Here is a 144,179-nt window from a genome sequence, read left to right on the forward strand (position 1 = left end):
ATCGACGCCTAACCTGGAAGAAGCACATACTCTCTAAACGGAAACAAATTGAAATTAAATTGTATCAAATGTATTGGCTCATAGGGCGCAAATCCAAGTTATCATTGGACAACAACGTATTGCTATATGAGTCTATACTCAAGCCCATTTGGTCATATGGAATCCAACTATGGGGTACTGCTAGCAAATCTAATATATCCATCATTCAACGGTTCCAAAATAAGGTGTTGCGTGCCATTGCTGATGCTCCGTACTATATTTCAAATAAACTGATACAACGCGGTATTCCTCTAGAACCTATAACGAGTGTAATCCAACGTGTTTGTGTGAAGTACTTCGAAAGAGTGTCAGTGCATCCCAATGTACTCGCTAATCAGCTAAATATGCGACGTCATAGTGAAGTGCGTAGACTAAAACGTTTAACACCACCTGATCTGATTACCGGACATATAGACTTTAGAATAAGCTTTAGAATAAGACTAATTATTTAAGATAATATTTTATACAGAAGATTGCTTAATGAAGTGATTTTCTACATGCCATGTATGTATAATATAGACATAAGAAATTGCCAATAGGGCAGATTGTGGAATCTCGAAGAGTAATAAATAAAAAAAATCTTCTTTCAAAGTTAATAAATTTTGCTGATCCATTTTGGTTCTGTCTGTGTATATGTAAATGAACTCCTCCTAAACGGTCGGATCGATTCTGATGATTTTTTTTGTATGTATTTATATCGATTCGAAAATGGTTTAGATTCGTAACTGGATCCAGTAGGTGGCACTGCGATATAATCTTAAGCATAAGCTCCTTGAAATCCGTTAAACATTTTATTCTAGTTGAAAAGAGACACAATGATATCCGATTAGTTCGAACGCGTAAACGAATGAGCATGTCAAAGTCGTCCGGTTGTCAGACTTATGCAAAATTCTTGAAAGCAATTGATAAGAGGTTATAACTCTAACCCGTAAACTATTGTGGTATAATTAACTGTAGTTTTTAGATATAGTATAATGTTACAATAAATTATGTTTGATAACATTTTTGTTCAATTATTTTATTTAAATTAGAATTTGGTTTTATGTCAAAGCTAAACTGAACTAAAACTCAGAGCTGATGCGGCAACATTGCGACGTTTTGACGTCACAAATTTAGATGACGTATGTACAAAATGACCTTGAATAGACTATATATAATTATTGTGTAAAGTACTTGTTTATTAGTATGATTTTTCTCTTCCATAACGTATCCGTTCTTCGAATAATGTTTAGTGCTGTAGGAATGTACTGTGAAATGTCAGGCCTATATATTAATTTTAAAGGTTTTACAGAGATGGTATTACTGTGCACCGGTTTCATCAAGGAAGTGAACAAAAAACATTTTCAGTACTTTGAAACTGTCTGAATTTGTAGCAACTGTATTGCATTTACGAAAATTTGTACTTTTTTCTTCAATCTAAATATAAATGCGTCTAGAGATCACATTGAACATTCAAGAAAAACCTTTAAAACTAATTTTAAAGCATAAGAATGTTGAAAAATCTACCACAGTTTAAGCAGCACTATAGTTGTGAGAAATTCTTATCACTTTATACTTTTATATTTCTCATGTTTCAACATATCTCCAATTCGGGTATTGCTATGCTAGTACTGCTAACTGCTCTAAAAATGATAACCGAAAATTCATTCTTTGATATCTCAACAGTTCTCGGATCAACTTGGTACTGATTACGCGTTTGTTATATTCTAAATAATGAATGGCTCATTGCAAAAAGATTGCTAGAAGTTCAGATTGCATTTCATAAAATACGTTTCTGCCACTTGTTTTAGAGTTTAGATTGGATCTTCATCCACTAACTCTTGCAGTTTTGCATCTTCGAACTTCCTCGCTCTACCAGAAAGTTCTTTGTCTAACACATTGAAATCAATTTTCATTTTCGATATTTTTTGTGGTTTTTAGTGTTTTTTTTTCCTGTGAATTAAATAATAACAATAACGAATGCCTTAAATGCACGTTTTCAGGGACGAGACTTGACGTTTTCAAAGAGTTATAAATCTATGACGTTGTCACATTCTCAAAATATAACACTTATAGTTGTGAAGCTTGATGTCACTAAAATAAAATGATATATGCGTCAAATCTCAACCCAATGCAGTTGGTAAGATGTAATAAAAAAATGTTGAAGAAAAGAAATTTCTTTTAACTTAACACTTTGTTAATATATTTACGTAATAAATTAAATAAACATTGATTATAAAAACGACCACTAAAGAAACGTTTACGTGATTTGTTGAGTAACAAACGAAACACCGACGTATCAGAGAAATTTACAATTGGTCGGTGATTAGTGGCATGTGAAGTGCGTTTTTTTTCTCCTTCGTAGCGTTTCGAGATACAAACAATTCCATGGCGGGGAAATAGTGGCGTTAACGCCCGGACCATTTACGAGCCCGATACATTAATTTACCGAGAACGGCTCTCTCCCCCCCTCCCGCAGGCCCCTACGCCCCCGCAAATCCCCGTCGACGATAAAGAAGTCCCACCACCACGGTAAAAACCCATAAAGCGAAATAATTTACATTAAACACATGCTAAACAACAACGTCCAAAAACAAAATCTCATTTATCGCCCGCTCCGAACAAATTACGTCGACGCCAGAACGCAAATTGGACAGATGATTGGTGGGCCGTGCTCCCGGACGCAATGGCCCCGGACCACGCCCCCCGACCAATCCGGATGGGCGGCGGCGTCCGTTCAAAGCGGCCAATAGGCCGCGCGGCGGGCGGGGCCTCGCTCTCCGTCGGCATATTGGCCGGCGCTGCACCTTCGTCACTCGTTAGCGAGATCCGTGTAGATAGTGGCGACGCTGCGCGAGTGAGCGACCCGATCAACAGGCCCGATCTAGTGTTATGTGATTGCGACCGGACCCTGGACTGTTCTGTGCGTTTCGTTTGTTTTTTTCCTGCTTCGCTCACACCGTTCTCCTGCTCGGGGATGCGCGAGTGTGGGAACGCTCACTGAATCGGAAAATGCAAGACGTAGCCGCCGCGTCGTCTCCCGGTTCCAGCGACGACATGTCACCGCATCTCGGTTCGAAATATCCCAGTCCTGCGACGTCCCGATCGCCCAGTCCCTGCAGGGTGGCGTCGGACGACGAGATCAGCGTCGGTTGTCCCAGTCCCGCGCTGCGAGGCTCTGACGGACTGGCCTACGAGCCCGACGACTACTTCAAGCCTCTGAAACGGCTCAAGATGGACCCCGCGCGGCGTATATCGCCCACGGTGGACGAGCGAGCGGATGGTGTTAAAGGTTTCTCGATAACGGACATTCTCAACCACAAACCGTCCAGGTCCACGACCAATTCCCGGATAGTGAGGCCGTGGGACCTGGATCCGGCCGTCGCGGAGGCCCACCAAAGACGTTTGGAGACGCTGCACCGACAGCTGAAGGTGCAACAGCAATTGGCCTTGCTCAGACCGGACCTGGTGGCGTTCGGTGCCAGCTACACGTCGGAAACGGGAAGTGACCGGTCGTCGAGCGTGGCCAGCGACTGTTGTTCGCCCGACGTGGTCAGTTCGACGCCGAAACGTCAGAAACAACAACAGCAAGGCGGGGAACCCGGAGCGACGCCTCTAGACGCCCTGTTTCAGATGACGTCCAAAACCTTCGACTCTTCAGCGGGTGAATCCAGTACAGGTGAGTGAACAATATCTATATAAATAAAAAGTAAAAAAAAATTGACATAGACTAGAAGACACTTCACATACAATCCTTTTTTAATTGCTTTAAATCATGTGTAGTAAAATTAATACATTAAATCAAAACCAAAAAAAAAAGAAGGAATAGATTAATAAGTTGCCGTTAAGAATAATCCATTAAAACAATCTAATTCAAAATATTATCAGAGTTAATGCTAGAGGATATATACCCTATAGAATCATCATGAAATACATATAGAAGTTCTTAGAATTTATGGTCAAAATCACCCTGAACTATATAGAAAAGTTATTAACCATTGAAATGATTAGTCAACAATAATTCGAATTGTTCTGTACATAATGAATTTATGTACGGAAAATCATACATACATCTATTTACATATATTAAATATAATGGAATATACGTAATTAGTGATCTTTCATTGTAACCAATATTTATTCTGTACAGAAAAGAGTCAACCAAAACAAAAACAAAACTAAAGCTGCTAAAAATGGTGTAAAAAATATTGAAATACTCGAATTTTAATAAGCTTCACTAGAATATAAAAAACATTATTCTAATTTACAAGTATCGAGTAATCCTAAAAATGTATTGTATGTAAAAAAATAAATGTATACAAAGTATTATTGAAACGCCTGAAAAAAAAAAATAAATATATATATATATATATATATATATATATATATATATATATATATATATATATATATATATATATATATATATATATATATATATATATATATATATATATATATATATATATATATATATATATATTACCAATGAAAAAATATATCTTGTTACTTCTTTCAGCTGAATCTGTTAAAATTCTCGTACTGTCCTAAAGTAGTTTATGAAACAGATCTAAATTCTCCTAGATATCTACTACCAATCATCCACATTCAACCAATTCAAAAACTGGAAGGTTCTAGGCAGATTATATCTGTTTGGTTATTATAAGAGTTAATGCAATTTGAGTAATGTTAACAAGTCCACATCCAAATACTGTAACTAAATGATAAATATAAACCTGAATAGCGAGATATCCTCTTAAATAAGATTACGGCTTTTAATAATACTTAATATTTTAAAGTGTGTTTGATGAATAATTGTTGGAGTTTAAAAATGTCATCGTTAAAATAATAAACAAGGAGTATAGAGTTTTGATATTTGATTTTTACAATATTCTAGCCCAAACCAGGATATCTGGAAATTGCCTAAATAAAAAGAATAGGTATGGTTCATATAACTTCTTGTTTTTTGGAACTTATAAGAAAAAATATATGATTATACATATATGATTAAGAAGTAGAATATTCAACACCAGCTTAGTGTGGATTTAAGCTCTTAAAACAAGAGGAAGCATTGGAATTTGGAAAAGAATCAACCAGTATAATCATAAAATTGAATCATTGTCTTTCTTGGCTCCAGAAGTACACATTGTTCTCTTTTCAAATGTTTAGCTATAGTGTATCAGTCGGCATGGTGGCGCAGTGATAAAGTCGACAGGACGGTTCTCCTACCGTTACGATAGCCACGGGCTGGAATCCTGCGGGGGCATGGTTGTAAATTTATGTTTGTGATTGTTCAATATTTGTGATTGTCCTAGGCAAGAGCGTAAAATCCGACAAGGAAAATGATCCCAGTCACGCCAGTCACCAGGCTGGGTAAGACCGGATCCTCTGGAATGATTTCTAAAGTTGGTTACTCGCCAGTCGGTAGGCTTAATGCCGAGGACCGTGGTTCGTAGCCCACGTTAAACTGTAGGTCCAGTCCAGATAATCCCCTAGTTGGTAAAAGGAGACTGAAAATATTATATATAGTGTGTCATTCAACATAAATGTCACCTCTGAACACTGAGATTATCTTATTCAAAAAGTTCAAAGATAATGAATTTCGATAATTATCGGAAGAAAACCCAGCTCAAACTGAAAGAAAGCTGAGCACTTGATATATTAACAATTTCAAGATGTTTAAATCATTTCAGTATGGCGGTTTTATTCTTTACCAGACAAAAAAAGGTTTTTTGTGGTGTATTGTGAATTGTAATGAAAAGCGTATCTACAACCATCTCAAACACAAAGAGTCCTGGGTTAGTCTAGTGAAATATTGATAACCAGAAATCATTGTGCATGTTGAATCAGTAACTTGTAGGGCATTAAGAGCTGCTAAAAGCAAATGAAAATGTTGCTACAGATGTCTACCGACTTAATTGAACGAGTTATTGTTACAAAAAAAAAACAAGCAAGAACTAGTATCAGACACAAAGTCATCTTCTTCTTGATTTTGCATGACAACGCTCGGCACCATGTTGTCAAAGTTGTAAAAGTCATTCTCTCGATCGTTCAACGATGAGACGAATCTATGAAAAGAAACACAACCGTTTAAAGTGAATTCATGATCACAATACAAGTAAATATGTAATATTTCTAACTGATCCACTATATTCCCTAAACATAAATCTTCATATCTTAGATCAGTTCGAAAATTAATGAAAATTCGTCGCTTTTTTGATAAAATCATAACAAGGTCACTATAGAATATCTGAGATTGTTCCGAGTGATTTCCACAAGCCTCTTCTGAAGCTATAAGTGTAGGTGTTTAGTGAATGTATCAAAACTTCTGATAAAAACTCTCTCAATTTTTTACAAGCGCCTATATTTGTGTATATAGGAGGAAATTAATTTCTTTTTGAACAATTCTGCCAGTTTTTTAAAACAACCTGAGTTAATTGCACCATAATGTTGATAATAGAGTGTCCAATTAGTTATATTTTAAGCAGATACTGAAGCACAACTGGTTTCCAATCCCACCAAATAACTAGCGTCACTTTCCTTGCTTTCCAAGCTTCTCCAGTCTTCAGCTACAATCGGACTCTAAACTAGTCCCTACGTAATCCAATTATCGTCGCCTGAAATCACTTGTTTCAAATATAATTCGATTTTGTTTCCTTTCAGCAAATATTCACTCAGCAAATGGAAAATCGATCCCTTAAAGATTCCCCTATTAATTACTTCTGAGCTCTTGATTAAGAGCTTCCTCTGGTATGCCACCTAATTTTAATGGTACAAAATCTATGGTATATCTGGTGGTATATTTTAAGCAGATACTGAAGCAAAACTGGTTTCCAATCCCACCAAATAACTAGCGTTACTTTCCTTGCTTTCCAAGCTTCTCCAGTCTTCAGCTACACTCAGACTCTAAATTAGCCCCTACGTAATCCAGTTATCATCGCCTGAAATCAATTGGTTCAAATATAATTCGATTTTGTTTCCTTTCAGCAAATATTCACTCAGTAAATGGAAAATCGATCCCTTAAAGATTCCCCTATTAATTACTTCTGAGCTCTTGATTAAGAGCTTCCTCTGGTATGCCACCTAATTTTAATGGTTCAAAATCGTTTTGTGTTCAATGTAGATCAATATGTTCACCTTTTTCATAGATTTCTTGAGAAATATTGGGATCGACCTAACACTTTAACATGACCTTGTCTATTGTTGTGATCCCACGTTATCTGAATTGACGTCGCAATGTTGGCGCATAAACTCTGAGTTTTAGTACATTTTGACTTTAACATATAACAAAATTCTAAACCAAATAGAATAATGAAACAAGAATGTTATCTAATATAATTTGTTTTAACATTATAGTACATCTAATGCATATATTATTGAAGAACATAAAACTACAATTAATTATAGACCCTCAATAATTTATAGGTTAGAGTTGTTGTATCTGAGATTGTTCCGAGTGATTTCCACATGCCTCTTCTGAAGCTATAAGTGTAGGTGTTTAGTGAATCTATCAAAACTTCTGATAAAAACTCTAAATTTTTTACAAGCGCCTATAGTTCTGTATATAGGAGGAAATTAATTTCTTTTTGAACAATTCTGCCAGTTTTTTAAAACAACCTGAGTTAATTGCACCATAATGTTGAGAATAGAGTGTCGAATTATTTATATTTTAATCAGATACTGAAGCACAACTGGTTTCCAATCCCACCAAATAACTAGCGTCACTTTCCTTGCCTTCCAAGCTTCTCCAGTCTTCAGCTACAATCGGACTCTAAATTAGTCCCTACGTAATCCAATTATCATCGAATGCATATATTATTGAAGAACATAAAACTACAATTAATTATAGAGCCTCAATAATTTATAGGTTAGAGTTGTTGTATCTGAGATTGTTCCGAGTGATTTCCACAAGCCTCTTCTGAAGCTATAAGTGTAGATGTTTAGTGGATGTATCAAAACTTCTGATAAAAACTCTCTCAATTTTTTACAAGCGCCTATATTTGTGTATATAGGAGGAAATGAATTTCATTTGAACAATTCTGTCAGTTTTTTAAAACAACCTGAGCAAATTGCACCATAATGTTGAGAGTATAGTGTCGAATTAGTTATATTTTCAGCAGATACTGAAGCACACTGATAGCTACGAAAAAAGATACTGAAATAACTAGCGTCACTTTCCTTGCTTTCCAAGCTTCTCCAATCTTCAGATACAATCAGACTCTAAATTAGTCCCTACGTAATCCTATTATCATCGCCTGAAATCACTTGTTTCAAATATAATTCGATTTTTTTTCCTTTCAGCAAATATTCACTCAGTAAGTGGAAACTCGATCCCTTAAAGATTCCCTATTAATTATTATATTGAGCTTCCTCTGGTATGCCGCCTAATTTTAATGGTTCAAAATCGTTTTGTGTTCAATCTAGATCAATATGTTCACTTTTTTATAAATTTCTTGAGAAATATTGGGATCGACCTAACACTTTAACATGACCTTGTCTATTGTTGTGATCCCACGTTATCTGAATTGACGTCGCAATGTTGGCGTATAAACTCTGAGTTCTAGTACATTTTGACTTTAACATATAACAAAATTCTAAACCAAATAGAATAATGAAACAAGAATGTTATCTAATATAATTTGTTTTAACATTATAGTAATCTAATGCATATATTATCGAAGAACTTAAAAGTACAATTAATTATACAGCCTTAATAATTTATAGGTTAGAGTTGTTGTATTATATTTACATTAGTTATACAAGTTTTTTCCACACTAGTATAGGTAGAGTTCCAGGTGCGCTTTTTTATGAAGTGGTATCTTCCGTAGGCCTAATCCACCTAATTTACAGTTATATATCTGTAATGTATTTTCTTTCATTAGAGAGCATATTTACCTTTTACGCTTAGTTATTGTTTCCTTCGATGCAATGTTTCCTTGTAAAGTCATTTTTCCTCCTCAGTTGGTTCTGTTACTACCTGTATATATATTTCTTGGTAAAAATAGATCTAATCAGTGCATTCCTCTTAATGAATTTGCCATATCTGTCAAACAATTAGTGTGATGTTCCTCCACATACATTTTAAACAAACGTTCATGTATTTTCTGAATAATAACACACATGCATATAAAGCTTTCACATTCTATAATACAATTGCCTTCAGCTAAAGTTCCTCTTTCATCACTGTCACTTTCAGAATCAGTGTTCAAGTGAATAATTAAGCTATTTATTTCCTATATATCAAAAACTTGCCCACGATTCCACCATTTGTCAACTGTCTTCTTCAAGGTGATTTCATAAATCCAAACCACCAGATCCACCAGTATCTCCTTCACCAGTATGCTATGATGTGGTGCATTGTCCATAACAATCAATTTTCAGACTACTGCAGAAACAAACTATGGTTCATATCCCCATGGTAGTCACTCTTGGACTTAGAGAAAAACACTAATTCTGCACCAGGAATAAAACCATTCCTGTTTTCAGTATGCAGAACTATATGTCTGCAATTAATTATTAATAAATGATATAACTAACAAAACCTAATCCATAGTTATTCTAACGTTTACTCTTTTCCGTGAACTTTTGTTGTATTTACACTATATTTATTATCATCTTAAAATGAGTGACCTAATGTACCACACTGAAATGTCTATGTCTTATCTAAATATACAAATTGATATAATAATATTTGCTGGATATTGCTATATGTTCTTTAAAATTGTATTCTTTTAAAAACAATGTCTCAAATTTCCATTAAACCCCTTCGTGCGTTATCTTTACACCACTTAAATCCTATATTACCCAACAGTGTATGAATGGATGTTCTACATCCCTCAAACAGCTGCATATCTTTCAGCTTTCTATGGATACTTTCCAGACTAACACATTTCTCTGAAATAATTGTATTAAATTATGTTTCGATGGAAAAACTACTTACTATTTTTATACATGTCGTATATTTGCTCTCTAATACAGATATCAAGCTGATCTTATTTCGTCACCCGTTTTGCATCAACACTGTTTCTTTTTGAATTGTTTATTTTAGTGAAGTTAGTAATTGCTAAATATTTGCAAAAATCACGGATGATTTGATTTAAATAATTTAAATAACTGTAATTCGTAAACAAGCACAAATAATATGTCTAAACCCTGTAATCCCAGTTATGTTACCCGCTTGTCACTGACTTGATAATAAATACGTTGCCGTTAATTATTGATTGTGATTTATTAACACCGTTTAATATACGGAAAAAGTGCCACAATAGTTCCAACGAGAACGTGATTGAAACGTAACATTATGATCTATATAACAATTTCCGCGGCGTTAAAAACACCCAGTATGCCCACTATTAACCATGTAATAATATAAGACAGAGCGAGCGAAAAAAACCGAAACGACTCGGGCTCTCGTACGGAAACCAATAAATTGTAAAATTTCTCGGTCATACGTCCACTTCAACTTCGCGAGGCTCGCCTTCAAGAGATTTATACACTCCGTGGATGTCGCAAGTCAATTAATCAAAGCCACAATTACCCACAATTACACGGTACCAGCGTTGCCGCTTCTCTCCTGTCGTTCCTGAGTTATTCGACGACATATCGGGTGAGATTTTAGCTCCTTTCGATGCGCTCACGCGAGATTAAACACCCAGTGTTTCGATGGTGATTTCGCCGGTTCGCGCCGTATGATGATCATGGTAATTTGTTGGTTTTTTTTTGATCGATCACCAAGGGATAAATCCGATGGGTATGGCGTAGGGTAAAAGTGGGATAGATGCTTTTTGAAATTAGTGATTAACATACAGAAGACAAACATTTAATAATACTACACTTTAGAATTGCTTTGTATACTTTTTTTTATTAATCTTCAACTAGAACTTCAACAACCTGCCCGTGGGCAATAAGTATTATTATATTATATCTGTTATACAATATAACTCTACTGACACCTAGAAGATCGCTTCAGTAAGTGATCTGCTGTACAAACTTATAATCTAAATCTCATTCTAGACACTATTCTAACTTATTCTAAATTCTAACCTAACTTATGCTAAAGACTATTCTAACTTATTCTAGATATTATTATATCTCACTGTATGAGTCAGTTCATATGGTAGTTTACGTTGGAGCTACTGTAAATATTTGTACCATAATGTTAAAATAAATTAGATTTGATAACATTTTTGTTCGATGATGATCACAACACCTTATTCTAGAACCTCTGAAAGATATATATATATATATATATATATATATATATATATATATATATATATATATTAGATTTACTAATAGTACCCCACGGTTCAATAGAATTGGTCCAAACGGGCCTAAGTATTCCACTTTCAGCCAATACATTTGGTTTAGTTTAAGCCCAATCTGTTTGTGTTTTGTCACTATATGATTTTTTCCATAACGTCGATCAAAATGCATTCCCAGATATTTAACATAACTTTCTGCTTCCGGGAATTTATAAGTATTTGTTTTTACTGAAGGACAAGTTCTTCTACAAAGAGTGAATGTCACATGGGTAGATTTTGTCTCATTTGCTCTAATACGCCATGTTCTCAACCACAATTCGACTTGTTGAAGGTTTCTTGTGGCTGATATTGGTGGAGCATTATGTGATGACAAAGCCGATAATGGTTAGCTGTATATGACAGATATAACAGTGGACTAAGAACACTGCCCTGTAAACTTATTAAGAAAGAAAATAATCAGGATAATTTAATATTATTTGTTTTATATATTTTTATAAGCAAAATAAAAGTCCTATCTACGGATTTGCTCTGAGGAAAAAATTACGAATCGGAATTTTAAATACCGTAATTGTTTCTTATTGGTAGGATATGTCTCAGCGCCAATTAACGTCAGCTAAATGAATAATAAATAATAGTCTTTGGTCCTAATCTCAAATACTTATTATCTTAATAACAATCACAATCCCCTTCCAGCTTCTTTCGTTTTCTTTTTCGTTTTTTTTTGGCTATATTAATATTTTTATTACTATATTTTACCATAAAGAATAGTCTAATAAACATACGAACCTACAGTTTTGTAAAAAGCCTATAGTATGGATGGAAATTTAATATTATCCTGAAATTATATTAAACTACCACTTGTGAGACTTCCAATACCATTTACTTCGTTTCTAATGGAGCGAACTGAGAGACCTCTGAGACCCAAATATGAAGATCTAATGCCAATCTCCCATATTTTACCAAAATGCTGAAACCTATTAACTATTAGAAGTCATATCTAGACTGATTCATTGACGTATATTTTCTTTCACTAAATACTATTAAAGAAAACGCTATGATGTACGATTCTACTATTGAAACAACGAATTAAACGAAACGAAAGCCGTAAGCGTGCGAACGAATTTATCCAAGTTGGAATCGGCGACCAAAGGGCGTGAAAAAGTCCACTAACTCAATGGACCTCTATTATATTAAGAAATCACGCATCAATAATGCATTGGGCGGCCTCCAGAAGATCCGAAATTAAAATCGGCCTCCGTGTGAGGTCCCTTGAGTCCGGTTTCAGAGGTGCGGGATATTGGGGCTGGTCCCCACGTGATTTATAGCGCCTGCAGGGTACACGGCGAGAGTTTAGCGACGATCCAACGCGAGGATTACGGTATATATCGTCGAAGAAACGTTCCTGCGATAGGACCGTGTTAAAAACAATGAATGATCAAGTACTGAATGTACCCTGGCTAGCTAAAAAGGAATTCTTGGTTTTTAAATCGTGTTTTGTTGAAGTAACAAATGCAGCCGCATAAAAAATAGTTTTTTATATTAGGTTAGTTCCAAAAAACAATTTTTTTATTAATCTCCTAGAACGTCAACAATCTGCCCGTGGGCAATAAGTATTATTATATGAATTCCGTTATATAATATGTATCCTGACATGTAGAAGATCACTTCAGTAAATGATCTGCTGTACAACTTATAATCTAATTCTAGATACTATTCTAACTTCTTTTAAAGTATATCCTAACGTATTCTAGAGATTATTAAATTTTACTCTATGTGTCTTTTAATCAGTTCATATGGTAGTTTTGCGTTTGAGCCTATGCGCTACACTGTCATCGCGTACATTTAACTGTTTGGTGAGGGCATTGGGATGCACTAATAATCTTTCTGAGTACTTCTCAATAACACTCCGAATCACACTCGTTATGGTTTCTAAAGGGATATCGCGTTGAATCAGTTTGTTGGACACGTAATATGAAGCATCGACGATAACTCGCAACACTTTATTCTGGAACCTCTGGAGGATATCTAGGTTAGATTTACTAGTAGCACCCTACAGTTCAATACCATAGGTCCAAATGGGCCTAAGTATTGATTTATATAGTAAAACCTTGTTATATGATGATAATTTAGATTTACTATATGTTTTTCCATGTTAAACCTCAATCAAAATGCATTCTCAGATATTTAACGTTGTCTGCTTGCGGAAGTTCGTGATTATTCAGTTTTACTGAGGGACATGTTCTTCTACAAACGATGAATGTGTCTCATTTGCTTTGATATGCCACGTTTTCAACCACAATTCGACTTTGTTGAGATGAAGTTGAAGGTTTTTTGTGGCTGATATTGGATCCTCGTGTTATGATAAAACCGCTGTATCGTCAGCATATGTTGCAACAGTAGTGTTTCTTGTGATCATTAGGTCATCTGTATACAAATCCAAAAAACAATGACCTTTTAAAATTAAAATTCACTATATATACTCTATATATTGGATGAATTTTCGTCATAGGTCTCTTCATATTAGAACTGTCTAAAAAGATTTTTGACAATTTTTACAAATTATTCATCCATTACTATCTACTAATTATAAGCAAAATATGAATAGTACAAGAGTAAATAAAATATAAACCACACAATTCCTAAGAAGTATACATCTTCTATTATTTTTCCAACATTGATCATTTTCTATATCATTTGTTCTTTAATTTACGGTTCTTAAGATTATTCAATGTTCACCAAGCCAATAGGTCCTTGCTTATCAACTACAAGTTCCTTCATATTTAAAATAGTTTTTAAAAATAGAAATAAAATTAACCATAGTAAGCCCAAATCTGGAAAAGGAAATACGAATTTTGATAATATTTGAATGTTATGTTATTGACAGATGTCCAAGCTTGCGATATGATTTTTTATGTTAGATTTTGAACAAACCTGTTTAAACCATTGCTTAGAACCCCATAATCTCCAAAAAACCCCACTCCAAAATAAATCAAACCGATTTAATATATATTTACACATTCTTTTAAGCACGATTATTTCTAATTATCATACCGAATTTTTTTTACTAATTAATATATTTAGTTACGCAGCCTTATTAGCGTTTGTTTCGTAAGACTAGCCATTAAAGTACCTCTTGTGCATTCGCTAATTACTTATAAATTAATTATACGATTTATCGTGCTTGAAGCCCATTCAATATCACTATGAAGAAAGGAGAAAATTCTTTGTTGTATCGTAAATTAGAAACAGGTAATAATTTAAATGCGATGATAGTTATATTATATTTATAACAATAAAACAGGAGTAGGTGAATGAATATAAAAACGTAATTAGGGACATTGCAGTCCTAAATATCTAGTTATTTTCCTAATAACGTTTCTGATTTACTCATCTTTATATTAATAGTGATGACGATTGGTTTGACAGTTGAAGTAAATTACCAACAAACGATATGAAAATGCGTTTAAATTATAAATTATTGATAAAATATAAAAAATTAACATTCTCGCCAACAACAATACTTCTCACTACAATGACAGCTAGTATTTAAAAGTAAGTAGCCGTTGTGTCTAGAACAGTTTCATGATAGCTCACACGTTAATTGAAAAATCCCCGGCCTCCTATATTAAAACATATTTTTTTGGCAAAATTAGTTTTTTTATTCAATATAATTCCCTTCAAGGGTGATACACTGATTATAGCGACCCTTCAACTTTTCGATACCACTTTTGTAGTACGATTTGTCCTTTGCTTCAAAATAGGCATCAGTTTCTGCCATCACATCTTCATGCGACGAAAATTTCTTCCCAGAGAGCATTCTTTTGAGATCTGAGAACATGAAATGGTCGCTGGAGGCCAGATCTGGAGAATACTGTAAATGGGGAGGCAATTCATGGATTATGCAATCGTTTTCACTGAGTTGTGATACGGTGAATTGTCTTGGTGAAGCAGCACTTCCTTTTTCTTCAAATGCGGAAGATTTTCGGCGATTTCGTCCTTCAAACGGTACAATAACGCTATGTAATAGTTACTGTTGATGGTCCTTCCTTTTTCAAGGTAACCAATAAAAATTATTCCATGTGCATTCCAAAATACAGACGCTATGACCTTATCAGCCGACTATTGCGTTTTCCCACGCATTGGAGCGGGTTCATCATATGCAGTCCACTCGGATGACTGTCGATAGGACTTCGGGGTGAAATGATGGAGTCATGTTTCATCCATTGTCACATATCGACGTCAAAACTCGAGTTTATTACGCTTGATCATCTTCAAACACTGCTCTGAATCATCAAATCGTCGTTGTTTTTGGTCAAAAATGAGCTCGCTCGACACCCACTTTGCACAGATCTTTCTCTTAACCAAATATTCGTGAATAATATGATGTACACGTTCAGTTGATATCTTTAGAGTATCTGCTATTTCATTCAATCTACGTTCATTCAAAATCATTTTGTGGATTTTTTAAAAGTTTTCTTCGGTAACAAACTCTTTTGGGCATCCACTGTTCACTGTTATTTCACTACGTCTAAACTTAGCATACCAATCCTTGATGGTTGATTTTTCTGGGGCAACTGTATTGTTTCCCTTCAAAAAACAATATTTTATCAATATTTGCGAAATTCCTTTTTATCCATTTTTTTCACAATAACAAAAGTTGCTTCACTCAAAATGTTATAATTCACAATCTAGCGATCCGACAGCTGTCGAATTTATACACGCATCTTTTCAGGGCTAGGACTAACTAAAATAACATATGAATTTAATTCCAGTAGCTCCATCTATATGTCAGGCCGAGAACTTTTCAATTGACCTGTTACTAAACCGTTCCCTTTCTCCCTCCCTACCCCTCATAACATATCCCAGGGTCTGGTCCCGATGGTGATTAGCAAACCACCGTAACCAGAAATAGATCATAATGGACTCGTTATTTTAGGATGGGGTCCGCATAACTTTCCGCGATTCCCGATATCGGGTAACCAATTTAAGAGGGCAGCGCCGCAGCTAGCGTTTTACCTTTCCCCGTAAGCGGTAAGGTAAACCGCATCCGCCAAACTTAAGATGGGACGCCGGCTCGTAGCAATTAGTAAAGCGATACGCTAACCAGAAGCTCGGTTAAAGGGTAATTGAAAGGGATACAGTTACATTATTAAAATTCATAAACAGGTATTTTACGGTCATCCGAAAAGTTGTTTTTCGTGTTCCGGTATGTTCGGCGTTAGATCTGACCGCCAGCAACGTTCCTCTTCTATTTCTGTGAGCCTAGTTTCGTTACTTTCATTGTTTTATTCAGGATGCATTACTCCACAAATATCTCCATTTTTTTGGAAACCATAGGAAAGAAAATAGCTTTTCTAATGGCGGTACATTCTGTTCGAGACGATCGGTACAGTCGATCAAGTCAAAACAACAAAAAAATCTAGAATTATTAGGCTTTGTGTTACATGAATAACTCTGTGGTAATAAAAATTAAATTGTTGTGTTATTTTTGGTGGAAAAATATGGAAGAACAGGGTTAAGTGCAGAATGTTAGGTTAAATTTTAAAAATTATAAAAATCCTAAACAGCATCAGGCAGCAGGCTTGTCCATCAAGAATAGTAGCAAAAATTGTAGTGACTGATAATAATTAGATATTTATTTTGAACTTATTATATTTTAGTAATGATTTAAATTTTATTATAGAGGTAAGATGTAGCTAGAATTTGTTGAAAGTCAAAGTCGAAGAATGTGAAATTCAGAGAGTTAAAGAAGAAGAAATTAGATCGAAGTTTGCTAAGATCTAAGCACAGTGTACAGTGATACTATGAAATAATTAAATTTGCTAATAAAAGTAGACCTGGTTCAAATAAACAAAATATAAAATTATCAACGACACCCTAATGATATAATGACAGGAAGGAAACTACAATGCATTATTATATAAGAGTATAGGTAAATAATCTATTTTTTTGTAAAAATAATGATGTATTGATTGAGATTTCTGTCAGTTTAAAAGTACGATGAAATGATTCATTTTGGGCTAGTAAAATTACAATATGTTATATATTTTCGTAAAGTAAATAAAGCTGTACGTACGCACGCGTCAAAGCCGGAGATACTTGTGGAGCAATGTATCCTAATTTATTCGCATTACATTGAATATGTTCTGAAAACAATACTAGCCTATCTTTATTTTTCAATTTTCCTGTCGAATAATTTTAGAAACTTATGGTGATGCTTTGCCGTCATATATCAATTGATTGATTGATTGATTGGTGATTTTGACGTCAATGAGTAATAACGACCAAGAGCACCAAGAAAGACTGAAGATTTCGATGGTCCATATTCGATACCAACTATCATCATGTTTTCAAACGGTCAAACCAACATCATGTTTTCGACAAGCTTATTAGAGAGATAAAAAGAAGTTGTAGAAAGTGATGAAACATATTTTGATTAATATATATATATATATATATATATATATATATATATATATATTGGTGATTTTGACGTCAATGAGTAATAACGACCAAGAGCACCAAGAAAGACTGAAGATTTCGATGGTTGATTGGTGATTTTGACGTCAATGAGTAATAACGACCAAGAGCACCAAGAAAGACTGAAGATTTCGATGGTTGATATATCAACCATCGTCATGTTTTCAAACAGTCAAACCAACATCATGTTTTCGACATGCTTACTAGAGAGATCAACCATCGTCATGTTTTCAAACAGTCAAACCAACATCATGTTTTCGACATGCTTACTAGAGAGATATATATATATATATATATATACAGACCAAGAATCCAATTTTATTTTACTTAAGCAGCTTGAAACAACACTCTGAATCATCAATACGTTGTTATTTATTTTATAAGTGTGTCTTTAGTTCCACAATGTTATTTTACAGCTTCCCAAAATTATTTTGTACACCTTTTTATATCTACTTGAACAACAGTTGATATGGTACTGGCAGAACGCCCAACATCATCGTTTTCGTAGAACTATATGTACACAGTATATTTTTTTAATAATATTTTCACCTTTAGCCGATCTCTAGGTTCACTAGGCCTTTCGAAAGTAAATTTCTTTCTAATTTTTATGGAAAAATGTCTGATTAATACGTCAGTTCGCGTTAAAGTTGACATGTTTGGAGCACGCATTCGCGAAATAGAAAGGAGCAGACCGTGCGACGTTATCGACCGAATTTTGAAGTCACAAATTCCACTAACAACATGATTAGTGCCCGGTGAACTTCGGCGTCGGTTTGCGTGACCGTCTCCGACTCTGCCGTGTTCCAAAATTGATTTTACCGTCTCCTAAACGTCGAGACCTACGGCCAAATTACTCCGAAAAGAGAACCGACAGTTTTCTGTTCAACAAATTCCAATATTACGGTTTCGATTTACAACTTCTTCAGATTGCTTTCGACAGTTTTTGATATAGCCAGCGAAGAGCATGAAAATCTATCAAATAATATTAATGAATGTCATTGAAATATTTTAGCAGTGCTTTTTACAGTTTTATTAAAATTTTAACAAACCAATAAAATTACAACAGTTAGTTACTAGTCATTGCTGAGTAACTTACTAACAAAAATATTATCAAATACATTTTATTTTAACATTATAGTACATATAAAAACTACAGTTAATTATACAGCTACAATAGTTTATAAGTTAGAGTTATAACCTCTTATCACTATTGATTTTAAGAATCTTGCATAGGTCTGACAACCAGATGATTTTGATAGGCTCGTTCATTTACGTGTTCGAACTAATCAGACAGCATTGTGTCTCTTTTTAACTAGAATAAAATGAAATGGAAAATATTGTCTGATTCTAAAACGAATTTACAAATTGGTATATATTTAGGAGGACCCATCTTTTTTTCTAGTTGTTTTAATAGTGTTTATGTATTAACATTGCTGTTTTATGTTACATTCACCTCATTAAACAACACGAGATGATATAATTTGATGCTTTTGTGTATCTGTACTGTTCTAGTGTTATCCAAGAGTTATGTCTTCGAAATTGACATAAATAATATCAACAAATATAACTATCGTGTCACATTAACTTTGTAGTATCTCGCATCGTTAGAATAGGTAAAGAATTGGCCCAATACACTTCCTTGTGTTACACGTGCTTTAGCATTATCTTTTATTGTACAACTAAAGAATTATTGTTTATTTTAAAATCTATGTAACAATGCTTATGGTTGCAAGGCATTCAGGTACGGCTTCGACAAGGAATTAAAGATATAACATAAATCCCAAAGCTGAATTGCCACATTGCACAAGTAATTCATAAACCTGGCTTGACTAGAAGTGCCTCAGTTAAGGGAAGTTCTTATTTAGCCACAATAGAATGTTGCTATTAATTTCAAGATTCAAAACACGTGGTGGAATGCAAGAAGTGATGCCGTGAAATTGCCATTGCGTCATTTCAAGGATATTCTCGTCACTTTGGAAGGACTATAGCAACAGGTAAAAGCTTAAAGACAAGGTCAGATTCATTTCATCATCCACAGATCAGATTTGCTTGATACTTTGTTTCCAACCAGTTTTTCATGCACAAACCTATCTACAAACGAAGCGACTTGATATAAGATTACGCGCTCAGCAAGTAAATGCTTTACAGATGGTACTAATAGAGAAGCAACTAGAATAGGTAGATGGCGCTGTAAGTTATGCAAGAAATATGTTGGAAGAAGTTGACATCTCCATGAAACCCTCTGTTTATAGGTCAAGTTTAACCTTCCGACTTGGCAGTGTAGCTGTTGTATTTTGGGTCTGATCTGTTCAGCTTTTTGTCTAATATGATGTACTGGTCTATTAAGCGGATGGTGCGAGATGCTATAGACATTGATAGTGCAATAAAATGCCTTACTCTTTTTAAAAAATTAAAGACAGAAGTGGTGCTTTTAATAAAATATAAGTATTAACGGTATTGTTCTAGTTCTATATTCTAGTCTTATACTAAATTCGCTAATTACATAACATTGTTAATCGTCAAGTTGTAATTTTAAGTGTTCAATACAAATTCTATAGCCTATAAATTAGTCTTAAAAGATTGTTTTTAATTTGAAACTTTATTGCGATAAATCGGCACAATAATTTTTATTCAAAGTATTGTTCATCGATAGTCTCTACCTTCTCCGATCTTTCACGTAATTTCGTCTCGAAAGAACCATGTATCGTTTGAGGCTAGAGATAAATAACGCTTTTTCGCATTCTTCATAGGAAATAAAGTGTTGCTTAGATAGGTCCCGACTCCTATATCGGTACAAGTAGCAATCAAAAGGGGCAAGGTATGGAGAATACGACCGGTGGGGTAGTACATCTTAATTTAATGTTTCCAAATTGTCATGTTAAAGAATAACATTGTTGTGTCTTTGCTTGTGTTTCGGCTGTTCTTCGCACGGTGGTAGGTTCAAACGCACTCACTATAGTCGGTAGAGTTTCCGTTGATGGTTTTTCGACAAATCTTGGTCTTCGTCAATTTTTTGCCCGTTCAGAATGTTCTTTGTCTTCGGTGTCAAAATTACCACTTTTAAAACGTCTAAAAGTGTATTCACGCATTGAAGTCGGTGGAGGAATGTTCGTCTGGTCGGTCGGAATATGTGGCTGTCGATGCGATTTTTTGTCCGAACATTCACTACTATTTTTGTGGAAGGAATTCGCACGGGAACTGAAAACACTGGTTGAACAAAAACTTCTTCATTTCGATATTGATTTACACATGTGGGCGACGGGAGAATGGACAGGATATTAGGTTAGTTAAAGGAAGTACAGTAGCGCTGTGGAAGTGGTACTATTACGCATGATATACGTTTTAGTAATGAATGTGAAGAGTTTAATAAACTTCATACATGCAAGAAAAAAAATCCTTCAGCTATATTAAAAATATCCAGAGAGGTAGAGTTATTTTACAGACTTGATATATACTCAGGTTTTTTTTTGATAAATGTGATTATTTTCGAGCATATAGGAAAAAGAAAGAGTAAGAGAGAAACATCAACTTTATTGCGATAAATCGGCACAATAATTTTTGTTCAAAGTATTGTCCATCGATAGCCTCTACCTTCTCCGATCTTTCATGTAATTTCGTTTCGAAAGAACCATGTATCGTTTGAGGCTAGAGATAAATCGACCCTTTTTCGCATTCTTCATAGAAAATGAAGTATTGCTTAGATAGATCCCTCCTATATCGGAACAAATAGCAATCAAAAGGGGCAAGGTCTGGAGAATACGACCGGTGGGGTAGTACGTCTTAATTTAATGTTTCCTAATTGTCATGTTAAAGAATAATATTGTTGTGTCTTTGCTTGTGTTTCGGCCGTTCTTCGCACGGTGGTAGGTTCAAACGCACTCACTGTAGTCGGTAAAGTTTCCGTTGATGGTTTTTCAACAAATCTTGGTCTTCGTCAATTTTTTGCCTGTTCAGAATGCTCTTTGTGTTCTGTGTCAAAATTACCACTTTTAATACGTCCAAAAGGGTATTCACGTATTGAAGTCGGGGCAGGAATGTTCGTCTGGTCAGTCGGAATGTGAGGCTGTCGATGCGATTATTTGTCTGAACACTCACTACTATTTTTGTGGAAGGAATTCGCACGGGAACTGAAAACACTGGTTGAACAAAAACTTCTTCACTTCGAGAATGGACAGGATATTAGGTTAGTTAAAGGAAGTACAGTAGCGCTGTGGAAGTGGTACTATTACGCATGATATATGTTTTAGTAATGAATGTGAAAAGTTTAATAAACTTCATACATGCAAGAAAAAAAATCCTTCAGCGATATCAAAAATATCCAGAGAGGTAGAGTTATTTTACAGACTTGATATATACGCAGGTTTTTTTTTGATAAATGTGATTATTTTCGAGCATATAGGAAACAGAAAGAGAGTAAGAGAGAAACAGAAAAAGAGACAACCAAGAAAACCCGACCGCACAAAACAATGTCCCGCAATTAAATACCCATAGATCAAAGTTATTTTGGGGTGTTTCGAAATTACCGAACAAATTAAGAAACGCCGAAAAAGGAAGAAGAAAAAGGAGATATACGAGTTTCGTCGGTGGGACTGGGGCGACACGCGAAGCCAGATCGTAAAAATTATCGTTTCGAAAGCGGTGCCGCCGTATATTACTCGCTCCCGTACCGGGAATTTATCGACTCCCTAAACAGCCCCGGTGTACTTTAATAACTCGGAGATGTTAACGCGGTTTAATAAAGGTCGGGAAAATGCCCGACGACGGTTTTGCCGTCGACCGGTGACGAGTGAAATGTCCTCCTTCGGACGCTCGTTTCTGCGTCTAGTAGGCGATGAAATTCATTCTGCTTGTTTTTCAGGTAGCGCGTTTACAAATAGTTGAAATAAATTTCGTAGACGACTTGATTTTCACTTTCTGTTTGATTAAACGTCTCGTAGAATTCACGGAAATGGTACTGCAACAAAAAAAAATAGTAAGAATTTCGAAAGGGTTATTTATTTTTCAAAATTCATCTTGTTTGTCAAAAATTTTTTTAGGCTACAAAAATGTTTCCTTGGTTTATTATACAAGTTCATGTGGTTTTGTCGACTCACTAATAAAAGTAACGACGTAAATCTAATTAGGCGCTTCAGAAACACAGAGAGCGCCACAAGCGGTAATATTATGAGAGAGAAACTAAAAAAGTTGTAGTTTTTTTGAAATTTATTTATTATTTCATCATTCTTTGTCGACTAACTTACAATTTGTCTTTATCATAACTTAAATAATAGTATATATCTAGGAGGATCCATAGGACCTATAGTCAATTTAAAATAGCAGTGACACGGGAGGCCTGTCAAAACGTCGCAATGTTGCCGCAGCTACTCTGAGTTTTAGCACATTTCGGCTCTGACATATAACAAAATCTTAATATAAATAAAATAATTGAACAAATATTTTATTAAATATAATTTATTTTAACGTTATAATACATCTAATACATATATTATAGAAGAACTTAAAAATACAATGAATTATATAGCCACAATAATTTATAGGTTAGAGTTGTTTTATTATATATACATAAAACTTTTCTCCACACTAGTATAGGTAGGGTTCTTTTTTATGTAGTGGTATCCCCCGAAGGCCTAATCCACATAATTAACAATTGTATATCTGAGTAACGTATTTTACTTTCATTAGAGAGCATATTTATGTTTTCCGCTTAGTTCTTGTTTCTTTCGAAACGTGTATCCTTGTAAAATCATTATGATATTACTATATTTCTCTTTAGTTTGTCCTATTACTATCTGTATACATCTTTATCTAACAGCATTCATCTCTATTTAAATAGAATAAAATGACAACTATAATATTGTCTAACTGTAAAACGAATTTACAACTTTAGACAGACACATATTGACACTCGTGTCACTGATATTTTGAATTGACTTTACCTTAGCCTCCAGTAATGTATTAACACTGCTATATTTCTACCAAATGCTCCTCACTTTTATAGTGTACTTTTCCTCTTCTGAACAGTAGAATCTTCTTTTATTATGAACCAGCAGTAATCTTTGATAACGTTCTTCTGTCTGTTTTATATCCTAGATAAAGCATTTACATTGTTCTTCACTCACCATTCCAAGACTAAATCGAAATGTCTGTTTAAAAACTGTCTGCATCCTATCGAATTAAAATTTTTGTAGCAAGTCATTCACAGAAAACTCGGCATTTTCAGCTCTAAAACTGCCTAAAAATCCATGAATTACTTTCTTTAGAGATAACCAAGCCGTTTTAACTCTTTCGCGGCAATATTTTCGCCGAATTCATTGTTTTTTTACAAGTTTTTTTATTTGTGAGCCAACAAAACTGCCTTCTATTAATTCAGCATCACTTTAAACCAAGTTTTATATGTAAGGGTGGAAGAATCCCATTTTGATTGAATTTGAATAAGAACTTTATATTTAAAGTTTGATTTTCGACAAAATAGTCAGTTATTTATGGCCAATCTTTAACCTCATAGTGATTTTTGGTATCTCTACTGAGCCACAAATAGAGAAAACAACAATATTTCGTGAAACTGGGAGACCGTTGGACTACAGGGAGTCCAACAACTTTTAAATTAACACAAACTTTTCAGTTATATTCTTTGTATTTGATTAAGTCTCAAAAGAGTTTCATAATTCTTTTAAAATCGCTAAACATGTAATAGGTATAGAAGGATATCGGCTGTCATTATGGAGTAATATAGCTTTTAAGCGTAAATAGTATCCACACTATTACTGAAGAACGTCACGTATTACACGACCGTATCAATAGACAATTATTATAACACGTAATCTTATATATGTTAGAAAAATTGTGTCAAACAGTGCAATTCAACATCAATTCTGCTCTAAGTTTTGAAAAACGCTTTATGTAACTAAAAAATTATAGTCAGAATATAAAAAAATAGTCAAAATAATAATTGGCCATGTTGTGAACTATCCTACTCTATCATGAGCATGAAAAACAGATCCGAAGCCGTAAAATTATTAATAATTTTATGTGGTTTATGTATGGGACCACTTTCGAGACACCAAGCAGTTAATTGACATTATGGAAACACTTTAAAGCCCTTTGTCGGGCATCCTCTGGCGGCTACAACTAATTTTATTGGCAATTAATATGCCGGCACATATTTTTTCCTCCTCTAGAAATGCTCATGGTTTATTAGACGAATACTAACAGGACGTCTGAAGATTTCACGCTTCGGCCGCATAGTGGGGCATTATATGTGGGATTAAATAGTAATATATTTCTTTTTTAGTATATATATATATACGAGGGTCATTATTCATATTTTGGGAATAGGAAAAAAAACAAATATTTAAGCTGCGAATATATTTTTATTGTTTTTCAAAGTTCCTTATTCCATTCCGAATGAGGTATCTTCAAAACATGAATTTTGAACCCTTCAATAGTTTCTTCGGGCGATGAATATCGTTGACCACGCATTTTATTCTTCAAGGATGAAGCAAAAAGAAGTCATTGGGTGCTAAATCAGGGCTGTACGGCGGATGACCCATCAATTCGATATTTTGAGTACTCAAATAGTCTCTTGTTTGAGCCGATGTGTGAGAACTCGCATTGTCATGATGAAGAACAATCTGGCGTCCCTTGTTGGTTTTCCTTATTTCACCGAAGACTCTCTGGCAAACAAATGGTTGTGTACCAATCAGAATTTACTCTTCTACGATCTACTAGAGGAACTATTGCAATATATCCAGTTTTCCCGAAGAAACAGGCCACCATTCTCTTTGAAGTGCTTTGTGTGCGAACAACTTTTCTTGGATTTGGTTCATCTTGGAACACCCATACAATTGACTGCTGCTCATACGAATATATCCACGATTCGTCACCATTCACGATTCTACAACCGTGTTTCGAAGCACCGCGATTGAATTTCTAAAGCATTTCTTTGCACCAATCGACACGAGCCTTTTTTGGGCGATTGTCAAATTGTGTGGGATCCAACGCGAACATAACTTTCGCACAGCTAAGTGTTCATGTAAAATCGCATATATGCTGGTGGCACTAATGCTTAGGGATGCAACAATCTCATAATAGGTGACATAACGATCTTGCTTAATCATTTCGCACACAGGATCGATATTTTCTGACACAACAGCCGATTTTGGACGACCTTCGCGAAACTCGTCAGACAGCGATTGACCACGATTGAATTCACTAAACCAGCGATACACGCGGGTTTTTGATGGAGCTTCATCGCTAAAAGTCAAATTAAGTTGATTGATGCACTCTTGTTGTGATAATCCACGGCGAAAATATTAAAAAACATCGCATGAAAATGTTCACAACTCAGTTCCATTTTTTACCGAGACGAAACTTTCAACTAAATATAAAATAAACAAATAACGCCCATAGGACAAAATATTCTGTGTACGTATATCGTCAAAAATGTCAAACTTTACGATAGAACTGTGAGATGGACTCACATGACAACAGTGTTACCAATTTCCGAAATATAAATAGTGACCCTATGTATATGCTTTTTCCTTAATTTTATTGTTTGGCCACTTATGATAACTTATTAATATTTCAACATTGTCAGACATAAGTCCTTTATCTAAATAGCTTCCAATGAGCTTGGTTAGTTGGAGGATACTACCAGCTCGGCCTAAAAAGGTTATTTTAACAGTCAATTATAAATAAAATTCGGACTTATTGGTACAAATATGGGGTTGCACTAAGATATAGAGCAAACCGCTAATCCAACGTTGTCGAAAACAAAGTTCTTCGACTAATTACCAATTCTTATCGTTCTTATCATTGAAGAATTGCATGATGACCTCCAGATCAAATGCATTTACGATGTTATACAATATTTCTTCCTAAAACATGAAATAAGACTATTAAGTCACAGACATGAAGCAACATAGTTACCGTACAACACAAGAACTCAGTGGATTGAAGCGTACCAAACCACATAAAATTCTATAGGGTGTAAATGTCACTTCTAACTTTATCTTAAGTATCATAATTTAATTCTAATTTGGGAAATAGATATTGATGTACAGCGGACAGCAGTATAATAGTAACAAATCCACTAAATTTTTACAATAAAAATAAATTTTTTAACAAAGCAAATAAGAACTCTTTACCACTAAGGCTGGTAAAATAATCTACCGGTAACAAGTTAGGATAAAGCGCCATCTGTTGTCGGTAACGACGAATGTGAGGATGCCCGAAGCGTATTGGTTAAGGTGGCAATTTAAATTTTTATAAAGCGCTAAAGGATACGACCAACAGTTGATTATCATGTATTTTTGCTACTGTGAAACAACTTATTACCTTAAAGAAATATGAAAAATCGTGTATCGCTATAATACGCAATTCGTTATATGATACGAAGCAGTTTTTTGTAGAAGCAATTATTAAGGAGAATTATGACCATATATAGAAACTCACTCACAACTTCTTTTTGTAAATTAACATTACAAAACATGAGAGTTTACACAGTTTTTTTCTTGTTATCATCGTTCATATCTCTATGGATTTTTATGTAAAAATACTGTATTGGCTTTGGTTAACTCTGGTTAATATTAAGATTGGTTAACTTTTTACTTGGTCAGAAAATTACATATGTAAAATAACCATTCATTATTTGCTTATAGTACAATATAGTAAAACAAATTTAACTAGCAAACAGACTAAGAGTGTCTGACTCTAATAGTCTTAAATCAAATCTAAATAATGAGTTATAATCGTGTAGAATGAAGTTTTTTTAAACTTGTACCACTGTGTATCAATTTAATTATACATATCGAGTTTGACAAAGTGTTGGACAAGAAAAAAGAATACTTGGAATGTTAGTAAGCCTCGCAACTTTAGGATGAAATACGAATATAAAGTTAATGTCTAACTTTCAGTCTCGTTCAGCTCGAGGAATATTCTAACAATATAGGAAATTATAATGAAAAACAGAAGGAGCATGATTGTTCTGAAAGTTCTTAAAAACTACAGGAAGTTTATCTCTGAAGTATAGCATAAGTTGTACAAATTTCCTTTCCTCCAAAAAGCAGTTATATTGAATAAACTCTAAAAATAAAATGATTGATAATAATTGCTTTTTTAAAATACTTAGATAGGACATATTAGTTTATCTTTATAATCAATGACCCAAAAATTATTAAAATAACAAAATTTGTCGAGAGTCAAATCGATTTTCTATTGTGTAGTACGTCGGTGGCCGCCTCCTACTTTGAAACCATTTTCAACGTCCCAATTAAGCTTGTCAAAGACGGAATCAGTCAAGAGCGGAACCTCCGGATAGCTGTTGTCTTTCGATGGCAATTTGGGACAAGTGGTTCGGCCCCATGACATCTTAAAATGTCAAAATATCGACCGACAACGCATAAATTATCGTGATATAGGTCTATGTGTTTTTAAAACTATGCTATAATTACGGTTTATTACCACAGGCCCTCTTGACTATGGGTGAAAGTAGTGCGGCGGCTAGGAAGAGGTCGATAAAGAAATGGTTTGCTCAATGATACATTTCCGTGTAAAGGTTTCTGGAGATAGTAGAAAAAATATATTCTGTTTTACCAATAAAAGTTAATTCAAAGTTATTTTTCATTCATAAATAACTACATATCACTATATAACACTATATCTGGGAAAACATTAGTCAATCAAAGTTAATTTAACGGTGGTTCGTAATATTTTATTTTTGCAGACATATTTTATACTTATTGCTTGATTTTTCTTCTGCAGTCACTCTATCCACGGTTTATTATTTGAATTATCAATTTAAATGCAGATAATAAAATACTGCTAACATATATGGATCGTGTTTTTTATTTTTCCAATGTCGATTCAGAATATACATACATATTTTGTACATATTAAAATTTGTGACATCAAAACGTCGCGATGTTGCCCCTCTGAGTATAGTTCACTTTGGCTTTGACACGTCAAATACTATTTATTTTAACATTATTGTACATTATTGCCTTCAAGAACTTTGCATACGCCTCACAACCTCACAACATTTGTCTCATTTTAACTAAAATAAAATGGGAAGGAAAATATTGTCTGATTCTAAAGCGAATTTAAAAATTGCGGAAGGCAATACATTGAACATATTGATGACTTATGTAAAAAAACCTTGAATATACTGTATATGACTAGGAGTATCTATAGGCTTCATATAACTGTTGAAAGGAAACAAATCACTCTATTAACCATTTTCTAACAATATTTAAAGATTGTTTGACCTCTCATTATTGTTCAAACTCGACCAAGGACACTTTCTTGTCGAATATTCCAACAAAACCGACGATTTTTTCACGTCACGATCGCGACGACTTAGACGAAACGTTTCTTGGTGAAATTGGCCACGAAAATACCGTCTTATTAGAGCGGGCTTGTGTTAAAGGATATATTCTTTGTTACACTCGAATAATGCACGCCAGGGGTGGTCCTTCACAGGTTGTCGGTAATCAGTTTTGATACGGCAGATTCTTGATTCAACGGGTGACAGTCACATATTTAGGAACTGTCAGTAGCGTAACCGCCGCACCTAATTCGTAAAAGAAAGAATACCGGCACGAAAACGATATAAAACTATAAATAGTTGACCGAAATATTCTCTAATTACAACTAGTAACAAATATTTGTGATCGAATGTTAATTCCAGGCTAACTTTTATATATTATCAACACTCTAATCGTATTCCAGTAGTATATTAAAATTAGAATATGCAAAAAACAAGGCAAATAAAAAGAAATCACTAGAAAGACGACAAAATTCCCTGTTAATCTAATTTTGAGTGAAGTATGATATAACTGGTACTGTCAACATTCATTATGAATATATATCATTGGCAGCATAGATATTAGGCGAGAGTTGTTTTTTATATTTCGAGATTAACATGTAACATCCTTTTCTTTCATAATAATTAACATTTTTAGAAGTATATTTACACAAATCACTTTGATTCATTTTGAAAACCCTTTCTACAGTATCCTAATGTATGTTATATTTCTTTACTAGCAACCCGCCCCGGCTTCGCACGGGTGCAATGCTGATACTAAATTAAATACACTACAGAAAAAATCCGACTTTGCACGGGCATAAAATATATATGCCTATGTCACTCAATGAAAACATGATTAAAATCGATCCAGTATTTTTGGTTCATTCATTACTGCCCTTGGCCTGCACGCATTAAATTTGGAGTAAAACAGTTCCTCTGCCCCTATACTTACTATGAAGATTTCCTGCTATCTTTGGAATATCTAAATTCATACAATTTTTATTACATTACACATTTTTAAACGCAAATTTTAAATTTGTAATATCTCCGAAAATATTTGTTTAATTTACATGCTTTAAGGAACCATATTGATCTATATTAATTGCACACTGTATTTAAGGTACTTAATTCGATAAGGATTAATGCCGTATTGCTTAAAATAGCTTCGTAAATAAGCCATTTTGTCACGTAAAAAGTAAACAATAAAAATGGTTAATGTGGGTTATCCCTAAAAGATAAACATATACCATCGCGGACTTTTTTGTAGACCTTTTTATGGTGTACAATACTGTAGTACATTAATTTGATCTAACTTGTAGGGTTAGGCAGCGTTTTTGCTAATTGCTAAATATGCCTAAAAAAATAGGTTAATTTACGACATCATGTTAGAAACCTCTAAAATTAGCAATGTTGCCTTAGTATATTATGCATGTATTATACATAAAAACCTTCCTCTTGAATCACTCTATCTATTGAAAAAAACCGCATCAAAATCCGTTGCGTAGTTTTAAAGATTTAAGCGCACATAGGGATATAGGGACAGAAAAGGCGACTTTGTTTTATACTATGTAGTGATGTTATAATTGGTCACCATATTATAAGATATCAGTGTAGAGTAATCAACCAATGAAGTATTAAATTTACTTATTAATTATGTATTATATCTGATGTGTTCTCTTGTATAAACGCAAATAAAACATAACAAACAAATATTTGCAGCCTAGACTTGATTTTCCAAAGTGCAAGAGTGCAAAATCCGATAAGAAAAGTGATCCCTGTCACGCTAGCTCAGTAACCAGGCTGGGTAAGACCGGATGTATTCTGGATCGTGGGTTGGAGCCTATGTTGAGCAGTAAGTCTCGTTCAGAAAGACATAAACATAAATATATGTATATTATTTAGGATATAGAAACTTTTACTCAAAAAATTGCGTTTGCCTCCAAAACAGGCAACAGTTTCGACGATCTATTAAAAATACAAAATTATTTGAGACAACAGAGTTGAACATTCTTTTGAGGTATACAACAATCGCTAGTCACTGGATGCCAGATCTGGACTATGCAGTGGATGAGAAAGCAACTCGAAGTGCATTGTGTCGGATCTAAAAATGTGTTTTATTTAAGTCACTGTAACTCTTAAACCAAACGTCACGTTGTTATGAAATTTTTAGTTTTAAATAAATTGTGTTTGAAGATCAAGTACAGGAAACTAAACACAATTATAAGATACGGTCTAAAATTAATATTCTACAAGTGATTAAGCACACTAAAAGGAAGCATCTACAAAAAATATTGTCTTTAATGGATAGGATAAGAAATAACGAATTCTGAATCATCAGTGAACATTTATACGACGACACAGTGGACACATACATAGATAATGTTGATGTTACAGCCCAATAAACAAGACCAAACGAATTAGGCCCGATTCTAAATCGAAATCCGGCCACCAATGACCGAACGTCAGTGAAAAATACGGTCTAATCTTTGCGAAAACATCGCTTCTTTGTCGGGTGATTATGCACGGCTGCCTCGGCCAAGACGGTAGCCGAATCGGTCGACAATCACGTCAAGATAATGCCTGGACTGGCGATTGATCGAAGCCGAGACCCGGCGATTTACCGACTACAAATCTACGAAATCAAAGCGTTATTATAAAACCCGAACGAGAAGGTTTCAATCAGTGTTTGGATGTCGTTTTTTTCCACCGGTTCTTGTTTATTTTTTCATTCTTTTTCAGCTTTGTTGTTGGATGGACGCTAATAGATTTACATTTGAAGATTTCAACAGATTGCTCTATTTAACAACAATATTATTTCATTCTATATTAAGAGGTCAATTGAAAAGTCTCCGGCCTACCATAGTAAAACAATTTTTTTTTGCAAAATTAGTTTTTTATTCAACATAATTCCCTTCAAGGGTGATACACTGATTTTAGCGACCCACCAACTTTTCGATACCTCTTCATTCGACGAACATCTCTTTCCAGCGAGCATTCTTTTCTGATCTGAGACCAGGAAATAATCGCTGGTGGCCCGATCTGGAGAATACGGTGGATGAGGAAGCAATTCGAAGCCCAATTCATGGATATTTGCCATCGTTTTCACTGACTTGTGACACGGTGCATTCTCGGTGCACGGTCTTGGTGAAGCGGCACTTTCTTTTTCTTCAAATGCGGCCGTTTATCGGCCATTAATAGTCACTGTTGATGGTCCTTCCTTTTTCAAGGCAGTCAATGAAAATTATTCCATGGACATCCCAAAATACAGACGCCATAACCTAGCCAGCCGACTGTTACATTTTCCCACGCTTTGGAGCGGGTTCATCGTGTGCAGTCCACTCAGATAACTGTCGATTGGACTTCGGAGTGAAATAGTGGAGCGATGTTTCATCCATTGTCACCTATCGATGCAAAAACTCGGGTTTATTATGCTTGATCATCTTCAAACACTGCTCCGAATCATCAACTCGTCGTTGTTTTTGGTCAAAAGTGAGTTCGCGCGGCACTCACTTTGCACAGGGCTTTCTCATACCCAAATATTCGTGAACAATATGATGTACACGTTCAGTTGATAGCTTTAGAGTGTCTGTCATTTCATTCAGTTTCAATTTATGGTTATTCTAAATCATTTTGTCGATTTTTTAAATGTTTTCATCGGTAACAACCTCTTTTGGGCGTCTACTGCGTTCACCATCTTCGGTGCTCATGTCACCACGTCTAAACCTAACATACTAAACCTTGATGGTCAATTTTGCTGGGGCAATGTCCATAAACTCGGCATCAAGCCAAGTTTTTACTTCAACTATATTTTTTCTCTTCAAAAAAGCAATATTTTGTCAACACGCGAAATTCCTTTCTATCCATTTTTTTCACAATAGCAGAAGTTACTTCACTCAAAATGCTATAATTCACAAACTAATAATCCGACAGATATCAAATTTATACACGCATCTTTTGAAGGTTAGGGCTAACTAAAAAACATATCGATTTATTTCTAGTAGCGCCATCTATGTGCCAGGCCGGGGACTTTTCAATTGTCCTGTTATTTAAATTAAAATGGATATAAAAATATTAATAATAATTATCTACAATAAGAAGGACTTGAAAAACCTGTTTTAGCTTTTCCTTTAGTTTTAGCATTTTTTGAGTGCGATATGACACGAAAATTACAAGCATTCCAACAATTATATTCATATATCTGATACTTAAACTTATTTCGGCTGCAATTCCCCAAGATGGTGCCTTGGAACTACTCCTGTATCTGCTCTATAATGCTGATATCTGGACAAAAAAAACAAACATTGCTTTGTCGACGTTACAATCATCATTACTGTACTGGTTAGTTGGAAGATACTCTCAAGTTAACCTAAAATCAAAAAGAGTGGTTTGTCAATCAATCATAAAGCCAATTTGGACCTATGTTGTAAAATTAAGGGGTTGCATTAAAAGATCAAACCAACTAGTAATCCAACGCACCTAAAACAAAGTTCTACGATTAATTACTAATGCTTACCGCTACATAACAAATACGCAATTAATTACGATTAATTACGAATGCTTAACCAACGAAGAGATGCACGATAACCTCGAAATCAAACGAAGAGTATCCCAAAATTGTATGGTGTATATGTGTGAAAGAGCATAGTGCGTAGTAGTTTAAGTAGTTTAATTTTATTTGTTTGATGATATTCTGATGCTTCTGGAACCAAGACGGAACCTTTCCGGTTGTGTGTATGGGTGCATTATGATCTTAAAATAGGGTAATATAAAGGATAATTGTCGAAAAGCAATAGTAGACGAAACGCCCAAAGTTAACTGACAGTGACCGAAGAAGATTAAAAGTGATTGTGGCCAGATAACATAAAACTACAGCACTAAGAGTGACAACAGACCTGTACACCCATAAGAGTAATACTGTTTCGATAAAAACAGTACAGCTGCAGCTCCACAGTTAATAAAGATTGAACTTTAATTCCAGTATTAATACCAATGTTAAATAAAATCAATTTTTTCTAGGAAACCAAATTAAATAAGATAAACGAAATATTATTTAAAGAACAACAAGTTTTTATCGTCCATGAATCATGTAACGTTACTCAAAAGCGACTTAAGAAAGATCCCAAATGAAATTAGTAACTGTTCGGTTTTTGTTTGATCAGTTAAATACAGAATTTTTGAACGAAAAAAATTGATAGGAACGTAATTATTGGTCATCGAAGCATTTTGTCAATCGGTTAATTACAAACGATTTAGGAAGTTTGTTAGTTTATTATTAAGTACGGTTGTTGTTTTTTTTGTACCTAAAGATTGTTCGATTCATTCAGCTGTAATAGTTAATTAAGACTGATTTACATGAAAAATTACACAGTATCTTGCGTGATTTCACGAAATATTTGGACTTGGTCGTTTTTCATTCTCGGGCAGGGTTTTTTTATTACATGATAATCAATCAAAATGATTTTACTGAGCTGTATTAAATGTTTTTTTGTATTATTTTCTTGATAAGGTCGTGTTACTTATCATTATCAAGGTTGCCAATGTCAATTTATCAAATTCTCCAATAATTTGAATCAAATTCCCTCAAATTAATTTTAAAGCGCAATAGTTTTACCAAAATATCATTAATCATCACTGTTGTGGAGTTAAAGCCCATGTTGATCAAAACTATGGGGCTAGCATGAACTTATCATCCAATTTTTATGCTACTGTAGATTTATGATGCACTCAAAATCACTTCATCTCTGGCACCAATGATTTAATATGAAAGATCGCTGAAATCAAGTACCTTGAAAAGTTTCATCTCAATGGAATATAAAAAACTTGTTTACAATACTTTTAAAAAAAGTTATTGAAAATTTGGCAGTAAAGTACATAAGACGTGACGGGCTCTTTTATTTCTTCATCTTCAGTATTTTGCAGACGTATATAGTTAATTATTCAAAAAGAAAGTATAGAGCAGATACAGGAGTAGTTGCAAGGCACCATCTTGGGGAATTGCAGCCGAAATAGGTTTAAGTATCAGATATATGAATATAATTTATGGAATGCTTGTAATTTTCGTGTCATATTGCACTCTAAAAATAGAGGAAAAGCTAAAACAGGTCCTTCTTATTGTAGATAAAAGTTAGTGCCTCTACACGTTATGTTTTTGTAACAGATTTTTAAATATTTTTATGTCCATTTTAATTTAAATAACAGGTCAATTGAAAAGTCCCCGACCTGACACATAGATGGCGCTACTAGAATTAAATCCGTATGTTTTTTAGTTATCCCTAACCCTCAAAAGATGAGTGTATAAATTTGACAGCTGTCGGATCATTAGTTTGTGAATTATAGCATTTTGAGCGAAGCAACTTTTGTTATTGTGAAAAAAATGGGTAAAAAATAATTTCGCGTGTTGATAAAATATTGCTTTTTGAAGGGAAAAAATACAGTTGAAGCAAAAACTTGGCTTGATGCCGAGTTTCCGGACACTGCCCTAGGAAAATCAACCATCAAGGATTGGTATGAAGTTTAGACGTGATGAAATGAGCAGAGAGTGAAGACGGTGAACGCAGTGGACGCCCAAAATGGTTGTTGAAAAATTTAAATTGGATGAAATAGCAGACACTCTAAAGATATCAACTGAATGTGTACATCATATCACGAATATTTGGGTATGAGAAAGCTCTGTGCAAAGTGGGTGCCTCGCGAGCTCACTTTTGAACAAAAATAACGACGAGATGATGATTCGGAGCAGTGTTTGAAGATGATCAAGCGTAATTAATCGGAGTTTTTGCAACGATATGTGACAATGGATGAAACATAGCTCCATCATTTCACTCCGAAGTCCAATCGACAGTCCTCCGAGTGGACTGCACATGATGAACCCGCTCCAAAGCGTGGGAAAACGCAATAGTCGGCTGGCAAGATTATGGCGTCTGTATTTTGGGATGCGCATGGAATAATTTTCATTGATTACCTTGAAAAATGAAAGACCATCAACAGCGACTATTACATAGCGATATTGGACCGTTCGCCATTGAACTACTGGACCATACAGGACGAAACAGCCGCTTTTGAAGAAAAAGGAAGTTCTGTTCACCAAGACAATGCACCGTGTCACAAGTCAGTGAAAACTATGGCAAAAATCCATAAATTGGGCTTCGAGTTGCTTCCTCATCCGCTGAGAATCCGAAAAGGATGCTCGCTGGGAAAAAAATTTCGTCGAATGAAGAGGTGATTGAGGCCTATTTTGAAACAAAGGACAAATCGTACTATAAAAATGGTATCGAAAAGTTGGAGGGTCGCCATAATCAGTAAATCACCCTTGAAGGGAATTATTTTGAATAAAAAAAAAACTAATTTTGCCAATAAAATGTGTTTTACTATGTTAAGCCGGGGACTTTTCAATTGACCTGTTATATCTAAAAATGTATTGTATTCTCTGTATATAATTAATAGCAATACTATATCAATTATTAATAGCAAATCTATATCACATTTTAAATAGTAAACTAGGTCAAGAGTAATATTGATTGCAATGTTATCGATTTTTGTTAAAAATGTTTTCCTTTAACTGGCCATATCAAAATAGTTTAGAAATAGAATGATATTGAAATTTTATGCAATATAAAGACTATTTCAAACCTATAACGTTACCAAAATCTTCTGTTATAAATCCTTATAAGTTATTAGTAGTCAAAAACCAGGATAGTATCATAATAACGAAATAAAGATGGTTGTTGTTAAAAGGTTTATTCAGAACCAATATTATTAGCTCCCCGTGTCTGCATCTAATAAAGATCTATCTTGAGAACTAGAGAAATTGTTTGATTTTCTAATAGCTGTTGAGAATGTTTTAGTATTAAACAATATGTTATTAAATAATATGTTATAAGATACTTGATAGAGAGGTAACCTGATATTACAATTCAATATTTAATTAAGACAATTCTTAATATAGTATAATCTAAAATAATTTACAACTACTATTCTACTGTACTTCCATCAATACACAGTATAAGATAAATTACATCAGTACGTACTTTTCAAACATTGAAATTAAATTAGCACCATCTGACTTCGTGTGGCTTCAATCTTCTGATTTCCTGCGTGTTGTCCAGTAGCTATATTGCTTCCACGTTGGTATGGTTCAATAACCTTATTTCATATTTTAAGGTAAAATCCAGGACAACTTGGTAGATCCCTTTAGTTTTGAGGTTATCGTGCAGTTGTTCGTTAATTATGTAGGGATAAGCATTGGCAATTAATCTTGAAACATTATTTTGGCAGCGTTGGACTGTTAACCAGTACATTTCAGTACAGAGTGCGATCTATTTTACTTCTTCCTAACAAGATGCTGAGAAAAATTCTACAATAGTGTTTCTGAAACGCTTAATTAAAAAATTCAAAATTCCTCAACATCTTGAGTTATCTTTTGGATTGGAGTTTGTGAGGGGATAATTGTACAGTTTGTACAGGTGTTTTGTCCTACCAAGTGTTTCTGAAAATACTTTACGATAAGTTCACGGAATAGAAATGGAAAAATTGATTTTTTAACTTCAATCTTCCTCATTTAACAAAAAATTCAAAGAGAACTAGATCTGGGAAGGGAAGCAGGAATTTTTTGATCAAATTGCTCCAAAAGTTTGAAACAATGATCTCAGGTTATTGTTTCATTAATTGTCACTCGTAGAATGACGATTTTTATAATCTAGCTGATAATTTCGATGTTTATCGAACTTTCGATGCCAGAAAACACCACTCTACGCTTCAGATTGTTCGTATCCATTCGGCATATAACAAAACCAATCAAATATTGTTTTTCAGATTTCGATTTCGTTGCGTTGGTACTGATTAGAAACCGTTTTGCCCAACGCCCGACACGATTCTATTATTTCCGATTCGAATCCATTCGCTTCGGATATTTGATCCGAAATCCTTGCGTCGCGGACTCGGATGGTACTTTTTTGCGTCCGCCCCGCAATTGACCAATTAACCTGGCAATTAAGTAATTGGCTTAATTGAATCTCGGTTAATTCACCTCGGCCGACCGAGCAATAAGACAAAAGGTTTCGTGCTTTCACTTTAAAGACATTGTATTGGAGTGTACGAATCGAAGCATAAACCGAGATCACCATACGAACGTTGTTCCTTTTTTTCCCCTCCTGTTTTGGTTTACGCAAGTGGCAAGTTATTTAGACACGTTCAGATGTTTATATAATTCAGTTCGGATATTGCTAAATGGTTTTTATCTAGAAAAAAAACAGTCGAAAACTCGGTGAGCATCGGTTAGATGTTTGGGTGTTCAGTCTTGTGTGAAATAAATTTAACAAAGATATCTTAATAGACCTAAAAATGTTATAAAACAATGGCCAAGCCGTAGTTCGTGTCAAAAGTTTTTTTAGCTGTTTCAAAATCGATATAATTATGACTTTCAATGAGTAGTACTTGGTTGGTCAAGGCGACAACACGTTTATACTGTGGAGGTAGTCGCGGGTTCGAATCCTGCTGAGGATGGTTGAACATTTATGGACAAGGAACATCATTCGAGCCATCAATGCTGGATCTTTCCAACATTTTAATATTTTCTGGGATGATTTCTAATCATCAATAAAATATATACGGAGATAATAACCAAAATTGAGAAATATTAATAATACTACTAATACTGTTTAATTATATAAGATAGAGTATAAAATATTGTCTGAAAGTAGTTATTAGTAGTTTCTATCAAAGATTTTCAAACTCATTAATCAAGATATAACAGTGTATTTAGAGTGTATTACAAACACTTTTTTATAAATCAATTTGTGTTTCTGTGATGAGGCATGAAAACTGATAGATTTTGATATCATTAAAATCAAAACTACCCTTGTAGAGTTCTTGAAATTTTATGTGCTTCTCTATAAACCATGTTACAATGGATTTTCACCTATGTTATATGTTAAGGCAGAAGCAAACATTTAGATTCAATGAAGATTCACAATTTCTGAGAACACAGCAGATGTGTGAATCCTAGAATTTCAGCTATAAATTGTTGCATTGCATCATTTAATTTTCATATTATCATGTCAGTTGTGTTCTCCTATTAATACTGCATTAGAATTGCTGGACTTTGTTATCTGTCTCAGATCTAAAAAACTATAAACTCTAAGGCAATTTAACATGGATTTTCGTTTCCTTCACCCCAAAATACATATATTTTGAGAGTTTTACCTTAATCCAAGAGGTGAAAAATATCGGCACTTTTTCCATGTATATAGTCATAAAAATTTGCGATTTTGGGTCATTTTCAATATTTTTGCTGCCATTTCTGTTCAAATAATGGCAGGATAATGAAAACTACAGGAAATATAAAGAAATTGATTCTGATTCGAACGGTGGTAAATTGATTTTTCTATAGCCTTTAGTTTCTAGGTTATACAATTGAAAATATATTTTCAAAAATTGATTGACTTTTTGTTTATGTCCCATATCTTAAAACCTATACATATTAAAGCAATTTAACATGGATTTTCGTTTCCTTCACACCAAAATACATATATTTTGAGAGTTTCACCTTAATCCAAGAGGTGAAAAATATCGGCACTTTTTCCATGTATATAGTCGTGAAAATTTGCGATTTTGGGTCATTTTCAATATTTTTGGTGCCATTTCTGTTCAAATAATGGCAGGATAATGAAAACTACAGGAAATATAAAGAAATTGATTCTGATTCGAACGGTGGTAAATTGATTTTTCTATAGCCTTTAGTTTCTAGGTTATACAATTGAAAATATATTTTCAAAAATTGATTGACTTTGTGTTTATGTCCCATATCTTAAAACCTATACATATTAAAGCAATTTAACATGGATTTTCGTTTCCTTCACCCCAAAGTACATATATTTTGAGAGTTTTACCTTAATCCAAGAGGTGCAAAATATCGGCACTTTTCCCATGTATATAGTCATAAAAATTTGCGATTTTGGGTCATTTTCAATATTTTTGCTGCCATTTATGTTCAAACAATGGCAGGATAATGAAAACTACAGGAAATATAAAGAAATTGATTCTGATTCGAGCGGTGGTAAAATGATTTTTCTATAGCCTATAGTTTCTAGGTTATACAATTGAAAACATATTTTCAAAAATTAATTGACTTTTTGTTTATGTCCCATATCTTAAAACCTATACATATTAAAGCAATTTAACATGGATTTTCGTTTCCTTCACACTAAAATACATATATTTTGAGAGTTTTACCTTAATCCAAGAGGTGAAAAATATCGGCACTTTTTCCATGTATATAGTCGTGAAAATTTGCGATTTTGGGTCATTTTCAATATTTTTGCTGCCATTTCTGTTCAAATAATGGCAGGATAATGAAAACTACAGGAAATATAAAGAAATTGATTTTGATTCGAGCGGTGTTAAAATGATTTTTCCATAGCCTTTAGTTTCTAGGTTATACAATTGAAAACATATTTTCAAAAATTGAATGACTTTTTGTTTATGTCGCATATCTTAAAACCTATACATTTTAAAGCAATATAACATGGATTTTCCTTTCCTTCACCCCAAAATACATATATTTTGAGTATTTCATGTTGATCCAAGAGGTAAAAAATATCAACATTTTATCCATGTATATAGTCGTGAAAATTTGCGATTTTGGGTCATTTTCAATTTTTTTGCTGCCATTTCTGTTCAAATAATGGCAGGATAATGAAAACTACAGGAAATATAAAGAAATTGATTCTGATTCGAACGGTGTTAAAATGATTTTTCTATAGCCTTTAGTTTCTAGATTATACAATTGAAAACATATTTTCAAAAATTGAATGACTTTTTGTTTATGTCGCATATCTTAAAACCTATACATTTTAAAGCAATTTAACATGGATTTTCGTTTCCTTCACCCCAAAATACATATATTTTGAGAGTTTTACCTTAATCCAAGAGGTGCAAAATATCGGCACTTTTTCCATGTATATAGTCATAAAAATTTGCGATTTTGGGTCATTTTCAATATTTTTGCTGCCATTTCTGTTCAAACAATGGCAGGATAATGAAAACTACAGAAAATATAAAGAAATTGATTCTGATTCGAGCGGTGTTAAAATGATTTTTCCATAGCCTTTAGTTTCTAGGTTATACAATTGAAAACATATTTTCAAAAATTGAATGACTTTTTGTTTATGTCGCATATCTTAAAACCTATATATTTTAAAGCAATATAACATGGATTTTCCTTTCCTTCACCCCAAAATACATATATTTTGAGTGTTTCACGTTGATCCAAGAGGTAAAAAATATCGGCAATTTTTCCATGTATATAGTCGTGAAAATTTGCGATTTTGGGTCATTTTCAATTTTTTTGCTTCCATTTCTGTTCAAATAATGGCAGGATAATGAAAACTACAGGAAATATAAAGAAATTGATTCTGATTCGAACGGTGTTAAAATGATTTTTCTATAGCCTTTAGTTTCTAGGTTATACAATTGAAAACATATTTTCAAAAATTGAATGACTTTTTGTTTATGTCGCATATATTAAAACCTATACATTTTAAAGCAATTTAACATGGATTTTCGTTTCCTTCACCCCAAAATACATATATTTTGAGAGTTTTACCTTAATCCAAGAGGTGCAAAATATCGGCACTTTTCCCATGTATATGGTCATAAAAATTTGCGATTTTGGGTCATTTTCAATATTTTTGCTGCCATTTCTGTTCAAATAATGGCAGGATAATGAAAACTACAGGAAATATAAAGAAATTGATTCTGATTCGAACGGTGGTAAATTGATTTTTCTATAGCCTTTAGTTTCTAGGTTATACAATTGAAAATATATTTTCAAAAATTGAATGACTTTTTGTTTATGTCCCATATCTTAAAACCTATATATTTTAAAGCAATTTAACATGGATTTTCGTTTCGTTCACCCCAAAATACATATATTTTGATTGTTTCACGTTGATCCAAGAGGTAAAAAATATCGGCACATTTTCCATGTATATAGTCGTGAAAATTTGCGATTTTGGGTCATTTTCAATATTTTTGCTGCCATTTCTGTTCAAATAATGGCAGGATAATGAAAACTACAGGAAATATAAAGAAATTGATTCTGATTCGAACGGTGGTAAATTGATTTTTCTATAGCCTTTAGTTTCTAGGTTATACAATTGAAAACATATTTTCAAAAATTGAATGACTTTTTGTTTATGTCGCATATCTTAAAACCTATACATTTTAGAGCAATTTAACATGGATTTTCCTTTCCTTCACCCTAAAATACATATATTTTGAGAGTTTTACCTTAATCCAAGAGGTGAAAAATATCGGCACATTTTCCATATATATAGTCGTGAAAATTTGCGATTTTGGGTCATTTTCAATATTTTTGCTGCCATTTCTGTTCATATAATGGCAGGTTAATGAAAACTACAGGAAATATAAAGAAATTGATTCTGATTCGAGCGGTGGTAAATTGATTTTTCTATAGCCTTTAGTTTCTAGGTTATACAATTGAAAATATATTTTCAAAAATTGAATGACTTTTTCTTTATGTCCCATAACTTAAAACCTATAAATTTTAAAGCAATTTAACTTGGATTTTCGTTTCCTTCACCCCAAAATACATATCTTTTAATACTACTATCCTTATCTGGCTGATATAAAATTTTGGCCCTTTTTCCATGTATAGAGTCGTGAAAATTTGCGACTTGTTGCTATTTTCAATTTTCTTGCTATAATTTCTGATTAAATATTGGCAGGCTAATAAAAATTACAGAGCTAATATACAATTTTACGCTTAATCGAACGATAGTATAATAATTTTTGTGAACCCAGTTCAAATAATCAGTTGATTTCAATTTATATGGCATAAAAGAAAAACTATTCTTTCTAAAGCAATTTAACATGGATTTTATATAATTTCACTCCAAAATATATACATTTTGATATTTAATACTGATTCAAAAGTAAAATAGATTTTCCGCAAATTTTAACAGTGAAAATTTAGAATTTTTTGTCAATTTCAATTTTTTTAAGATTAATGGTTAAATTGTTGAGGTTATTGAAGCATTTTGCGTTGAATTGATATGGCTTTATAACAATTTGTATACAACTTTTAGTTCTTCATGAAAATCTGTATCTAAAAATGAAAAAAATACAAATAGCGAAATGTTCTTTTATGACCTTCATTTGTTTTTATCGCCACTTGAACTCACTTAATGCTCATAAGAACATCCCAGCCCCCAAAACGGACGTCCTTTTAAACCCAAACGAGAATCGACAAAAGATCGTCAACGACGACGACGAAAAACAATCGCTTTGCATGGCTTGCCACGACGACCCGGCGTTTTTTTTTTCTCCTCGGGCGATTTTCGAAAATGAAACGTCACTCAATAGTCAATAGAGCGCCGCTGAAATCTTCGTCGACGCTGCCGCGAAGTCCGGGATTCGTGTAAGACGGAAGAAATCAATCCCGATATCCCACAAAAACGTCAAGTTTGTTTTCGTCCCGGGGTGTAATGGAACGACCCGTTGTCATCCCCTCGATGGTACGAGGGAGTAATTTGTCTTTCGACGGTGGCGTTACCATCGTTCGTCGATGGGGTGGCCCATGTGGTCATCGGGCAGTTCCTCGAGGAAGGAAATATGATACCCGTGTCGAATTTACGATGTTAAACAATGGAGGTACTTAGCCATAACTGGTGAGGTCCGTCTGGTGTGGCCTGGACCATTTCTTTTTAAATTAATAGCCTTACTACTGTCACAATATTATTGTAATTAATTTCTGGAAGAAATATTTTTGAAAATATATATAGTACAATTTACCAGACGTTCTTGGGACGTCTTGTTATATATCTGTAAGGCTTCTATTAAAATAAAATTCAAAATATATTAAAAAGATAATTTGGTACAGTACCGGGTACTTATATGCATTCCACAGAGCTGCTAAAAGTTTAAGGAAATCAAATATCCACCATCAAATTTATATAATTTAGATCTTTTTGTGTTGTAGTAACCAATAACTATGTATAATTAATGTTTTGGAAACTTTGTCAAAAACATTTGCACTTGTATCTGCACTTGTTGATATATCATTTTGATATATCTTATATGGGATCCTTGATTTCCGTAATACTATTTTCACAGTTCCCAACTGGTGTTTATGCTATCATTGGATACTCTTTAGCCTTCATTTTCTTCAATATTCTACCACATTTCGTGGCCGTTTTCTCTCTCACTTAATTCTATAAAAGTTCCAGTATTCTGTTTAAAATTAATATTTCTTTCACAGTAACCATCGACTAATCGAATCTGAGCATATGTGGTTGTTTGTCAGTTTTTTCGTTTATATTTTCTTCCTCTTAGTACAAAACCGACTTTTTAACTGCAAATGTAAGATAAATAATCGAAAGAAAATCAAAGTGTGTCGAAAAGTTCAGACGTTGGAATATTTTTGTTTGTTTTAGGTATATTTTCAAGCAAAATAAAGAAAAATACAGCAATATTCTTTCCATACATTTTTTGCTAGATATTTGCTGATGTATAAAGTGTATATAAAAGAAAAACATTACAAATTTCCAAATTTATCAAAGATATCCATGGAATGAGGAAATGATGATTACAATATGTTAAGTGACGTCAGCGTTTTGTAGAATTTATTTATTTTCTTCTTTTATTTCTACTAAAATCTTTTTATTATTTTTTTAGGAACTGAAAGGACATTTTGTGATTCTTTGTTACAGTAATCGTGCCTATTAAAAGGAATGCAATGATATTTAGACGATTTTAATTCCAGACTATCATACGATGATTCTAACAATGTGTTAAAAGGTACTAAGTAGGTGTACATGAATTTTAGAGACATGGATTTCAGATATATATTCAAGCGAAATAAAATAAAAACATACAATTCTCTTACTGTCCTTTTTTTTAAACGCTAGGTATAAAAATCCACAAAATTACATGATGATAAATTATTTAGTGCCGCTATAGTACAAAGTAAGAAGGTCAAACAACATTCTTTTTGGCAAATTACGTTTGTTTGAAAAACAAGACTTTCTTACAGTTTCTTTGATATTTCCGATATCTTTGAATAGAAAAAATCCAAATTCTGTTATTTATTTCCTTTGATGTTATAGAAGAATATATAGGGAAGGCTCACACCAAATTTCAAATAAATCAGTTCAGTAGAACTTGATATATTATATCAATCGTCTCAAAGAAGTAGTTTCGGTGGAAAACGCGTTAAACGTTTCGTTTTTAGATGAAAAGAACTCTATCTTCCAAAATAATTTAAATTTTAAAAAAATTCTCTTAAGAATATAGTCTTGAGGGGTTTAGCTTTCAAAATCTGAAGAAAAAGTCGACTTTTTTCTAATTCTGTAGCCAAGAATAGATCTAAAGTCTCAGGTTAGTTATGAAACGGTTTTGAGTACTCGTCACTAAAACAGTTATATCTTCGAAAATAATTTATGTTTTCAGAAATAGTCTTAAGGGTATATTTTTGAAGAATGTAGCTTTGACAATCTGCAGAAAAAAAATCGAGTTTGTCACATTTCTAGTCCGTAATGCCCTCTAATATTTGGGGTTAGTTAACGACACTGTCTAGATGATAGTTTACATTTTGAAAATTCCTCTAAAGGACATGTTCTGGAAATATGAGGAAAACAAAAAATATATATTTCCAAACTTCCAGACCAGAGTACCACCTTAAATATTCGAATTCAGAGCGTGTCGTGTGCCACCGCCCGCACGAAGAATTCCCCCGAAATCCCATTCGGAAACAAAAACCTCTCGAGGTCTCGAACGCCGTACGTCTCACACCTACCACGACACTCCGGGTTACAAAATAAGTTGTCGGTCACTCAATTAGCCGCGAAACACTCAATATCTCCTTCCATCGGCTCCTTTGACCGGCTCGCTCTCCAATTAGTACCCACCGTCGCTCGGGGCACCGGCGGCACCTTTGAAGTCTTGGAATTACCTGGCCGACGACGAGACTGTGACCGACCGCACCAGCGAGGGTCGCGACTCGCTCGCATTCACGTCGACGGTCGGCAATGAGAAGGAAACCTTCTTATTAATTTCTTTCGCGCGTCGGTCACAGTCTGGCGGCGGTTTAGAATGGACCAGAGACACGGTCGAGATAGTTGCTGGGCACGCTAAGAAGTTGGTAAAACAATGTTTCGGATCGGGACGGTATCGGATTTTTTGTCGTTTTTTAATCTCGTCGTAATTGGTGTTGAAAGGATTCCGGTAGTCGTACCCAGATTCTTCCGAAAATATCCAATATATTTAATATTACCATCACCGTGGACTTGGGCTAGTCGGAGACCACGAAAAAAACTCCGACAAAAACGACTCGAATCGTCCGATTTTTTACACTAAATTTACTTAACAGACGTGACTTCATCTCATAACGAAGGCATTCTTCTGCCGAGATGGATTGATGAAGATTTACCGCACAGAGTTTATCACAATAAGCTCGCTAATTCGTTCGTATTTTTAAAATTGAATTCCTCGAGAACATACGGCTCTTTATTGTTGCAAAATACGTTCTGTTAAAATGCTAGAGATAATTATAATATATAAATAAAATAATGTCCAGATAAAATACTTATTACTTATACTAATTAATTAAAAATCTTGGTGGAATATGACACTATGGTGATGAGAAGCAGGAAATAATATACACCAGAATGTATAGTTCGCTATAAATATCATTAACCAAATTAAATTTTAATCAAAATTAACATTAAAGTGTACCAAGCAATTTACAGACTAAACCTAACAAGAAGAGTGAAAAATCAGATACACGCTGCAGAAAATTGGCAGGAAGGAGGTAGGTGTAATATTAATAATATTGGCTACATTTTTTCAATACAGCGCTAAATATTTTGGAATGAATTTTGATGCAAAACCTAGCTGGAAGGAATATGTAAAAGAGAAAAGGAAAAAAGTAAAATTAAAATTGAGAAATATGTGTTGGTTAACTAGAGGAAAATCACAATTATCAATACATAATAAATTGCTATTATACAAGCACGTATTGAAACCTATATGGACAAACGGAATTCAATTATGGGGATGTTCCGCGAAAAATAATATAGGTACACTACAAGTTTTCGAGAACAACGACCTGAGAAAAATTGTAGATGCACCGAGGTACCACCGGACTGATTACTTACACAGAGACCTTCATATACCGATTGCCACTTAGGAAATCAAGAGATTTGCAAGAAGAAACGAGCGTAGACTCTCTTCTCATGTCAATATCGAAGTAATACAACCCTTGGATAACACCAGAACAGGACACAGACTCAAAAGTATCAAAGAATTCGATCTTGGGTCGTGTAGTGTAGTGAGGTGCATGTAATAGAAAAACAGCAGTGGGTTTCGACTTTCGATGGGTCCTAGATATATACCAAGATTTAAGACATTGCAAAAACAATTGTAGGTTAGTCGGCAACGACTAGTAAAAACACTTTCAAATTTTTCAACACATGTGACAACTTAAACAATAAATCACCAACTGGTCGCTAAATAATCAAAAAATATATAGTTGTAAGACATATATTATTTCGTTTTTATACCACTAGTTGATGTAATATTTCTTCACTCAATTGTTTAACAAAGCTCAAGACCTTGAACATCCTCTTATAGTTCTAGAATAAGATTTCACTGGAATGTCTAGGACTACCTCATGAACCAATTCTAAATCAATCAATAACAAAAACCACCAAAGAGAAGGATGGTATATATGTAAAAATGATTCTACATATTTATTTATTGATCATTTACTAAAAAATTATATTGATGATTGAAATTTATTATTACAAAAAAACATTTTAATGAATGTGACTTTTTCCCACGTTCATTTAACCATTTAGAGCACTGTCCACTATAAACTGAATGAATGCATAACAGAATTACCAACAAGCATATTTGCTCGATAGGTAATGCTGATATCTCATCAAGCCGTCAGTATGAATGACAAAAACATTTTAAACTGATGGCAATCATCGGACGCTTTTAAGATATCAAATATGATTGATATTGAGAGGCTATTGTTGTGGAAGTCTTCGTCTGCTCTTGTGTATCAATGATATGGTTAGGAAACTGACTAATTGATTTATTAAGATGCGCCATATAACAAAATGTTCGTGACATATATTTGTTAATAATTTATTATTTTGTCCTTTCATGCATGTATTAACCAAGAAGTAGTTAGAATCGTTTTCCATTCCATACACTAATGAGCGTAATGTTTAGTGATGTGACCAGTTGTGTCAATGTATCTTTTCCGGCGGCATAAAATAACCCAGTAGATTCACCACTGTATCTTAATATCTTACAATATAGATAAACGATTGTCATTTCCTCAATTGCAACTGATTTGTTGGCAGTATAACCTATAATTCTAGGGGATACTGGAATGCTGCTTGTTTCTGGATCGCTGGATCGCAGACGCAGTTCTCGTGTAGCACTGCGTCTGCGAATAGCTCAATTTCAATGTGTCGTGTTGGCTGATGTTGTGTTTGATATGCACGAACTTGTCTGAACTTATCCACTTCATTTCTAGTCACTCTCGAATATAATTGTAGTATATCAAGACGAGTATAATCATTCTCTGTCTCTCTTTAGTCATCAGTGAGGTTAGCACTTGAGGTAGCTCGGCCAGATCGTTTTGAGAGCACTGGAGCATAAAATTATGTGACTAAAAGACAACAAATGTGAAATACATTTACACATTTTGCTTCACCATAAAGAGTAACTACATATTTCAATTTTATTCTTGGTAGGTGTTAGACCGCAGTTAGATTACGATATTGACATATATGTGATTATTTTTCACGTTATGGAACCGATATATCTATCGTACAAGATCTACATTTGCATGAAATATAAATCTTGTTAAAATTTTAAATTGTCAGTATCAATACATTATCTTCAATGTTTAATACATTATGTATAGTCTATTCAAAGTTTTGTTGTACATACGTCATCAAGATGTTTCATGTATTGCTTGCTGAAATTTACAAATTCGTTTTAGAATCACACAATATTTTCCTTCTCATTTTATTCTATTTAAAAAGAGCCTGTCAAAGTCGTCCGGTTGTCAGATGTTTGCAAAATTCTTGAAAGCAATAGTAATATGAGTCTATAACTCTAACCTATAAACTACTGTGGCTGCATAATTAACTGTAGCTTTTAGATGTACTGTAATGTTAAAATAAATTATATTCGGTAACATTTTTGTTAAATTATTTTATTTAGATTAGAATTTTATTGTATATCAAAGCCAGACTGAACTAAAACTCACAGTTGATGCGGTAACATTGAGACGTTTTGACGTCACAAATTTAGATGACGTATGTATAAAATAACTTTGAATAGACTATATATTCAGTATTTAACATTTTTAGTCACACAACCGCATATATTTGACCAGCAACAAAAATGTCGATACTTTGTCACAGTCACACTTTGCAAGGGTTATGATTGGTTTTAGCATTTTACTCGAAATTATTTTATACTTTCTCATCATATAAACCTTCCCTAAACTTTCACAAATATTTCTGAACTAAAATTATCCAAATCTGCCTAGCCGGTCTCGACTCATTTTCATAGATAGATTAACCCAATATGTTCGCGAATGTTGATCACCGTCGTCGTCTCACCCTGTATTTTCATTTTTGGAGAGTTTTTATAGTTTTACAACGAAGACCATCGAAAACCAAACAAAAATGGAAAGGTCCGTACCACAAAAGCGTTTTTTTTTCTCGCTGAGCGTCGCTCGATCGAGTAGGCCATGCCTAATAAACGTTCTCTATTTACGACGATGGGGATTTCTTAATCGATGGCGCGCGGGAACGACGAAACGAAAACTGTTCGGCGGCGGCAGCGACGTCTTTTACCAAATCGTCCACTCATCTCCGCTCGTCCGAGATCAAAGGGACCGCCGTGGAAGGACCTCGGGTTTTTTTCCTGCGTCCGTTGCGTCGAACACTCGCGAACCCGGCAAAAACTCAACCGTAATTAAACAGATTTCATTAGACGAACGGCAAAAACTTAACCGTGTTTGCTTTAAATTAATATCGGAATGACTCTCTCTCTCTTTCTCTCTCTCTGCCTCTCTCTCTGTCTCTCTTCGCTGCCCCGATTGCTGTCGAGATTAATTAGTAGTGCAGTTTTAATCATAACGATGATAATAGTAAAATGGTAGTAACGGATTTCGATGTACTGTTAACGGAAAAACTTAACGGAAGATAAACAAGAAGAGTTCACTAGGACCTGTTGCTTCAGAATTAGATTTTGATAGATCGCGAAAATAATTTCGACGATTTATCTCTGGACACTAATCAAGATTCTCTGTATCAGCTAAGGCCCGTTCTATAAAACAGTGAACTCGCGTCATCTGACCTAATGGCGTCAGAACGTCGCAAGGTTGCCGCATCAACTCTGAGTTTTAGTTCATTTTGTGAAATAGTCGCTGGGGGGCCAGATCTGGAGAATACGGTGGATTAGGAAGCAATTCGAAGCCCAATTCATGGATTTTTGCCATTGTTTTCACTGACTTGTGACACGGTGCATTGTCTTGGTGAAGCAGCACTTTCTTTTTCGTCCTTCAAACGGCCCAATAACGCTATGTAATACTCGCTGTTAATGGCCCTTCCTTTTTCAAGGTAGTCAATGAAAATATATCTTTAGAGTGTCTGCTATGTCATTCAGTTTCAATGTACGGTCATTCAAAATCATTTAGTGTATTTTTTAAATATTTTCGTCGGTAACAACCCCGTTTTTTGCGTCCACTGCGATCACCGTCTTCGGTGCTCATTTCGCCACGTCTAAACTTAGTATACCAATCCTAGATGGTTGATTTTCCTGCGGCAGTGTCCGGAAACTCGGCATCAAGCCAAGTTTATTGCTTCTACTGTATTTTTTCCCTTCAAAAAATAATATTTTATCAACACGCGAAATTCCTTTTTATCCATTTTCTTCACAAAAACAAAAGTTGGTTCACTCAAAATGCCATAATTCACAAACTAATGATCTGACAGTTGTCAACTTTATATACGCATCTTTTGAGGGTTAGGGTTAACTGTTCCAGGACGGGGACTTTTCAATTGACAATTTCAATTTCAAGCTGACCTTATTTGGTCAATTGTTATGTACATTTCTAATTTTCTCGATTTAAAGGGTATCCTGATCACGTGACTCCTGCTCTAGGCTCTGACATTCCTGTGTTTGTTTCGTATAGATCATAGATAAAATTCCCCAAACTCCCTTACCTGTTCTAATTAATTAGTGAAATTAATCGATTAAAACAACCCCCTTTCGTTCTAAATATGCGCTAGTACCCAACAACCCTTTCCACCACCTCCTCTTCCATCCACCCGACCCCGGGTCGCGATCATTAACTAAGAGCAAAGTAAGTAAACGACCCGTCTGCCCTGACAAGGCAGTTTTTTCTCGTAATTACGTTCCGTTAATTAAATATCAGCCGGCAAAACAGGACCCGTTGATTAATAAAACAAAGCCAGCCCCCAAAACCATCGATCCATATTTTTTATAATTATTTTTAATTATTATTTCAGGCTCAGACGTGAGTAATATGATAATGGGCTCGGATGAAGAAGTTTTCGATATTTTCTAATTATGATTTCGTAATTTTGCCTCTCGTTACGAAGTTTAGCGAGGTTAGGAAGACTTTATGCCTATTATCCTTCATAGTGATTATCATGAACTATTTCCTTTTAAATTAACCAGAGATCTAGCGTTAATGTTATACCAGGAATGTGGTTTACATGTTGCTTGTGAGTTTTTGTGTGTTTCTTGATCCAAAGATGAAGAAGAATCGATAAGACCAAAGATCACTGTATATACTAAACTTAGTGTCTTAAAATTTTGACCATACTGCCACACTTCGTCATTATTTGATTCCTATAATGATATTGATAAACTCGCAGCTTTATGGATTGATGAAACTGTTATTTTGGATGTTTTCTTCATTTCGAACGGTAGTTGGAGAGAGCTGAGTGGTTCTTCTTTTTTGGAATAACACTATATCCAATTTAGGCAACATTTTTGCAATCTAAAGATAGAACTGGTATTTGTGAGGACGATCTTGTTAGGAAGTTATTAAAGATGTATGCTTTAAGCTCTTATTGCTCAATATATACCCTATTATCCGTAAGAAGTTGCTCCAAATCGAGAGATGTCTTTTCAACGACTTCTGGATCCTTTTTGAATACTTCGCGCAGTGATTTGTTCAATGATTTTCATTCTCTATAAATATAATATATTACAGAGGAGAGATGGTTCCACATCCATGTTGTTTATTGTTTTTGAAAATATTGATGGCTTTCAATGAAACTGTGCGGATAATAAAAAGAAAACAGACAATATTATTAAAAGAAAGTGACTTTTTCTCGAATATAATGGATGTTTATGATGATTTTTGAGTATCTTTTAAACACCTTGCCCTTCTGTAACTAAACTGAAGATGGTAAGTGAGATATGGTCGTTATAACAATACATATAGTCCATCCAAATGCTGTGAACATACGGCATCAAAATGCTTAATGTATTGCCTGCGGCAATTTGTAAATTCGTTTTAGAATCGTACAATATTTCCTTCCCATATTGTTCTAGTTAAAAACAGACATAATGCTGTCTGATCAGTTCGAACGCGTAAACGAATGGGCATCTCAAAGTTGTCCAAAGTCAAACAATAGTGATCAGAGGTTATAAGTCTAACCTGTAAACTATTGTGGCTGTATAATTAACTGTGTTTTGCACTATAATGTTAAAATAAATTAGATTTGATAACATTTTTGTTTCATTATTATATTTAGATTAGAATTTTCTTACAGGTCAAACACAAAATTAACTAAAACTCAGGATTAATTTAGCAACATAGCACACATAGCACCTTTTTAACATCATAAATTGAGATGACGTATGTTCACAGCAACTTTGGATAGAATATAGTGATATAATTATCCCTATTGGTCGTGCTTGTGTATTAATACAAGTAGTCTAATAAGATGGCAAGGGTACAATAACTAAAAAAACGACAGGAAAGACTGGATGAAAATATGGCAAAAATAAAATAGGAAGTAGACAGGGAATGTGTAGGGTCAAAAAGCTTCATTAGAAGCGGCAATATGCCTTCGAGATATGTTAAATCTATCGTTCAATTATTGCAGTCGGCTCTTTATCGAAATAATATGGACAAATAAATCAATATTTTGGCGAAAATTTTATAAATTAGTGAAGGGGCCAACGGAGCACTGTAATACCAACAATAGTATTTGTGTAAACCCTATATATTTATTCCAAAATTATATAATTGTCGTTAAAACACTTACTCATCATTTATGACCGCTTGTACGTGTTTTAAAGGTAGTACTCAAAACAATTGACAATCGGGAGTGTCAATGTCAGGGGAAAATGAAAATTAGGCTAGTAATTCCTCTTTAAGCACTTCTGTGACCTTCCAAAGCGGAATTTCATCACAAATTTCAAACTTCACGATCACACGTGGATGAAAACTCGTATAAACGCAAAAAAGACCACAGTTGATCGTCCGTCGTGTCGGAACCAGCAAACCCGAGCGAGATCTAGCGGTACAATTAATAAAACGGCGAAATTTGGCAAGGCCGACAAGGCCTTGAACCGATACCCGACATAAATTTCTATAACGAGTCGTTTTTTTCAAGTCGGGCGGCGTCATCCGGCTCGCGCTATCATCTCGTTATATTAAAACTTATTCCCGCCGCTACACGTCCGAAAACTAATAATTATAAACCACTTAGAAACGCGCCCTGACAGGTATCTCGTGTGTGAGCGTGTGTATGTGTGTGTAGTCGGCGATAAAAGGCCTTAATGAACGATATTTACGCCGTTCTCGGGGAAATATGACGGTGAAAATACAGTACTGACGTGTAACAATAACCGGAGACGTTGAATTTATTATTTCTACCTGATTTCAGGTAAATACTATGCTAGTGGTGATATTAAAACCGAAACTTTTTGATATAAAATTCATATTTTCTTCTCTATATGCATAAAAATGAATTTTTGTCCGTTAGTCTAGCTAAAAATCTAGAATGGTCGAACCGATTGGGTTAATTTTCATTTTGTAATATTTGAGGAAGCTTAGGAAAGGTTTATATGACAAGAAAATTTGAAATAATTGCAAGAGAAACAATAAAAACAATAATTTTGTTATCCTATGCGAAACGTCACTGTCACAAAGGATCTTAATTGTTGTTGGCTGTCAAATACTTATGCATACATTCAGAATTTTATTTTATGTCTAAAAAAATGCTGAAAACTGATTAAAACTACCGGCCACTATTATCAAGCTGCGGCTAAAATATATAAAGCGTTAAATACTGAAGATAACCTCTCGTCACTGACCGTTTAATACCTTAGCACGACTTATATTTCATACGATTATAACAGGTTAATCGAAAAGTCTCCGGTCTGACATATAGATGGGGCTACGAGAATTAAATCCGTATGTTGTTTAGTTAGCCTTAACCCTCAAAAGACACGTGTATAAATTTGACAGCAGTGGAATCATTAGTTTGAGAATTATAGCATTTTGAGTGAAGCAACTTCTGTTATTGTGAAAAAATGGATGAAAAGGAATTTCGCGTGTTGATAAAATATTGATTTTTGAAGGGAAAAAATACAGTTGAGTTTCCGGACACTTCCCCAGGAAAATCAACCATCAAGGATTGGTATGTTAAGTTTAGACATGGTCAAACGAGCACCGAAGACGGTGAACGCAGTGGATGCCAAAAAGAGGTTACTACCGACGAAAACATTTAAAAAATCCACAAATTGATTTTGAATGGCCGTAAATTGAAAGTGAATGAAATAGCAGACACTTCTAAAGATGCCAACTGGATGTGTATATCATATCATTTAGCAATATTTGGGTATGAGAAAGCTCTGTGCAAAGTGGGTGCCGCTCGAGCTCACTTTTGACCAAAAACAACGACGAGTTGATGATTCAGAGCAGTGTTTGAAGATGATCAAGCGTAATAAACCCGATTTTTTGCGTCGATATGTGACTCCATCGTTTCATTTCGAAGTCCAATCGACAGTCATCCGAGTGGACTGCACACGATGATCCCGCTCCAAAGCGTGGAAAAACGCAACAGTCGACTGGCAAGGTTATGGCGTCTGTATTTTGAGATGCGTATGGAATAATTCTCACTGACTACCTTGAAAAAGGAGGGACCATCATCAACGACTATTACATAGAGTTATTGGGCCATTTGAAGGACGAAATTGCCGAAAAACGGCTGCATTTGAAGAAAATGAAGGTGCTGGGACTTGATGGAGAAAAATAAACTACGGGGGATGACGAGAAAGTTTTATAAAGGATTTAACTCTGTCAATATTAACAGATGCAAACTATATACTAAGAAATTCAAATGTTCATCTCTGGACTGAACTTGGACTGAACCCACTAAAGGTAGACCCATCAATTTCTCCTAAAGATGGAGCCTCTACCACGGGAGTGAGTGTAAATCGACACTGACAATTAGCGATGTATTGTTATTATATATAATTACATTTATAGTTCATATTTAAATTTCAATAGACTTGCTCATTTATACCTCATTTGAATGTTATTTTATTCGGTAGATAAACATTATATATCCCGAGAGTTTTATGGGTTTTTAATGAATAAACAATAACAATAAAAATAAATCTTATTCCAATGTATAAATTGTTTCCATTATTATCTGTCTCTACTCACTCTCTCTTGGTCTTTCCCCAGCCTGTTTTGCGTCCTTATCAACAGAATTTTTTGCTTCCTATGTTACTGTCATTTTTGTTAAAAGTTTCTAAGATTCTGCTCATCATTTCTGTTGCTTTTATTATAGTTTTATGCCACTGAATGTTAGAAGTGGTCTGCAAAATTGTTTTGTACACTTGCATTTTAGTTTTACTTCATATTTACTGAGTACAAAATAAACAGTGCTTGGAACAGTTGCTGACGATACCGTTATCATGGCCAAAGATCAAGTAGCGGTCAATAAAGTCAACATACAGCTTAATAGCTCCAAATCAGCACTGGACGGGTGCCCAATTCCTCAAGCAGAACGAGCTAAATACCTCGGAATACTTCTCTATCGTAGGTTAAATTGGAAACAACATGTTAGGCAAAGAGCAGAGCTGATGAGACTCAAAGTCAAGCAACTGTACTGAATAGGCGGAAGATACTCTCAACTTGACCAATAGTTAAAGAGATTGGTTTTACAGTCAATTACAAAGTGAATTTGGACCTATGGGATGCAAATATGGGGTTGCTACGTGATCAACATAAAGTAATAATAAACTAATTTGTAAATTAAGATTGTACTAAACATATCTAACGTAAGATATAATTAATTAAAAAAAATTGGTACTGATTGGTTCTGGTTTTCTTGGATATGGCTTTTCTATTTCGGGTATTTACGTCGTTTATTTTCGAGTGATTACGTCTTGTAATTGAAAGAAATCCATATAAGTATTTTCACACGAAAAGAAAAACGCTAGAAACGCTTGTTCCCGAGCTCAACAGTATTCAACTCTATATTTATAAATAGGAACAGCAGGAAAATTTGTACGGCTCTTTTCTCACAACGTCCAATAAAAAACCGGGCGCTCAGCGCTAGCGGAATTTATCTCTATCGCCAACAAACTAAATGTTTCGGAAAATTATGTCCGTATTTCTTTCGGCAGCACCGAAACAGAAGTGAAAACACATTGTCCTGCATCAGATTACGTTTAGCGCCGTAATAGTCTGTCGACAGTCCGCTGAACATTAATCGCCTGTTCCCGGCGACCGCCAGGGGGCGGTGCTGGCTGTTTCCGCGCCAGAGGGATGTCTCCGGAGACACGAGGGGTTCGACATTGACGATATGTGTGACATCTTGAAGGTTTCCGTACGTTCACCAGTCATCTCGATCATTTATAATCGGAAACGTTCCGAGGAAACCGATAACCAATCAATATATATTGATTAAATATCAACTCATATTTATTTATAAGCCTATCAGTATATTTTAGAGCATTTACAAGAGATGCTGTTACCGTGTATTAAGTCGTGTCGGGTATATTTGTAATCAACTTGTTAAACTATATAATTTTTGGAATACTTTGGAGAGTATTGAGGTAAATGTTCTGAGGAAAAACAAGCTTCCGTATGTTCCTTTTATCCCACAAAACTACATAAAGAACGATTACTATTAGAACTGACAGTTATGTATTCAAGAAACTATTGCAGAACATTAAATGTTACACTAGTTTTTCTAAACGTTTTATTAACAAACAATCTAGGAGATACGTTGAAGGAGACTAGACAGTTATCGTGGTAACAACTGCCTCGACAACGTCAGAGGCTCAAATGGTGCTTTTCAACACTAAAGCGCCTCAAAATGTTCCTCAAATGTGTCGAAGATCGTTTAACAGTTCCTTCCATGCTGTCTTTTGAAAAACAGTTTATATGTCAATGTCATTAAACAGTCCGAAATAGACAATTTTAATGACAAAGTGATGACCAGAACGTAGGAAGGATTTAATTTATAAAAAATAAACTTTAAATTGTTTATCACAAGTCTCCACTAGTTTATTTAATAACATTTTACTGTGAGGTAATAATTCGGATCGTCGTCTAAGCAACCATCATATTTTTCCAGCTTGTGCAAACTTCAGAGCATTTCATTTTACTCATAATTTCTTACCCCACTCACTAATGTTTTACCGACAGCTGTTTGTAACCTGAAAACATCAATGTTGACAACAAAATAAACAATACTGTAATCATTATCTAACTGTACTAATTCACATGTTCTCCAAGAACTCGTAAGGCCTGATGATCCTCCTCGATTGTTAACCAACGCCAAAGCAACTCCGGATAATTATCAGGGGATAAAACAAAACCGGGAAAGTTTACTGCAACATAGTCTCTCCCTTCGTCTTCGCGTACATTTCCCGGCTCCCAGTGGCAGTCCCTGAGAATATTTCCGGATACAATAAATATTTTTGAGTTTAATATATGTCGTCGTTCATATATGTTAATAATTTTGTTCTTAACCCGAATGTTAATCAGTATGTCACACGTATTTTGCAGGATAATATACATTTTTGTATTAAGTAATGATGTAAGAGGCTTCAAATTTAATATATGTGAACAGACAGATATCAGAGGCAGATAAATCGGGTGAATCTTTTAATTCGAGATAGTTTCTTGTGATTTATTACTGAGAAAACAGATACTATAACTTTCTTGTCGTTTTGCTTCAATTATAAGCTAACAGCTTTGATTCAGAATTTTGAAGGAAATCTTGTCCATGGGCAATAAGTATTATCATATGATTTCAGTTATATAATATAACTATCCTGACATGTAGAAGATCACTTCAGTAAGCGATCTGCTGTATAAATTATAATCTAAATCTTATTCCAGATAATATTCTAACTTATTTTAAAGTATATCCTAACTTATTCTAAAAACTGTTCTAGCTTATTCTAGACATTGTTAAATCTCACTCTATATGTCTATTAATCAGTTCGTTTGGTAGTTTGCGTTTGAGTCTACGCACGTCACTGTCATCGCGCCCATTCGACTGTTTTTCCAGTGCATTGAGATGCACTAATTGTCTTCCAGAATATACGCACTAACACTCCGAATCACACTGGTTATGGGTTCTATGGGGATATCGCGCTGAATCAGTTTGTTGGGCACGTAATAAGGGGCATCGACGATGACTCGCAACACTTTATTCTGGAACCTCTGGAGGATATAAAATAGCAATATATTGATGGATTTTGATTATTTCTACAATAACATTTAATACTACGTGAAAGTAAATGTAATTTAATTGTAAGAACAGAATCCACTTCATATATGTTATAGATTTAGTGATGCAATTTTATTTATTTTCGCTCTTTGATATACTTTTCGTTGTTTTTTATATTTTGTGGAGCTTGCAGAAAGATCGCTTGGCCTCTGGAGAGTTTACTACTAAAGAATAGGTAAGATAATCCGGACGAGCGCATGCGCAGAACTGAAAAGCTTCGTTCTGCCTAATATATGCCCAAACAGCAACCGTTATTTATAAGAACCGCGTGTTTCGAAATGGAATTCTTTCGACGTATACCTCTTTTTATTACTTAATCGCTCGAATAACGAGTAATAGATGTTCTAGTTAATTTCAGCAACATTTTAACCGACTAATAGAAGTGGATACGGTTCCGGGCGGATAATGTGGCGACAAATTTAAACAGACGCCGTCCATGGCGACGGAATGCGCGGCGTCACGAGAGTTTTCTCGCGCCCATACCCCCGAGGAATGCTCATTTTCTCATCAGAACTAAATCGGGTGGAAAATAGCGGACGGGTGGGCCCGTATTTATTGCGCCACATTCAGCCCCCGCAGAGTTATTGTTAACGGCCCCCGCACTCTTTGTCCTTTCGTTTCAGGGGGGAGACGGAGCGCCGCCCCCTTTTTTCCACCGACCGCCCTCTTCGACGACGACACGGTCAACTTTTTCCGGCGACAGATTGATGGGTAAAGGATGATGTTCCGACGAAATTAATTACCGAAATTTTATAGACAAGGCTGCTTATCTCTAGGAAGCTTATTTATTGGAGACAATTGAAAGGGAGATCGGTTCAGAATTTAGAGGAAGCTAAATCTGGCGAATTAGGTGGATCTTCATACGTGAATTCATTGGTGTATAGTTCGTGATCTTAAAGAAAATTAATTTTGACATAAAATTTTTACATTCTCTTATCAAAAAGTTGAAATAATACTTTGAGTATTGTTTTTTGTACTTTTGAAGACAATTGACTCATGGACAAAGCTGTTAATCCTAAGGAGTTTATTTATTGGAAACAATTGAAAGGAAGATTGTAATTTGGTGATTTTATCTTTCCAGAATTTAGAGGAAACTAAATCTGGTGAATTAGACGTATCTTCATACGTTAATTCATTGGTATATTGTTCTTTATCTTAAAAAGATGAATTTTAACACAATATTTATACATTGACTAATCAAAATAGTCGAAATTATACTCTGAGTATTGTTTTTTATACTTTTGAAAATAATATACTTATAGACAAGGCCGCTTATCATTAGGGCGTTTATTTACTGGTGAAAATTGAAAGGGAATTTGTTATTTGATTGTTTCTTCGTCCAGAATTTAGAGGAAGTCGAACTAGGTGAATGTTCACCTTAATCCATTGGTTAAATGTTCGAATTTTTTTAAAGTTATTACTATGTTATCATTCCACATCCTGCCCAATGGGCAATAATTATTTGATGGGATTTGTGTTATAAAATGGCATGTGGAACATCGCTTCAAGTGATATCCTGCACAAATGTATAAACTTGTATTATACTTAGTTTAATTACTATTCTATATGTCATGGTCATTTACTTATTTGGCGAGTGTATTCGGGTTCACTGATCCTCTTTCTGAATACTTCACGCTGATACTTTGGGTCACACCCATTATGGGTTCCAGGAGAATGTCTGAATTTGATGGTTGCTGGAACAATATCGGACGTCAATGATGATACGTAGAACTTTAATTTGGAATATCTGAAGGATGGCTATATTTGATTTGCTTGTAGTATCCCACAGTTTGATACCATACATCCATATGGACTAATACAACAATACATTATTATCCAAAGATTATTTATGCCATTGCCATTAGCAGAACATCTATTTTTAGCCACTACATCTGGTTCAGTTTAAGCTTAAGTTATTTACGCTTTATTAGTAAATATTTCTTCTAAATTAATCATGATTGTTAATATTGACCAGCAGATAACTCCTTCTACGCAGAGTGAACGTCACGTAAGTAAGTAGTGATCTCAAAAACCAAGCATCAACTCAGCAATGCATCTTCTACATTCACAGATTGGGTATAAATTGATTAACTATTATTCTTATAATTTATTTGTTTGAAGAAGGAATTTATATTATTTTTAAAGCTTTATATGGGATGAATAATTGCTGGTTTACACCATTCTTGAAGCTTTTTCAAATTTATTAACTGAATCGCTACTTAGTGTCAAAGAAGTAGCATGGATAGGTTATAACTTAATATTAACCATATATAGAAACAAAATTCACAAAACCATAATTCCTTTCCTGTTAGATCTAATTTCTACACATTCTACTGAGTTGAAATAACACATACGATCCAAGAATGAAACAGATTTACTATATATAATTACTCGACATCCTCCATTGAAAACGACGTACTTACTCTGATGGAATAAATGAGATACTACATGTAACTATCTGAGCGAACAGTAGTTCTTTAGTTATGGTACGGTACGCCAAACAATGGGTAACCGTTGTTCTTGGATTGAATTGCGATAATTTGTGTCAACGAATCGCCAGTCGAACATAACCGATAATAGGTTCCATTTAGAAATACATGAATGAAAATGGTTTGTGTCGTTACGCTAGCAAGAGATGGGCTCATTATGGCTACTGTTTTACTATTGAGGTAAATTACTTATACTCAGTCATTCATCACGCATCATACATATTGCATACATATTGCAAATATATAGTCTATTCAGAGTTATTTTGTACATACGTCATCTAAATTTGTTACCTTAAAACGTCGCAATGTTGCCTCATCAAATCTGAGTTTTAGTTCAGTTTGGCTTTGACATACAACAAAATTCTAATCTAAATAAATTAATTGAACAAAAATGTTATCAAATATTATTTAATTAACATTATAGTATATCTAAAAACTAGAGTTAATTATACACCAACAGTAGTTTATAGGTTGGAGTTAGAACCTTTTATTACTATTGCTTTCAAGAATTTCGCATACGTCTGATAACAGGATGACTTTGACAGGCTCATTCGTTTACGCGTTCAAACTAATCAGACAGCGTCTCTTTTTAACTAGAATAAAATGAGAAAGAAAATATTGTCCGATTCTAAGACGAATTCTCAAATTGCGACAGGCAATACATTAAACATCTTGATGACGTATACTGAAAAGAACATCTTTCTGTTCTTTTTCAGAATTGAGTGATATTTGTTAGGTGCTAGTATGTATTCTGATAGTTTCCTTACTCTAACTATATGTCCATCATTTTCTATATCTCTAACCACTCATTTTGGCGGCCTGGCGATACCGTATCTATGTCTGTTTGAGAGCTATTAAATCATCGATCAATTTTCACACTTCTTCAGCATTTCAAACTGAACAAGTGATACTCAGAAGGTGCATATCTGGTGAGTATGTTGGGTGCGCCAAAAGTTCGCTTTCGAGCTGTAATAGTGCATCATTCACAATTGATGCAAGTTTGGCGAAGCATTGTCTTGCAAGAGAATTCGTTCACATATATTACTCGTAAATTATTGCTATTACTGAACTTTTTGTGATAATACAGCGTTAATTTTATTCCGTTGACGTCGGTGTACATATGCAGTAGCATTTTCATTCGATTTTAGCATCTACACATGGCTGATCCTACCGTCTGCGAAGTTGTTTCTGCTTCAGATCGTTATGAGTGTCTCTTCTGGACCAACCCATGACTTCTTATACTTGGGATCATCGTAGTCGTTCCACTTTTCATCGCCTTCCACAATATGTTACAGAAAACAGTCCCTTTCTGCTTAACGAGCAATGAAACCGAAATACCTGGTAGCCATTTATGCTCCTTCTGAACCTTTTACGTAATATATAATCGTCTGATAATAGTTGCTTTATCAACTGCTAAGTTTGCTAAAGTTCTTTGAAAATTTACGTAGGTTTCTCGTCTGAACTCAATTTTTTCACACTTTTTTAGCACTCCAGGTCGATCTTTGCAATTTTCATCTAAATCGCCACGTTTAAATCATTGAATCTAAGACCATCAATATGGAAAATATGGACTGGCATCATCAGAGGTTTCTAATAGCGTTTAATAGGCTTCGGTAGCAGATTTTTATATATACACTACATAACTCAATAATACTAGTTATTTTATGCAAATGAATATCAAAATCATGGAATTTAACAGTTAAAATCAAACGATTTCACATAAACTAAACTGGTAGCATCTTGTTTTGTTGAACGTAAAGAAGCCTGAAGAGAAAGTGTGTGAATACTCGTTAAATATTTTAAAAGTTTCATAAAAACTTCAATAAAACTCCAACAAACAACTGTCGCAAAGTGAAAGTGTGAATATTTCAGTCGTTATGATCGAAAAATTAACTTTTATTAAACAAATTTAAAAAACTCCATTACACAACAGATAAATTTAAATGAGACTAACACCAATTAAATACAATTACGTCTTCATGGTGTCGACAAGACAACAGTGGTGAACTCCAAATCACCCGAACTGTCATAAACAGATACAGGCGCCCATATTCCCAAAATAAACAACCACAAAAACAACAAGGGAAAAAGATGTTCGAGCTTTCGAAACAGTTAATGATGCCGACTATTAAAAAGTGACGAAAATCAAGGGGTCCCCGTCAAATTCAAGCGGCACCATCCACTGTTCCCGAGCTACTAATAGTATTGGGAAAGATGTTATGTATTAACACTGTTGAAAAATATATCGTATCGCGTCTTGGTGACATTATTTAAGATATAGTGATGCGTTTTTTCTTCGATGTTTTATTTTGGTGGTATATCAACTGTAAATTTCTCAAGTAGACGATATATTATCCAAATTAATGATGTTTTATATTATTAACTAGCGACCCGGTCCGGCTTCGCACGGGTGCAATGCTGATATTAAATTAAATACACTACAGAAAAAATATGAACGTTGTATATAAAAACATAGCGGCCCGCTCCGACTTTGCACGGGCATAAAATATATATGCCTATGTCACTCAATGAAAACATGATTAAAATCGATCCAGTATTTTTGGTTCATTCATTACTGCCCTTGGCCTGCACGCATTAAATTTGGAGTAAAACAATTCCTCTTCCCCTATACTTACTATGAAGATTTCCTGCTATCTTTGGAATATCTAAATTCATACAATTTTTATTACATTACACATTTTTAAACGCAAATTTTAAATTTGTAATATCTCCGAAAATATTTGTTTAATTTACATGCTGTAAGGAACCATATTGATCTATATTAATTGCACACTGTATTTAAGGTACTTAATTCGATAAGGATTAATGCCGTATTGCTTAAAATAGCTTCGTAAATAAGCCATTTTCTCACGTAAAAAGTAAACAATAAAAATGGTTAATCCCTAAAAGATAAACATATACCATCGCGGACTTTTTTGTAGACCTTTTTATGGTGTACAATACTGTAGTACATTAATTTGATCTAACTCGTAGGGTTAGGCAGCGTTTTTGCTAATTGCTAAATAAGCCTAAAAACATCACGTTAGAAACCTCTAAAATTAGCAATGTTGCCTTAGTATATTATGCATGTATTATACATATAAATCTTCCTCTTGAATCACTCTATCTATTGAAAAAAACCGCATCAAAATCCGTTGCGTAGTTTTAAAGATTTAAGCGCACATAGGGATATAGGGACAGAAAAGGCGACTTTGTTTTATACTATGTAGTGACTACGTGCGTTTAAAGATAACACGACGTTTTATTATGCTGTCGTTTATACAATTTTACAATTTAGCCGATAACTATTGGAATATATAATTAATTTTTTTATTTTATTTTATATATATGTATATATATATATATATATATATATATATATATATATATATATATGGGTTTATCTGGACTGGGCTTAAAGTTTAACGTGGGCTCCGAACCACGGTCCTCAGCATAAAGCCCACCGACTGGCGAGTGACCAACTTTAGAAATCATCCCGGAAAACATCCGGTCTTACCCAGCCTGGTTTTACACTCTTGTCTAGAACATTCACAGATATTAAACAATTACAAACATTTACAACCATGCCCCAGCAGGATTCGAACCTGCGACTATCGCAACAGTAGGAGGACCGTTGCATCGCCTTTACCACTGCGCCACCAAGCCGGCTAGAAATTAATTTATTGCTAATTTTGATATCGCAGGTAGCAGCGAAATAGGCCAGTAAGATCCTACTTGATCTGTCGGTTTATCATGTTTTTGAGCATAATGATTCAAGCAATTTTAAGACATTCTAGAACATGGTTCAGTCTCAAACAGGCACCGATTATATATGTCAACCTTATTATAGCTTTTCGTAGCAGTTCTTTTGATAATCCAACTGAAATATCATCAATTCCAGGAGTCCTTTTAGGATTGAGGTTGTGGCAACTTCCATTAGAGAAATCAGATTTACAGCAACATAGGGCTGATAAACAGGATTTATATCTATTGTAGATTCTATATTTTTCGGTTGGAATTCGTTAGATAAATGTTCTGCGAATAATTCAGCTTTTCCATCGTTGCGTCGAACCCATTCTTTCTGATCATTTTTAATAGGCAATACGGGAATAATTCGTATTTTGAATCTCCGAGTTGTTTCCCATAGCGAGCAATCTTTGCTTCCGGTCTCAATTCACTTACATACCTTCCGAAGCAACTCTGTTTACACTCTTTAATCTTTTGATTCGCCTGATTACTATTTCGATTAAATATTGTTTTGTCTACAGCATTTCTGGTTTTGTGACATACCCCCCTTTCGTCTTTCTTTTATCAATTCCTTAATTTCAAGGAGGTAGTTTACTTCGTGTTCTGATTTCTCTTTCAACAATGAATATATGACAAAAATATTGATTTATTAAGTTCTAATCTAGAATATCCCCTGAAGTAGTAAAACACTTTTTTTTATTAAACATAATTCCCTTCAAGGGTGATACACTGATTATAGTGACCCTCCAACTTTTCGATACCATTTTTGTAGTACGATTTGTCCTTTGCTTCAAAATAGGCCACAGTTTCGGCGATCACCTCTTCATTCGTCGAAAATTTCTTCCCAACGAGCATTCTTTTGGTATCTGAGAACAGGAAATATTCGCTGGGGCCTAACACGGTGCATTGTCTTGGTGAAGCAGCACTTTCTTTTTCTTCAAATGAGTCTTCAATAACGCTATATAATAATCGCTGTTGATGGTTCTTCCTCTTTCAAGATAGTCAATGAAAATTATTCCATGTACATCCCAAAATACAGATGCCATAACCTTGCCAGCCGACTGTTGCGGTTTTCCACGCTTTGGAGCGGGTTCATCGTGTGCAGTCCACTCGGATGACTGTCGATTGGACTTCGGAGTGAAATGATGGAGCCATGTTTCATTCATTGTCACATATCAATGCAAAAACTCGTGTTTATTACGCTTGATCATCTTCAAACACTGATCCGAATTATCAACTCGTCGTTGTTTTTGGTCAAAAGGGAGCTCGCACAGCACCCACTTTGCACAGAGCTTTTTCATACCCAAATATTCGTGAATGATATGATGTACACGTTCAGTTGATTGCTGATATTTAGAGTGTTCAAAATCATTTTGTGGATTATTTTAATATTTTCGTCGGTAACAACCTCTTTTGGTCGTCCACTGCGTTTACCGTGGTTGATCACTTGATGGTTGATTTTCCTAGGGCAGTATACGGAAACTCGGCATTCAAGTTTCAAGTTTTTACTTCAACTGTATTATTTCTTTTTATCCATATTTTCACAATAACAAAAGTTGCTTCACTCAAAATGCTATAATTCACAAACTAATGATCCGACAACCGTCAAATTTATACAGGCATCTTTTGAGGGTTAGGGCTAACTAAAAAACGTGTAGATTTAATTCTAGTAGCGCCATCTATGTGTCAGGGCGGGGAGTTTTCAACTGACCTGTTATAAACAGTAAAGGATGACCGATATATGTACGTTACCTGTCTCACTGTTCCAGTTATTTTTAATATCATCAATTTCACAACCGATCATTTACTGTACTCGGAAGCCATCGATTCATTCGTATCGTTTCGCGTCGAGCAAATCCAAGCAAATCGCAAGTTTCCCAGCACACTGCGCTGTCGAAGCGGTTGGTAATTGAATAATGACAGACCAGCGGACCGATCTAGTCAAAGACAGGCAGTCTGGTCTCTCATTTGCCATATTATTCGTCCTGACAGTCCCCGTAGTGGTAGCGGAAACCTTTTCCGGATATGTACCGGTCAGTCGTCCCATACGGGAAATTATACGGGAACTGATTGATGGGGGCGTGGCCAGGGCTCTTCACGTGGAGGGAAGGCTTATCATTGCGATTGGATTTTAGCATGGTAATTGTGTGCCGTGTGGTGGGGGGAAAGGATGAATTCTTGCCCGAAGGCTTTATATTCAACTAAAATTATATAGATGGACGAGTTTTATTATTAATAGTGGAAACTATTACAAATGTTATCGGGAGAATAATACATAATAAGATTGTGCATTAACAGCGTTGGGAATTATCGAGTGTTTCAGTCGATATTTTTGGTTCGACTGATTTTACTACTTTTTACTATCGACTGTTTCAGTCGCGTACTTTTAGTCACTATTTTTGGTTCTACTAGTCGACTGATTTTTAACGTTCTGGCTCTGTCGTCCTAACCGCGTCCTTGACAAAAATGTACCCAGTTTATGCTTACATAGATTTATATGTAATATATAGTTTTATGATTTTCTTAGTAAATAATATCGATATAATATAGCAGAATCTTAGAACGATATTTTTCAAGATTGTTAACGTAATAGGGTAAAAGATTAAAATTGTGAATGATAAATGGTAAAATACTTTTGACTCTTTTTATTCCAATAATAGGTAATTTTTTGATTATTCTTTCGATTTTTGTTTTTTTTTATTGTTGAATAATAAATAAAACATTTACTTTATTTTAAAAAGCTCTAGTAGTTACTGTGCGATCATTTTTAATCATGTCATGGATAAGCATTTTTTTCAATGATTAGGTGTATATTTAATTTTTATTTAGTATTTATGGGTATTGTTTGGTTAACGATATCAAGTAATTATTTTTTTCCTTTTCTTTTTTAAAGTTAATACTTGAAGGAGGATGTACATATCTCCATCCTGCTTATACTACCATTGGAAAATATAAGTACATATACAATTTACTGCTCCAAGCAATTATCTCCGTCCTTTCCTCTCTCACAATTTATACAGGAAAGGATTCGTGCATCTTTCAGAACGAAATATTGTCCCATTCTTGTACTTAAAATTATGTCAATTCCTTCAACAACATTGAAGATTGGACAAACATAATCCTGACTATCAGATTCAAAAGTCTTTGGCAACTGTGTTAGGCAGGGATGATGTTTGATGCTACTCTGATGATCCTCAAACCAAAAGTTAATCTTTTCGGCTGTGTGTATGGACGCATCTTGGAATATAGCAGTAAGAACCTATGTTTGAATATGTTGAGATATTCATTTGCACTAATCCGACTAGAGATGCGAATGAGAGGATAGTTCCAGTCATCAAGATTTCAGAATTTGTGGTCATTGCGCCACTTCTTTCACATCTTAGCGTCGGCTTCCATAATAAAGGGTTTAGCATTCCCCACCTTTCCTTTCTCCCTTGTGAATATTAACTTTGAGTAGTAGCTATTTCTGGAGAAACATAATCGATATTTGGTAAACTTCGGTAGTTTCCACCTGATTTTACGACTTTGCCATTTACAAACTTTCTAGAGGTAGAATTCAAGGAACTGCAGCGGCCATTTTGAATTCGACCCTGGTACCGGTAATAGCTCGTTTTTGTGAGATTAAGGATTTTGTTGTTTATAGTGTATTTGTAACAATGAAGATATTTTTCAAATTCGATGAGAAAACAATGAAGACATTTTTCAGTGCGGTGCCGGATATATTATTGAGTAATTTTAAACATAAATAAATGTTACGTACTTATTTGCAAATTCGAGAAAATATATTATACTCTTCAACTATACGAATTCTTTACAAGAGCTATAACTTTGTTTGTTATTGTAATGTTAATATATTGATAAATACTTATATATTGTTATAATTTCGCTTATTTTTCTTTTCAAAATTTTTATTAATAACTGAAAGATGTATTAAAGGTTCTTCTTATTACATTTTTTTATATTATAAAAGATGAAAAGATGAAAAATGTATAAAAAAAATTAACTTGAATCCCTATTGAAATATTAGGTTAATTATATATTCATGTATTTTATATTATTCTAATGCACGTATAATTTGCAAAAACCGGCAACGCTGTAGATTTAAATCCTTTTACGTATGCCATGATTCTCTTGAATTAAACTATTGTTTAAGTTGCTTTAAGTTGCTTAAGTGAATGCTGAGTTCTCTTGTCACTTTAACAGCGGTCGTTTTATGTTGTCTTTTATACTGACAATACCGTTGATACAGTCGCTCATGAAAGGTCTTAAAAAATCACGCATTTCAACAATTTATTGTTTTAAATGTCTTAAAACACAAGACTTGTCATGTGAACTTAACAATACATACGAGGCGCTTTATTTACACGGAAACACTCTTACCAATATGTAAAAAAAATGTACCATATTGTATGATATTCATTTTATTTTGTCTACCCCCTGTTTACAACTGCGATAATTTTCATAGGCTCTCAACAGCTTATTCAATAAACTATAATCATCTAGATGAATGGAAACGTTGATGGAACGCCGTCTAGTAAATTTTACATGATGCGCGTTGACGATTCCGAGAGGTAACGATCTCTAATTGCCGTCATGATTGTGTTTATAGCTCAATTCTAGTGAAAATGGCAATTTATCCGACCGGCAATGATTAAAAAACATTTTTATATCTGCCACTAATTGTAATTGTACGGTGGAAATGGCTGATAGGAAGCCGAGCACCTGCTCGATTGTACGGCGATAAGAATGGGTCTTTTTCTTCGACGATTTAGCGCTAATGTCGAACGGTTGAATCTCTATAAGGTTGTTTGATAGTGATCTGATTGTCGTTAGGCATACGTGTCCATTATTAATCGCTATCGAGCTTATTCCCAAGATTTTTTATTTGTCATAGACTAATTTATGTTAATATGTCTAAATTATATACTAAGCGTTTACATAATATATTTTTTTATTATTTAATTATTACATTGTTATTAGTCATTTCCGACTAACTTACAATTTGTCTTTATGATAACTTAAATCTAGGTATATAACTAGGAGGACCCATCGGTCCTATATCAGTCTCTGGTGAAATAATGTTCATACATGTCATTACACAACACTACACAAGATCAGATGGTTTGATTTTTTTGAGTATGTGTCCTGCTTTGGGGGTATCCAAATTCTCATGAGAATGGGGTCTTTCCTCATGCCTCCTTACAATTCTCTTGATTTCTTGGCTGACTATGGGTATCTGAAGGTCTCGATGTAGGTAGTCAGCCCTGTAGTATTTGGGTGCGTCCACAATACTTCTCAGGACTTTGTTCTGAAAAATTTGCCTGTTATTTATGTTACTTTTACGTACGTTTTACGTATTTCCATATAGGTTTCAGTATTTGCTTATATAATAGCAGTATATTATGTTAATAATTGTGATTTTCTTCCAATTAGCCAATACATTTTCCTATATTTCAATTCCAGTTCTTTTCTTTTCTTCTTTATATGGTCCTTCCAGCGAAGTTTTGCATAGGAGATTCATTCCGAGATATTTAGCGTTGTTGCTATATGAAATGATAGTATTATTTAATGTTATTGGCGCTTGTACGATATGATTGTAGGTGAACTGCACATGCACAGATTTACTTTCGTTAATTTTTATTTTCTAAGCTTGTGTCCAATTATTTATATTGTTACTTGCTTGTTGTAATTTTCGCGAGGCTTCTTCACTATTGTCTCCAACAGCTATAATTGTATTATCATCAGCAAATGTAGCTATCGAAATATTCTCCATTTGTGGCATATCACAAGTGTGGAGTAGATAAAGCATTCATCCCAGTACACTTCCTGGTGGTACGCCTGCTTTAGCTTCTTTTATTGTAGAGTAAGCTTCTTCTTGTTTGACTCTAAACATTCTGGTTGTAATGTACGATTTTAATAGTGCGGTGTGTTGTTTTGGTAACATTATCTGTAGTTTATGAACAAGGCTTTTGTGCCAAACCTTATCGAAGCTTGTGTTTACATATGATACGATTTTTCATTTTAAAAATATTTAATTCATTTAATAACTGCTATAATATAGCACCCAATATATACACAATATTTATTTAAAACGCCTGTAATTTTTCGAGGTGTAGATTTGCAGAAGCTTTTGAATAGTTTTCAAAGGAATACTCATCTATTGCTGTACCAAAACCTCAGCACAATTGCTTCAGTGATATTTGAATCAAAAGAAATCAGTGCGTGTTAATTTCGCCCACAAAATTAAACCAAACCAGTATATATAAATGAGCAAATAGTCTCATGTAGAAAGACAGTTAAATATATTGCCGTGACCATTGATGTTAATCTTAGGTGGAAGCCACATATTAAGAAAAAATGTGAAGACTTATAGGTGAAGTACAAAAAACGTACTGGTTGTTGAATGTTTTTCAACTGTGTTAGTATATAATAAGCATTTGCTTTACCAACAAGTTTTGACAGCAGTACGAAATTATGATGTTCAACTCCGGAGTTGTACCAGGCAAAGCAATAGAAATATCATACAAAGATTCCATGATCTGAGGCTCCATCAGCCCATCAATGTTGAGGTTCTCCAACTTCTAAATAAGGATGACTTAGAAGACTAGAGAGAGTAAAACCACTTGATCCAGCTCAGTATAGTTATTAGCGTGTTAGTTATTGTATTATTAATAAAACACTGTGCACAAATACAGTGGCATAGATGTTAATCCCATAGTATCTATCTTAAAATAAGTGGTTTGCAATTTTAAAACTGTAGCAAATTAGGATTAGAACAAATAGCTTATTAATATTATTTTACCAGATTCTTATAATAAACAATAATAAAAAAACAGATAATTTATCTGAATTTATAATGAAATATACCAATACATGATAATACACCCATGATAATGCCGAATACCTACACCCATACTATACCAAATACGACAATAAAACGTAAAGTTCGAAGCAGAAGGAGACTTCCGGGTTTTAAATCAGACCCTGGAAACGAAACGGCGAAGACGAACGCAATTTCGTGCGAGTAGTTCTTTCTTCCGGACGTTTGGTCGCAGGGAATGCGAGATAATACGTCTAAATCGCCAATTACGCTTCGGCGAAACGATCTTCTTTTGTCGAGAGGCCATTTTGGCCGGGGCGAACAACAAAAATCCACTTTCACAGATGAGAGATTTCATTAGGGGAACATTTACGAGATCGTCTCCGTCGCCGTTGTCCTCGACGCGCGTTTTGGGGGACGATAAAGTGGCCGGTCTCTCTCCCGGCTTCGGAATTGAGCAGCGAACTTTACGATTATTGTCGTTTGGAGTCACGGGTGGGGAGAGATATACGAGCTGCGCGTATTCCTGGTTTTTACTATAAATTTATGGTAAACTAAGGTTTGTTCTTTCAACGTTGCTGCTGAGAGCTGCTGCCATTTGAAGAAGTAACAGAGAATAATTAACACAAGAATTTCATGATCAGAATAACATCAGAATTTCATCATTTTAATCATCATCATCATCACACATTGGTAGAAATAAAACTTAATTTATTTTTATTAAGAAATATTCAACAATTGGCCAGGTGCATAGATAATAGATGTAATTAAATAAACCTATTAAGATTAAAAAGTATGTTCAGCTATGTTCTTAGATGTAGCACTGGCCTTCGATAAGCTATCATCTGACAACCTTGTTTATTATCTATATGGTATCTATCAAGTATCATCTAATAACCTTGTTCATTATCATAATAAGGAAGCAACACACTAAATTATTAAAAACTTACATTGCAGTCAAACACGAGGAAGCCTACTCTACAATAAAGAAGCTTAAGGAGTCAATTATCTACCTACTCTACACATGTGATATACCACAAATAAACACGAAGTAAAGTCACATGAAAATTACAACAGACAATTGACATGTAGCGACCTTGAGGCATGTCGAATTTTGCATCGTGGAATAACGGTCAACAAAGTACCCAGAAATATAATCCCAGATGTTGAACACGGGCGGGGTGCCAGCAGCGACAACTAGAATACGATAACGAATAGCTGGCAACCCCAGGACGTTTATCTGGGATGTTATTGAAGGGTAGTTCGATCATTCAGTAACCGAGCATCGTTTGGTTTAGACGTGCCACCATCGACTACCCAAGCCTCGTCTCCAGGTAACACCGCTGCCATCCGTTTTATCTATTTCGTATTTTCCACATTCTTATATTACTTCATTAAATAACGGTCACATAATGTAAACACCACTGTTTCATTTCATTTTACCTCCATTCACCGAGACATATAACTTACTCCAAAGTCTTATACTGTTTATAATAATATGTTATCTGAACTATCTGTTCTTTCATACTTCCAATAATACTGGAATAATCAAAAATAATTCAAAAGTTTAAACAATATTGTTTAAAGTTTAAACAAGCACTTATAAGTTTAAATAAGTTTGCGGAGCGCTATCTATTCAATAACAATAAAAATTTAACACCATTTTAATATTTCGTTTTTCATTTGAACACAACTAGAATATAATCCCGGCTTGTCCTTTTTCTCTTTATTTACAAGACTTTTAATTGAAAAAAGTAAAGATATAATGTCAAAATTTCTTTTAAAAAAGTTTCTGAACTGGAAAAATTCACATCCAAGTAGTAAATTTTATTAAAAGTTTAGAGAACCTGCTTCTTCATAAATATTAGTCTGCAGGTGGAGTGGTTCTTTAACAAGTAGTTGTACAAAGAGTAAAATACGTATAAATAGCAGCCCCAAGCGTTTTACTAGACGGTGTAAATCGTAATTTAAAACCATAAATTTTTAAGTGATGTGCTCTATCTGATATCATATATGTTGGATATTAACTATTGAGCGTCGTTAACTGGTTTCAGACGCACCAAAATCAAACTGTGAATATTTATAAATCCATCAGCACATCTGGAACAATGGAAACCGTCCAGCAACATTCGATGTCTTTATAATAAGATATTCTTTATTACCTGTTTTCTGGTTTTAACAGAAAGTTTTTCAAGAATCTCTTCTGCATTTCGCTCTACTACAGGTGTTAAAATATATAGTAGTTAATAAAGACTAAAGAACTATTGAACTTAAAAAAACTATTTAGCCTCGAATTTTAATAGGTTTTAATAATTTATAGTCATTTAATGCCACAATCGCTTTATTTCAATCACACTTATCTAATAAAACGGCTTTATTTTACATCGGCTTTACCGCTAATAAATGGCTCCATGTAATAGTATGCGTGTCCTTCTCCTATGCAATACAATACGCGTTAGGATATCGTAATGGAAAAAAATTACCATTTCCATGTTTTGATAAAGAACACAGAAAATAATTTGGTTTTAAAAGACCACATTTTATTACATTAAACTTTTATTTACTGCTTTGTTTACGCGACAGTTTTTCATTTCTTTTTAATTCTTTGTCGCTAATCGTAGCCATCTTCAGATCTTATATTAAATTTGGTGCTAAATTCCTATATAAATTCCTGATTTCTTTGCTTATTGGCGATACAAAACTTTGTTTAAACATCTTGTATTTTTCCTGAATGTTTTAATTTAAATAAAAACTGTTACAACAAACAATCACTCATTATTTAAACTTCCTCCTTCCATCAGACGTTCATCAATTAGCAGAGGACAGAAAAAAATTAATTCCTGTACCTTTTGTTATCTTTTAACGACTGCATTTCTAATAGGAATCGAGACATTTTTGGGTCAAAGAACAGAAACTATAAATGATTAAACACACAGTAACAATTTGTATAATTGCTTTGCGCGAGATTGTTTTTTTACTGTCTATTGTTTCGTCGCTAACCGAACGGAGTTTATGACCATTGCCGTATGTTTTCAAAGGTTTTATGACAAAGTAGACTCGTCAGCCATTGTATTTAAATGTTGTTCGGGCTTATAACATATATATACCTTATCGTAATTGTATCATTTAACAGAATGAAGTAAGAAAATGTAATTATTTTGTCAGTTTATGCAGAGTTGTTAAAAGTAATACGTCGTCTGAAAAGTTTCCAGTCCAAGTACTACCATAATGACATCTTCATTTATGTCAAATAAATTACTTGAAGTCATTATATTAATAAAAACATTTGTTTTTGTTCAGATCTGGTGAATTTGACGATTGGTTCCGTTTATATCTTCATAAATGAAAGATATATGCATGAGTTTTTAATATAAAAAAGCGTGTTTAACCTTTTTTCAGTTCATCCAGCTATATGTACTCATTTGTTGGATAGAAGAAGCGTAAAGAGGGCGACCAAAGTGAGAGAAATATTTCAGATGAGACGAAATACTCGCCGAAGTAAGAAAACTGAGCAGATGCATATTTGGCCTCTGTGGCGTTTGAACCTACTCACTTCACTTTCATCGCGCACATTTAACTGTTTGGCGAATGTATTGGGATACTAATAGGCTTTCAGGGTACTTTGCACTGGCATTCCCAGTCACACTCGTTATGGGTTCTATGGCGATATCACGCTCAATCAATTTGTTGGACACGTAATATGGGGCATCGACGATGACTCGCAACACCTTATTCTGAAACCTCTGGAGTATATCTATGTTAGATTTAGTAGTAGTACCCTACAGTTATTTTCATATAGGTTTCAGTGTTTGCTTATATAATAGCAGTTTATTATGTATTGATAATTGTGATTTTCTTCCAATTAGCCAATACATTTTCCTATATTTCAATTCCAGCTCTTTTGTTTTCTTCTTTATATGGTCCTTCCAGCGAAGTTTTGCATAGGAGATTCATTCCGAGATATTTAGCGTTGTAGCCATATGGAATGATAGTATTATTTAATGTTATTGGCGCTTGTATGATATGATTGTAGATGAACTGCACATGCAAATATTTACTTTCGTTAATTTTTATTTTCTAAGCTTGTGTCCAATTATCTATATTGTCACTTGCCTGTTGTAATTTTCGTGTGGCTTCTTCACTATTGTCTCCGACAGCTATAATCACAGTATCATCAGCAAATGTAGCCATTGTAATATTCTCAATTTGTGGTATATCACAAGTGTAGAGTAGATAAAACATTGGCCCCAGTACACTTCCTTGTGGTACACCTGCTTTAGCTTCTTATACTGTAGCGTAAGCTTCTTATCGTTTAACTCTAAACATTCGGGCTGTAATGTACGATTTTAATAGTTCGGTGTGTTGTTTTGTTAACATTATCTGTAATTTATGTAAAAGGCCTTCGTGACAAACCTTGTCGAGGGCTTGTGTTTACATATGATATGATTTTTCAGTTTAAAAATATTTAATTAATTTAATAAAAAAGATTAAGATATATGAGCATGAGTTTTTAATATAAAAAAGCGTGTTTAACCTTTTTTCAGTTCATCCAGCTATATGTACTCATTTGTTGGACAGAAGAGGCGTAAAGAGGGCGACCAAAGTGAGAGAAATATTTCAGATGAGACGAAATACTCGCCGAAGTAAGCACTGAGCAGAGGCATATTTGGCCTCTGTGGCGTTTGAACCTACTCACTTCACTTTCATCGCGCACATTTATCTGTTTGGCGAATGTATTGGGATACTAATAGGCTTTCAGAGTACTTCGCACTGGCACTACGAATCACACTCGTTATGGGTTCTATGGCGATATCACGCTGAATGGATTTGGTGGACACGTAATATGGGGCATCGACGATGACTCGCAACACCTTATTCTGGAACCTCTGCAGGATATCTATGTTAGATTTACTAGTAGTACCCCACAGTTCATAGGTCCGGAGTGGAACCAATAAAGTTTAAGTCATTTTGACAGCTGTAAACACCTTTTCTTACTTCTGTTAGGCGGTATTATACACATCTTAGTATATGCAAGCCGCAACAGTCCCCCGACATTATTCATAATTATGTAATTTCACCTAATCTATAATAGAATTGTACGTAGCTTCCGTCCGATGCCATTGTACGACTCGTTGAATAAATACCGCAAATTTAACGATACAACGGAACGGAAACCTCAAGAACGACACCTAAACAACCAACTCCGGCACGAACCGACTAATTCAGACATCATTCCGGGCAGGAAATCGCGGCTATTGCGGCACCACCCTTTTTATTAGACGGAATTTCCCCGTTTTCGGGCGTCAAAACCGACCGTCGTGCGGTTTTCGACGACGTAATCGCCGCCAGATGGCGCCGGTCCCCGCGGCCATCATTGATATATCAATCAAGCCGGTCCCGAAGTCGTACCGGCATGGAAAATTAATTTTTGGTAGCCGCTATCTTCCTGTGCGGGCCGCATCGGTCGATTTTCATTAGTGGAAACGGATACCTGACGACGTCGAGGTGTGGGAAGTGATTCTTAACGATCGGTTCGCTTTCGGTTGGTCAGGGGGTAGTTTTAAACAGTCGCCCTCGGGTGGGAATAATGGAGCCATAATTCAGGGACGCCGCGGGTGTCCGTGCGGCCATTATACGCCTCAAAACTAATTTAATTGCTGTTTTCGGCGTTAAACATATGTTGTTTCGCGTTGCTTGGGCCCGATAACCTATTAATCATCGGGTTTCGGATGATTTTTTTCGATTTAAAAGACACCGATCGCTTAAAGATCTATAATTCGGTAAAATTAGTTAAAATTAAATATGTTGACTGTGTGACACGAGACTAGATACTTTGAACATAGCAAAAGGAGATATGAGATATAATTAACAATAGAAAAAGAATAGAAAATTAAAACAATCAATAAAAAATGTATTTTTAAATGATTTTCTTAAATGTAATAAACACTGACCTCTGAAATCTCCGTAATCTGCTAAAATACATTAAAATCAAAGAAGTTGACTGTACCTAGAGAAGTACCACTCTAATTACATGCACACTTACAAAAACAACCCCCAAAAATGACTGTTAAGAATATGTTAGTTCGATCTTTTAATAGACAAGAATATACAAGAAATCTTAAGGGAATATAATATATATATATATATATATATATATATATATATATATATGTATATATATAGAATATTTTGTAAAATTTCAAATCGATTTAGTAAAACTTAAAATATCATAACAGACGGCTTCAAAAACGAAGTTTTAAGAAGTTCTATTCTAACATTTGAGTCAAACTTTCTATGTGAATCATACAATGGTGTTTCATACATACATTCTTCAATAAGGAATCCTTGTTCCATAAAGGATTTCTAACGAATATTCTTCTACCTCAAAATAAGATTTTCCGATTATCAAGTTCAGTTAGTTCTAGCTTCTTTTCACGCCTCTGAAGTTCGAATTCCAGAGAGCTTAATTCAGCTGTTCTAAAAAAAAAGATTTAAGAAGGTTTGAACCTTCAGAATATTAAAATATTTTATAAATTCGTTTTTAATAGTTCAGAAACCCTTCTAATCGGCCAAGACATGATATTGGTAAATATATTACAAAGGAAAATAGAATATTCATTACACCATACTCCGAAAAAGCAATTAATTATTATTAGTTAATTAATTTTAAAATTTTTATATGTAAAAACATTCAGATTTCTCAATAACTGTTATTTATACTAAAACTTCTATCATTGACTATCATTCACTGACATTAATGTGAATGTATATGAAAATGTGTTGATTAAATTTATACCCAATAAAGACCCAAAGAAATACCAGATAAAATATTATACATTAAGAATGTATTCATCTTCAAATAGAGCTTATCTTCCAGCTTTATATGATCAGAGTATTTATATTCAAATATATACCTATATTCTGGTGCTGAATTGTTTTGGTAACAGTCAAATTATATACTTGGATTCAGATAAAATCATTTTGTTCTACTCTGAAATCCAGAGAGCTTAATTCAGCTGTTGAATAAAAAACGAAAAATCCGTTTAAAGATTTAAAAAGGTTTGAACCTACAGAATATTAAAATATTTTGTAAATTCGTTTTTAATAGTTCAGAAACCCTTCGAATTGGCCAAGACATGATATTGGTTAATATTTTACAAAGGAAAATGGAATATTCATTACATCGTACCCCTCCTAAAAAGCAATTAATTATTATTAGTTAATTAATTTTAAAATTTTTATATGTAAAAACATTCAGATTTCTCAGTAACTGTTATTTATACTAAAACTTCTATCATTGACTATCATTCACTGACATTAATGTGAATGTATATGAAAATGTGTTGATTAAATTTATACCCAATAAAGACCCAAAGAAATACCAGACAAAATATTATACATTACGAATGTATTCATCTTCAAATAGAGCTTATCTTCCAGCTTTATATGATCAGAGTCTTTATATTCAAATATATTCCAATATTTTGGTGCTGAATTGTTTTGGAAACAGTCAAATTATATATTTGGATTCAGATAAAATCATTCTGTTCTACCCTGCAGTTTTCTTATACTTTTTGCAAGATTTCGACAAAATTTGGCATCAACAACCATCATTGTTCAGCAAACTGAACAAGACACTTCCAAAGTAGTATATGGAGATTATAGCATCTCATATCGTGAATATAGCCAATTGATTATTCATAAATAAAACATATAAAAATGCATTTCTTGACAGTAAGCAATTAATTAGTAAATATCCAATTAGTCCCAAAAATACTGACAACTATATGACAGTAGCGGGTAATATATAAAAATGAGTTTAGATGTTAAGCAAATATGGTATGAGCTTGCTAATTTATTTAAAAAACAACAAAATTGATCTGTTTATATTGTATATAACTATAGAGTTATAGCATGTTGGTACATATATTATGCTGACCAGCATAGGAATCTGGATATCACGATAATCAAAGGAGAAATCAAAACTAAAACCCACTGTATTTACATTTCACCAATAAACTAAATATTGTTGAATTAATTAATGATGGTTACCGATTTCTTGAGGAAGCAGATAATAAAATTACTGTTTACGCGCCTATTTCTAGTTATCAAAGAGACTCGGTTAATTCAGTCATCGTAAACGCGTCAATTTTACGACTAAGTTTAATATAGAGATGAGGACAAGCAGACTATTTCGTTTACCAGCCGAGCAATCATCCGAAATCTACGATTAAAACGAAGCTCCCAAAGAAAAAACACCATTCGCTTTCATAAAACGTGCTATATCTTTGATATACCGTCGTAAATCTTCGTGTTATGACATCGAGCTGCGCCGGAGAAGGCTTCTCGTCGAAAACATTAGTCCAGTTCGTCGAAAAAGATATGTAAATGTTACTTTAAATAGTGGGGTTTCAGCGGATAGACCGAATCATTTTATAATAACGTCTGATATGAAACGATACGTGTTTCTTTATTAATATTTACCGGACTTTTTGATATTTCAGTGTTAACATACTTCTGCCAATAAAAAACAATGAAAAAAATTAGAAGTATTGTGTATCAATCCCTTTATTTATTTATTTGTTTCAATTCACGCCTCTTTATGATTATTAATAGTTATCAAGAGACATTCCTAGCAATATAATACAATCAAGATTGATTAATTATTAATAATATTCTAGTATCAGTTTAATCAACTCATCAGACTTTAGTTATATTTGTAGCAGACTAATGTACAAGGTCCAGATCTGACGATATCTAACATTCTAAGGCAAACTGACAATATTGTCCAAGTGTTTATAATATCACTAGTACTGAAACAACCTCTGGACCTTGTATCAGTTTAATACTTCTCGATATATATATATATATATATATATATATATATATATATATATATATATAGATCAACACTCGAACCTATTTCGGCTGGAGTTCCACAAGGTAGTGTCTTGGAACCGTTTCTATATCTGCTCTATGTTGCTGATATCCCAACAACAAAATAATAAGTACTTGGAACATTGTTGATGACACAGTTATAATTGCAATCAATGCAACCCCATATTTGTACTCGATATGTCCAAATAGGCTTTATGATTGATTGATAAACCAATCTCTTTGACTTTAGATCAAGTTGAGAGTATCTTCCGACTAACCAGTACAGTTGCGTGACTTTGAGTCTAATTTGCTCTGATTTTTGTCTCACATGATGTTTGCAGTTTAACCTACCATTGAGATATATTCCGAGGTATTCTTATATTCAATTTGCCAAAAATTAACAAGGACAGATTTTGGAGCTACTAAGCTGTCCTTTCCAATCTCTAGTCCACGTGTAGATCTTGTTGACCGCTATTTGTACTTATTCTATAGCCTAAACAAAGATAACATAGATCTTTTGCAATTATAACTGTGTCATCAGCAATGTTCCAAGTACTGATTCTTTTGTTGTTGCTTCCAGAAATGGTTTCAAGACGCTACCTTGTGGAACTCCAGCCGAAATAGTTTTAAATGTCGGAAACGCCATTTCGTGCGATACTCTAAATTTTCTTCCGAAAAGATATGACTCCAGCAATTGACAATAGTTACGCGGTAACAATTTGCTTATCTTACAGATGAATCCCAAATGCCAAACCCGATCATATATATATGTATATATATATATATATATATATATATATATATATATATATATATATATATCGATCAACACTCAAACCTATTTCGGCTGGAGTTCTACAATGTAGTGTCTTGGAACCATTTCTATATCTGCTCTATGTTGCTGATATCCCAACAACAAAATAATAAGTACTTGGAACATTGCTGATGACACAGTTATAATTGCAGTCAATGCAACCCCATATTTGTATCCGATATGTCCAAATAGGCTTTATGATTGACTGATAAACCAATCTCTTTGATTTTAGATCAAGTTGAGAGTATCTTCCGACTCACCAGTATAGTTGCGTGACTTTGAGTCTAATTTGCTCTGCTTTTTGTCTCACATGATGTTTGCAGTTTAACCTACCATTGAGATATATTCCGAGGTATTCTTATATTCAATTCGCCAAAAATTAACAAGGACAGATTTTGGAGCTACTAAGCTGTCCTTTCCAATCTCTAGTCCACGTGTAGATCTTGTTGACCGCTATTTGTACTTATTCTATAGCCTAAACAAAGATAACATAGATCTTTTGCAATTATAACTGTGTCATCAGCAATGTTCCAAGTACTGATTCTTTTGTTGTTGCTTCCAGAAATGGTTTCAAGACGCTACCTTGTGGAACTCCAGCCGAAATAGTTTTAAATGTCGGAAACGCCATTTCGTGCGATACTCTAAATTTTCTTCCGAAAAGATATGACTCCAGCAATTGACAATAGTTACGCGGTAACAATTTGCTTATCTTACAGATGAATCCCAAATGCCAAACCCGATCATATATATATGTATATATATATATATACATATATATATATATCGATCAACACTCAAACCTATTTCGGCTGGAGTTCTACAAGGTAGTGTCTTGGAACCATTTCTATATCTGCTCTATCTTGCTGATATCCCAACAACAAAATAATAAGTACTTGGAACATTGCTGATGACACAGTTATAATTGCAGTCAATGCAACCCCATATTTGTATCTGATATGTCCAAATAGGCTTTATGATTGACTGATAAACCAATCTCTTTGATTTTAGATCAAGTTGAGAGTATCTTCCGACTCACCAGTATAGTTGCGTGACTTTGAGTCTAATTTGCTCTGCTTTTTGTCTCACATGATGTTTGCAGTTTAACCTACCATTGAGATATATTCCGAGGTATTCTTATATTCAATTCGCCGCAACGCAAAATTAACGAGGACAGATTTTGGAGCTACTAAGCTGTCCTTTCCAATCTCTAGTCCACGTGTAGATCTTGTTGACTGCTATTTGTACTTATTCTATAGCCTAAACAAAGATAACATAGATCTTTTGCAATTATAACTGTGTCGTCAGCAACGTTCCAAGTACTGATTCTTTTGTTGTTGCTTCCAGAAATGGTTCCAAGACGCTACCTTGTGGAACTCCAGCCGAAATAGTTTTAACTGTCGGGAACGCCATTACGTGCGATACTCTAAATTTCCTTCCGAAAAGATATGACTCCAGCAATTGACAATAGTTACGCGGTAACAATTTGCTCATCTTACAGATGAATCCCAAATGCCAAACCCGATCAAAAGCTTGTGATACATCCAGGAATATTGCAGGACAGTATTTCTTTTCCTCGAACGCTCTTTCAATAGCCGCAGTTACTTTGTGCTCTTGATCGATTGTTGAATGGTGATTTCGAAAACTAAACTGGAAATCTGGTATTATTACAAAATTATTAATACGTTTAACTAATAGTTTCTCAAATAGGTTTGATATAGCAGGTAGTAGCGAAATAGGCCTGTAAGATTCGACTTGTTCTGTAGTCTTTGTTCTGTAGTTTTGTCAGGCGGCAAACAATATGCAAACATTTAATAAAACATTATAATGGTAAAAATATTGACGTTATATAAGATACTACAACGATTTTTACAAAATCACAGTTACTAGCGATAAAATTCACTAATTTAAGTTATTTTTAAAGCAATTTTATTCAATAATAGACCGTGTTATCGTCAATATGATCAAAGAAAAATATGCCACAGTCCCATAAAACAATCTCATAAATAAATAAATATTAATGAGTACCTAACATAGCGCTGACATCAGATTGAAAGGCGTACAATTTTCGGACACCTAAAATTGTCTTCGCATAACGAAATTTCTCAATCCGAGTCACACCGAACCGCAAAAGAACAATGACTCAAACAAATAAAATACGTCTTACAATCAGGCATATTTAAAAAATGTTGTATTTGCATGAGAAACACCCATTAGAGTGTCAAGTATCAAGACATTTTTAAATTCATATCAGCATAACGATTGCTGATTAGGAAAAACGAATGAGAAACACACCTCCATTATAAAGGAGTTATACTAAAATATAATACCTTAATATCACTCGAGGCTAATTATTATATATTAAAATACTAATGAAGTAATTACCGTAGGAAATGTTAAAAGTAATGATTTAAAAAAAATTAAAATCAGTTTCTTGAATATCTTAATTTTTTTATTATAGAACAGGTCAATTAAAAAGGCCCCTGCCTACCATAGTAAAATTTATTTTTTTTGCAAAATTAGTTTTCTTTATCCTTCAAAGGTGATACACTCATCATAGCGACCCTTCAACTTTTCGATACCATTTTTGTAGTACGATTTGTCCTTTGCTTCAAAATATCACCTCTCCATTGGACGAATATTTCTTCACAGCGAGCATTATTTTGATATCTGAGAACAGGAAATAGTCGATGGGGGCCTGATCTGGAGAATACGGTGGATGAGGAAGCAATTCGAAGGCCAATTCATAGATTCTTGCCATCATTTTCACTGACTTGTGACACGGTGCACTGTCTTGGTGAAGACGCACTTTCTTTTTCTTTAAATGCGGCCGTTTTTCGACGATTTCGTCCTTCAAACGGTCCAATAACGCTATGTAATAGTCGCTGTTGATGGTCCTTCCTTTATCAAGGTAGTGAATGAAAATTGTTCCATGCGCATCCCAAAATATAGACGCCATAACCTTTCCAGCCGACTGTTGCGTTTTCCCATTCTTTGAAGCAGGTTCATCGTGTGCAGTCCACTCGGATGACTGTCGCTTGATCATCTTCTCTGAACAATGAACAGTGACACTGACACACACACACAAAAGTGAGCTCACGCAGCACCCACTTTGCACGGAACCTTCTCATACCCAGTTATTCGTGAATGATATGACGTACACGTGCAGTTGATATCTTTAGAGTGTCTGCTATTTCATTCAATTTCAATTTACGGTCATTCAAAATCATTTTGTGGATTATTTTAATATCTTCGTCGGTAACAACCTCTTATGCGCATACACTGCGTTCACCGTCTTCAGTACTCATTGCACCACGTCTAAACTTAGCATACCAATCCTTGATGGTTGATTTTCCTGGGACTGTGTCCGGAAAACTCGGCATCAAACCAAGTTTTTGCTTAAACTGTATTTTTTTCCTTCAAATAGCAATATTTTATCTACACGCGAAATTCCTTTTTATCCATTTTTTTTCACAATAACAAAAGTTGCTTCACTCAAAATTCTATAACTCACAAACTAATGATCCGACAGCTGTCAAATTTATACACGCATCTTTTGAGGGTTAGGGCTAACTAAAAAAAATTGATTTAATTCTAGTAGTGCCATTTATGTGTCAGGCCGGGGACTTTTTAATTGACCTGTTAGTTAATCGAGGAGCTATATTCTGGAGCGTTGAATACTAATTGAGTGAGTTAATACAACCCAATATTAGCACACCATAAGTACGAATAGACTTTATCATTGAAAAATAAAGCAATGTCTTTAATCTTAGTTCTGGTTGTGAGTAAATTTCGAATAACCAGTACATTTCTTTCGTTCTGGGGCTGCCCATATTCTTATCCAAAATGGTATTGAATGAAATTATCTCAGAAAATTGTTCACAACAAAGAATTAAGAGCAAAATAACAGTTGTACAAGACAAAACCCAAAATCGTGTCAAAACTAAATCGAAAACGTTAAAGAACTCCTGATCGTTATGTGCTACCGTTCAATTCTCTCTCCCAAGCCGATGTTTCCGAACCAGAAACCTGGTTTTCTCCGACGGAAAGCAACAGTAAGAAGTATAGGGCACCGCACCGATAATAAGGTAAAATTTGAACAAAATACGTGTAATTTCTACCAGTTTAACTGGCCGAAAACCGTCATGTTATTGACCCGAAAACGGCCGAAAGGACTGAGGTCGGACCAAATTACGTCGGTTCACGAGGGGCCCCGGGGGGGAGGGCCACCACGGCGGCCACACGCAAATGAAGACGTAAAATTACAATAATACGCTCATTTGTCTTGTGGTAATCCCTGTCGTGCACACACACAAACACCGGTTAATATGGCGGCGTCGTGTTTTGGCCCCACCGATCAGGTCGTTATAATGAATTAATTTCGCGCCCCCTAATTACCATAAGCGTGATTATTTATCGGCTCCCTCCCCCGGCCTCTGAAACTCTCCTCGCTCGAAGATTCGAACGATATATATATATATATATATATATATATATATATATATATATATATATATATATCAGTATATATATAACAGTATAGTATATCTAATGCATATATTATCGAAGAACTTAAAAGTACAATTAAGTATATATATATATATATATATATATATATATATATATATATATATATATATATATATATATATATATATATGTATATAGGTTAAAGTTGTTTTATTATATATACATTGAACTTGTTCCCACTCAAGTATAAGCAGGGTTCTAGGCGCGTTTCTTTTATGTAGTGGTACCTCCGAAGGCCTAATCCACCTAATTAACAATTGTATTTCTGATTAATGTATTTTATTTTCATTAGAGAGCATATCTATGTTTTAAACTTAGTTCTTGTTTCTTTCGATGCAACGTATCCTTGTAAAGTCATTATGGTATTACTATATTTCTCTTTAGTTTGTCCTGTTACTACACCTGTACCTGTATACATCTTTCTTGATAAAACTACATTTATTTAGCATTCTTCTTAATGCATTTGCCATATCTGCAAAACAGTTGGTATTATTTATCTCCTCATACATGTTAACCAAATGTTCATGTATATTCTGAACGATAATATACATGCTCATAAAGTTTTCACACTGTATAATACAATTTCTTATAATTAAAATATATTAACAACTGACTGTTAGTTGTTTCCTCTTTCATCACCCTGTCTTGGTAATTGTCAGCAATGAATAATAAACCAACATTCATTATGTTTTATTCAATCACTGTCAACTTCAGAAACACTATTCAAGTGAATAACTAAGCTGTTTATTTCCAATGTATCAAAAACTTGCTCAAGATTCTACCATTTGTCAATTTCTTCTTCAATGCGTCTGATCGAGCTCACACAAACCGAAGGTGTTATTTTCGATAATGCCTCCTTCCACAAATCCAGACAGTTCTGGTTTGAATATCATTCTCGAACTGAAAATCTATTGCAATACCCCATATCAACTCAACTGAATTAAATATGCAGTGATAAGGAGGAGGATATAATACTCTATACTCTATAATACTCTCTAATAAGAATAGGATTATAATATTTTGAAGAATTTTGCAGACGTGTGACAAACGGACAACTTTTGCAGGCTCTTTCGATTACATGTTCGAACTTCTCTAACAGCATTCTATCTCTTTTTAAATAGAATAAAATTTACAACTTTAGACAGACACATATTGACGCACTTGTCACTACTGTTTTGAATTGACCATGAATAATACACCTAGTCATCCTGCAAAATAGCAACTGAGGAGATAGAATGGGTCGATTTTACCCGTGGAATGGACCAGAATATAACGAGACTTACTAAACTATACTACCGAAAGCTTCTACTTTTATCTGTCCTATAAATGAATAATGAAAACATACGTGAGGCTTTAAAGCAGGTGACTCTATGAGAAGCTGTTTTAAATTTGCGTTAAAAAATGTTCCCTTAAATGTAAATAAGGAATCATTTCGATTGAATTCAGGTATCCTTGTCAGAGCGTTCTTGGATGTTGTTAACTAATTATGAATCCTCGCATTGCTTATATTCTGCCACCACGGTACGATGCACTGTTAAATTAGCAGATTATCCATAAAATAAATTTCTAAGAAAGCCTACATCTCATAGTGGCAACAGGGCTCCTAGTAAGTGATGTATTTGTCCGTGTATTTTCAATTGTTGAAGATTTTGTTAAAAATATTTCTGATACAAACTGACTAATGAGTATAACGGACTTTACTATGTCTTTACTATTCGTAATTATTCATTCATTCCGTATTCCAAATTAATTTACATATATATATATATATAGATATATGCTTCAATAATACAAGAATAAAACCAAAATAAGTAATTAATCAAACACAATGAGAATACATGTATATAATTAGCGAGTACATTGGGATGCACTAACACTCTTTCAAAGTACTTCACATAAACACGTTGAACTACAGTCATTATTGGTCCAAGAGGTATATCGCGTTGTATGACTTCCGTTTGAAATACAGTACAGAGTTCGAAAATGGTACGAAGTAGTTTATTATGTTATATTATGGATGCATTAGACTTGCTAGCGGTTCTTCATAATTGGATTCGACATAATCAAATAGGCTTAAGTATAGGTTTATTCAATAATATCTTGTTATCTAATGATAACTTGGATTTTCAGTCGGCAAAACCAATACATTTGGTAGAGTTTAAGTCCAAGTTGTTTCCGTTTGGCGAGTATGTGCTTCTAAAAAGTTGGGCGTCGATCTAGGTGCATACCAATATACCAAGCATTCTCTGCTTGCGGGAGTTGACAATTATTGATATAAACTGGTGAACATTAACTTCTACGGGGCGTAAATATGAGTGGATTTTGTTTCGTTGGCTTTAATACGCCACATTTGTATTTGATTTAGGTATGTTTGTAGGTTCATTGATGGTATGGCTGGATCTTCAAGAGAGTCTAAGATATGCATCGCCTTGTACAACCCTGAAGACGCGAAATGTTTATATCACTAACCACCTTTCCCCGTGGCGTAAATAACATTCCGTATAAGAGCCTCCAACCAGACGAACAATGCCGAATATCGTGCGTCCATACCGAAACTATAATGAATACGTTACAGACACCGTGATTAAAAAGTCGGCCTTCCTTCCACATACAAAAAGGCTCTCGGTTTAATTAAATTAAACCGACCTGACGCTGACGATGATGTTGCAGCGGAAGGGGGGGGGTTGGCAGTGCGCGACGACGAAAGAGTGAAGGTGCAGTGCCAGGTGCCCGGGTATGATCTTGCATTAAACGCGGCTGTCCATCGGGCGAATATTAAAACGCCATTTTGCCCCATTCGGAACCGGCAATTTGCTGCCGCGTCGTCCATTATGACCGACCATTATTTGCTCGACGGGTACCGCGGCCGGAGATACCGACGAAATTGATACCCTTTCACAGGAGAGAAGAGCTATTTTTAGTGTATTGGGTGTCTATAACTGCTTATTTTTCAATTTGGTCGGTTTTGTTAGCAAATGTCGAGAGAGGATGAAAGATATCTGGTAATAAATTGTTATATGAACTGCTACACAAAAATATTTTGTTGAAAACATACAATATATATCCAAGAACGTTTTTCATTCTATATAACCACATACATTGGATATATTAGATAACACATGGGCTGAAAAACCCTACACAATCATTCCACTTTTGTAGAACGATTTATCTTTTGCCTCAAAATATTCCTCACTTTCAGCGATAACCTCTTCATTCGAGTGAGCATTTTTTGACGTCTGCGCACAGCGAGTAGTCACTGGGAGCCAAATCTGACGAATACGGTGGATGTGGGAGCAATTCTAAGTTTAATTCATGTAGTTTCGTCATTGTATTGATAGACTTGTGACACAGTGCACCGTGTCTTGGTGAAATACATTTTTTCTTTGCGGTCATTTCTCTTCAACTTCGGCCATCAAAGGCACCAATAATAGCATAGCTTCTTCCAATCATTATAGATTATTCATGTCGTAATATATTTTACCTAATTGGAACGAATCTGAATGTTTAAAAGATGACTGATAACTTCTAACAATACTTTGAATGATGTAGTCATCTATGTTGGTAGTATCCATATTTATTTGATGCACTGAACTGCTATAAACTCCATTAAAATATTAGATGCTCCTATGTGTTTTGTATAACCTAACCTAACTGTTCAATTTGACGGTTTTGATATTTTTCTGACATACGTTTCTCTTAACTATTAGTGGATTATTGAGTGTATACACATGATAAACATAGAACGTTCAAAATAGCATGTTAATACTTTTTGGTATCAACGGCAAAGAACGACATTGAATATCAAAACTTATTGGACAAGAATCCAGCTCAAACTATGATAGAAATGATCAAAAGTTGTGATAATGTCTATAACACGAATTCACTGAAAATATTGTCTTTTAATATATTTGATCTTTTCAAAATATCGTCCTCCACTTCTTGCAACTTCTATCTGAACTGACTATCTAGCTCTTGGTTGACATACTTTATATTTACTAACGTAAAACGAATGGATGGTTAATTACAACAAAATATCTATAAAAGTTTTAATGACCTTTAGTATTACTTCCAGTACAACTGTATATTATTTCTCTCAAACCCTTTACAATGCTTTTATTTGAACAAATGAATATTTTTTCTTTGTTTGTTGTTATCGTTTTGTAAACTGCAGCTATATCGAGATAAAATTTTAGCATATGTTGACATGGCAGTTAATATTACCAATATAAACAAAGGTGATGCTGTGTGGATATTTTAATATTATAAAACTTAACCTCATATTCCGTACTTACCTTTGTTATTCCATATTTTAAAACCAATATATGTTACAACACTAAGAATAACATAACAATTAAATTATTATTGTTATAGTTTTGTTGGCGCATTACATAATCTAAATATTCTAGATTATTTGTTTTTTTTTCGCTCGATTAACAGTAAATTTTGAAATAATCAATTATACATACGGTAGGTAGAAAAAGAGACCGTAATATAGTATTTTCTGCCGGACACAGCGTACTCACCAGACATGACATCGTCTGATTATTTCTGATATTTCGAAATGCTGAAGAAATACGATAATCAACGTTGATCTTTCGACGTAGAAGGCTCGTGTTGCTAGAATAATGGGGAAAAGTGTGAATTTTTCTCAGTAAGTGTCTTTTTAAATTGAAAAAAAACAATCGAACTGCATTCGAGCGTCTGATATAAGCCCAATAAGCGAGTAATAATCTCTGAACGTAAAGTATTAAGACATGAACAGCCTGATCTATAACACCGACCTGGGACAGGTCGAGAAAATTGATTCCTCTGGACGAATGCGTGTCGAATATTATCGGATATCCAGGGCCCGCCGCTGGGTGGTCCTTCGAGCCGCATTTCACCGCGTCATAGTTAGCCATTCCCGCAACAAATGCAAACGTATGAAGACAAGTGGTGCCGCGCATTAACGTTATTAATGATAATGCCAAATCATTCCGTTCGGTTGGTCCTTTACCGCTTTGGTCGCTGGTAGTACCGGGCAGGTGTGACTAATATGCCGCCTTTGAGCGGCGAAGCCGACACCGGACCAGCGCGGTACCGATCGCTCTCCACAAGGTCGCCGCTTCCACGACTCGGTCTGGTCCGTCGGGTACCCCGCGTCCGTCTTCACCTACAGCGGTGCGCGCCGCCGAAGACGATCACCGGGAACGTCTCGCGACTCTCGCGCCGTTCTATCACTTCATTTTCGGTCTGGGTGAACCATATCCTTTTTGTTTTAAGTCATTGTCTAGCTAGGGTTGCGAATAAACCTGCAGAAAAGCCCTAATACCCATGTTAAAAATTTAAAGCCCATTTCCTCCTTGAACTGATGCTATAATAGAAACGGAATGAATGGTATTAGGGCGTGGTCACAGGCATTTTATGATGATCTTAAGAATGCCAGCAAAAAGACAACAATTAAAACGCTATTAAAATTACTTCAATGATAATGATTTTCTCTCTCGTAACGTTGCACTGTCAATGAACTATGGTCAAAACATGTTCAGTTATATTTCCTTGTATATTTAGTAACCTTAGAGCATCTAGGAAATGGGTAATCAATTGCAGTAGTCCCAAAAAGTGCGTAAACATAATATCCCAAAATATAAAAGGCAAGCGTGGAATAACCAATTTCTAAACTATCATATACCTACGATAATCCACATTAAATTGCATTTTAAAAGAAAAATCTTCAGGAAACCATAAATCCACTGTTTTTAGAAGTATTATTGTATTTTCTAATTCAAACCCTGTTGTTTAACGATGATTGGACTACCATTTGATTCAGCGTAAATTCCTTGAAGATTCCAAAAGCTGCAATATTCTAAATAATAATTTCGATATGAAATTAACCAAAATTGATATTAAATTGCATTAGATTTTGTAACTTTTAAGATGTCACCAAAAAAAATCCATTAATTTTCCATTCATTAATTTTTTAATTCTGTAGGCCAGTATACTATCGTTCGATTTAGCGCGAAATTCTATATAATCCATGTATATTTTATTGCACTGCGATTATTTTAACGGGTTTGACAGCAAAAATATTGAAAACAAAAAAAAATCCTAAATTTTAACAACTATATATATGGGAAAGGTGCCAATTTTTTTTCCTCTCAGGGAAAAATTAAACTCTCCGTATATATTTATTTTGAGGTAAAAGAAACGACAATCCATGCTAAATTTCTTTAGAATTAATAGCTTTTAAGATATATGGTATAAATAGAAATCCATTAAACTAAAAAGATGCACTATTCATTGTATAACTAAAACAATAAAGAGTGTAAAAAAATTATTATACTACCATTCGATTCACAATAATATTCTTTATAATTCCTGGCATTATTTGACCAAAACATCAAAAACATGCCCAAAAAAAATAGATTTCGGATATTGATAAGACACTCAAAATATACGTATTTATTAATTTAATATTTATGTCAAGTTTCTAGAGAATTTGAATGTATTACCATTCGATTCAGCGTGAAATTCTTGATAATTTTTATAGTGTTCATTAACCTGCGTTTATTTGAATGAAAGTGAAAACAAAAACATTTGAAAACGGTAAAAATCGCAAATTTTTACAAAACCTGCAATTATCTGAACAGAAGTTAGAATAAATAACCTGAAAGTCGTAAAATCTTACGACTATATACTCGTATATGAACAAAATGCATCTCGGTTGAAGATAAAACACACGAATTAAAAATATACTTTTTATTATATAAATTACAAAACCAAAGTTATTGTTTATATCAATTATAGTTTTAATCAATTTAATAGCACAACAGTGTAATCATGATTCAGCCTCCATAATCACCAGACGCGCCCCGTGTGATTTTTCTCTGTACTCAATTATAAAAATTCCTCAAAAGACATTTTGGTCAAATTGAAAACCTAAGATTAAAACTGGCTCACTGAGAGAGCCCAAAACTATCCTAAGGACAGAAAGAAGAGTAAATACAATTATTTATAATATAAACTAAAATTTCCCCATATTTCTTGAATACATCTCGTGTATTTCAAGAGTAAAATTAGTGGTTGCAATGTCATTGATGCTAGAACAGCACCATAGTTAATAGGTGCAAAAACCTATAATATAAACAAAATAACCATAACATAAATTCAAAAAATGAGGAGTAACATTTCAAAGGCTATTTTTGATCTGCTACTCTAAAACTCTGGAGTAATATTTACCTTCACAAGCTCATATTGGAAGTAATATTTCACTGACTAAAAAAAGACTTCGATCGCTTCAACATTTAAGTATTGGTAAAGGATAAAAGCATCAATCTGAAGATATCGATGAAACTAAGAATGTATCAACAATTTTCTCGAATTATTTATTGATTAATAATTAAAGTATTGGTTTAATTGCATAATCCCTGGTATGTCAATCGATTACTAACACACATAAGTGTTTTCTGCTGCACGTGCGTCGCACTAAATCATGGATTAGATGATTTACTTCCTGCAAAATTAATTTTAGTTGATGTTCCCACCCGCAGACTTCGCTGCCCAAATCCCCAGGTCATTTGCACTTAAACAAGCGAAAAGGTAATCATTTAGAAAATCATATAAAACTTTATTGGACGGCCTGGGCTACCCCATCCCGAACCATTAATACGTATTAAGTCAATATCGCGTCACACCCCCATTATTCTCATCCCCCTTGAGCAAACAGCGGCATTACCGACGGTGTAACTTATCCAAATCGGTTGTGATTTTATTACTCCGACTGGGGGGTGATTCTACTTCGACGCCCTTCAGGAATCTAATCAGAAAGAATTATGGACTGACCATTGAACATGAGAAATGCTTGTCTAATAGACCTGCTGAAATAAAGCTAAATAACTCGGAGGTAAAGATGAATGTCATGTTACGTAGACATTACTGGGAGCCGGATTCATTTTATTGAAGTGTGAATAATCTATTTTTCTCTCCACAAATGTTAGGAAACTTCAATGCTTTTAAATAGTTGATAAAAAAGGTTTTGGTGAAACACAAAACTAAATATGAACGCTTAAGCTGAACTGATTCAGCAATTGATAATTTTATGATAAGTATTGAAAGAAAAAATATTGTTAAATGAGAAGAACGACCACCGCTGTATTCACCAGGCATTGTACCTTTTAAATATCACTAGTTTTGATTGTTGTCATTCTAAATTACACATATATAATTTCCAAAGTAGCAGTGAATTCACGACATCTTAGTTTATGAAGTCAAAATATAGCAATGTTGCCTCGTTTAACTTTGACATTTTGGGCATTTAATTTATTTTATCTTCGATATATTATCAACATTCTAATATAAATGAAACAATGAAACAAAAGTGTTATAAAATATAGTCTCTGGGGACCAGATCTGGAGAACTCGGTGGATAAGCAAGCAATTTGAAGCCCAATTCACGGATTTTTGACACTGTGCATTGTCTTGGTGAAGCAACACTTTCTTATTTTTCAAAGGCGTCCGTTTTTCAGAGATTTCGTCCTCCAGACGGTCCAATAAAACCTTGCCAGGCGACGCGCGAAATTCCTTTTTATAAATTTTTTTAACAATAACAAAAGTTGCTTCACTCAAAATGCTATAATTCACAAACTAATGATCCGACAGCTATCAACTTTATATCTTCATCTTTTGAGGCTTAGTGCTGACTGAAAAACATATGGATTTAATTCTAGTAGAGCCATCTATGTGTCAGGCCGGGGACTTTTCTATTAACTTGTTAACTGAACTTTGGCTTGTCGTAATAACCATGTAAAAGTAAATGGATATGTATATGTAAATCGGCTTAAAATGTGAAAAAACGAACTTTCACATTAGAGATTACAATGTTCGCTCTTAATCTGTGAAATCTACATAACTAATTCTCCTTAATTTCTTTCTTTCAGATGGTCAGAACACTCTCTCCATCTTCAATTCACGACAACAGCCGAAGAAGAAGCGGAAATCCCGAACCGCCTTCACCAATCACCAGATCTTCGAGCTGGAGAAACGTTTCCTCTACCAGAAGTACCTAAGCCCGGCCGACCGCGACGAGATCGCCCTTAACCTCGGCCTCACCAACGCCCAGGTCATCACCTGGTTCCAGAACCGACGGGCCAAGCTGAAACGGGACATGGAGGAGCTGAAGAAGGACGTGGAGAGCGCCAAATTGCTCACCGCCCACAAGAGCTTCCTCGAGAACGTCCAGGACCTGGGGATCCTCAAGAAGAAGGCGGTGGTGACCGAGGAGGACTGTCCGAAGAACCTGGTTATCAACGACAAGTAAAAGTGACCTAGAGAACTCGGTTCGAGTGTATATTTTTCAAGTTCCTTAACATTTTCTTTTGTTTTTTTGTTCGAAATTCGGTGGATCTGACGCTGATTTAGATTGTACTGTTTTTATTTACAAAATAAGCGACATGTTTTCAGTATTATGTGTAAAAAAAGGAAATCCCAGAGATTCTAAATTTAGAAAAAGTCTATTTTTTTCTGTATAGATATATAATATAAAGTATATATATAAAACTATCCAGAGTAAGTTTCATCAAAAACAAAAATAACTCAACTTATTCTGGATATATTCTGTATCTTGCTGTATGTGACAACATTGTTTGGAAAGAAAATTTCTTGTCTAACAAGGGCTATATTATATTTGTTTCATTTTATTTATATAAAACAAATTATATTGTAATACAAGAAGTATATTGTAAAGGTTTGTTTTTAAGAATGGTGAAATTGATATAAATCTTACATAGATTTTGTTTATTTCTGAAAATAGCGACATACATTCATCAAGACCAGTCTGAAGAATATTTTTGCTACAACATTGAAAATTATTTTACAGAACTGCTTAAAAAATTGAGTCACTTTTGAAATGGAATAAAATTTTTGCAATGATTCTTCAAGATTATCATATAATTTACTTAATGGTCATATAGAACGTACTATTTCAGCTGCTGGGGTGTATCTAAGAAGCCTACTTTCTACTGTACCTTGTACATATTGTAAATAAACCATTGTTAATTTGTAAAATTGTAAAAAATGCACTGTTATTTAATTTTTGTATTTATTTGAACGTCTAGAATGACGGGTAATCTGCAATATTAAATATAAGATTGTATATTCTTCCTTTTTATTTTCATTCACGATGCTTCAGTACTTAAGATTACTTGTGTGTATGTGTAAATAAATTGCAAATTTAATGGTACATTATACGATGTTTTCCTTGTTTGCTTCTCCCCCCTGGTTCTTTCAGTGGCTAATTAATTTTAGCTAATAATAATAAAAGACAAAATCTGTTTAACAGGTCTCACATAGATGAAATGTAGAGAACTGTTGCAAAATAATGATAATGTTTAACTAAATTGTTTTTTAAATAAAGCAGAAGTTTCAAAAAAATATTTAAAAATACAAAAAATTGAAGAAGAATGGTTAAAATATGGATTAAACTAAATATATTCCATCATTTCCTACAACTTTTCTGGCAATATATTGAATGAACTTTGTTGATTCGGCAGCGATCGAACTTTTTAACCATTTTTGCACTACTTCAGCATCTTGAAACCGTGTGCCAAATAAGCCATGCTGCATATGAACTAAAAACCCTTGCAAATTATTGTCTTGCATCGAAATATCCTATTTTAAAATGTTGAAACCATAGCAGATGCCTTCAAGTAACAAAAAAACATATAAAATGTCATACATATGTCAAAAATTCTATTTCTAGCTTAACATAATTAATGGTAATCACTACATAGTATAAAACAAAGTCGCCTTTTCTGTCCCTATATCCCTATGTGCGCTTAAATCTTTAAAACTACGCAACGGATTTTGATGCGGTTTTTTTTCAATAGATCGAGTGATTCAAGAGGAAGGTTTATATGTATAATACATGCATAATATACTAAGGCAACATTGCTAATTTTAGAGGTTTCTAACGTGATGTCGTAAATTAACCTATTTTTTTAGGCTTATTTAGCAATTAGCAAAAACACTGCCTAACCCTACGAGTTAGATCAAATTAATGTACTACAGTATTGTACACCAAAAAAAGGTCTACAAAAAAGTCCGCGATGGTATATGTTTATCTTTTAGGGATAACCCACATTAACCATTTTTATTGTTTACTTTTTACGTGAGAAAATGGCTTATTTACGAAGCTATTTTAAGCAATACGGCATTAATCCTTATCGAATTAAGTACCTTAAATACAGTGTGCAATTAATATAGATCAATATGGTTCCTTACAGCATGTAAATTAAACAAATATTTTCGGAGATATTACAAATTTAAAAATTTTTAAAATGTGTAATGTAATAAAAATTGTATGAATTTAGATATTCCAAAGATACCAGGAAATCTTCATAGTAAGTATAGGGGAAGAGGAATTGTTTTACTCCAAATTTAATGCGTGCAGGCCAAGGGCAGTAATGAATGAACCAAAAATACTGGATCGATTTTAATCATGTTTTCATTGAGTGACATAGGCATATATATTTTATGCCCGTGCAAAGTCGGAGCGGGCCGCTATGTTTTTATATACAACGTTCATATTTTTTCTGTAGTGTATTTAATTTAGTATCAGCATTGCACCCGTGCGAAGCCGGGGCGGGTCGCTAGTATAAATATATAATGAATAATTCAATAATACTTAATCGAAATACATATCAACTCAAGTAATAGTAATATCATCAAGTAATATCAACACCATCCAATTTAACTCTTAGGTTATGTTGTTTAACAAAATACATCTAATATTTTGCCTATACAACCGATGAGAATATCGGTCTGTATATTGAAATTTGAATGGGTTATAGTTTTATGGGTAATTGTTCTTTTGACCATTTTGTTGGTGAAAATTTAACTTGTAATGGTTGAACATGAAGAGTCTAGTTTTAGAAAATGCCCGCATGACCACGAAGATCTGAATCACCAACGTTGTCAATTCTTGAAAATTATTCGTATATTTGAAGAATAAGTTATCTTGAATTCACAAATTAACCTAATAACACAGAACTCAACATTTCTAACAGGACAAAAGTTCGAAAAAGTTAAAGTTACATTCATGGCTATATTCATTTAATATCTCATATTGTTCTTCATTTGTTAAGATTAACATAAAATCTTTTTTATTTAATTAAGCTAATATTGGGACTTGTATAACGCACACTCTGCATTACCCACACTTCAACACTTGTAACGTCACATTATTATTTTGACTTATAAAATTCAATTAGTTTTCTTACTAAATATTGTATAAATTTTTATGAGTCAATAAACCTAGTCTTCAAATTGCAACTGCTTAAATTAGCTTTAGTTTAGCTGCTATCATATTTCTATTTGATTTTAATAACATTCTTTGATATATTCTTTATGAATTCCTGATTGATCACACTCAAATTTAGAAGTAGTAATATTTTTACCAAAATAGGACCCACGAACCTTACAAATCTTCTAGCGAGACAAACTTCAATGTTTCTTGTTCAATTTTAATGCTGTGGATTTATTATATGGTCAACGAGCTATGATTCTTTTACATTCGCAGGGTCAACTATGCCTAAAATATAATGAAGTTGGTGTAGAATCGCGTTCAATTTGCGAAATTAAAATAAAAATGTGCACAAATTCATGATTTAGCCATTTATAATCGAAATATGATTAGTAAAAGAACAAATAAAATATAAACAATAAAACTATTAATCTTACAAAACAGAGCTCTTACCAGCGTTACGATTACGTTGAATTCTATCCATCGAATAACGTCTCAAAATCAGGCGGAAACTACCGAACATTACCGAAACTGGTTGGGTTTCTCAGAAATAGCCACTACTTGGTTGAACCATCTTTAAGTTGACCACTCATCACCACTACACTTTAAAATGGATTAAAGTGAGAAAACATTAAAATTGTTTTCAATAATATTTGATTGAGATTAGGGGACAGGCAGTTGAGATTCAAAAATGAAGAATTATTAATTTATCAGTCTATTAATGTACATTAACTCTGCAACTATAATTACCAGATCAATTTACTCTAGTTACTAGATCATATTCTCAAAGAGAGAAAAAACCTAATAGCAAAACACAAGTTTGGGTTTATTAACATGGATTCAACAATTGACCAGGTCCACAGAAATAACAGATGTTATTGAAAAAGCCTACGAAAGTAAAAAAGTATGCTCAGCTTTATTCTTAGATGTAGCTAGCACAATCCTTCGATAAGGTTTGGCATGAAGGCCTTGTTCATAAACTACGGAAAATGTTACCTTACTGGGACCAATACTTTATCTACTCTACACTTTGATATACCACAAATGGAGAATATTACGATATCTATATTTGCTGATGATACTGCGATTATAACTGTCGGAGACAATAGTGAAGAAGCCTCACGAAAATTACCACAGGCAAGTGACTGTATAAATAATTGGACACAAGCTTGAAAAATCAAAATTAATGAAAGTAAATCTGTGTATGTGCATTTCACCCACAATCAGACCCTACAAGTACCAATAACATTAAATAATACTATCATTCCATATAGCTACAACAACGCTAAATATCTCGGAATGCTGATACAATACTTCGTTAGAAGGAACATATAAAGAAGAAAAGAAAAGAACTGGAATTGATATATAGGAAAATGTACTGGCTAATTGGAAGAAAATCACAATTATCAGTACATAATAAATTGCTGTTATTTAAGCAAATACTGGAACCTATATGGACATACGGAGTTCAATTATGGGGATGTTCTGTAAAGAGTAACAAATAAAATACAAAAGTCATGAGAGTTATTGTGGGCGCGCCCAAATATTATAGAACTGATTACCTACATCGAGACCTTCAAATCAAGAGAATCTAGAGAATTGCAAGGGGGCATGAGGAAAGACTCCATTGTCATGAGAATATTGAAGTATTGCAGCTTCTGGATACCACCAGAACAGGACACTGACTCAAAAGAATCAAACGATCTGATCTTGTCTAGTATAGTGTAGTGAGGTGCATATAATAAAGAATACAGCACTAACATATATAAACATTATTTCACCAGAAACTAAGATAGGACCTATGGGTCCTCCTAGTTATATACCTAGATTTAAGTTATCATAAAGACAAATTGTAGGTTAGTTAAACTACAATTGAAAACTACTAGTAACAATGTAATAATTAAATAATAAAAAAAATTTAAAAATATACTATTCATTAAAATCACATGTCCATCTGGAAGCATCACTTCCACTGGTTCATTCAATCGTCGGGAAAATAAACAACCGAATTTCGCGCCTTTCCTTTCAGCGGCGACGGCCAGAACGTCACTCCGAATGTAATCAACGTCTATCGGACTGTAAATCATCTTTACAGAGCGAACGCCGGCCAAATTAGCTCCTATCCGAGGCAATCAAAACGATAATATGAGACGACAAACGGAAACATGGTCTCCGACGACGCTAAACATGTGTATCGGGCAGGTCTCGGTGTCCGAAGAGTTTTCCAAGCTCAATCGCGGCTTGGTTGCCGCTTTTTTTCTTTTCTCCGACCCGAAATGTGATGTAGACGCCTTTTTATTATGCGCGCAAGATGTAACAGTGTTTTTTCGACGTCTTTATGGGAATATAAGTGCGGTTCTTCGTTTTTTTCGCTGGCTGGTTTTGTTTTATTGTATTTTAATGTTGTCACTTAAACTTTCTCCGTATGAAAGTGCTTTTTTATGGATTTTGTGATTTTTCTAGTAGTTCGTGGAAATATCTAAATGGTAATCATAAATATTAGTGAATGCGACATTGTAAAGCTTTTAAATCCTCTCTCTGTATATTAAAATTATACTGTGTGACACAATTTTTCTAATATAAATAAGATTACGTATTTTGAATTCCTTATTCTATTTTAAAAAATACTATTTATTAATATGGTTGTCTAAGCATTAATTTCAATGTTAAATGATACATGTGGTCTACGGGAAAATTGAAAAGATATTAGGTTAGGTAGAGGAAGTATGGTAGCGCTGTGGAAGTGGTACTATTACAAGGGGATGGAGAAAAGAAAAGAGAGCGAGACGGCGTTGTCAACCTTTGTACTTGTTGGTGAATTCTAGGTGGCCTAAAGGGTCGTGGCGGTCGCCACACTATTTACTAATACTATTTAGTTAAAAGTTGTATTACTGTGATAGTGATCTTAAAAGAAACCTGTGGAAACATGAATCTACTTTTGGACTTATATAATACTAAGAATACAACTGAATATTTTGCGCTGATTCAAATGTTGTTGCTAATTGGTTTAGACTACAAAGAGATTTCACGAAATATTGTTGTTTTCTCTCTTTGTGTGATAGTATAAACACCAGAAACCACTATGAAGTTAAAGATTGACCAAAAAAAACTATCTTTGTTTATAATACGTTAAAATGAACCTCTTATTCCACAAGTAAATGTGATTCTTTCGTTGTTACAAAAACTTGGTTTAATGAAAAATGTTGTCAAGGCCATGGATAAAAAAGGGAAACAATCTTGTATTTGAAAAATAATTTCTCTAAATTATATGATGCTAAATAAGAAGAAGGCATTTTTGTTTGTTAATAAATAAGAAAATTTACCGTGAAATAGTTAGTGGCTTGGTTATCTCTAAAGAAAGTAATTCATGGATTTTTATGCAATCTTGAAGCTGAAAATGTCGATTTTTTAATGAATGACTTGTTACAAAAATTTAAAACGATGGGTGCAGAATGTCTTTAAAAATACATTTCTTGCATTCCCATTTCCATTTTTCCATCTAATCTTGGAATGGTGAATGAGGAGAAAGGCGACCGCTTTCACCAGGACATTAAAGAAGTATAATAGCGCTATCAAGGAAGATAGAATACCATAATGTTAATAGATTACTGCTGGTTTGTAATGAAAAAGGATTCTACTGTTTATAAGAGGAAAAGCTTTAGGTATATAGCTCTACTTGTATCTGGTCAGTTACCACCAGAAAGATTATCTTAATTATCAGCCTTTTGACTTTTGATTAAACCATAGCAAACGAAAGAAAACGTTCTGTAACGTCCTGGTACGTCCTAACTTGTGGTAATTATTTCAATTTTCAGTATTTAAACTGTGTACTTCTCATTTTTGTAACACAAAAAGGACACATTTTACAATTCTTTATTCTTATTATATATATATATATATATATATATATATATATATATATATATATATATATATATATATATATATATAATTAAAATAAAAACATGACATATAAGTTATGAAAGCAGTTATTTTTGAACCATCAATTTTAATAAATTCACAGGCTGTAACATCAACTATTAAATCTCACAATCCTACTTTCGAACAAAACGATCTATTAAACTTATTAGAATACTACTGTCCATTAAATAGGCATCAATTAAACTAAAACAGAACAATCACAACCGAAATAACAATCATCGACGTTCGACAAGAGAGCGAAAAAAAAACGCGACCGATGATTTCTCTAGAAAATTACCTTTTTTTGTCGCTTCCCATTAATGGGCAACCATCATCGACCGCTCACAATTTAAGCTGAATCACATCAGATATCCGGAAATTTGATTGGCATGAATAGGGGGGGCCACTGAATGCCTATTAATTACTAATTTATTATGATTATGTCCTTAACTGCGCTAATGACGGATCCATAGCAGAAGGCTTATAATTGGACTGAAGCCGCCGCTAAGGCACTGGCAGACCACCCCGTGACCGTAAGAACGGACCAGCTGGGCATCCGACCTCGAGGGACTCGCCAACAATTATGTCTTTTCATTGGAAATTAGTCATATAATTATTAGACATTTTCGTATTCGTATTCTCGTGTTTTCATTTAAAGGAATGATTTAGGTATATAGCTCTACTTGTATCTGGTCAGTTACCACCAGAAAGATTATCTTAATTATCAGCCTTTTGACTTTTGATTAAACCATAGCAAACGAAAGAAAACGTCCTGTAACGTCCTGGTACGTCCTTGTAACTTGTGGTAATTATTTCAATTTTCAGTATTTAAACTGTGTACTTCTCATTTTTGTAACACAAAAAGGACACATTTTACAATTCTTTATTCTTATTATATATATAAATATATATATATATATATATATATATATATATATATATATATATATATATATATAATTAAAATAAAAACATGACATATAAGTTATGAAAGCAGTTATTTTTGAACCATCAATTTTAATAAATTCACAGGCTGTAACATCAACTATTAAATCTCACAATCCTACTTTCGAACAAAACGATCTATTAAACTTATTAGAATACTACTGTCCATTAAATAGGCATCAATTAAACTAAAACAGAACAATCACAACCGAAATAACAATCATCGACGTTCGACAAGAGAGCGAAAAAAAAACGCGACCGATGATTTCTCTAGAAAATTACCTTTTTTTGTCGCTTCCCATTAATGGGCAACCATCATCGACCGCTCACAATTTAAGCTGAATCACATCAGATATCCGGAAATTTGATTGGCATGAATAGGGGGGGCCACTGAATGCCTATTAATTACTAATTTATTATGATTATGTCCTTAACTGCGCTAATGACGGATCCATAGCTGAAGGCTTATAATTGGACTGAAGCCGCCGCTAAGGCACTGGCAGACCACCCCGTGACCGTAAGAACGGACCAGCTGGGCATCCGACCTCGAGGGACTCGCCAACAATTATGTCTTTTCATTGGAAATTAGTCATATAATTATTAGACCTTTTCGTATTCGTATTCTCGTGTTTTCATTTAAAGGAATGATTGTTCGAAACGGTTGGTAACAAATATGTTGATAGAAATTGTTGTGATCAATATACATATACTCCGTCAATTGTGGGCCGATTTTCAAAATTCTTTTTTTATCCAAAGGAGTGCACTTCCGAGGTGGTGTCATTGGAACCAAATCAGGATCTGTTGGGGGAAGTGGGAGAAATCGAGGGAAATGCTCAAATTTCAAAGACACGTACAGTGATTTCATAATTTTTTATCTATAATAATCAGATATTTGTGTAAAATGTTATTGCTGAACTGATATGACGGAAAATCGGAAGTGGTTCAGTGTAAAAGCCATTTAGTTTGCTTTTCAAGCACAAGCTATAGCATATATAAAGTCGTAGAAATACGTTATATAACTGCTACTCTGGTGCAATGTTTAAAGGGTTTAGCTTCTAAACGGAGGTCGCTAGTTCGATTCCTGGCCTGGACAACAACCTTAATACAAGCAACATAAAATAACTGCGTAATTTATTGAGTAAATATGAGGAGTACTCAAAGGAGAAAAAAAAATTGAACCGTCTTCAGAAAATAAAAAAGGACCTCACTATAAGACAAAAAATAATCAAACTATTTAAAATAAAATATGTATATGATAATCGTTGTAATAACTTTTTATTTTATATTCTAATATATACACATAATTTAATTTAATACCTACCTAAACCCATTATCTATTTACAATATTATTTTAACTACTACCAACTAATGAGGTTGAAGTCGGTGGCGAGCCCAAACAATAATCAGTGGGCCTAACTTAAGGAACAGTATGTCTGGATTTTCATAATGTTTAAAATTTAAGTTATTAGTTCATTAGTATATATAATTCGCCAGTATAATAAAGGTAATTCTCGATCTAGGAAGTGTTGTGTACCCGAATTCACAGACAGAAAAGAAATCTAGATTCGCTTTCCTTGACTAGTGACAAATCCGTTAAAATAAGAAAAAAAAAGCCAAAGCCAAAGCTCCATACACTAGGAATTTTGGTATCAAATTTGTTAAAGTGCCATCAATTAAAAATTTAATAATTACCCTGTGGCGATTTATTTCATTCCGAATAAATATATTGGCTTAGGCCATTTAACCAAGATAGTTTGGATTTTTTTCGATCTATTAGAGCTCATGGTTTCAGGAATATACATCCTTCGGCTAGTATGTTTGAGAGAACATCATAACTTAATTTGTTTCACTATATTCGCCTTTCGGAAATTGTGAAGAGGATGAACATGAGGGCTCTTTAGATAATTTACATTCCATACTAACGGGAGATTACCAGGAGTTGAGAAATTAAAACTTCCCTTTATACCTTCAATTCCCGATGTTCCTATACGAACAAGTGAAGCAAGGCAATATCTCATGCTCGGAAAATAGTTTTATTACACTGTCAGTAGGCCTTTGAGTTGTCTCTTTTATTTTATTCCGCGATATTGCCACGTCGATAATATGACATGTTTTGGCTCAAATATCTTTTTAAAAAATGTTAGTTTAAAACATTTTTATGATCCTCCACATAGAATATTAAAAATAGTAACGTGAGCCATACACTTATAGATAAAATAGGTAGTAGTAGTAATAGTAGTAATCAACAGATTAAAACTCAATGTTATATAACAGGCCAATTGAACGGTCCCCGGCCTGACATATAGATGGCACCACTAGAATTAAATCCATATATTTCTTAGTTAGCCCTAACCCTAAAAAGATGCCTGTATAAATTTGAGAGCTGTCGGATCATTGGTTTGTGAATTATAGCATTTTAAGTGAAGCAACTTTTGTTATTGTGAAAAAAATTGATAAAAAGGAATTTCGCGTGTTGATGAAATATTGCTTTTTGAAAGGAAAAGAAATACAGTTGAAGCAAAATTTTGCTTGAGGCCGACTTTCCGGACAGGCCTCAGAAAAATCAACCATGAATTATTGGTATGCTAAATTTAGACGTGGTGAAATGAGCACCGAAAACCGTGAACGCAGTAGACGCTCAAAAGAGGTTGTTACCGATGAAAACATTAAAAAAATCAATAAAAGGATTTTGAATGACCGTAAAGTGAAATTGAATGAAATAGCAGACACTCTAAAGATATCAACTGAACGTGTACATCATATCATTAACGAATATTTGAGTATGAGAAAGCTCTATGCAAAGTGGGCGTCGCGCGAGTTCACTTTTGACCAAAACAACGACGAGTTGATGATTCGGAGCAGTGTTTGAAGATGATCAAGCGTAATAAACCCGAGTTTTTGCGTCGATATGTGACAATGCATGAAACATGGCTCCATCGTTTCACTCCGAAGTCCAATCGACAGTCATTCGAATGAACTGCACATGATGAAGCCGCTCCAAAGCGTGGGAAAACGCAACAGTCGGCTGCAAGGTTATGGCGTCTGTATTGTCGAATACGCATGGAATAATTTCCATTGATTACCTTGAAAAAGAAACGACCATCTGCTGTTGATGGTTGAAGGACGAAATCGTCGAAAAACGGCCGCATTTGAAGAAAAAGAAAGTGCTGCTTCACCAAGACAATGCACCGTGTCACAAGTCAGTGAAAACGATGGCAAAAATCTATGAATTGGGCTTCGAGTTGCTTTTTCATCCACCGTATTCTCCAGATCTGACCGAAAGCGACTATTTCCTATTCTCAGATCTCAAATGAATGCTCGCTGGTAAGAAATGTTCGTCGAATGAATAGGATATCACCAAAACTGAGGCCTATTTTGAAGCAAAGGGCAAATCGTACTACAGAAATGATAGCGAAACGTTGTAGGGTCTCTATAATCAGTGTGTCACCCTTAAAGGGAATTATGTTGAATAAAAAAAGTTAATTTTGCCAAAAAAATGTGTTTTACTATGGTAGGCCGTGGACTTTTCAATTGACCTGTTATAATAAACTATAAATTACATAAATATGAGTAGTGTCCCTAATAATTTGGCCACCTACAGTATTATAACCGATTTTCTAAATCGAATTAAGCCTTAACTGAAAAAAAAGGGAAATCACGATGACGTCTTGCAAAAATCAACCACTGACGTGCCGGCGCACCGGTTCTCGGCCCGGTACGTGAAACGCCGGCTATCCAAACGCCGAAAATCAAAGGGCAGCAGCATCGCAGGTCGACAGGGAGGTGTCCGTCGGCGGCCGGAAATTAGAGAGCGGCCGGCTCGGTAATTTGAAATGAGCCGGTGCCCATTTGTCTAGTTATGTCGTTATTCGCGTTAATGACGGGCTCCTAGTTCTAATTGCGCCGTTGCCGACGGTGGGACCACCCCCAGGTGAGCCCGAAACCGAGCCCGGCCGTTCGGTCTTTCTCGCTAATGCCTCTTCCTCTTCTTTGTTTCTACTCCAATCAATCTGATTTGGCGAAACTGCCGGCTCTCTTCATAACGCTCTCTCCCTACCTGTTACGATTATATGTATAAATGATTATGTTTTACGAGTAAACGGAGGATATTAAATGATTTTTAAATGCTTAGCACTAACATTTTTAATTTCGTAATAAAATTGTGTATACAGTCCTAATAAAATATAAATCCTAGAGCAATATAATGTTAATTTTTGTTTATTTCACCCCAAAATACATATATTTTGAAGACTTTATCTTTATCTGAGAGATTAAACATTTTGACATTTTTTCCATGTATATACTCGTGAAAATTTGCGATTTATGGCTATTTATAAGCTTTCTGCTGTCATTTCCGTTCAGATTACTGCAAGTTAATGAAAACTACATGGACTATTTTAAAAAATGTGCTGAATCGAATGGTAGTTTAGTGAATTTTATAAAACCCTTAATTTTTGAGATATATAAGGAAAACTGTGTTTTTAAAAAACTAGTGGATTTTTGCTGATGTCGCACATCCTGAAAATTATAAATCCTAGAGCAATTTAATGTGAATTTTCGTTTATTTTACCTCGAATTACGTATATTTTGATGACTTTATCTTTATCCGAGAGATCAAATATTTTGACATTTTTTCCATGTATATACTCGTGAAAATTTGCGATTTTTGGCTATTTATAAGCTTTCTGCTGTCATTTCCGTTCAGATTACTGCAAGTTAACGAAAACTACATGGACTATTTTAAAAAATGCGCTGAATCAAACGGTAGTTTAGTGAATTTTATAAAACGCTTAATTTTTGAGATATATAAGGAAAACTGTATTTTTAAAAAACTAGTGGATTTTTGTTTGTCGCACATCTTGAAAATTATAAATCCTAGAGCAATTTAATGTGAATTTTCGTTTATTTTACCCCGAATTACGGATATTTTGATGACATTATCTTTACCCGAAAGATCAAATATTTTGACATTTTTTCCATGTATATATTCGTGAAAATTTGCGATTTTTGGCTATTTATAAGCTTTCTGCTGTCATTTCCGTTCAGATTATTGCAAGTTAATGAAAACTACATGGACTATTTTAAAACATGCGCTGAATCGAATGGTAGTTTACTTAATTTTATAAAACCATTAATTTTTGAGATATATAACGAAAACTGTATTTTTAAAAACTAGTGAATTTTTGTTTAGGTCGTACATCTTGAAAATTATAAATCCTAGAGCAATTTAATATGAATTTTCGTTTATTTTACCTCTAATTACGTATATTTTGATGAATTTATCTTTATCCGAGGGATCAAATATTTTGTCATTTTTTCCATGTATGAAAATTGCGATTTTTGGCTATTTATAAGCTTTCTGCTGTCATTTCCGTTCAGATTATTGCAAGTTAATGAAAACTACATGGACTATTTTAAAAAATGCGCTGAATCGAATGGTAGTTTGTTTAATTTTATAAAACCCTTAATTTTTAAGATATATAACGAAAACTGTATTTTTAAAAACTAGTGGATTTTTGTTTATGTCGCACATCTTGAAAATTATAAATCCTAGAGCAATTTAATATGAATTTTTGTTTATTTTACACCGAATTACGTATATTTTGATGACTTTATCTTTATCCGATAGATCAAATATTTTGACATTTTTTCCATGTATATACTCGTGAAAATTTGCGATTTTTGGCTATTTATAAGCTTTCTGCTATCATTTCCGTTCAGATTACTGCAAGTTAATGAAAACCACATGGACTATTTTAAAAAAATGGGCTGAATCGAATGGTAGTTTACTTAATTGTATAAAACCCTTAATTCTTGAGATATATAAGGAAAACTATATTTTTAAAAAACTAGTGGATTTTTGCTTATGTCGCACATCTTGAAAATTATAAATCCTAGAGAAATTTAATGTGAGTTTTCGTTTATTTTACCTCGAATTACGTATATTTTCATGACTCTATCTGTATCCGAGAGATAATTTTTTTAACACTTTTTCGGTATAGTCGTGAATAGTCGGTCAACCAATTTGTGATTTTTTGCTATTTTCAGGTTTTTTGCTGCCATTTCCGTTCAAATAATCTCAGGTTAATGAAAATTAAAGAGATTTAAAAAAAATTACGCTATATCGAATGGTATAACAATTTTTATTATTTTCAACAAATTAGTTGACCTTACGCTATAACTGCACAATACATGCAATATATAATATATGTAACTCTCTTCATAACGCTCTCTCCTTACCTGTTACGATTACATGTATAAATGATTATGTTTTACGAGTAAACGGAGGATATTAAATGATTTTTAAATGCTTAGCAGTAACATTTTTAATTTCGTAATAAAATTGTGTATACAGCCTATTTAAAGTTTTTTTGTACATACGTCATCAAGATGTTTAATGTATTGCCTGCCACAATTTGTAAATTCGTTTTAGATTTCGACAATATTTTTCTTCTCATTTTATTCCAGTTAAAAAGAGACACAATGCTGACTGATTAGCTCGAACACGTAAACGAATGAGCTTTTCAGAATTGTCTAATGGTCAGACGTATGCAAAATTTTTGAAAGCGGTAGTAATAGGATGTTTCTGTAGTTTTTAGGTGTACTGTATTATTAAAATAAATTATATTTAATAACATTTCTGATTAATTATTTTATTTAGATTAGAATTTTGTTGCATGTCAAAGCCAAACTGAACTAAAGCTCAGAGTTGATGTGACAACCCTGCGACGTATGTACGAAATAACCTTGAACAGACTATATATGATCTATCCGAAGTAGCAGTGAATTCACATCAAGCGGTACAATGCTGTCGCATTCACTCGTTGACATTTTACCAATTTTATTTTATTTTATCTTCGATGTATAATAACATTATAATATAAGTATAATAATGAAAAAAAACCTTATAGAATATAATTTATTTTAACATTATAGCATATCTAATGTATATATTCACGAAGGACTTAACAGGTCAATTGAAAAGTCCCCGGAGTGACACATAGATGGCGCTACTAGAATTAAATCCATATGTTAGTTAGCCCGAACCCTCAAAAGATGCGTGTATAAATTTTATAGCCGTCGGATCATTAGTTTGTGAATTATGGCATTTTGAGTGAAGCAAATTTTGTTATTGTGCAAAAAAATGGATAAAAAGGAAATCTGCGTGTTGATAGATATTGCTTTTTGAATGGAAAAAAATACAGTTGAAGCAAAAACTTGGCTTGATGTCGCGTATCTGGGCACTACCCCAGGAAAATCAACCATCAAGGATTGATTTGCTAAATTTAGACGTGGTGAAATGAGCACCGAAGGCTGTGAACGCAGTGGACGTCCAAAAATGGTTGTTACCGAAGAAAATATTTAAAAAATCCACAAAATGGTTTTGAATGACCGTAAATTGAAATTGAATGAAATAGCAGACACTCTAAAGATATCAACTGAACGTGTACATGATATCATTCACGAATATTTTGGTATGAGAAAGCGCGAGCTCACTTTTGACTAAAAATAACGACAAGTTGATGATTCGGAGCAGTGTTTGAAGATGGTCAAGCATAATAAACCTGAGCTTTTGCGTCGATAGGTGACAATGGATGAAACATGGCTCTATCATGATGAACCCACTCCAAGGCGTGGGAAAACGCAACAGTCGGCTGGCAAGATTATGGCGTCTGTATTTTGGGATGCGCATTGGAATAATTTTCATTAGCTACCTTTAAAAAGGAAGGACCATCAACAGTGACGGTTACATAGCGTTAGTGGACCGTTTGAAGGATGAAATCGCCGAAAAACGGCAGCATTTGAAGAAAAAGAAAATGTTGCTTCAACAAGACAATGCTCCATGTCACAACTCAGTGAAAACGATAGCAAAAATCCATGAATTGGGCTTCGTATTGCTTCCTCATCCACCGTATTATCTAGATCTGGCCCTCAGCGACTATTTCCGGTTCTCAGATCTCAAAATAATGCTCGCTGGGAAGAAATTTTCGTCGAATGAATCGGTGATCGCCGAAACTGAGGACTATTTTAAAGCAAATGACAAATGGTACTACCAAAAGGGTATCGAAAAGTTGGAGGGTCGTTATAATCAGTGTATCATCCTTGAAGGGTATTATGTTGAACAAAAAACAGTAATTTTGCCAAAAATATGTGTTTTACTATGGTAGGCCGGGTACTTTCCAATTGACCTGTTAGACAGTGTTTGATAGACGAGCGTTGATTGGCCTAAACCCATTATAAAACTATTAATTTTATACGAACAAGAAAGCGGAAAAAACTCGAGCAAACATCATACCACAATAACGAATCATTAAGGCATTATGCAGCTGGTTAATGGAGTAATTTCCTGCGAAATTTATGTCGGTGAGTCGTCTCGTACTAATTGAATCCTTATGCGCAATAATTTCATAGTAATACCAATCTTGGTCATAACACCAGCTAATGCTAATGAACACCATCAATTAAAATTAAACGCAATGTTTTGCCGAGAAATTCGACTATTATTTTGTTTTGTCATTTTTCTTATCGAAGGTTGATGAATGGTGAATATTTGTCCGTTTTTTGTTTGATTTTAAAGTCTTCCTTTTACCATTTAGTGTTTATCTGAACTGGACCTACTACTTGGACTAACACGGACTCCGAACCACTGTTCTTATTCTATGGATTCCGTCATAAAAAAATCATAAACCTAACTTTACGACCATGCCCGGTAGGATTCGAACCTACGATTATCTCAACAGTAGCATGACCGCCCAGTCGGCTATACTAAAATGTTATTTAGATACGTAAATGGTTCTAAAATATTAAGAATACTAAATATATAAATGCCTTTATAGAAATTGGAATTTTTAGCTATATAACTATGTATCAATCATTGTCATGAAAATGTGTGATTCTTGATCATTTTCAGACATTTTGCTGTCATTTCCATTCAGATTATAGAAATTTAATGAAAATGACAGGAATGATACATAACTTTACACTGAATCGAATGGTAAACTACTGATTTTTATGCAACGTTTAATTAATTGTTGAGATATATAATGAAAGATGTATTTTTGAAAAATTACTAGATTCCTGTTTATATCATATATCTTAAAAATTATAAATATTACTGCAATTTAACATGGATTTTCATGTCTCCAAAATACATAAGTTTTGAGACTTATCTCTATCCAAGAGATAAAACATGTTAATGCATTTCTTCCATATATATATATAGTCGTGAAAATTTAGGATTTTTGATCTTTTCAAACTTTTTGCTGTCATTTCCGTTCACATGACTGTAACTTAATAAAAATTGTAAGGATTATAAAAATAATTACGCCAGATCCAATGGTGGTTTGGGAATTTTATACAATTTTTTGTTTTAGATATATATAATGGAAACTGTACTTTTTAAAAATTTGTGGATTTCTGTTTATGTCACATATCTTGAAAAATATAAATCCTAAAGCAATATAATGTTAATTTTTGTTTATTTCACCCCAAAATACGTATATTTTGAAGACTTTATCTTTATCCGAGAAATCAAATATTTTGACATATTTTCCATGTACATAGTCGTGAAAATTTGCGATTTTTGATCTTTTCAAACTTTTTGCTGTCATTTCCGTTCACAGCACTGCAACTTAATAAAAATTGTAAGGATTATAAAAAAAATTACGCTGAATCCAATGGTGGTTTGCTGAATTTTATACAATTTTTAGTTTTTGAGATATATAATGGAAAACTGTATTTTTTAAAAATTAGTCGATTTCTGTTTATGTCGCATATCTTGAAAAATATAAATCCTAGAGCAATATAATGTTAATTTTTGTTTATTTCACCCCAAAATACGTATATTTTGAAGACTTTATCTTTATCCGAGAGACCAAATATTTTGACATATTTTCCATGTATATACTCGTGAAAATTTGCGATTTTTGGCTATTTATAAGCTTTCTGCTGTCATTTCCGTACAGATTACTGCAAGTTAATGAAAACTACATGGACTATTTTAAAAAATGCGCTGAATCGAATGGTAGTTTACTGAATTTTATAAAACCCTTAATTTTTGAGATATATAACGAAAACTGTATTTTTAAAAAACTAGTGGATTTTTGTTTACGTCGCACATCTTGAAAATTATAAATCCTAGAGCAATTTAATGTGAATTTTCGTTTATTTTACCTCGAATTACGTATATTTTGATGAATTTATCTTTATCCGAGGGATCAAATATTTTGACATTTTTTCCATGTATATACTCGTGAAAATTTGCGCTTTTTGGCTATTTATAAACTTTCTGCTGTCATTTCCGTTCAGATTACTGCAAGTTAATGAAAGCTACATGGACTATTTTAAAAAATGCGCTGAATCGAATGGTGGTTTACTTAATTTTATAAAACCCTTAATTTTTAAGATATATAACGAAAACTGTATTTTTAAAAAACTAGTGGATTTTTGTTTATGTTGTACATCTTGAAAATTATAAATCCTGGGGCAATTTAATGTGAGTTTTCGTTTATTTTACTTCGAATTACGTATATTTTAATGACTTGATCTGTATCCGAGAGATAATTTTTTTTAACACTTTTTCCATATAGTTGTGGATAGTCGGTCAACCGATTTGTGATTTTTTGCTATTTTCATGTTTTTTGCTGCCACTTCCGTTCAAATAATCTCAGGTTAATGAAAATTAAACAGATTTAAAAAAAATTACTCTATATCGAATATTATAACAATTTTTATTATTTTCAACAAATTAGTTGACCTTACGCTATAACTGCACAATACATGCAATATATAATATATGTAACTTGCAAATAATAATAATAAAGCACACTTCTCATAATTAATCACAAAAAAACTCAAACAATTGAAGAGTGATTGCATAAAAATTGAAATTAATCGCTTTGTTGGTTTACAAGGCATAATGATTAGCACTTTTAAACACCTTATCCGAGAACAACGCCTTCTATTGTCCACCGGCAAGCACAGCCATCAAGTTCTGGAACAGTCGCATATTTTTTCCCCAATTTTCAATAGACGTTTTTATAGTTTCGGCGTTTGAATGAATTCGGCTAGATTGCCAATACTTTTTTCGTTGTGGTAGGAACCTCAATAATGGAACTTTTACGGTTTTAAAATAACAATGAACCAATTTAACAAGGTCCATCAATTTTAACGATAAATATATTCGAGTTATTATAAGCATGAAATTGTCTAATATTATTAGATAGCGTTTAAAACCTTCGTTGATTTTTTTTCTTTTTTAATTAGTTTTAATAATGGCCTTGTAGTTGTTTATCAATTATATATAAATTTTATAATTATATATATATATATATATATATATATATATATATATATATATCTTATATATAAGCGTGGGAAGACGCAACGGCTGGCAAGGTGATGGTCTGTATTTTGGCATGTGCATGGAATAATTTTCATTGACTACCTTGAAAAAGGAAGGACCATCAACAGCAACTATTACATAGCATTATTGGACCGTTTAAAGGACGAAATCGCCGAAAACGGCTGCATTTGAAGAATAAGAAAGTGCTCCTTCACCAAGACAATGCACCGTGTCACAAGTCGGTGAAAACGATGGCAAAAATCCATGAATTGGGCTTCGAATTGCTTCCTCATCCACCATATTATCCAGATCTGGTCCTCAGCGACTATTTCCTGTTCTCAGATTTCAAAAGAATGCTCAGTGAGAAGAAATTTTCGTCGAATGAAGAGGTGATCGCAGAAACTGAGGCCTATTTTGAAGTAATTGACAAATCGTACTACAAAAATGGTATCGAAAAGCTGAAGGGTCGCCATAATCAGTGTATCGCCCTTGAAGGGAATTATGTTGAATAAACAAAAACTAATTTTGCCAAAAAATATGTTTTATTATGGTAGGCCGGCGACTTTTAAATTGATCTGTTATCTGTCATAATTTCTAGTAATATAATTGACCAATATTATCCTTGTTCTACATCATTAACAACAAACATACTATGAAGTTTTAAAATCACCAGCTAATGTAGGGCAGTGTTCTTATTAACTCATATTCAATGACCCGAAATTTAAATATCTCTACATATGTTACGAATATTAAACAACAAATACATGAAAGATATTAACGACTCGAAAACTAATATAGTTTTTATGAGAAGCAACGGTATCCCTAATGGTGAATTTGATTACTTGTTTGAACATCAACAAAAACGTTTCTATTATGGAAACAATGATTATGGTATACTCTTGAGAGCTTTTTTATCGTCTGACATATAACTAAAATTGGATAAACTGAGTCACGAAGCATTTATAATTCGTATCATCATATTCAGACGTTGGTAGACCTAAATTATTTTTAAATGGTACTAACCTCCAACCAGTACTCACTGTTGGATCGCAAGTTACAGCAATTGAAATGAGACAACCTAATAAAATAATAGGATGAAAAATCCTCTGTTTATTAAGTATTGTTTATTCTATATAAAAAGCATTTTTTCCATTAGTATTATTAAATTATGCAATCAAACATTTTACTTTCTATATAATTACTATTGCTCAATTTTTTATATTTTTTATATTATTTATTATTACTATTCTGCTGAACTGCGTTAATACATAAGAAAGGTAGGTTCCTGTGGTTTGGTTCGCCTCAATCTTCTTATTTCTTGTGTTTTGTCCAGTAGCAACCTTATTTCAGGTTTCAAGTCGAAATCTTGGATCACTTCCTATATCCATTTGATTTCGACGTCATCGTGCTGCTCTTCGTCGGTTACGTAGCGATAAGTATTGGTAATTGATCCTAGAATTTGGTTTCGGATGCATTAAATTACTACATTGAAACATCAATCCAACGATGTTTTAGTGCAATATTTGCACCCCACAGATTCAAATTAGCTTTATATTTGACTTATAAACAATCTCTCTGATTTTAGGGCGACTTAATGAGTATCTTCCGACTAACAAGTTGCTCGACCTTGAGTTTAACCACCTTTGCCTTTTGTTTAACATGATGTTTCCAACTTTATCTGGCATCGAGATGTATACCGAGGTATTTAGATGATTTGCTTCAATTATCGGGGCATCAGTCACGAGATATAATTAATTTTTTTGTCATTACGCCGCAACGCAATATTAACATGGACAAATTTGGAGCTATTATGCTGTATTTTCCAGTCTTTAGTCCATTTGTAGAACTTACTGTTGCTACTCGAACTTTTCTACAGCCTTAGGCAGAGATATATATTTTACCATGATACCGTGTAGTCGGTAAATGTTCCAAGTATATAAGATATATAAGATATCAGCAGTATAAAGTAGATATTGGAGTGGTCCTAAGACATTAATCTGTGCAACTCCATCCGGTAAGAATAATTATTAGTTATAACATTCCGGGACATGCTTCAGTCGACACAGGCATCGGACATAAACACATAATAAAGAAATACAAGAATACATGATAAGAAAAAATAATGAAAATGATTTAGAAAATGTTCCCAATGATACATACAAAGGATGTATAGTATAGTGTAAAAAAATATAAAGTTCTATACTCTTTTTGGGCGAATACTCCGAGATCCTTTTTCAAAAAAATTATAAATTCAGAAGCTTTAAACTAAGATGCCCTTCTCCACATGTAAAGTGATCGATGTAAACCCAATATATAACAAAATAAGACGCTATTGGTGGTGCCATCTATGGGGACGCCTTATTACCAAAGTTTGTAAGCCTCGGTTAGAATTGTACCTCCGACAGATCAACCGCCGTCTTTCACAGCGCATTATCTAGTATTGCTAATGCGGATCTTCCATGTTACGAAACAAACGTTCGGCTATCGTCGATGGACGACGGTCAAGTAGGCTAGTTCGGCCCACGAGAGCCGATAAATCAAAGATCACTTACGGATTCGCGGGCGGCCAGTTAAGAAAGGGCCTCTCCTGACGCCGGGACAGCCTTTCATTAGGAAAGTGGCTAGATTTATGCGTCGGCGAAGATCAAAGGCGGCTAGGTGTGAGACCAATTGTTCCCGTGACAAAACACTGCCAGATAATTTACGGTTCTCCTCGGATTGTTCGCGCACTGATGCCGATATACGTGCGGCCGTCGCCGAACTGGTCCGGTAGTCTCGAAGATTGTTCTTTGGGAACATCCTGTTATTTTCTTAATAGATGTCGCAATTTGTAAATTCGTTTTAGAACCAGACAATATTTCCCTTCTCATTTTATTCTAGTTAAAAAGAGACGCAAAGCTGATTAGTTCAAATACGTAAATGAATGAGCCTGTTAAATTCGTCCGGTTCTCAGACGTATGCAAAATTATAGGTTATAACACTAACCTATAAACTATTGTGGCTGTATAATAAACTGTAGTTTTTAGATGTACTATAATATTAAAATAAATTATATTTGATATCATTTTTTATATTATTTGATAACAATTATTTTATTTTAATGTCCCCAATGACGTATGTATAAAATAACTTTGAACAGACTATATAATTAACTAGCGACCCGCCCAGGCTTCGCACGGGTGCAATGCTGATACTAAATTAAATACACTACAGAAAAAATATGAACGTATATATAAAAACATAGCGGCCCGCTCCGACTTTGCACGGGCATAAAATATATATACCTATGTCACTCAATAAGAAAACATGATTAAAATCGATCCAGTATTTTTGGTTCATTCATTACTGCCCTTGGCCTGCACGCATTAAATTTGGAGTAAAACAGTTCCTCTGCCCCTATACTTACTCTGAAGATTTCCTGCTATCTTTGGAATATCTAAATTCATACAATTTTTATTACATTACACATTTTTAAACGCAAATTTTAAATTTCTAATATCTCCGAAAATATTTGTTTAATTTACATGCTGTAAGGAACCATATTGATCTATATTAATTGCACACTGTATTTAAGGTACTTAATTCGATAAGGATTAATGCCGTATTGCTTAAAATAGCTTCGTAAATAAGCCATTTTCTCACGTAAAAAGTAAACAATCAAAATGGTTAATGTGGGTTATCCCTAAAAGATAAACATATACCATCGCGGACTTTTTTGTAGACCTTTTTATGGTGTACAATACTGTAGTACATTAATTTGATCTAACTCGTAGGGTTAGGCAGCGTTTTTGCTAATTGCTAAATAAGCCTAAAAAATAGGTTAATTTACGACATCACGTTAGAAACCTCTAAAATTAGCAATGTTGCCTTAGTATATTATGCATGTATTATACATATAAACCTTCCTCTTGAATCACTCTATCTATTGAAAAAAACCGCATCAAAATCCGTTGCGTAGTTTTAAAGATTTAAGCGCACATAGGGATATAGGGACAGAAAAGGCGACTTTGTTTTATACTATGTAGTGATTAGTAAAATATTACGTAAATATGTAGGATAAGGTGGGACGTTTGAAGACCATTTATATATAGTCCCTCCAATAAATCAATCAATCAACAATGCCGGTGAATGTATTGTTTGTAAAAAGAAGTATTATATTTAAAGAGAGACCAAATGATATTTGATGCGTCCGAACCTGTAACCTAATCGGTCTATAAAACTTGTGTTGGTTCTTATCGACACCGTTGTCATACATCTGCAAATTATTACAATTATTCAAAACATTAATGATAATGATAACGTAGATTCTTATTTTCTCTCCTCTCAACATATTTTATTTTGAAATTTTTTGTATTCAATAGAACCTCTAACCATCATAAACTTATAAAGTGATTTTTTAACATATCTTGTAGATACATTGTATTAAACATTTCTCTGAGCAAACCTTTAAAATTACAAAAACAACGAAAACAAACAACTTATTTCTAAGCCCTAAATATACCAGAAGAGCCAAAATGTCATGACTTACGTTCATTGATCCACAAAATCCTTATAAATACAAAACATAAAAACGCTAGTGAGGACTAGTTCGTCATCCACCGCATTCACAGTCCCGGCCGCCTCTGATATTTCGTAAAAAAAACCCGATCGGCTTTTGTAGAGGTATTGTTCAGATCATGCGTAAGTGATTACTATAATTAACCTGGATTTTGGCTCGTATTTACGCGATTATGATCCAGCACCATTCGGAAATGTTACTTTTATTAACCGACGTTATTGAGCGGGACCCATATCAGCGCCAGCGATGCCATTAAAAGACGAGTAGTTCGGGTGTCGACACTAGCAGATCTTTGTACAGGCGGTAAATATCACCGGATGACGAAAGGAATGTGTTCAATGGAGACCGTAATTGAACGAAAGTCAAAAATAACATGATCTATACGAATTGATTTGGTTGTTCGGATAATAGTTAACTAACTATATGCTTTTGAACATATATTCGACAAAAAAAAGACTCCCAAAACTAAGTCTTTGTCATTAAATTTAATAAAAATAGCAAATTAAAAATTTAATAAGTTGAACAAATTTTGGAAGTTTGCAAAAAAAACAATCACGAGACACTAGATCTGGAGTGAACGGTGAATGAGTGGAAACAATGAAGGAATAATGTATTCAGTTCCAATCGGTTTATGATCCAGTTACACTATCCTCGTGAGCGAGCACTTTTCATAATGTCAAGTAATTCGTTCAACGACGAGTTCCTTGTCTCTTGGAACTGTTCTACCGTGAGTTTTTGATTTCAACGATATGTCTCTTCATCAAAATGCAATATTTAATCATAACAAAAATAATTATGTACACTTTTTTTAAGATATCGAAATATATCTATAAAAAAATCCATCAAAACTAAATCTTAGTAAATTGTTTCAAGAGAACTGATGAATATCATTATTTTCTCGCAATATGGACCACATTACTACTCATTTCAGCATATAGACGATACAATACCGCTCTACACTCTCTTGTCTAGTGATGGTTACATCAATTCTTCTTCATCAATAACCTTTTCTGCTAGATATTTTGATTGTTTCCTAAGCTACCTTTTAACTGTTTGACTATGGTACAAAACGACACGTTACGATTGAAGTTTTTCCCTGTCGAAATTTTTCACCCAAAATAATATTAGTATATTTTTTATATCCTTCTAATGTCATTCGTTTCTGTCTTATTTCTCAACAATTAATATTGAAGGACATCGCAGAAATATATTTTTAACATGCTATGTGACCTGCAGAATAACCCTCAGCATATTTCTTTGTTGAAATTCGTTTTACGCGCCAGAAAAATGCTCAGAAGTCACGAGGAGCTAAATCCTGTAATTAAGTTGTATATATTTTAAAATAATTCATTGATTTTATTGAAGTGTCTTAAACTGTGTGCGCAGGTTCTTCGTCTTGATGCAAAAATACCCTTTGATTTTATAAATCTTGTTTCTTCATCAATTTTTTTATCAATTGGTCCAAAAGGTTAGAAAATATAAGAAAAAAATTTACAAGAATGAGAGAAGAATTTCTTACTTTCAGAAATATTACAAGAGAACTATTAAGAATAGAGAAACCATATATAAAAACCTGATTATATTTGGAGTAGAGGAACCCAAGATGGAAAGCACATAGTCAATGAAGGTCTATACAATAAACGACAAAATAGACATCATATAAAAAGGGACAACACTATGAGAGATAAGTATAGATCTAGAGTTTTTACACTGGCTACAAAAACTAAAAGAATACAAATTCTAAAGAGCAAAAAAACCTAAAAGGGAATAAAGGACTTGCATCAAGAGTAGATAAAGTTTTAAAAAAATAGAAAGATCAGAAAATTTCTATCTCTTCTCTTTATTTCGAAGAACTCTGCTGCCAAAATATATCCCATCTCATCTCAATAGTCGATTTTGGTTTCAACGGCTCAAAAGTGATGATTTCGATGTCAATTTCAAAACTTATTGGTCGAAAACCAAAATTTCTGGCAGCAAACTTTCGGAAAACCTTTAGAGAGCTTAACAATTGTTGAGTTAACTGTTTCCAAAAGTTAAAAAAATCACCCAGTTGTCAAAAAGATGAGAAAAACTTGTAGCAAATGATGAAAATATAGCTATTAACACGTATCGTACAAGTATCTCAATAAATGCCCCTTTAAACTGAGAAAATGATCAGAATTCATCTAAATACCAAATAAAATTTGAATAGTGTATCAATAGCAAAAGAAAATCTGTTTAGAAATAAAAAAGAACCAAACAGAGACCAATCTACTCCAATGGTACTATAACTCTCCTTTGGAAACATTACACCCCCCACATGGAGTGTTTAAACCAATCAATGACTGTAACAGGTGGTTCTCCGAGAACTTATTGAACAAACGAACTGAAACGAGTTGAATTTTAATTTACGTGCAACCCCTACACCTCTCTCTCCGCACAGCCATTATAAAACTATCTTATATTAATTTTCAATAAACTGAACCGACATTAAACGCCATACGGTTCCACGAAGAGACAGGTTGCGAACCCGGAGGTTTCTCATCGACGGTTTTAATTAAAAAAATCAGAAGCGCGCCAATAAATTCCCTTAATCCCCGGGTCCTGGGACGGTATGCACGACGGAATCAATACCTCTCCTCCCCCCGCCCCCACCCCGGCCATTGCGACTATGACCCGACCGTTTCCCAACCAGCTCATCATCTGATCGTTATTAAATAACGACGTGGAAACGTCCGAGCGTGGTTTATCTCTCGAATTCAACTAGAAATGAATTCAATCTGCGTTAAGGTACCACATTCTTAATAATGACGGATAGTAGGGAGGTAGCTGACGTCGCAGATAACATCAATATGGATTTCCTGAACGGTTTTATGGCATCGGGAAATGTATGGTAGTTTTAACGACGCGGAAGCTGATGTAGCATCTATGTATTTCAACTTGATCTGGCTTGCAACTGGAAGGAAATGAAAACATGTTAATATTTTAAGTGAGACAACAGTAGAAGGAAAAGGCTGCTCACACGCGGTCATTCTAAACCAGCTTGACAGATTTCACAGCTTTCGCAATGTTGTTGTTTACGAGAGGTGAGATTAAGAAGTATTTTTTAGGTTCATTTTATGTTAATGAAAGTTTGTTGAGGTAATATGGTTATTTATTATCTTAGAGGAATTATTATTAGAGTGGTGTGAGCTATTGGTAAAATTAGGTAAAAAAAATATAATTTTATAACACTAATTTTATAAATCTTTATTGAACAAGGAGATATTTACGTTAAATAATACGAAAATTGGATTTATTAGTAGATTATAGGTAAGAATGAAATATATTTGTATACCCATTACCATAACTTTTTGATTTTGCGGATATTTTAAAAGATTAAGAAAAAGTAGATGTTTCAACAGTATACCATGCATTATTAGCATATGGTAAATAAAGATGTAATTAACACAGTGTAAAATAAATTGATATATCTTTCGGTTTTCGGTGCAGATAAATAATGCAGAATAATTAAAACTATATATCGTATAACACATTTTATTTTTATAAAAGGAATATAAAATAAACAAAAAGTAATCCAAGTAAATCACAGTTAGACACACAAACATATAAACAAAATATTAAAATAAAAATTAGATTAAAAACAATTTCTTTTTACATAGAATGTGTATCTTGCAATATTTCAAAAGGTGACAACTATACTCAAATATTGATCGACAGCAGGTTGTTGTTATATTCTTATTATATGAACAATTGGCTCTTTTCTACACCATCGATAATGTAAAGTTCTAGGCGCGTTTTTTTTTATTTTCTGGTTTTCCCCGTAGGTCTAATGCATCTTTGTAAGTTATTTCTTTCTTTCTTTTTCGTTCTTGTAACTTTTATAAATTTGTTCAATAAATACTGTCATATTTAAATATATATATTTTCTATTATCTATACTTTTAATAATGTCATTCTCCTTATTTGGTGCTTCCAAGTCTGCTAGTTCCTGTGTATCGTTTCCTTGCAATATTCTTTTAATTTATTCCTTATTTTTTATCAGCGATTTTTATATTGATTTATTCTATCTTAGAGCACTTGCTACATCATCTATAAAAGAATTAGTGCCCATTCATACATACTAAATGCACATGGTTACACGAGTATTTTTTATCGTATACTCTGGACAGACCTACCTTTTAACTGTTTGACTATGGTACAAAACGACACATTATGATTGAAGTTTTTCCCTGTCGAAATTTTTCACCCAAAATAATATTAGTATATTTTTTATATCCTTCTAATGTCATTCGTTTCTGTCTTATTTCTCAACAATTAATATTGAAGGACATCACAGAAATACATTTTTAACATGCTATGTGACCTGCAGAATAACCCTTAGCAGATTTCTTTGTTGAAAATCGTTTTACGCGCCAGAAAAATGCTCAGAAGTCACGAGGAGCTAAATCCTGTAATTAAGTTGTATATATTTTAAAATAATTCATTGATTTTATTGAAGTGTCTTAAACTGTGTGCGCAGGTTCTTCGTCTTGATGCAAAAATACCCTTTCCTTTTATAAATCTTGTTTCTTCATCAATTTTTTTGTCAATTGGTCCAAAAGGTTAGAAAATATAAGAAAAAAAATTACAAGAATGAAAGAAGAATTTCTTACATTCAGAAATATTAAGATCTATAAAAGAATTAGTGCCCATTCCCTCCCCATTCATACATACTAAATGCATATGGTTACAAGAGTATTTTTTATCGTATACTCTGGACAGCTACAAGCATATACACACAAATCTTATATACTCTACAATATAGTGTTTTACAACTATTCTCACAAATATGGTTGAAATTCGTATTATATGCTTTATTCTCAGATTTTACAAAAAATGTTCACAGTTTATTATCTCTTTTAAATTACAAATAGTTATATTAGCTCAACTCAACTTTTTTGTAACAACAAACTTTTGTAAACATAAAACTAACCTGAAAAACACTTGCTAACCACAACTCTCGTAAACAGCGACGCGTAGCTATCGAGTAAAATCTGTGAAGCTGGTTTAGAATAAAGGTGCATGAGCAACAAGTTCTAATGTGATGAAAAATGAGGAAACATTATTTATGTTTGTATATATTCAATTCTAATTTTTCTTAATGAATTCAATACTAGATCAAATTCTTTATATGTTAGACATAATTGAACCCTGACAAATAATAAACGTTATAAAAACCACAGCTCATTAATCATTTAGAGTCATATCATATTAAATTATTTTTATTAAAATCATATAAAAATGTGATTGCAGCCAAATTAACGGTTATAATCGTAATGCCTACTATAATAGATGAAAGATGTTATTGTAATGTTTATATAACGACACCTAAATTATACTTAGTACCCTAAATACTGTTTTTAATCTCTTTTTATTTTATATTATGTATATAACTAAATAAAACCATATATAACAGTAAAATATTGACGATTTTTATAAGAAAAAAAATAGTCTCAGTCTAAAATTCTTTCGTAGAAATTCTGATATGAAAAGATATGTAAGGAAACTTGCTTTACGTGTTTATCTACTTAATTTTCATTTTAATGTTGTACACTGGATTTAATTCCATACCAAACTTCTTATATTTTAAACATAATTGAGCTTATAACAGTAAAGTTCAGAGAAATATCGCTCCATGTGCTTTATGTGAGCGCGTTCCATGTGTGAAAGATATTGAGATGATGTATATATAATGAAATATATTAAAAAAATTATAATTATTATCTTATATACTAATATTTTCTCTCTTTATTTTATATATTATGTATATTAGTAAAGAAAACGGTATATAACTGTAAAATATTAACGTTTTTTTTTATAAGGAAAGGAACAGACACTCCCTGGTTTACGACGGTTGACATTAGAGCCGCAATTAAGTCCAACAATAAAAGTACACAATAAAAAAAAATAACATTCCCGTGTCAACAGCAAAAGGTTCTAAAATGTTGTTCTTCCTTCGGATTATTCGGTGGTGAAGAAACTCGACGGTATTCGAAATGTAAACAGAGGCTGCCTGTCGCACCTGATCGCTCCTGCCAGATGGCGCTGATATCGCCCAGAAACACTCGAATTAGACGGACAAACAGCGGTACAGACGAGTGTTTTCGGTAGCCAACAGGTCTTATTTGAATATTAACTTGTTAATAGATATCTTCTGGCTACTGAATGACAAGATTGTTGAGTCACCGTGCTGATATGGAAACCTGTTGAGCAAACAGGTGAAATGAACAGAGAAGTTTTAGAAAAACACGCATATTAATACTAGATCGTAGATATTTCGAATACTTACGACATAAGTGGATTGCTATTGGTTTAAAATGAGTATGCGCATTTCCTTTATATCATGTTAAAAATTCTATTATATAATTTTTTTTTTAATTTATAATATATTATGTTAGTCCAATTTTTTTTATTAATCTCCTAGAACGTCAACAATCTGCCGTGGGCAATAAGTATTATTATGATTTTAGCCATATAGTATAACTATCCTGACATGTATTAGATCACTTCAGTAAGTAATCTATTGTACAACTTATAATCTAAATCTTATTCTAGAACTTGTTCTATAGTCTAAACTTATTCTAACTAACTAAACTTATTCTAACTTATTCTAAAAACTATTCTAGCTTTTTCTAGAGATTATTAAAATTCACTCTATGTGTCTATTAATCAGTTCGTATGGCAGTTTGCGTTTGAGCCTACGCACTTCACTGTCATCGCGCACATTTAACTGTTTGGCGAGTGCGAGTCTTTCAGAGTACTTCGCACTAACACTCCGAATCACACTCGTTATGGGTTCTATGGGGTTATCACGCTGAATCAGTTTGTTGGACACTTAATATGGGGCATCGACGATGACAAGCAAGACTTTATTCTGAAACCTCTGAAGGATATCTATGTTAGATTTGCTAGTAGTACCCCACAAAACCTTATTATTTAATGATAATTTAGATTTACGCCCTATCAGCCAATACATCTGGTTTAGTTTAAGGTCAAGCTGTTTGCGTTTTGTAACTATATGTTTTTCCATGTCAGATATTTAACGTTGTCTGCTTGCGGAAGTTCATGATTATTGAATTTTACCGAGAAACGCGTTCTTCTACAAAAGGTGAATGTCACATGGATAGATTTTGTCTCACTTGCTTTGATATGCCATATTTCTATATTTTAACTTCAACTTTTTTTTTTCTTTTTCATAAGTTCCTTACAGCAAAGTTTTGCTCTATGGAATGATAGTATTCACAGATTTACTTTCGTTAATTTTTAATTTCCAGGTTTGAGTCCAATAATTTATATTTTCACTTGGCTTTTGATTGACTTCTTTGCTATTGCCCTCAAAAGCTAGAATGGCGTTATTATCAGCAGATATATCCATCGTAATATTTTCTATTTGTCAAGTCCATAAAGAATGGGACCCAACACAATTCCTTGTGGTACACCTGCTTTTCCTTTCATTGTAGAGTAGGTTTTCTCTTGTATGACTGTAAACATACCGGCTATAATGTAAGATTTTAAAAGTTCAGTGTGTTGTTTCAATAACAATAATTTCAATACAATTTCAATAATAGTTATGAACATGACCGAACATGACCGTCCATACTTTATCGAACTCTTGTGCTAAATTAAAGAATATTACTGAATATACCGTTTGAAGAATTTAATGAATGTGTCATCGGCCTTCTAAATTTCATCTAGTTCGTTTGTTTGCCCCAAACTGGTGCACAGAGCATTCTGGATTATAACATTTACATTTTATAATCAAAAAGTGCGTGTATTACAACAGAAATGGTATTAGAGGTAATTGTAAAAGGTAAACCATTTAATGTTAATCAATTACATAAACTAAACCAAATTAATTACATTATTATATTATTTATACTTAGGTTTTCAGTATTTTATATTGATGTTAATAAATGAAGACTTATAGATAAAACTATCGATTAAGTAAATATCATATTCAAAACATAAACTCTATTTAATAATATGTTTTGTGATATTTTTTTCTCTACCCTCTACTAATTTTAATGTACAGGGCATAAATAGTAGTTTGTACTATATGGTTTAGCTTTTCACTTATTTAAGAATGTTTTCTTTATCTATTAATATACTCAGATGACCCTTGCCTTGATTTGTTTTTAAAAGAGAAAAAAGAGAAAATTCAATGGATATGATCACGTCTCTGATCACTGATATCTGGGGGATTTCGATTTTAGTTCGAGTTTAGCTCTCGAGTACACATTTCCGTCGCTCTGGTGCTAAATTAGTTGCTGTGACTTAAAGTTTAAGTGAAATTGTTGACTTGGTTGTGTCCCTTCATGTGGTATGGTTCGATAAATCATCGTCTATGTTGTTTCCTACAAACGGTCGGGTTTATGTATGAAGAGCTCCAATAGAAGCATATGATGCACATTGTCTGCTTCCTACAGTCAAACCTGGGGAAGGTACCTTTATGTTTTGGGCAGCAATATCGTGATGATAATGCGCGTATATACATAACCTAAAGGCTTCAGTCTTGGTTTCATGAGGACATCTAACATCTTTCTGACACTAAACAATTGAACCGTTGGAGCAGATAGTAAGGATAAGATTACCATCACCAATATCAATGCAAACAAGACAGATGTTTTGGTACAAGAATAGAACAACATTTTATTGGAAACTATTCAATGTATTGCAGCTGTTTAGCGAAATATTATCTAATAAACTGTGTGTAAATGGCAGGGGTTCATATTATTTTGTCCATATCTTGTACAAGCGTTGAACTTTCCAAAAAGTCCACATACACCGAGCTGTCACATACATCATTAAACGCTAATCATACGGTATCGCTGAGTCATTTGTCGGGAGAGATAACTAGTTTCGTTTTTAATAAAAACGTCGTCTCCCAGGCTTGATCGGCTCCGAAATATCAAAATTTGCATATTAATGGAAGAACAAAACGGTCGGCAGCGTCTAATATACTTAAAATTTAAAATACGCCGGGCTTCGGAGGGAAATAAATTAGCGCAGCAACTGAGCTCCCCGTCACCGGCTTTAATTAAAAAATCAGAAGCAATGTCAATAAATTCCGGTAATATATGTCGGCGTCCATGTTTATGACGGCACCGTCTTCTTTTTGGCGATCGGATTTTTCAATATCGGGCGCTGAAAAAATCCTTATAAGGTCCCCGGAAAAAGTGGCCCTGTTTTATATACGCGCGATCCTTGGGTGGTTTATACACGTCCTGAAGTTTCGACAGTAACAACGATAAACTCGTTCTTCTTGTTCTATCGATGCTTTTTATTATTCAGTTCCAAAACAAGAGCTTTCATAATAGTAGAACTCTCGTCATCAAGATGTATAACCTATTCGAAACAGTAGTGACACACTAACCTGTCAAAACGTCGCAATGTTGCCGCAACAATTCTGACTTTTAATATATATTGGCTGTGACATATAACAAAATTCTAATCTAAATACCATAATTAAACAAAAATGTTATGTATTATCATTTACTTTAACATTATAGTACATGTAATATACATATTATCGAAGACTTAACACTGCAATTAATTATACAGCCTCAATTATTTATAGGTCAGAGTTGTTTTATTATATATGTTGTTTTTATGTAGTGGTATCCCCCTAATTCACCTAATTAACTTCATTAAAGAGCATATTTATGTTTAACGCTTAGTTCTTGTTTCCTTCAACGCAACGTTTCCTTGTAAATCATTATGATATTACTATATTTCTCCTTAGTTTGACCTGTTACTATCTGTATACATCTCTTTTGATAAAATTACATTAAAATCGCTGAATTCTCCTTAATCAATTGGCCATATCTACAAAACAGTCTCTACTCATACATTTTATCCAAATATTCATGTATATTCTGAACAATAACATGCATGCTTATAAAGCTTTCACATTCTTTAATACAATTTCCTACAGTTACAGTATATTCATTGTAAACTGACCTTTAGTTGTTTCCACTTTCATCACCATGTCTTGTTGATTGTCAGCATTGAATGAATCATAAACCAACATTCATAAAGTATAATTCAACCACTATCACTTTCAGAAACACTAATCAAGTCAATGACCAAGCTGTTTATTTCTATTCTATAAAAACTTGCTCAAGATTCTATCATTTGTCAATTTCTTCTTCCATATGTCTGACCGAACTCACACAAACCGAAGGTGTTATTTTCGACAATGCCTCTTTCCATAAATCCAGACAGTTCTAGTTTGAATATCCTCCTCGACCTGAATATCTTTTGTAATAATTCTTTGCAATACCCTATATCAACTCATTTGAATGAAAAATGCAGTAGTACGGAGGAAGACGTAATACTCTGTGGCCATAACGTTCAGTAATCTGATCTACCATGTATCATTTCTCAGCGTTGTTTTTAAAAAAGTAAATTACGTAAAATGCAATTAAATATTTCATTTATATTTACCGAGTAACAATTTGATATAATTTATTCTTTAACATGGTTTCCTCAAAACTTATATTATGTACTTTAAGCCATTCCTTAATTGCAGCTTTTGTTGATCTACTTGTTGGGATTTTTTCCACAGTGTACTATATATATAGTAAATATTGTACATTGTACATAACAACTGATAGTTCGTCCAAGTTCTTTAAAAGCTGATTTTCAAACTAATGCAAAGGCAGGTTTTGGTTCATTTCTTCATGGTAGTCATCCTGGGACTTAGAGGAAAGCACTAATTCTGCCACAGGAATAAAACCATTCCTGTTTCCAGCATGAAGAACTATATGTCTGCAATGAATTATTAATAGATGTTTTGATTAACAAAACCTAATCGATAGTTATTCCAACGTTTACCTTTTTCCATCAACTTTTGTTGTCCTTACACTATATTTATTTTACTTTACACCATATCATCTTGCCATGAGCGACCCAATGTACCATTCTGAAATATTCATGTCTCATTTAAATATATAAATTGATATAATAATTCTTCCTTGATTTTGTTAGTTCTTGGTTTCATGAGAACATCGCCTAACATCATTCTGATACTAAATAAAATTGAACCGTTAGAGTAATGTTTTTAAAAATTGTATTATTTTAAAAGCAATCTCTGGAAGTTCCATTAAATCCTTTCGTAGATTACCTTACACCACTTAAATCCTATATTACCCAACAGTGTTTGAAGGGATGTTCTACATCCCTAAAATAGCTGTATATGTCTTGGCTTTTTATGGATACTTTCCAGACGAACAATTTTCTCTGAAACAATTGTATAAAATTATATTTTGATTGAAGAATCTACTTGCTGTTTTTATAATTACATTTCGTATACTTGATCTCTGAAACATCAAGCTGATCTTGATTAGCCACTTGTTTCGCATAAACACGGTTTCTTTTTGGTGAATTTAAGGTTATATTGTTTTTTATTTTTTGAGATATTTTAACGACCGTGTCTGTAAACTGTTAGTTTGGAAAGTATCCATAGAAAAACTAGGGACACGCAACTCTTTGAGGGATATAAGTCACACTGTTAGGACACAGGATTTAAAGAGTATCTTTTTTTGGGTTATCTTTACCCACGAAGAGGTCAACAGTATCTTCCAGACCTTTCTTTTAAAATAACACAATATTTAAAAGCATATAATAAAATTAAGGAAGACTTTATATTTCATTTAGCTCAAAATGGAACACTAGGCCATCACAAGACGCTAATAAAAATAGCGTAAAGAAAACAAAAGTTGTTGGAAAAAGTTAAAATTAGAATAAAATTTGTTTAGGTTTTGTAAATCATAATATTTTTAATAATACGTTGAAGTTTTATTGTTCTTCGTGCAAAACAGGCTTGTAATACATAATATAAGTTTTGAAAATACCATGTTAAAGAGTGAACTATGTCAAATTGTTACTTGGTAAATATAAATGAAATGTTTAATTGTGTTTTATGTAATTTACTATTTTATAAATAGGCCTGAAAAAAGATACACAGTATGCTGAACGATATGGCCATAGAGTGTAACGTCTTCTTCTCAATCACTGCATATTGAATGAAATCGAACTGATACGAGATGTGGTAAAGAATTACTACAATAGACATGCAGGTCAAGAAATATATACCAGCCAGAACCGTCGTTGACCACGTTTTTCGACGAAGACTAATTTCGCGAACATTCCATTAATTCCACGATTTAGCATGTCCAGCCAGATCTCTGGATTTAACATCACCAGACTTTTTCTTATGGGGGTTTTTAAAATCAAATGTTTATGTGAATAATCCTCAAACGATTCAACATCTTAAAGGCAATATTCGTCACGAAATTGAAGAAATTGAGCCTCAGATATTGTAGGATGTCATGAAAAATATCGTAAAAAGACCCGAAAGTTGCAAAGCGAATCACCATTCCGCGGTCACCATTTAGCCGATATAATTTTTCAATCATAACGGAAAAGAAATAGAAAGACCAAATAAACTTTTTATGAAAACCAAACTTGCTTATCTTTTCATTGAGCAAAGTTATTGGCAATGAAAATGGTAGTAGTATTTTTGTCTTACGTTGTGTTAGAATACATTATCATTGGGCAGCTAGTATGAGACAACACTAACACAGAGGAGGGGAAATTTGAAATATAGTACATTGAAACCCAAGTAGGATATGAAAAGTAGGATATGACTTGGGTAAGTTAATTAATTAATTAATATATACGTTTGCAGCCAACCTAGCAGTTAAATTTCCATCACTATGTCGAAAGCACAATTGACAAGAACTACACGGTGAGTAGTTTTTTCGATATAATCATAATTTAATTTTCTTTAATATATCATTTATACTATTATAACATTTTTAGTATAATGTTATACAATTCAATACATAAAATTTATTTCAGAGGACATTGTTAGTCTGGGAAATATCCATAAAAGACTTAGGGATATGCGAGGGATGTCATTCATTTATTCTGTTAGGAAACTAGGATTTAAATAGTGTAAAGATTTAATGGAATTTTAAAACATATAATAAAGTCAACGAGTAACGAGTATTCGGTGAATTTAATTTTATTCCCTTCATTCACATAATCATAATTCTTGATTGCCTATAAAACAAGTCGCTAGTATAATAAGAAAAAAGAAAAACGTAATGCGATTTTATAACTTGAAAGAACATCAACCTGCCGTCATCGACGTATCAGTACCACCGCCACCACCACCACGGTCTCCGAATGAGTAGCCTTTACCCAAATTGCTACTCGGGCTTGCGGCCCTGTAATTTAAGAGCCGCGGCTCTTCCGAAAATAGAGGGCTCCCGTTCAGGTCCGGCCCCATTTATAGCTCTATCTCTGTATTTGCGTTATTTACAAATTGATTTCCCTTTCGTTGGTACCGACAAAAGGGCAGCTGCCCGTCTCCGATGACGAGGTGGTTTTCCGTTCCAATTGCGTATAGCGGTAATGAAATCGTAGTCGGCCGTGACCACGGCAGTGTTTAATAGGTTCCATTTTATCTTCCTCAACGATGATGATGATGATATGATCGGGGTGATTAGGGTGCAGTTGAGCCTAGATAAAATGGTAATAAGGTGGTCAAAACGAGATTAGAGGGTAAAGGTGGTTAAAAACACTATTTTTGATGAGGCGATATGCTTTTTTTGTTGTTATATGTATTTTTACTGTTTTTTTTTTAAATTTTATATGTATTAATTGATAAAAACATTACATTTTTTGTAAATTTGTAACACTCTATCAAGAATCCATATCACAGTATTCTTAATCACCCTTAGCGGTCAGGTGAATAAGTGATCCCCTGTAAAAAATATACTATTCTAAATCTTGCTATAAGGAATATGTACTGGCATAACAGGTCAATTGAAAAGTCCTCGGCCCACCATAGTAAAACAATTTTTATTGGCAAAATTATTTTATTTTTATTCAACATAATTCTCTTCAAGAATGACACACAGATTACAGCGACCCTCCAACTTTTCGATACCATTTTTGTAGCACGATTTGTCCTTGGCTTCAAAATAGGACTCAGTTTCGGCGATAACCTCTTCATTCGACGAAATTTCTTCCCAAAGAGCCTACTTTTGAGATCTGAGAACAGGAAATGTCGTTGGGGGCCAGATCTAGAGAATACTGTGGATGAGGAAGACCAATACATGTGTTTTTGGCATCGTTTTCACTGATTTGTCACACGGTGCATTGTCTTGGTGAAGTAGCACTGTCTTTTTCTTCAAATTCGACCGTTTTTCGGCGATTTCATCATTCAAACTGTCCAATAACGCTATGTAATAGTCGCTGTTGATGGACCTTTCTTTTTCAAGGTAGCCAATGAAAATTATTCCATGCGCATCCCAAAATACAGACGCCATAATTTTGCCAGCCGACTGTTGCGTTTTATCACGCTTTGGAGCTGGTTCATCGTGTGCAGTCCACTCGGATGACTGTCGATTGGACTACGGAGTGAAACGATCGAACCATGTTTCATCCATTGTCACATATCGAGGCAAAAATTCGGGTTTATTTCGCTTGATCATCTTCAAAAACTGTTCCGAATCATCAACTCGTCGTTGTTTTTGGTTAAAAGTGAGCTAGCGCGACACCCACTTTGCACAGAGCTTTCTCATACACAAATCTTCGTGAATGATATGATATACACGTTTAGTTAATATCTTTAGAGTGTCTGCTATTTCATTCAATTTCAATTTACGGCCATTCAAAATCAATTTCTGGATTTTTTAAATGTCTTCGTCGGTCCACTGCGTTAGCCGTCTTCGGTGCTCATTTCACCACGTCTAAACTTAGCATACTAATCCTTGATGGTTGATTTTCCTGGCGCAATGTCCGGAAACTGTATATTTCCCTTCAAAAAGCAATATTTTATCAACACGCGAAATTCCTTTTTATCCATTTTTTTCACAATAACAAAAGTTGCTTCACTCTAACTAATGATCCGACAGCTGTGAAATTTATATACGCATCTTTTGAGGTTTATGGTTAAATAAAAAACATATGGATCTAATTCTAGTAGCTCCATCTATTTGTCAGGTCGGAGACTTTTCAATTGACCTGCTAATAACTTCATCCATTTTCCAAATATCTCTCTTTCCGATCTTAAATTATAAAATTAATTTTTTGCTATTGTTTTGTTATCTGCTCCTTTTTTTTATCTAATACAGATGAAATAAACAAAGATTGTCCTTCTTTGAAGGCATTTTCTTAACAATTCGTCGTAGCAATAGCAGGAAATCTATTTACCATATTTATTCTTAATAAACAGACTCCCGTTTGATTCATCTGTTGAAGATCAATCGAATAACAACGAAATTCCTTGAATATTAATCGTGTTTTTTTTTATAATTCGTATAATATCATCTATGGGAACCGGGAACCGAGCCGTTGCCGCACCTGCCGTTAATTTTCGAAGCTAGACCGTCACCAACGAGGCGTCACTGTCCGCCGAAATCCACGATCGGTTCCGATCGGATCATCATCGGCGGTTTGGACATCGTTGGCGGCCCGTTTGACGTCCAGGCCGAAGGGGACTCAGAGGGCGGAGGCTCGGACGGCGGTCTCTTTGTGCTGCCTTATATGGCAACTAATTACCACCACGGATAACCGCCAACCCATGCTCGCTCGTGAATCGGACTCGTCCGTCGCCTTATCCGTAGTACGGGATCAAGTACTGGATGTCTGGAACTCGATTTGGTTTTCCATATTATTTATATTAAATACATCTTACATTAGATGTGCCTAGTACAATCCAAATTTACAAATTGATTTCGTGAATGTATTCGTGAATTCGGGTTTATTTCATTTGATCATCTTCAAAATAAACCGAATCATCAACTCGTCGTTGTTTTTGGTTAAAAGTGAGCTAACGCGACACCCACTTTGCACAGAGCTTTCTCATACACAAATCTTCGTGAATGATATGATATACACGTTTAGTTAATATTTTTAGTGTTTGCTATTTCATTCAATTTCAATTTATGGTCATTCAAAATCATTTTGTGGATTTTTTAAATGTTTTCGTCGGTAACAGCCTCTTTTGGGCGTTCACGGCGTTCACCGTCTTCGGTGCTCATAGCACAATTTCTAAACTTCGCGTACCAATCCTTGATAGTTGATTTTCCTGGGGCAGTGTCCGAAAACTCGGCATCAAGCCAGGTTTTTGCTTCAACTGTATTTTTCCGTTTAAAAAGCAAGATTTTATCAACACGTGAAACTCCTTTTTATCCATTTTTATAAACTAATGATCCGACAGCTGTCAAATGTATGCACGCATCTTTAGAGGGTTAACGCTAACTGAAAAATATATGGATTTAATTCAGTAGTGCCATCTATGTGTCAGGCCGGTTACTTATCAATTGACATGTTAAACCAAACTAGTTCTTGTGGTTTGGTTAGCTTCAATCCTCTTAATTCTTGTGTGTTATTCAGTAGCTATATTGCTTCCACGTTGCTTTTATTTAGCAACCTTATTTCACGTTTTAAGACGAAGTCTTGTATCATTTCGTATATCCATTTGGTTTCGAGGTCATCGTGCAGCTCTTTGTTGGTTACGTAGAGATAAGCATTGCTAATTAGCCGTAGAACTAGGATTACTAGTTGGTTTGAATGCGGGTTTTAGTGCAACCCCATAGGTCCAAATTGGCTTTATGATTGACTGATAAATAATCTTTTTAATGTTAGGTCAAGCTGAGAGTATCTTCGGCCAAACAGAACAATTGCTTAAGTTTGAATGTAATCTGCTCTGCTTTTTGCCTACTATGATATTGTCAATTTAACCTACCATCGAGATGCATTCCAATGTATTTGGCTGATTCTGCTTGAGAAATCTGGTATCCGTTTAATTAGATTTTTGTCATTTCGCCGAAACGCATATTTAATCTGGACATATTTGAAACTATTAAGCTGAATATTCAAGCATTTAGTCCATTTATAGATCTTATTGACTGGTACTTGTATTTTATCTGCGTCCATAGGCAGTTTTCATAGTTACTGTTTCTTTTGTTTTTGAGATATCAGCAATATAGCGCAGATACAAGAGTGGTTCAATGGCATTACCCTGTGGAACACCAGCCCAAAGTTTTGAGTATGTCCCTTCATGCGAAACTCTAAATTTTCTTTGGAAAACATATGATTCTAGCAGTCGACAGGGTTTTCGATAAATGACTAGTTTTCTAAGCATACATTACTTGGCAAAACATTTCGTACTTGGCGTATGTTTATATACAGCTTCATTTATTTACTTCTTTCTTTACATCTATAGTATATTCAAAGTCGTAGTGAACTCACGTTATCTTATTCGATTACGCCAAAACGTCACTATGTTGCCGCATTTAACTTTGACTATTAGGATATTTTGGCTTTAATATATATAACAATGTTCTAAGGGTGTTTAAACTGATAGCTAAGATCACTCAAAGTGCTGCATATCCTAAGTATTTTATGGATACTTTCCATACTAACTAAAAAACGGTATTTTGTCTAATCACTTAAACATATATTTAGACCCTGCCCATCTGATATAGCTAAAGATAAAGAAGAGGGCCTACCACGTGAGAAAATTACTTTCAGAGAAATTAAACAAGTTGTAAGAGACTACAGGATTTAATCAAATAACCAGAAAATTTGAATGGAAATGAATTAATTTCCTAGCATTTGGACAGTAGTTAAAATAATAATAGTTCCCAAACCATTTATTATTTTTATAAATTTATAGTATTCTCTTAGTCCTTTATTCCATTTGCAGTGTCTTCCCTTTTTAGTAAATTAAAAGTAGATTATGTTACAGTAATTAGCTCGTAGACATTTTCTGTAATCACATTCTATAATGTGTATTTCTGTCGCACTTTCTATAGTTTTGAGTCCCTCCATCCTCTTCAATTTCTCCTCTATTAACTTCCTCTATCGCTTCTAATTTTTATCCATCTCTATTCAAGGTTAATTTTTTGTCTACTTTCATCTTTATCTATCTAGATATTTCTGAATTCTTATAATCGTTTATTTTTCTTGCTCTAGGTTTTTTTTATTTTCCCATCTTTTTAAATGAAAATATGGTTTATAAATAAGCTTTTCTCAATTCAAACTCAACAATCGGCTCATTGTTTGTCTCAAACAAAATTAAATGTACTGAAATCGACATTTAATGTAAACACTTTGTGGTCCAGCACTCACTAAAACAAATTAGTTAGTTGATAATATATGTCTATCATATGTCCCCGTACTATAACACGGAGTATATCGACTGAGATTGGAAAAGAGAGACAGAATGCCTAAGAACATTCATTGTTCAAGGGTGTGATAGAGTTAGAGCTTGCTATTGGTCAGTAGCGGGTATAATTTTTTGTATAAACATGGAATATTTTAATGATATTTTCGATGGCTACGAAATATCGGAATAAGCTTTTAACTTCGGTTTTTTACGACCGTACACTAGAAGAGTTCAATATTTTCGAAGTAAATGAAGATATTTCGCAAAAACGTTTACGGTACTGACCAGAGAAAACTTAGTGAGCTATGAAAAATATTTTTTTTATTCGTAATTAGAATAAAATCTTGTATTTTAAGCGTTTTTAAGTGGTTTTCAACGTTTGGTTTTCACTAATATTAAAACAACGCTGATATTGAATTATTGGAGATATAAACTAATACTTAATTGATGTTTGCATGTATTTTGTTCATCGATTTCTATTATTGATATGACGATTGATATGACGACAAAAATGTTCAAAAGTAAAGAATTATTGGATGAAAACCTAGCTGAAACTTTAAAAGAACTTTGAGATAATTTAGCAGTGGATGGATCAACTTTTTCCGGATATTTAGGTTCCATGAGAAGGATAGAAAAGGAGAGAAAACATCTACCAAACAAATTGACTGAAAATTTTGTTTCTAACTGTTTTATCATTTTTTTTTACTTGATATGCAAAAATCGTTGAGTTTCTATGACTAAATATCACTAGCAATGAAATGTTGGTCTACTGCAATAATCCCAAGCGCAAAATATCATGGTAGAGTCCAGGAAAGCAAGCCACGTAGGCAATGAAACTGAATGAAACTGTTACTCCAGATGATTACTAATATAAAAGACAAAAAAGATCATTACTGAAGTCCGGAAGAGTTTCTGTCCTGTCTCTTTCTGTTTCTCTATACATACACCCAATACTTTACCTGATATATTACACATTGTCATTAATTGTGAAAATGAATTGGATGGTATTTTGAAACTATACTTTGTTTTTTAAATATTTACACAACACTGTTTGACCAGTCTTCCCAAAAAGTGGCTTTATATACTTTAAATTGTATATACTTATATATTAGGAACAAATTAAGACAATAAAAATGAAATAATTAGCTTTATTACAAAAACGAAAAATTTGTGTTTCGAGCTATAGTATTGGTATTATGGAACCAGGGTTCCAAAGTACAAGTATGGATTAAATTTATTTAGAGAAATCTCAAATATGACATTATGCGTCACATCCTCAGCATTCCCTTTGTACAAAAAACTCAAAAGATTGACAATGAATCCAATCATGCAATCAAGAGGTAGATTCTTGTTTGCTTCTCGTCCTAGTTTACTTTTCGCTGGTTACCATTATGTCCATGGCCTCTTCCACGGCCTCTTCCTTTCTGCTTAGACACTTGGTTGAGTTCTCAAGTTGTTGTTTGTAAGGAGATCCGATCAATAAAGAAGCGGCAGAAGACTTGAGATCTCTGTTTTATTTTTCAACATCAAATATTTGGTGTATAAGAAGATTAACATGAGTAGTTTGGGATTAAAGAATTATTTCACCTGAACTTCCCTTGAAGCTTCAGTCAACACATTCCTACTCGTTGAGTGAATACCAGTTATTCTGAGCTCATTTACAGCAATAGCTCTAGTTTGGCACCTGACATAAGCACGTTCCATCAATTCAGCTGTATCATATGAGGTCACTATTCGGTTAGAATCAATGTTTAGTATCGTCACCATAGTGAATTTTTAAGTGACCCATAAAAGTCCTGCCAAGAGGTATGTTGGGTGTGGAGGTAAATTAATAATTCGGACATTGCTAGTTCTAGCAAAACCAAAATACCCAAATTGCGTGTGTGTGTCAATAATGGTCATCCATAATTAAGAGAACAGGTGAAGCTTCATTCGGGTGGGTTTTATTAACGAAACTATTGAACCAGTTCGTGAACAGGTTTGCTTGAATCCATTCTGATGGGATGGGCATCTTCGCATTAAACCTAGCGGATATGCCACTGGCACTCATCGTCGATACCATAGTCACCAGAGAGCCACGTTTAGCCGTAGTCAAGCTAACTACTTGTCTTTTACCTCGCAGACGATTTTGATGATGGATAGCCCGGTTTCGTCGATATTAAAATTTCTCTCTGGAGGAAAAATGGTCCAGATAAGCGCCAGGCTATATTATTTCCAAATGAATGTTGAATATTATTCTTCACTTCCAAATTATGGGCCTTTTTACATACATCCTGGCGGGTGAAACCATAGAAGTTCTTTAGGACAGGTCTTCTTCGTATAGTATTATTGACAACTTCCTCGGAAGTGTGCAGTAACCTCTTCCGCGTGATTTTTGGTACACAGTAAAGTTTAACTCCAATTTCTTGAGTTTTTTTCAGTTGAGTTCGCGACATAACCAAAACCAAAAAAAAAACAAGATAAAGACGATTATATGACCTCTTCTTCCTTTAATACACACAGTATTTATTTTGAACAATAACAATAACTTCTCACAAAGTAAACAAATAACAGAAAAACATTTGGACGGCTGACACTAACCAATGACAGGGTCATACCAAAGAGTAATATATAGCATAGCGTTTCATTGTTCAACGATTTCATAAGCATTACATGACTAATCCCTGATGTCACATTCTACTGACCAATTAAATTTCAAATATATTATATATATATATATATATATATATATATATATATATATATATATATATATATATATATATATATAATGTATAAAAATAAAAAATAATGATACATAAATATATAAATAAAAAAAAATTAAATATGAAAATAAAAACTGTCGCAATGTAATTGAAGACATAACATATTTTGTGGCAAATATAATCAAAATTGTCTATAGCTCTTTTTCCCTTTTTCATATCTCTTTACTCTGCATAAAATGCTGTGTAGGAATGTATTTGTGGACTGGAAAATCAGCCATGTAAAGGTTGAACAGGGCAGGGGCTAGTGGAGCACTTTGCGAGACTCCTGCGAAGATCTGTTTTCGAGAGGAGACTTCGTCACCGATCCTCACTTGAAAGGACCTATCGTCCAAGTATGAATCTATCAGGGAGATTAGGTCGTTCGGTAGACCAATCTGTGTCATTTTGAATATTAGACTATTAATCTAAAAGGATAACTCTTTTTTCCATATTTTCTTAAAACCTGATGGACCGTTACTGTGACGCGAGTACCTTGATGAAGGCTTGAATGTTTGGCAAGGAAATCGAATTATTCGTTCGGTATTATGTGGTGTATGTCTGTGATGATGTTTAAAGCGTGTAATATCGCTTTTTCGCCAAGTTGTTTTTGGAAAAGTTGCGGAAAGGAAGTTTCGCCTATTTAAATAAGACCTCTATATAACAGGTCAATTGAAAAATCCCCGAACTACCATAGTAAAACACATTTTTTGGCAAAATGAGTTTTTTTTATTCAACATAATTTCGTTGAAGATTTATTACTTTGGTAACTTTTCGATACCATTTTTGTAGTACGATTTATCTTTTGCTTCAAAATAGGCCTCAGTTTCAGCGATAACCTCTTCATTCGACGAAAATTTCTTCCCAGCGAGCATTCTTTAGAGATCCGTGAACAGGAAATTGTCGCTGGGAGCGAGATCTAGAGAGTACGCTGAATGAGGAAGCAATTCGAAGCCCAATTCATGGATGTTTGCCATCGTTTTCACTGACTTGTGACACGGTGCATTATCTTGGTGAAGCAGCTCTTTATTTTTCTTCAAATGTGACCGTTTTTTGGCGATTTCGTCCTTCAAAGGGTCCAATAACGCTAAGTAATAGTCGCTGTTGATGGTTCTTCCTTTTTCAATACAGTCAATGAAAATTATTCTATGCTCATCCGAAAATACAGACGCCATAATCTTGCCAGCCGACTGTTGCGTTTCTCCACGCTTTGGAGCGGGTTTATCGTGTGCAGTCCACTCGGATGACTGTCGACTGGACTTCGGATGGAGCCATGTTTCATCCATTGTCACATATCGACGCAAAAACTCGGGTTTATTACGCTTGATCATCTTCAAACTGCTCCGAATCATTAACTCGTCGTTGTTTTTGGTCAAAGGTGAGCTCGCGCGGCAGCCTTTTTGCACAGAGCTTTCTCATATCCAAATATTCGTGGATGATATAATGTACACGTTCAGTTGATATATTTGGAGTGTCTGCTATTTTATTCAATTTCAATTTACGGTCATTTAAAACCATTTTGTGGATTTTTAAATGTTTTCGTCGCTAACAACCTCTTTTGGGCGTACTCGGTGCTCATTCCACCACATCTAAACTTAGCATACCAATCCATGATGCTTGAATTTCCTGGCCCGGAAACTCGGCATTAAGCCAAGTTTTTGCTTCAACTGTATTTTTCCCTGCAAAGAGCAATATTTTATCAACACGCGAAATTCCTTTTTATCCATTTCTTTTTCAGAATAATAAAAGTTGCTTCAATCAGAATGTTACAATTCACAAACTAATGATCCGTCAGCTGTCAAATTTATACACGCATCTTTTGAGGATTTAATTCTAGTAGCGCCATATATGAGTCAAGCCGGGGACTTTTCAATTGATCTGTTGTACTCTATGGGTCAAACACGATGCAAAATCGGCGCTAGTTGTGGGTATTTAATCTATGATACTATATATATATAGTTACAAAGGTTTTTAAAAGATGTCGCTACCGGGTTTTGAGTTACTAAGACGTTCCATACAGAAGGACACACATACAGTTCCATAGTTCAGCAGGCTCCAAATTACCACCCCTTTCTCTACAATAAAAATCTCCTAAATGTATCCTGTTGATGTCAAAGAAAACCATACTAACGACTCTATAATGACATTAAAATGAATTCCAATAAAAGAAGCAACACTATCTCGACCATCTTCTTTCACCTGCACAGGTTAAATCCGTATAACGCCTTCGTATATCAATATGTAAAACGCTACATCAAAACGACAATTAAACCGCCAGAACTCCCACGTCCTGGGCCTCTCGCTCCCTCGCGCCGATCTCGACATGACCTCCTCTCCGTCTACCACCCAGAAACAAAAGAATCGCATCGAACATGGCTTCCTCCACGGGCAATCCTGTTCAGGTGTTGGATCGTGTTTTTTTTTCCGAAGTTCCGTCTCTCTCAGTTGAGAAACCAGCTCTCTGCCCACCCAATAAGCCCGACTTACCACCTTCCTAAGACAATTCGACAAATATCGAAACAATTGCCTTCATTAATTTGTTAAACTCAATTAAAATCGTTATTTTGGTTATAATGCTTTCACACTATTTCATTAAACAGCCTATAATTATTATATTATTATTATTGTAATAAAATATTAGATTTAATTGCGATGGACAGTCGGGCGGCATCTAACGGGCAAACTGCCAACACTGTATAAATGTGTACAGAAATCTAAAACGCGGCGCCCTAGCTTATAGCGCTTGTCCCTAGATGGTGCCATAGTTTGAATAATACTTACATCACGTTTTTTGGAAAATAAAACGATGTCAGATATTTTTTTACTGTCTGTTCTATAAAAATTGGCAGTTAATTAATTTTAGTTCTTAGACGTTTCGACAAAGTCTATGAGAATACACTCTATTCGACATTATGAACCGTAAAACTGTAATTCAAATAGGTATCTGTACCGTTGAAGAGAAATGGCAAGAGATGGCGCCCCATTCTCATTATTTAAAAGAACAAGATATTTATAATTTTATAATTTTTCCTTTTTTTCGCTCTTTCTATTGTTTTTTGGATTTTTTATCTCGAAAGTTGATATATCATTTTCCTAAATGAGTAATTTTGAATAGATGGATAATATAATTTCATTTTTCATTGTATAATTTTGAAACTAATTGTTTCTTAAGAATGAATAAACTACTATTTAATTCAGAGTAAAATTCTTTATAACCTTTGCAATTTTCAATCGCATGAAATAATAAATTCATAGATTTAGAAATAGAAAGTAATAAAAACCAAATTAAAATCAGCTAAAAACTTGAAAACGGCAATAAATCACAAATTCTCAGGACTATATATATAGAAAAAGTGTAAATTTTTTATACCTAACGAACAATAATAAAGTTTTCAAAATATATATATACATATATATATATATATATATATATATATATATATATATATATATATATATATATATACATATATATATATATATATATATATATAAATATATATATATATATATATACATATATATATATATATATATATATATATATATATATATATATATATATATATATATATATATATTGGAGCGAAAGAAACGAAAATCGAAGTTAAATTGCTCTAGAGAGTGTAGTTTTTAAGATAGATAGACATATACCGAAATTTGCCTATTTTCTCAAAAACCACTTTTCATTATATAACTTAAGAACTAAAAATTGTGGAAAAACCAATATGGCCTCATTAGATTCAGCGTAAAATTCTTTATAATACATGTACTTTTCATTAGTCTGCGATTGTCTTACCGGAAATGACATTAAAAAAACTGAAAATGGCAAAAAATCGCAAATTTTCACGACTATACATATGGAAAATGTGCCGAAATGTTTCACCTCTTCGATTGAGGTAAAACTCTTAGAATATATATATTTTGGGGCGAAATAAATAAAAATCCAGGTTAGGTTGCTCTAGAGAGCATAGTTTTTAAGA

The 144,179-nt window shown here is 33.8% G+C and overlaps 1 protein-coding gene across 1 annotated transcript; it reads left to right on the plus strand.

The window, feature by feature from the left end:
• Positions 1-2,897: 2,897 nt before the first annotated feature.
• Positions 2,898-95,638, plus strand: LOC143199555 (uncharacterized). Its single transcript, XM_076409441.1, has 2 exons — positions 2,898-3,697; positions 95,115-95,638. Exons 1-2 carry the CDS (start codon positions 3,031-3,033, stop codon positions 95,492-95,494), a joined length of 1,047 nt encoding a protein of 348 aa, XP_076265556.1. The 5' UTR covers positions 2,898-3,030; the 3' UTR covers positions 95,495-95,638.
• Positions 95,639-144,179: the final 48,541 nt, after the last annotated feature.

This window comes from Rhynchophorus ferrugineus, unplaced genomic scaffold (assembly GCF_030347505.1).
Source record: "Rhynchophorus ferrugineus isolate W39M unplaced genomic scaffold, kcgeb_rfMv2 rfM7, whole genome shotgun sequence".
Taxonomy (NCBI): domain Eukaryota; kingdom Metazoa; phylum Arthropoda; class Insecta; order Coleoptera; family Curculionidae; genus Rhynchophorus; species Rhynchophorus ferrugineus.

Excerpts from the sequence above, each read along its gene's own strand:
- LOC143199555 (XM_076409441.1), top strand. The coding sequence starts at position 3,031 with ATGCAAGACGTAGCCGCCGCGTCGTCTCCCGGTTCCAGCGACGACATG. Across the intron at positions 3,698-95,114 it reads AGCGGGTGAATCCAGTACAG|ATGGTCAGAACACTCTCTCC; the intron begins GTGAGTGAACAA and ends TCTTTCTTTCAG.